Source organism: Orbicella faveolata, unplaced genomic scaffold, assembly GCF_042242905.1.
Source record: "Orbicella faveolata isolate gen_17 unplaced genomic scaffold, um_ofav_v1 contig_12, whole genome shotgun sequence".
Lineage (NCBI taxonomy): Eukaryota > Metazoa > Cnidaria > Anthozoa > Scleractinia > Merulinidae > Orbicella > Orbicella faveolata.
Window position 1 is genome coordinate 25,561,036 of NW_028301539.1, and position 141,541 is coordinate 25,702,576.

Genomic DNA, 141,541 nt, shown 5'->3' on the forward strand with positions numbered 1-141,541 from the left:
GAGATATTTAGAAGTGTCCGAGATATTTAGAAAGGCTTAGAAAATTTTAAGATATTTAGAAAATTTTGGGATATTTAAAAAAATGTATAGCTTTTTTTGGCTGTTTTCCAGCTTTTCCTCGGTATTTTCTTGACAGAATACTCAGTTCTATCATTCGAATTTTCTACGCTAGAAATAATCCAGTTCAGCGGTTTCCCACTCGAATAATGTTTCCATATCACTAGCAGCCAGTTGTAAAAATGGCGGATGCTGGAAACAATAGGCCTGAACCTTCTTCAGGAAGTTGCTTTATTTCCATCATACTAGTGTAGACAATCTCTGACATACTTTTCAGCTCCCGTTCGGGAAAATTTTGGCCTAAGGGATTCAAAATCGGTTTCTTTTTAAAACAAAAATACGAGAGATTTCGAGATATTCAGAGGATTTTTCGAGATATTTAGAAACGTTTGGGGGATATTTAGACATTTTTTGAGAATTTCCGGAAAGATATTTAGGCGATTTTACGTGATATTTGTGTAAAGGCCTAGGCCAATACCTCATTAGGAATATGGAGAAACGGGCTTAAATGGGAATTGGGACAAACGATTTTAAAGCATATGAGTCAGGTGAAGGTAAAGTCTGTATACAAGCCAAGTGGCCCATCAGGCCGGAGCTTATCCCGGTTTCCGTAGGAGTATTTCTACTCTCCCTGGATCGGATGTTAGTCCATCGCAGGGGTACCCCCAGCATTAAGTTCGCCCGTACCAGGCCAATTTATGCACCTGGGTGGAAAGAGACACTGTGAGAGTAAAGTGTGTTGCCCAAGGACACAAGCATGGATATTAATTTTGCCGACGGCTTTGCAGTCATTTTATCTTACCATTAAACAAATAAATTCACCAAGCATTTCATCAAACCGAACAAACAAATAAAAACGAGGAAGTCTCCATACTTTGTAAACACAATATGCAAATTACCACGTTCGAGCGTCAAATATAGCGAATCCTGTTCGCTTTCAAAGTATAAAATGGTTTCTCGACCTTTCTCCTTTTCCAACTGTAACAAAAGAAGACATTTTAGCAGTCTACGAAGCGGCTGTCCCTACTAACACAAAGACTTAATTTGTATCAAACAAACGTTTGAGTTTAGAATAGTCTGGTTTTTTATCAGTTTTCTAAGGTTTCACCGTAATTCTAATTGAGTATTTTGACAGGAGTATTATAAGCTGACTGAGTGATATTTACTCGACGATCTATCCTAAGAGATCTACTGATAGGTAGCCAGCCTCGTGAATCAATAAAATAATAGCGGATACTACACCAAACAGGAAGTCTACTAAGAAGTACAATGGCTGTTCACATGGGTTATAATTCGTGGTACATTTCTTTGCCGTTCTTCTGGAGAACGTGATGCACGACGACCAATCAAGTTCTAAAATGTCTTTCCCGAATTTTGGCACTGTCTGTCGTATTTGAGAACTCTGACAATGATAGACAAACAGGACCGAATCTAAATTCCTGTGAGATTCGTAGGTTGCCGGAATAATAATCGACTTTGTCCTTGGCTTTGCCGTCGTCGTTGCTAAAACGAGCTCCCTAATATCATGGTGGTGGTGTGGTATTGGTCCTGGTGGTTTTAATGACGAAGATGATGGTGTGGTGATGATTCTACTCCCTTTTAGGACATTCTCTGTTGCTTATATAACAGTCAGCAAAAGGGGTCTTGACAGTAAAACCACCTGCTTGCCTAGTTCAATTTTTGTCAAGTCACATCTGACATGGAGCTGACATGAAAACAACATAATTAAAAAGCACGCCAGTAGGTCATCGACTCCGAGGCCACATAATTTCCCATACGGTCCTCTCAGTCACGAACATGTAGTAAGCTCATATATATACAAAATGCGCTTAGACTGTCCTTTATTGCAGAGTGGGAATCTTCAGAATGATGGCAACAGCAAACCTTTCTGGAAATGGCATGCAGGAAACAGTGGAGCAACTGTTCTGCCCGACACATTTAACTGCAGCAGCTGAAATTCACGGCCAGTTGACATTTATTTCAGTTTTAAACATTTTTCTCTCCATCACATCATTCCTTGGAAATGTTCTGATCCTAGTCGCTCTTCACAAGGAATCTTCTCTTCATCCGCCTTCCAAACTCTTGCTTCGCTGCCTGGCAACAACTGATCTTTGTGTTGGTCTTATTTCAGAACCTATTGCGGTTGCCTACTGGATGTCTCTACGGGATGGTCATTGGAATATTTGTCCCTACGCATCAGCGGCGAGTATTGTATCAGGTACAATTTTGTCCGGAGTGTCTCTGTTGACAATGACTGCGATAAACGTGGACAGACTTCTCGCCCTTTTGTTGCGACTGAGATACAGACAAGTTGTAACTTTGAAGCGAACCTACGTGATCATTGTTTGCATGTGGGTTTTGCCCACTGCCATAACAACAACGTACTTTTGGGATTTCCTTATAACCTTGTGGTTAATCGTGATAGGGGAATTACTGTGCCTAGTAACCTCAATCATCGCTTACACAAAGATTTTCCTAACCCTTCGTCGTCATCAAGCTCAGTTACAAGACCAGTCTCAACAACCGAACCAAACAAGTCCACTGAACATAGCGAGATACAAAAAGGCAGTGTCCAGTGCACTTTGGTTGCAACTGACACTGGTAGCTTGCTATCTTCCCCAAGGTTTAGTGGCGGCTTTGGCCCCTAATAGTGGACTATCTTCATCTGTTTTTCTTGCTATCCAATATGCAGCTACATTAGTTTTCTTAAACTCGTCGTTGAACCCGATTCTTTACTGCTGGAAGATGCAAGAGGTGAGACAAGCAGTAAAGGAGACAATCAGACAAGTGCTTTGCTGATCATCGTGTTAACTCTTGTCGAGTTATATCACCCTTAGCTTACCGAGAGAAGATAAAAAAAATAGTTAACGTTTACGAAGATATCATTAAAGCTGCCTTAGCCCTGTCTAGCTTGAAACAGAAAACCTTCATACGTGTAACATAGATATTAATGTTCTAAACATCGGTAACTTGAAATGAAAACATATCTTCATGAATTCCAACTACATCGTTTTGTGAAGAGAATTAATTAACATAACAAGTAAGCGGGTTAATTCTAGTCTGGTTGCGCTAATGTTTTGTTTCTCTTCCAGTGTAGAACTGCTTTTCAGTGTTCAAAAAAATAAATTTAATTGATGGCCTCGAGCAGTGTGGGGAAAAGTTCTATTGGGTTGATGAAGAACGCAGGAAGTGCGACCTAATTTTAGCAATAAACGTTTGAGTTCAGATTAAAAAGAAGATCGAGGGAAATTCTGCTCGCAGGGTAACTATTGCCAGGTTTTTGAATGACAAAAACAATGATCAAAGCAAGTAGTTGGCAGTCGTTGGCAGTAGTTGGCAGTAGTTGAGGCAGATGTTTCGCTAATAAATTATATTTTCTCAAGATGCGTCACTTTTGGAACATAAGTATAGTCGGTAAATTAAACTGACTGCAGGGATGGACAAAATAAAGACCTGTTCTATGCAATAATTTTCAAAAACTCCTAAAATAAGAACAAAAATTAAACGCAGTGTCTGGTGCAGTTCGGTTTGATCGCTTGTTTATCTACCTTAGGGTATATAACTAGTATTATTATACATTGAACTCTCTATCTCTTTTCCGATTGGCCGAAAGCGTGCAGCGATTTTTCGAAATCAGCGCCTGTGACGTCATCTACTGGCTGCAGACTATATAACATTCATGTCAAGGACACTCAAGGTTACGGGTGATCATGTCATGTATGACCGCGGTGCATGATTTCTAAGGGTAATCATGTCAAGTTCGCGCGCTTTGTGTTGCCACCCCGTCAGTGAGGGCCTTCGGTTTCTGCTCATAACTGCTAGCTCGACCTTGATTATTCTGGATATCACGAAAACCTTATCTAATAATTGTTCAATAATTCTCACTAAAGCTGCCGCCGTTTTCTTTTACTTTTTTGTGCTGATTGAGGACAACTGAACTTCCTTGTATGAAGTAAAACTTTTATTTTCTATTTTTCCCCCAAGGGACCAGTCATTAAGTGATTTGTTATATAGCAAAACAAAACAAAAGTAAATTTTGAAAAACGCGCTGAGATTTCAGCGACAACATCAGGCCACCCTCAACTGCACGCTCTGATTCCGTGCAACAACGGTCAACATTTCGCGGGTAACAGTGAACTGTTTCCCGTTTGACGTCATGTTTTCGCAATGTTGCCCGCTCATGGCATTTGGTGGTAATCAGTTTCATTGTTAGATGTCATGTCGCCATGACCTAGCCAAAATGAATGGGCGCGCTGTATAGCGGAAAAAACGCCAGCTATATAACAACATGTGTTAATATCTCGAAAACGTGCAAAACGCCACTTACGAGATGGTTTAGCTAGAATTCTCGCTTTGAATTTCGACTCAGAAAACCACTTTTTCAATTACTTACGATATCTTCTGAGTTGTTTTCCTCTCAAAATTCATCTTCAGGATCTTTGAAATCATTTTAAATTTAGGGTCTCTGCCATCTCGAAGCGTATTACGCGCCTAGTTTTTTTTTTTAAATCGGGATCGATTCGAGCACTACTGCAAATATTTAATACCGTTCTTCTTTATACGAGGGGTTACTATTGGGTTTTGGCAGGAACCCATCACCTGGTTTTGGCCTCTGGGCCAAAACCTTGCTTGCGGGGGCAAATTATATTGGCGCCGACTTATAGCGAACAGGCTTCATTAAACCCGATTCTTTACTGCTGGAAGATACAATAACTGAGACAAGCAATAAATTGAAGGACACAATCAGACAAGTGCTTTGCTGTTCATAGTGTTAGTTATTGTCGCGTTAAATCATCTCTTGAGCTTACCAGAAAAAGGTGTAAAAGATAATTAACAGGTAGACATGGGGATTTCCTAGACTGCAAAACAGTCGTATTTTTTGCGAACGCGAGCGACGATCAATATTCGAACGAAAGGTCTGGAGCGAGTGTAAAAACGGCGAGGGAGAATGGGGAGAGACGCTAAAAAATACGGGCGTGTGAGGCTCGCGCACTTCACACGCGAGGATCGCGCCTTCCGAAAACGTCCGAAAACGACTGCTTTGCAGTCTAGGGATTTCCCCAAAACTGTTATTAAACATTAAGAGTGGAGCTTTCTTACGTTAGTATATCGGAATTGCTTGTATTATTTCTAACATTAACAATGTCATTATTAGAAATTTGTTTCCAAGACTTTTATTTGAAATTAAGGCAATAAATAAAATTCATGTCAATTGTTGCCTTATTTTATTGCTTGAATAAATTTTATCAAAATTTATTCAAACAATACCTTTTTGCCAGGCCGGAGAGTTAAATTAAAACAATCATTGCGCGGGTTAGCTCAGTTAAGCTGCAAAAGCGTTGTTCTTTGCATTAAGACTTACGTAAGAAGCTGAGGGATCTGAGAGAATGCCACAAATGAATGTAGAAGGGCCATTTCTGAATTCAAGAAATAAATTTTATGACGTCGCGCAATTCGGGAAGAAGTTCGATTGCCAAGCCGCGTTTGCGGATCACAGTATCATATCAGCGACTTTTATTTTAATAGTAAACGTTCGAGTTCAGATTCGTCTGTTCTTTCATTAGTTGTCTTTAGTCTTATTTCCAAATTTCAACGAAGTCGTAAAATCATTTCATAATCACGCCCTTTTCGCGTCATAGGACGCACGTGGCATCCATGAATGTATTTACATTAATTTTATAGAATAAAATAATGACGAGGAAGTTTTAAAATATAAGTGCAGTTAACATTCGCATAATAGTCAAAGCGCGGCTTCTACATTCATCGAGGCGGCTGTTCGCTGTTGTATTTTCTAAAGACCCGTCATCTCTGGAACTGAATAAATTTAGTCAATAATTTAAACTGACTGCTGACAGCTGGGATTGACAAATTTAAAAAGAACTGTTGTAAACGATAACTTGGGTGCTTGAGACGAAAAGGGCAATTATCCTTTCCTATTTTATACTCCTTGAAAGTCATGAAAGACGAGAAGTTGTTTGGAGCATTACTTTTTTGAAAAATCCACAACTTGTCGCCAAAACAATGCATATTCCGTAGCTGCAAGTGGAGATGTTATGAACACCTGATGACTATAGTTTAATGTTTTTCAAGTCATCCGTGGATTGACATGTTTGTCAAAATAATTAAAAGTCATAGCACGTATGTCAGAACTTCCCGTCAAATATTCTGCAGCACGGTCCTCCTGCTGTTATTATTGTTATTGCAGGGCACGAAGATCGCAGAGTAATGGCAATAGCAAACTTTTCCGGAGATTTGACGCAGAAAACGTATAAACAACAGTTATGCCGGGCAAGTTTAACTGCAGCGGCTGAAATTCATGGCCAGTTGACTTTTCTTTCAGCTTTAAACATTTTTCTCTCCATCACTGCAATTCTTGGAAATGCTTTGATTCTAGTTTCTCTTCGCAAGCAGTCTTCACTTCATCCCCGCTCCAAAATCTTGCTTCGTAGCCTTGCGGTAAGTGATCTTTGTGTTGGTCTCATTTCTGAGCCTCTCACGGTCACTTACTGGTTGTCTGAACTGAATGGTCATTGGAATATTTGTCGCTACGTATGGGCGGCGGGTTGTATAGCAAGTATTATCTTGTGTGTAGTGTCTCTGTTGACAGTGACTGCGATAAGCGTGGACAGACTTCTCGCCTTGTTGGGACTGAGATACAGACAAGAGGTAACTTTGAAAGGAACCTACGTGATCGTCACAACATTTTGGGTTATGTCCACTGCCATAACAACAATGTATTTTTGGAATTTCCTCATAGCGTTATGGTATGCCTTTTCAGTCGTATTACTGTGTCTTGTAATCTCAATCTTTTCTTACACAAAGATCTTCTTTTCCCTCCGCCATTATCAAGCACAGCTACAAAGCCAGACTCAACGACCTAGCCAAGAAAATCCGCTGAACATAGCACGATACAAAAAGGCAGTGTCCAGTGCACTTTGGTTGCAACTGACACTGGTGGCTTGTTATCTGCCTCATGGTATAGTGACAGCTTTGTGGTCGAACAATGAACTATTCCCATCTGTTTTCCTCGCTACCAAATATACCATCACTTCAGTTTTCTTAAACTCGTCATTAAACCCGATTCTTTACTGCTGGAAAATACAAGAAGTGAGACAGGAAGTTAAGAACACAATCAGACAAGTGCTTTGCTGTCCTTAAGGTGACTTCCTATAGTTTTACGTTCGTTCGCGCGCCGAGGACGAAAGCATTAAGTAATCTGCGCGCGCTTATGATCAAAGGGAAACGTCAGTGTTTTTCCATATTTTAGCACGAAAAGCAAATTAAACTGACAATGAATTTTCTCGCATTTCCTTCGTTGAAATCCCGTAAAATTTGGCAGACTGATTACAGCTATTTTACTTAAGTTGGAGCTCTTTTTTTCAGGGAAATATATTTAACCAGTTTTTCCGCAGCGGTGTAAGACTTAAATTTGAAAAATCGAAAAACCTCCCTGTACAACAAAACCTACTTTTTTCATGTTTAAAATTCCTATCTCTCCGGATTCGATGCCTTATACTGTCAAAATTTTGAAAGATTTCATCGAAGGAAATTCAAGAAAGTCAAAAATAAAGCCATATGAACGATAAAAACGCATTTGTTTGGGAATTAACAATTGAAAGCCAAAAAATTAACAGGGGTGATTCAAAAACACTGTCAACTGAGGACTGCGTATTAAAACGAATGCAAAAACAGCATTCAAAACACAACCGACTAGTGCTAGGCTCGATTTCCGTCGCTCTCTCGTGTCCGGTCTACGTTCCCGAACAGCGGCTGGTTATCGAGCCTACACTAGCGCTGGCATAAAAGCTTGCCATGTTTAGGATATCAAGATTGTCTGAAGTATAAACAACAGTGGAGGCTTCATTATTGTAGATGAAAAAGTTGTCTTGAAGACTTGTAAATTTAATTATTTAAATAAAGACCTAATAGGGGGTTACTGCCAGTTGCTGCTCTAAATTGTCCAAACACTTTCGTTTAGTCGAGGGAGTTAATGAAAGTAGTAATTGAGCGGTTTAGTCGGTCGGGTTCAGCTGCTATTAAAGTGAAGTTTCTTTTCATTTTTAAAACACAGGCAGGGAGCCGAGAGATCCGACAGAAATCTTCCGCTCGATTTTATTTGGGTGTAGAACGAACATTTCAGTGATCAAGGAAAACAAACAAAAAAAATTGATAGCCTCTTGCAATTCGAGGAAATCGGGTATAGGACGTTGTCACTCCGATCTCATCCTGTCACTAATCGTTTGAGTTCGGATAAGTTTGGCTTTTCCGGAGTCAGTTGTATTCAGTCTTGAATCCAGAATAAATGGAATGATTTTAAAGTAATGACAGGAATTTTATTTTATATTTGGCAGTTGACACTCGGGCAGCAGTTAATACAGAATTGTGATATGTTCATTGAGGCAGATGTTCACTATTGTTTTTCTCCTTCTGAAAATCCTTCATTTTTGGAAAAAAATATGTTAGGGATGAAAAACTGTTAGAACAACGACTGGCTCTGAACGAGAATTTAGGATAGTTGTCCTTTCTTTTTAATTGCCCTTGAAAGAAGAGAAATTGCTTGGAGGATTTCTTTTAAAATTTCATAACTTCAGTGTTACACAAAGGGTGTATATCTCGGCAGCAGCGACGAGAAATGTTATTTATGAATGACCAGAATACCAAAATTAAATAGTCGGTTGGAGTGTGCCGTTTTCGTGGAGTACTTATCAGGAGTACCCGACGGAGCCGCTCGACAGAAAACCCGCTCGACAGGCTGCAGTTACGCTGGCTGGGAAATATTAGCATTAGACCATTTACTGGCTGGGATTTTCGTTCAGTGTCTCGCTTGCTAAAAACTGATTTAAAGCACTGTCCCTAGCTGGAAAAAACGTGACTTGTTTGTTTTTCCTGGCTGTGACTTCTTCGAAAAAGCAATCAATTAAACTGCTTCCGTCCTGGGACATAAAAAACGCGTGAGTGAGCTCTTAAGTCTAAAGCCTTCCGCCGTGAGAAGATAAACCGCAAGCGGTCGTACTTACTCCCAGCGCCACGCGCTACAAAAATAATGCAAATCAACGCGCGCGTGATGCCATGCCCGAAAATGGTGGCTCCATTGTCAGATTATTGCGGTGTATCTTTTTCATCAACCAGTAAAAATTGCATAACATCAGCAGCTGTCATTTTCAATGACGTAATAACACTAGTATCTCGAATGGCCAAATCCGTTAAAAACGTTCTTTTCAATGGAACAGGATCTCCGCTCGTTTGTCGTTCCAAAGGCCTGAAGAAGCCGTCACTTCAGAAAACCGCTGCTGGCGCTATTGTGCTGCAAGCAGTCGGCAGTTATAAAGAAACGGTGGAAAGCAACTAGCAGGTTGGTAAATTCATTTCTATAATTCTCCTTCTTGCACACGGGGCAGTGATGGTACATTGTACTGGAATCAGTGACACTCTTCGCTGTATGTTTTGCATTAATTCTTTCATTTATAGACAACTAAATTTAAAAAGGTATCGGCGGCATGAGAACCTAGACTCTAAGGTGTTCATTTACATTCCTCGTTTGCAGTCATTCTGTTATTTCGAGGGCTCCGCTGGTAAAGGAAAGAAACGAGATCTGCCAAATCTGAGATCTGCTGTGAAAGGGACTTGGCGCAAACAAACAAAGCAGCTGGATAAAGGGTAGGCATAATGTTCTGTTTATACGCGCTAGTCGTCTCCATCGGTGGTCAACTTTTCTCTCTCGATGCTAAAGTATTCAAGTAAAGTGATCTCATTGTACCATACACTCATCGTTTCGCTCATAGCATTTTTGGGTTGCTATAAATCTGCAAATTTGCTTAATCGAAAATTTCCCGAAAGTTGCCGGAAGACGAGGGACAATGGTTTGCCCTCTTTTTCAGTCTTATTGGGTACATTAAATGCCTTAATCGTGGTTCAGTACTAGCATAACGAGTTAATGTTTGTCCTCTGGAAAACAAGGGACTATCGCGCGTTGCTCACCGGAAATGGTCGTCGGGTGAATTCATTCCACACTGTTCGCTGTCTCTTTGAGAGAAATGCTTTTGGTGAACTCATTCCGCACTGTTCGCTGTCTCTTTGAGAGAAATGCTTTCATTTTGAGACCCTAAACTTATTAATGTATCGGCGATCATGATTCAAGATTGCCGGGAGTTAATTTACATTTGCAGTCATTCTGAGTCATTTCAAAGGCTGGAGAGAAAAAAAGAAAAGAGACCTCTGCCAGATCTAAGTTCCGCTGAGAAAAGGACTTACCAAAGAGACAAAGCAGCTGCCTTGTGGATAAAGGGTAGGCATATTTGTTTATATGCGCTAGCTCGGACTGCAATGTTGGACATACAACTATCCTCTCTGAGCTAAGATAAAGGGATCATTGTGCCATACAATCAACGCCTCGCTCATAGTACTTTTGTATTGCTTTAAATCAGTGCAACTTTGCGTGATGGAATTTTCCGAAAGTTGCCGGACGACAAGGGCCAATTGTTTGCCCTCTTTTTCAGTCTTATTGGGTAAAAGGGACTATCGCGCGTTGCTCACCGGAAATGGTAGTTAAATCATGCAATGTATTTTATTTAGCATAATAAGTAAAATATTAAAATTGTCTATGTTATTAAAATCTTTGTCAGTGAACAGAACTCAAGATTTTACCTTCTTAAACTTTCCTTCAGTTTGTAGTTGAGAAGGAAACAACTTTCGTCTTTCTGTGCGGCCTTCTTTGAGCAAAAATATATCATTTGTCGCCTTTGGTTGTGTTTCACAAGGCTAACTGGTCGGACCTGTACGTTCTGCGTGTAATCATGTAATAATTGAATTTCCGTACCAGGAACCCAAGGATCTTTTGAAGCCTAAAGAAGACAGAAATCAGCGAAAAATTACAGAACTCGCGATCGTTTGTCACTTTGAAAACACTGCTTTAGAATTGTGGAAAGCTAACTACTAAGCAAGTGTCCGGAAAATATTGCCAAAGTACAATTTGACAGGCGTAACGCGCGATGTGTTTGACTGCGCCAAGCAAGTGAATTTCCGGTAATAAACGCGAGCCAAAGCAGCTTTCATTTGAACTCATCGTTGACCTACCAGTTGAGGCAACGGTTTCATTCTGCAAGCTACTGCCCTGAATTAACTAGAGTCGTGAAATGAATGATCTATCGATGAACTGTATATCGCAATGGACACTTCTGCCAGTTTAAAATTCTTTGACCAAAGAGCGCACGTCTGGAAGAACAACTAACGATTGCTTTTGCTGCGAATCCTTGCGGCTTCTGTCGTGAGTCTTTTGCGGTGATCGCCTGACAAACAACCAAGGATTGCTTTTGCCGCGAATCCTTGCGGCTTCTGTCGTGAGTCTTTTGCGGTGATCGCCTGACGAACAACCAACGATTCCTTTTGCTGCGAATCCCTGCGGCTTCTGTCGTGAGTCTTAACTTTTGCGGTGATCCCCCGACGAACAAGTAACGATTACTTTTGCTGCGAATCCTTGCGGCTTCTGTCGTGAGTCTTTTGCGGTGATCGCCTGACGAACAAGTAACGATTGCTTTTGCTGCCAATTCTTGGGGCTTCTGTCACGAGTCTTTTGCGGTGATCGCCCCACGAACAAGTCACGATTGCTTTTGCTGCGAATCCTTTCGGCTTCTGTCGTGAGTCTTTTGCGGTGATCGCCTGACAAACAACTAAGGATTCCTTTTGCTGCGAATCCTTGCGGCTTCTGTCGTGAGTCTCTTGCGGTGATCGCCTGAGGAAAACCAACGATTGCTTTTGCTGCGAATACTTGCGGCTTCTGTCGTGAGTCTTAACTTTTGCGGTGATCCCCCGACGAACAAGTAACGATTACTTTTGCTGCGAATCCTTGCGGCTTCTGTCGTGAGTCTTTTGCGGTGATCGCCTGACGAACAAGTAACGATTCCTTTTGCTGCGAATCCTTGCGGCTTCTGTCGTGAGTCTTTTGCGGTGATCGCCTGACGAACAAGTCACGATTGCTTTTGCTGCCAATTCTTGCGGCTTCTTTCGTGAGTCTTTTGCGGTGATCGCCCGACGAACAAGTAACGATTGCTATTGCTGCGAATCCTTGCGGCTTCTGTCGTGAGTCTTTTGCGGTGATCGCCTGACGAACAACTAACGATTGCTTTTGCTGCGAATCCTTCCGGCTTCTGTCGTGAGTCTTTTGCGGTGATCGCCTGACGAACAAGTAACGATTGCTTTTGATGCGAATCCTTGCCGCTTATGTCGTGAGTCTTTTGCGGTGATTTCCTGACGAACAAGTAACGATTGCTTTCATTGCGAATCCTTGCGGCTTCTGTCGTGAGACCTTTTCGGTGATCGCGTGACAAACAAGTAACGATATCTTTTGCTGCGAATCCTTGCGGCTTCTGTCGTGAGTCTTTTGCGGTGATCACCTGAGGAACAAGTAACGATTGCTTTTGCTGCGAATTCTTGGGGCTTCTGTCGTGAGTCTTTTGCGGGGATTGCCTGACGGACAACTGACGATTGCTTTTGCTGCGAATTCTTGCGGCATCTCTCGTGAGTCTTTTGCGGTGATCGCCTGACGAACAACTGACGATTGCTTTTGCTGCGAATTCTTGCGGCTTCTCTCGTGAGTCTTTTGCAGTGATCGCCTGACAAATAACCAAGGATTGCTTTTGCTGCGAATCCTTGCGGCTTCTGTCGTGAGTCTTTTGCGGTGATCGGCTGACAAACAACCAAGGATTGCTTTTGCTGCGAATCCTTGCGGCTTCTGTCGTGAGTCTTTTGCGGTGATCGCCTGACAAACAACCAAGGATTGCTTTTCCTGCGAATCCTTGCGGCTTATCTCGTGAGTCTTTTGCGGTGATTTCCTGACGAACAAGTAACGATTGCTTTTATTGCGAATCCTTGCGGCTTCTGTCGTGAGTCTTTTGCGGTGATCGCGTGACAAACAAGTAACGATATCTTTTGCTGCGAATCTTTGCGGCTTCTGTCGTGAGTCTTTTGCGGTGATCGCCTGACGAACAAGTAACGATTGCTTTTGCTGCGAATCCTTGCGGCTTTTGTCGTGAGTCTTTTGCGGTGATTGCCTGACGAACAAGTAACGATTGCTTTTGTTGCGAATCCTTGCGGCTTCTGTCGTGAGTCTTTTGCGGTGATCGCCTGACAAACAACCAAGGATTGCTTTTCCTGCGAATCCTTGCGGCTTATCTCGTGAGTCTTTTGCGGTGATTTCCTGACGAACAAGTAACGATTGCTTTTATTGCGAATCCTTGCGGCTTCTGTCGTGAGTCTTTTGCGGTGATCGCGTGACAAACAAGTAACGATATCTTTTGCTGCGAATCTTTGCGGCTTCTGTCGTGAGTCTTTTGCGGTGATCGCCTGACGAACAAGTAACGATTGCTTTTGCTGCGAATCCTTGCGGCTTTTGTCGTGAGTCTTTTGCGGTGATTGCCTGACGAACAAGTAACGATTGCTTTTGTTGCGAATCCTTGCGGCTTCTCTCGTGAGTCTTTTGCGGTGATCGCTTGACGAACAACCAAGGATTGCTTTTGCTGCGAATCCTTGCGGCTTCTGTCGTGAGTCTTTTGCGGTGATCGCCTGACAAACAACCAAGGATTGCTTTTGCTGCGAATCCTTGCGGCTTCTGTCGTGAGTCTTTTGCGGTGATCGCCTGACAAACAACCTAGGATTGCTTTTGCTGCGAATCCTTGCGGCTTCTGTCGTGAATCTTTTCCGGTGATCGCCTGACGATTAACCAACGATTGCTTTTGCTGCGAATCCTTGCGGCTTCTATCGTGAGTCTATTGCGGTGATCGCCTTACGAACAAGTAACGATTGCTTTTGCTGCGAATTCTTGGGGCTTCTGTGGTGAGTCTATTGTGGTGATCGCCTTACGAACAAGTAACGATTGCTTTTGCTGCGAATTCTTGGTGCTACTGTCGTGAGTCTTTTGCGGTGATTGCCTGACGAACAACTGACGATTGCTTTTGGTGCGAATTCTTGCGGCTTCTGTCGCCAGTCTTTTGCGGTGATCGCCTGACGAACAACTGACGATTGCTTTTCCTGCGAATTTTTGCGGCTTCTGTCGTGAGTCTTTTGCGGTGATCGCCTGACGAACAACTAACGATTGCTCTTGCTGCGATTTCTTGCGGCTTCTGTCCTGAGTCTTTTGGGGTGATCGCCTGAGAAACAACCAAGGATTCCTTTTGCTGCGAATCCTTGGGGCTTATCTCGTAAGTCTTTCGCGGTGATTTCCTGACGAACAAGTAACGATTGCTTTTATTGCGAATCCTTGCGGCCTCTGTCGTGAGTCTTTTGCGGTGATCGCGTGACGAACAAGTAGCGATATCTTTTGCTGCGAATCCTTGCGGCTTCTGTCGTGAGTCTTTTACGGTGATCGCCTGACGAATAAGCAATGATTGCTTTTCCTGCGAATCCTTTCGGCTTCTGTCGTGAGTCTTTTGCGGTGATCGCCTGACGAACAACTAAGGATTGCTTTTGCTGCGAACCCTTGCGGCTTCTGTCGTGAGTCTTTTGCGGTGATCGCCTGCCGAACAAGTAACGATTGGTTTTGCTGCGAATCCTTGCGGCTTCTGTCGTGAGTCTTTTACGGTGATCGCCTGACGAACAAGCAATGATTGCTTTTGCTGCGAATCCTTTCGGCTTCTGTCGTGAGTCTTTTGCGATGATCGCCTGACGAACAAGTCACGATTGCTTTTAATGCGAATCCTTGCGGCTTCTGTCGTGAGTCTTTTGCGGTGATCGGCTGACAAACAACCAAGGATTGCTTTTGCTGCGAATCCTTGCGGCTTCATTCGTGAGTCTATTGCGGTGATCGCCTGACAAACAACCAAGGATTGCTTTTGCTAAGAACCCTTGCGGCTTCTGTCGTAAGTCTTTTGCGGTGATCGCCTGACGAACAACCAACGATTGCTTTTGCTGCGAATCCTTGCGGCTTCTGTCGTGAGTCTATTGCGGTGATCGCCTTACGAACAAGTAACGATTGCTTTTGCTGCGAATTCTTGGGGCTTCTGTCGTGAGTTTATTGCGGTGATCGCCTTACGAACAAGTAACGATTACTTTTGCTGCGAGTTCTCGGGGCTTCTGTCGTGAGTCTTTTGCGGTGATTGCCTGACGAACAACTGACGACTGCTTTTGCTGCGAATTCTTGCGGCTTCTGTCGTGAGTCTTTTGCGGTGATCGCCTGACGAACAACTGACGATTGCTTTTGCTGCGAATTCTTGCGGCTTCTGTCGTGAGTCTTTTGCGGTGATCGCATGACGAACAACTGACGATTGCTTTTGCTCCGAATCCTTGCGGCTTCTTTCGTGAGTCTTTTGCGGTGATCGCCTGACAAACAACCAAGGATTACTTTTGCTCCGAACCCTTGCGGCTTCTTTCCTGAGTCTTTTGCGGTGATCGCCTGACAAACAACCAGGGATTGCTTTTGCTGCGAATCCTTGCGGCTTCTGTCGTGAGTCTTTTGCGGTGATCGCCTGAACAACCAACGATTGCTTTTTCTGCGAATCCTTGCGGCTTCTGTCGTGAGTCTATTGCGGTGATCGCCTTACGAACAAGTAACGATTGCTTTTGGTACGAATTCTTGGGGCTTCTGTCGTGAGTCTATTGTGGTGATCGCCTTACGAACAAGTAACGCCTTCTTTTGCTGCGAATTCTTGGGGCTTCTCTCGTGAGTCTTTTGGGGTGATTGCCTGACGAACAACTGACGATTGCTTTTGCTGCGAATTCTTGTGGCTTCTGTCGTGAGTCTTTTCGGGTGATCGCCTGACAAACAACCAAGGATTGCTTTTGCTGCGAATCCTTGCGGCTTATGTCGTGACTCTTTAGCCGGAATTTCCTGACGAACAAGTAACGATTGCTTTTGATGCGAATCCTTGCGGCTTCTGTCGTGAGTCTTTTGCGGTGATCGCGCGACAAACAAGTAACGATATCTTTTGCTGCGAATCCTTGCGGCTTCTGTCGTGAGTCTTTTACGGTGATCGCCTGACGCACAAGTAACGATTGCTTTTGCTGCGACTTCTTGCGGCTTCTGTCGTGAGTCTTTTGCGGTGATCGCGTGACAAACAAGCAACGATATCTTTTGCTGCGAATACTTGCGGCTTCTGTCGTGAGTCTTTTGCGGTGATCGCCTGACGAACAAGTCACGATTGCTTTTGCTGCGAATCCTTGCGGCGTCTGTCGTGAGTCTTTTCCGGTGATCGGCTGACAAACAACCAAGGATTGCTTTTGCTGCGAATCCTTGCGGCTTCTGTCGTGAGTCTTTTGCGGTGATCGCCTAACAAACAACCAAGGATTGCTTTTGCTAAGAATCCTTGCGGCTTCTGTCGTGAGTCTTTTGCGGTGATCGCGTGACAAACAAGCAACGATATCTTTTGCTGCGAATCCTTGCGGCTTCTGTCGTGAGTCTTTTGCGGTGATCGCCTGACGAACAAGTCGCGATTGCTTTTCAGGCGAATCCTTGCGGCGTCTGTCGTGAGTCTTTTGCGGTGATCGCCTGACAAACAACCAAGGATTGCTTTTGCTGCGAATCCTTGCGGCTTCTGTCGTGAGTCTTTTGCGGTGATCGCCTAACAAACAACCAAGGATTGCTTTTGCTAAGAATCCTTGCGGCTTCTGTCGTGAGTCTATTGCGGTGATCGCCTTACGAACAAGTAACGATTGCTTTTGCTGCGAATTCTTGGGGCTTCTGTCGTGAGTTTATTGCGGTGATCGCCTTACGAACAAGTAACGATTGCTTTTGCTGCGAATTCTTAGGGCTTCTGTCGTGAGTCTTTTGCGGTGATTGCCTGACGAACAAGTAACGATTGCTTTTGATGCGAATCCTTGCGGCTTCTGTCGTGAGTCTTTTGCGGTGATTGCCTGACGAACAACTGACGACTGCTTTTGCTGCGAATGCTTGCGGCTTCTGTCGTGAGTCTTTTGCGGTGATCGCATGACGAACAACTCACGATTGCTTTTGCTCCGAATCCTTGCGGCTTCTCTCGTGAGTCTTCTGCGGTGATTGCCCGACAAACAAGTAACGATTGCTTTTGCTGCGAATCCTTCCGGCTTCTGTCTTGAGTCTTTTGCGGTGATCGCCAAACGAACAAGTAAGGATTGCTTTTGATGCGAATCCTTGCGGCTTCTGTCGTGAGTCTTTTGCGGTGATTGCCTGACGAACAACTGACGACTGCTTTTGCTGCGAATTCTTGCGGCTTCTGTCGTGAGTCTTTTGCGGTGATCGCCTGACGAACAACTGACGATTGCTTTTGCTGCGAATTCTTGCGGCTTCTGTCGTGAGTCTTTTGCGGTGATCGCCTGACGAACAACTGACGATTGCTTTTGCTGCGAATTCTTGCGGCTTCTGTCGTGAGTCTATTGCGGTGATCGCCTGACGAACAAGTCACGATTGCTTTTGCTGCGAATCCTTGCGGCTTCTGTCGTGAGTCTTTTGCGGTGATCGCCTGACGAACAAGTCACGATTGCTTTTGCTGCGAATCCTTCCGGCTTCTGTCGTGAGTCTTTTGCGGTGATCGCCTGACGAACAAGTAACGATTGCTTTTGATGCGAATCCTTGCGGCTTCTGTCGTAAGTCTTTTGCGGTGATCGCCTGACAAACAAGCAATGATTGCTTTTGCTGCGAATCCTTTCAGCTTCTGTCGTGAGTCTTTTGCGGTGATCGCCTGACGAACAACCAAGGATTGCTTTTGCTGCGAATCCTTGCGGCTTCTGTCGTGAGTCTATTGCGGTGATCGCCTTACGAAGAAGTAACCATTGCTTTTGCTGCGAATCCTTGCGACTTCTGTCGTGAGTCTGTTGCGGTGATCACCTTACGAACAAGTAACGATTGCTTTTGCTGCGAATTCTTGCGGCTTCTGTCGTGAGTCTATTGCGGTGATCGCCTTACGAACAAGTAACGATTGCTTTTGCTGCGAGTTCTTGGGGTTTCTGTCGTGAGTCTTTTCCGGTGATTGCCTGACGAACAACTGACGATTGCTTTTGCTGCGAATTCTTGCGGCTTCTGTCGTGAGTCTTTTGCGGTGATCGCCTGACGAACAACTGACGATTGCTTTTGCTGCGAATGCTTGCGGCTTCTGTCGTGAGTCTTTTGCGGTGATCGCCTGACGAACAAGTCTTGATTGCTTTTGCTGCGAATCCTTGCGGCTTCTGTCGTGAGTCTTTTGCGGTGATCGCCCGACGAACAAGTGACGATTGCTATTGCTGCGAATCCTTGCGGCTTCTGTCGTGAGTCTTTTGCGGTGATCGCCTGACAAACAACCAAGGATTGCTTTTGTTGCGAATCCTTGCGGCTTCTTTCGTGATTCTCTTGCGGTGATCGCCTGACGAACAAGTAACGATTGCTTTTGCTGCGAATCCTTTCGGCTTCTGTCGTGAGTCTTTTGCGGTGATCGCCTGACGAACAACCAAGGATTGCTTTTGCTGCGAATCCTTGCGGCTTCTGTCGTGAGTCTATTGTGGTGATCGCCTTACGAAGAAGTAACGATTGCTTTTGCTGCGAATCCTTTCGGCTTCTGTCGTGAGTCTTTTGCGGTGATCGCCTTACGAACAACCAAGGATTGCTTTTGCTGCGAATCCTTGCGGCTTCTGTCGTCAGTCTATTGCGGTGATCGCCTTACGAAGAAGTAACCATTGCTTTTGCTGCGAATCCTTGCGGCTTCTGTCGTGAGTCTGTTGCGGTGATCACCTTACGAACAAGTAACGATTCCTTTTGCTGCGCATTCTTGCGGCTTCTGTCGTGAGTCTATTGCGGTGATCGCCTTACGAACAAGTAACGATTGCTTTTGCTGCGAGTTCTTGGGGTTTCTGTCGTGAGTCTTTTCCGGTGATTGCCTGACGAACAACTGACGATTGCTTTTGCTGCGAATTCTTGCGGCTTCTGTCGTGAGTCTTTTGCGGTGATCGCCTGACGAAAAAGTCTTGATTGCTTTTGCTGCCAATTCTTGCGGCTTCTGTCGTGAGTCTTTTGCGGTGATCGCCCGACGAACAAGTGACGATTGCTATTGCTGCGAATCCTTGCGGCTTCTGTCGTGAGTCTTTTGCGGTGATCGCCTGACAAACAACCAAGGATTGCTTTTGTTGCGAATCCTTGCGGCTTCTTTCGTGAGTCTCTTGCGGTGATCGCCTGACGAACAACCAACGATTGCTTTTGCTGCGAATCCTCGCGGCTTCTGTCGTGAGTCTATTGCGGTGATCGCCTTACGAACAAGTAACGATTGCTTTTGCTGCGAATTCTTGGGGCTTCTGTCGTGAGTCTATTGCGGTGATCGCCTTACGAACAAGTAACGATTGCTTTTGCTGCTAATTATTGGGGCTTCTGTCGTGAGTCTATTGCGGTGATCGCCTTACGAACAAGTAAGCATTGCTTTTGCTGCGAATTCTTGGAGCTTTTGTCGTGAGTCTTTTGCGGTGGTGGCCTGACGAACAAGTGACGATTGCTTTTGCTGCGAATTCTTGCGGCTTCTGTCGTGAGTCTTTTGCGGTGATCGCCTGACGAACAACTGACGATTGCTTTTGCTGCGAATTCTTGCGGCTTCTGTCGTGAGTCTTTTGCGGTGATCGCCTGACAAACAACCAAGGATTGCTTTTGTTGCGAATCCTTGCGGCTTCTTTCGTGAGTCTCTTGCGGTGATCGCCTGACGAACAACCAACGATTGCTTTTGCTGCGAATCCTCGCGGCTTCTGTCGTGAGTCTATTGCGGTGATCGCCTTACGAACAAGTAACGATTGCTTTTGCTGGGAATTGTTGGGGCTTCTGTCGTGAGTCTATTGCGGTGATCGCCTTACGAACAAGTAACGATTGCTTTTGCTGCTAATTCTTGGGGCTTCTGTCGTGAGTCTATTGCGGTGATCGCCTTACGAACAAGTAACCATTGCTTTTGCTGCGAATTCTTGGAGCCTCTGTCGTGAGTCTTTTGCGGTGGTGGCCTGACGAACAAGTGACGATTGCTTTTGCTGCGAATTCTTGCGGCTTCTGTCGTGAGTCTTTTGCGGTGATCGCCTGACGAACAACTGACGATTGCTTTTGCTGCGAATTCTTGCGGCTTCTGTCGTGAGTCTTTTGCGGTGATCGCATGACGAACAACTCACGATTGCTTTTGCTGCGAATCATTGCGGCTTCTGTCGTGAGTCTTTTCGGGTGATCGCCTGACAAACAACCAAGGATTGCTTTTGCTGCGAATCCTTGCGGCTTATATCGTGAGTCTTTTGCGGTGATTTCCTGACGAACAAGTAACGATTGCTTTTATTGCGAATCCTTGCGGCTTCTATCGTGAGTCTTTTGCGGTGATCGCGTGACAAACAAGTAACGATATCTTTTGCTGTGAATCCTTGCGGCTTCTGTCGTGAGTCTTTTGCGGTGATCGCCTGACGAACAAGTCACGATTGCTTTTGCTGCGAATGCTTGCGGCTTCTGTCGTGAGTGTTTTGTGGTGATCGCCTGACAAACAACCAAGGATTTCTTTTGCTGCGAATCCTTGCGGCTTCTGTCGTGAGTCTTTTGCGGTGATCGCGTGACAAACAAGTAACGATATCTTTTGCTGCGAATTCTTGCGGCTTCGGTCGTGAGTCTTTTGCGGTGATCGCCTGACGGAAAAGTAACGATTGCTTTTGCTGCGAATCCTTGCGGCTTCTGTCGTGAGTCTATTGCGGTGATCGCCTTACGAACAAGTAACGATTGCTTTTGCTGCGAATTCTTGGAGCTTCTGTCCTGAGTCTATTGCGGTGATCGCCTTACGAACAAGTAACGATTGCTTTTGCTGCGAATTCTTGGGGCTTCTGTCGTGAGTCTTTTGCGGTGATCGCCTGACGAACAACTGACGATTGCTTTTGCTGCGAATTCTTGGGGCTTCTGTCGTGAGTCTTTTGCGGTGATTGCCTGACGAACAAGTAAGGATTGCTTTTGCTGCGAATGCTTGCGGCTTCTGTCGTGAGTCTTTTGGGGTGATCGCCTGACAAACAACCAAGGATTGCTTTTGCTGCGAATCCTTGCGGCTTCTTTCGTGAGTCTTTTGCGGTGATCGCCTGACAAACAACCAAGGATTGCTTTTGCTGCGAATCCTTGCGGCTTCTGTCGTGAGTCTTTTGCGGTGATCGGCTGACAAACAACCAAGGATTGCTTTTGCTGCGAATCCTTGCGGCTTCTGTCGTGAGTCTATTGTGGTGATCGCCTGACAAACAACCAAGGATTGCTTTTGCTAAGAATCCTTGCGGCTTATTTCGTGAGTCTTTTGCGGTGATCGCCTGACGAACAACCAAGGATTGCTTTTGCTGCGAATCCTTGCGGCTTCTGTCATGAGTCTATGGTGTTGATCGCCTTACGAACAAGTAACGATTGCTTTTGCTGCGAATTCTTGCGGCTTCTGTCGTGAGTCTATTGGGGTGATCGCCTTACGAACAAGTAACGATTGCTTTTGCTGCGAATTCTTAGGGCTTCTGTCGTGAGTCTTTTGCGGTGATCGGCTGACAAACAACCAAGGATTGCTTTTGCTGCGAATCCTTGCGGCTTCTGTCGTGAGTCTATTGTGGTGATCGCCTGACAAACAACCAAGGATTGCTTTTGCTAAGAATCCTTGCGGCTTATTTCGTGAGTCTTTTGCGTTGATCGCCTGACGAACAACCAACGATTGGTTTTGCTGCGAATCCTTGCGGCTTCTGTCGTCAGTCTATGGTGGTGATCGCCTTACGAACAAGTAACGATTGCTTTTGCTGCGAATTCTTGGGGCTTCTGTCGTGAGTCTATTGGGGTGATCGCCTTACGAACAAGTAACGATTGCTTTTGCTGCGAATTCTTAGGGCTTCTGTCGTGAGTCTTTTGCGGTGATTGCCTGACGAACAACTGACGATTGCTTTTGCTGCGAATTCTTGCAGCTTCTGTCGTGAGTCTTTTGCGGTGATCGCCTGACGAACAACTGACGATTGCTTTTGCTGCGAATTCTTGCGGCTTCTGTCGTGAGTCTTTTGCGGTGATCGCCTGACGAACAAGTCACGATTGCTTTTTCTGCGAATCCTTGCGGCTTCTGTCGTGAGTCTTTTGCGGTGATCGCCTGACGAACAAGTAACCATTGCTTTTGATGCGAATCCTTGCGGCTTCTGTCGTGAGTCGTTTGCTGTGATCGCCTGACAAAGAACCAAGGATTGCTTTTGCTGCGAATCCTTGCGGCTTCTGTCGTGAGACTTTTGCGGTGATCGCCTGACAAACAACCAAGGATTGCTTTTGCTGCGAATTCTTGCGGCTTCTTTCGTGAGTCTTTTGCGGTGATCGCCTGACAAATAACCAAGGATTGCTTTTGCTGCGAATCCTTGCGGCTTCTGTCGTGAGTCTTTTGCGGTGATCGCCTGACGAACAAGTAACCATTGCTTTTGATGCGAATCCTTGCGGCTTCTGTCGTGAGTCGTTTGCTGTGATCGCCTGACAAAGAACCAAGGATTGCTTTTGCTGCGAATCCTTGCGGCTTCTGTCGTGAGACTTTTGCGGTGATCGCCTGACAAACAACCAAGGATTGCTTTTGCTGCGAATTCTTGCGGCTTCTTTCGTGAGTCTTTTGCGGTGATCGCCTGACAAATAACCAAGGATTGCTTTTGCTGCGAATCCTTGCGGCTTCTGTCGTGAGTCTTTTGCGGTGATCGGCTGACAAAGAACAAAGGATTGCTTTTGCTGCGAATCCTTGCGGCTTCTGTCGTGAGTCTATTGTGGTGATCGCCTGACAAACAACCAAGGATTGCTTTTGCTAAGAATCCTTGCGGCTTATTTCGTGAGTCTTTTGCGTTGATCGCCTGACGAACAACCAACGATTGCTTTTGCTGCGAATCCTTGCGGCTTCTGTCGTCAGTCTATGGTGGTGATCGCCTTACGAACAAGTAACGATTGCTTTTGCTGCGAATTCTTGGGGCTTCTGTCGTGAGTCTATTGGGGTGATCGCCTGACGAACAAGTAACGATTGCTTTTGCTGCGAATTCTTAGGGCTTCTGTCGTGAGTCTTTTGCGGTGATTGCCTGACGAACAACTGACGATTGCTTTTGCTGCGAATTCTTGCAGCTTCTGTCGTGAGTCTTTTGCGGTGATCGCCTGACGAACAACTGACGATTGCTTTTGCTGCGAATTCTTGCGGCTTCTGTCGTGAGTCTTTTGCGGTGATCGCATGACGAACAACTCACGATTGCTTTTGCTGCGAATTCTTGCGGCTTCTGTCGTGAGTCTTTTCGGGTGATCGCCTGACAAACAACCAAGGATTGCTTTTGCTGCGAATCCTTGCGGCTTATATCGTGAGTCTTTTGCGGTGATTTCCTGACGAACAAGTAACGATTGCTTTTATTGCGAATCCTTGCGGCTTCTGTCGTGAGTCTTTTGCGGTGATCGCGTGAGAAACAAGTAACGATATCTTTTGCGGCGAATCCTTGCGGCTTCTGTCGTGAGTCTTTTGCGGTGATCGCCTGACGAAAAAGTAACGATTGCTTTTGCTGCGAATCCTTGCGGCTTCTGTCGTGAGTCTATTGCGGTGATCGCCTTACGAACAAGTAACGATTGCTTTTGCTGCGAATTCTTGCGGCTTCTGTCGTGAGTCTATTGCGGTGATCGCCTTACGAACAAGTAACGATTGCTTTTGCTGCGAATTCTTGGGGCTTCTGTCGTGAGTCTTTTGCGGTGATCGCCTGACGAACAACTGACGATTGCTTTTGCTGCGAATTCTTGCGGCTTCTGTCGTGAGTCTTTTGCGGTGATCGCCTGACGAACAAGTAAGGATTGCTTTTGCTGCGAATGCTTGCGGCTTCTGTCGTGAGTCTTTTGCGGTGATCGCCTGACGAACAACTAACGATTGCTTTTGCTGCGAATCCTTGCGGCTTCTGTCGTGAGACTTTTGCAGTGATCGCCTGACAAACAACCAAGGATTGCTTTTGCTGCAAATCCTTGCGGCTTCTTTCGTGAGTCTTTTGCGGTGATCGCGTGACAAACAACCAAGGATTGCTTTTGCTGCGAATCCTTGCGGCTTCTGTCGTGAGTCTATTGTGGTGATCGCCTGACAAACAACCAAGGATTGCTTTTGCTAAGAATCCTTGCGGGTTATTTCGTGAGTCTTTTGCGGTGATCGCCTGACGAACAACCAACGATTGCTTTTGCTGCGAATCCTTGCGGCTTCTGTCGTGAGTCTTTTGCGGTGATTGCCTGACGAACAAGTGACGATTGCTTTTGCTGCGAATTCTTGCAGCTTCTGTCGTGAGTCTTTTGCGGTGATCGCCTGACGAACAACTGACGATTGCTTTTGCTGCGAATCCTTGCGGCTTCTGTCGTGAGTCTATTGCGGTGATCGCCTTACGAACAAGTAACGATTGCTTTTGCTGCGAATTCTTGGAGCTTCTGTCCTGAGTCTATTGCGGTGATCGCCTTACGAACAAGTAACGATTGCTTTTGCTGCGAATTCTTGGGGCTTCTGTCGTGAGTCTTTTGCGGTGATCGCCTGACGAACAACTGACCATTGCTTTTGCTGCGAATTCTTGGGGCTTCTGTCGTGAGTCTTTTGCGGTGATTGCCTGACGATCAAGTAAGGATTGCTTTTGCTGCGAATGCTTGCGGCTTCTGTCGTGAGTCTTTTGGGGTGATCGCCTGACAAACAACCAAGGATTGCTTTTGCTGCGAATCCTTGCGGCTTCTTTCGTGAGTCTTTTGCGGTGATCGCCTGACAAACAACCAAGGATTGCTTTTGCTGCGAATCCTTGCGGCTTCTGTCGTGAGTCTTTTGCGGTGATCGGCTGACAAACAACCAAGGATTGCTTTTGCTGCGAATCCTTGCGGCTTCTGTCGTGAGTCTATTGTGGTGATCGCCTGACAAACAACCAAGGATTGCTTTTGCTAAGAATCCTTGCGGCTTATTTCGTGAGTCTTTTGCGGTGATCGCCTGACGAACAACCAAGGATTGCTTTTGCTGCGAATCCTTGCGGCTTCTGTCATGAGTCTATGGTGTTGATCGCCTTACGAACAAGTAACGATTGCTTTTGCTGCGAATTCTTGCGGCTTCTGTCGTGAGTCTATTGGGGTGATCGCCTTACGAACAAGTAACGATTGCTTTTGCTGCGAATTCTTAGGGCTTCTGTCGTGAGTCTTTTGCGGTGATCGGCTGACAAACAACCAAGGATTGCTTTTGCTGCGAATCCTTGCGGCTTCTGTCGTGAGTCTATTGTGGTGATCGCCTGACAAACAACCAAGGATTGCTTTTGCTAAGAATCCTTGCGGCTTATTTCGTGAGTCTTTTGCGTTGATCGCCTGACGAACAACCAACGATTGCTTTTGCTGCGAATCCTTGCGGCTTCTGTCGTCAGTCTATGGTGGTGATCGCCTTACGAACAAGTAACGATTGCTTTTGCTGCGAATTCTTGGGGCTTCTGTCGTGAGTCTATTGGGGTGATCGCCTTACGAACAAGTAACGATTGCTTTTGCTGCGAATTCTTAGGGCTTCTGTCGTGAGTCTTTTGCGGTGATTGCCTGACGAACAACTGACGATTGCTTTTGCTGCGAATTCTTGCAGCTTCTGTCGTGAGTCTTTTGCGGTGATCGCCTGACGAACAACTGACGATTGCTTTTGCTGCGAATTCTTGCGGCTTCTGTCGTGAGTCTTTTGCGGTGATCGCCTGACGAACAAGTCACGATTGCTTTTTCTGCGAATCCTTGCGGCTTCTGTCGTGAGTCTTTTGCGGTGATCGCCTGACGAACAAGTAACCATTGCTTTTGATGCGAATCCTTGCGGCTTCTGTCGTGAGTCGTTTGCTGTGATCGCCTGACAAAGAACCAAGGATTGCTTTTGCTGCGAATCCTTGCGGCTTCTGTCGTGAGACTTTTGCGGTGATCGCCTGACAAACAACCAAGGATTGCTTTTGCTGCGAATTCTTGCGGCTTCTTTCGTGAGTCTTTTGCGGTGATCGGCTGACAAATAACCAAGGATTGCTTTTGCTGCGAATCCTTGCGGCTTCTGTCGTGAGTCTTTTGCGGTGATCGCCTGACGAACAAGTAACCATTGCTTTTGATGCGAATCCTTGCGGCTTCTGTCGTGAGTCGTTTGCTGTGATCGCCTGACAAAGAACCAAGGATTGCTTTTGCTGCGAATCCTTGCGGCTTCTGTCGTGAGACTTTTGCGGTGATCGCCTGACAAACAACCAAGGATTGCTTTTGCTGCGAATTCTTGCGGCTTCTTTCGTGAGTCTTTTGCGGTGATCGCCTGACAAATAACCAAGGATTGCTTTTGCTGCGAATCCTTGCGGCTTCTGTCGTGAGTCTTTTGCGGTGATCGGCTGACAAAGAACAAAGGATTGCTTTTGCTGCGAATCCTTGCGGCTTCTGTCGTGAGTCTATTGTGGTGATCGCCTGACAAACAACCAAGGATTGCTTTTGCTAAGAATCCTTGCGGCTTATTTCGTGAGTCTTTTGCGTTGATCGCCTGACGAACAACCAACGATTGCTTTTGCTGCGAATCCTTGCGGCTTCTGTCGTCAGTCTATGGTGGTGATCGCCTTACGAACAAGTAACGATTGCTTTTGCTGCGAATTCTTGGGGCTTCTGTCGTGAGTCTATTGGGGTGATCGCCTGACGAACAAGTAACGATTGCTTTTGCTGCGAATTCTTAGGGCTTCTGTCGTGAGTCTTTTGCGGTGATTGCCTGACGAACAACTGACGATTGCTTTTGCTGCGAATTCTTGCAGCTTCTGTCGTGAGTCTTTTGCGGTGATCGCCTGACGAACAACTGACGATTGCTTTTGCTGCGAATTCTTGCGGCTTCTGTCGTGAGTCTTTTGCGGTGATCGCATGACGAACAACTCACGATTGCTTTTGCTGCGAATTCTTGCGGCTTCTGTCGTGAGTCTTTTCGGGTGATCGCCTGACAAACAACCAAGGATTGCTTTTGCTGCGAATCCTTGCGGCTTATATCGTGAGTCTTTTGCGGTGATTTCCTGACGAACAAGTAACGATTGCTTTTATTGCGAATCCTTGCGGCTTCTGTCGTGAGTCTTTTGCGGTGATCGCGTGAGAAACAAGTAACGATATCTTTTGCGGCGAATCCTTGCGGCTTCTGTCGTGAGTCTTTTGCGGTGATCGCCTGACGAAAAAGTAACGATTGCTTTTGCTGCGAATCCTTGCGGCTTCTGTCGTGAGTCTATTGCGGTGATCGCCTTACGAACAAGTAACGATTGCTTTTGCTGCGAATTCTTGCGGCTTCTGTCGTGAGTCTATTGCGGTGATCGCCTTACGAACAAGTAACGATTGCTTTTGCTGCGAATTCTTGGGGCTTCTGTCGTGAGTCTTTTGCGGTGATCGCCTGACGAACAACTGACGATTGCTTTTGCTGCGAATTCTTGCGGCTTCTGTCGTGAGTCTTTTGCGGTGATCGCCTGACGAACAAGTAAGGATTGCTTTTGCTGCGAATGCTTGCGGCTTCTGTCGTGAGTCTTTTGCGGTGATCGCCTGACGAACAACTAACGATTGCTTTTGCTGCGAATCCTTGCGGCTTCTGTCGTGAGACTTTTGCAGTGATCGCCTGACAAACAACCAAGGATTGCTTTTGCTGCGAATCCTTGCGGCTTCTTTCGTGAGTCTTTTGCGGTGATCGCCTGACAAACAACCAAGGATTGCTTTTGCTGCGAATCCTTGCGGCTTCTGTCGTGAGTCTATTGTGGTGATCGCCTGACAAACAACCAAGGATTGCTTTTGCTAAGAATCCTTGCGGGTTATTTCGTGAGTCTTTTGCGGTGATCGCCTGACGAACAACCAACGATTGCTTTTGCTGCGAATCCTTGCGGCTTCTGTCGTGAGTCTTTTGCGGTGATTGCCTGACGAACAAGTGACGATTGCTTTTGCTGCGAATTCTTGCAGCTTCTGTCGTGAGTCTTTTGCGGTGATCGCCTGACGAACAACTGACGATTGCTTTTGCTGCGAATCCTTGCGGCTTCTGTCGTGAGTCTTTTGCGGTGATCGCATGACGAACAACTCACGATTGCTTTTGCTGCGAATGCTTGCGACTTCTGTCGTGAGTCTTTTCGGGTGATCGCCTGACAAACAACCAAGGATTGCTTTTGCTGCGAATCCTTGCGGCTTATATTGTGAGTCTTTTGCGGTGATTTCCTGACGAACAATTAACGATTGCTTTTATTGCGAATCCTTGCGGCTTCTATCGTGAGTCTTTTGCGGTGATCGCGTGACAAACAAGTAACGATATCTTTTGCTGCGAATCCTTGCGGCTTCTGTCGTGAGTCTTTTGCGGTGATCGCCTGACGAACAAGTCACGATTGCTTTTTCTGCGAATCCTTGCGGCTTCTGTCGTGAGTCTTTTGCGGTGATCGCCTGACGAACAAGTCACGATTGCTTTTTCTGCGAATCCTTGCGGCTTCTGTCGTGAGTCTTTTGCGGTGATCGCCTGACGAACAAGTAACGATTGCTTTTGATGCGAATCCTTGCGGCTTCTGTCGTGAGTCGTTTGCTGTGATCGCCTGACAAAGAACCAAGGATTGCTTTTGCTGCGAATCCTTGCGGCTTCTGTCGTGAGTCTATTGCGGTGATCGCCTGACAAACAACCAGGGATGACTTTTGCTAAGAATCCTTGCGGCTTCTGTCGTGAGTCTTTTGCGGTGATCGCCTGACGAACAAGCAACGATTGCTTTTGCTGCGAATCCTTGCGGCTTCTGTCGTGAGTCTATTGCGGTGATCGCCTTACGAACAACCAACGATTGCTTTTGCTGCGAATTCTTGGGGCTTCTGTCGTGAGTCTATTGCGGTGATTGCCTTACGAACAAGTAACCATTGCTTTTGTTGCGAATTCTTGGGGCTTCTGTCGTGAGTCTATTGCGGTGATCGCCTTACGAACAAGTAACGATTGCTTTTGCTGCGAATTCTTGGTGCGTCTGTCGTGAGTCTATTGCGGTGATCGCCTTACGAAGAAGTAACGATTGCTTTTGCTGCGAATTCTTGCGGCTTCTGTCGTGAGTCTTTTGCGGTGGTTGCCTGACGAACAACTGACGATTGCTTTTGGTGCGAATTCTTGTGGCTTCTGTCGTGAGTCTTTTGGGGTGATCGCCTGACAAACAACCAAGGATTGCTTTTGCTGCGAATCCTTGCGGCTTTTGTCGTGAGTCTTTTGGGGTGATTTCCTGACGAACAAGTAACGATTGCTTTTATTGCGAATCCTTGCGGCTTCTGTCGTGAGTCTTTTGCGGTGATCGCGTGAGAAACAAGTAACGATATCTTTTGCGGCGAATCCTTGCGGCTTCTGTCGTGAGTCTTTTGCGGTGATCGCCTGACGAAAAAGTAACGATTGCTTTTGCTGCGAATCCTTGCGGCTTCTGTCGTGAGTCTATTGCGGTGATCGCCTTACGAACAAGTAACGATTGCTTTTGCTGCGAATTCTTGGGGCTTCTGTCGGGAGTCTATTGCGGTGATCGCCTTACGAACAAGTAACGATTGCTTTTGCTGCGAATTCTTGGGGCGTCTGTCGTGAGTCTATTGCGGTGATCGCCTTACGAAGAAGTAACGATTGCTTTTGCTGCGAATTCTTGCGGCTTCTGTCGTGAGTCTTTTGCGGTGGTTGCCTGACGAACAACTGACGATTGCTTTTGGTGCGAATTCTTGTGGCTTCTGTCGTGAGTCTTTTGGGGTGATCGCCTGACAAACAACCAAGGATTGCTTTTGCTGCGAATCCTTGCGGCTTTTGTCGTGAGTCTTTTGGGGTGATTTCCTGACGAACAAGTAACGATTGCTTTTATTGCGAATCCTTGCGGCTTCTGTCGTGAGTCTTTTGCGGTGATCGCGTGAGAAACAAGTAACGATATCTTTTGCGGCGAATCCTTGCGGCTTCTGTCGTGAGTCTTTTGCGGTGATCGCCTGACGAAAAAGTAACGATTGCTTTTGCTGCGAATCCTTGCGGCTTCTGTCGTGAGTCTATTGCGGTGATCGCCTTACGAACAAGTAACGATTGCTTTTGCTGCGAATTCTTGCGGCTTCTGTCGTGAGTCTATTGCGGTGATCGCCTTACGAACAAGTAACGATTGCTTTTGCTGCGAATTCTTGGGGCTTCTGTCGTGAGTCTTTTGCGGTGATCGCCTGACGAACAACTGACGATTGCTTTTGCTGCGAATTCTTGCGGCTTCTGTCGTGAGTCTTTTGCGGTGATCGCCTGACGAACAAGTAAGGATTGCTTTTGCTGCGAATGCTTGCGGCTTCTGTCGTGAGTCTTTTGCGGTGATCGCCTGACGAACAACTAAGGATTGCTTTTGCTGCGAATCCTTGCGGCTTCTGTCGTGAGACTTTTGCAGTGATCGCCTGACAAACAACCAAGGATTGCTTTTGCTACGAATCCTTGCGGCTTCTTTCGTGAGTCTTTTGCGGTGATCGCCTGACAAACAACCAAGGATTGCTTTTGCTGCGAATCCTTGCGGCTTCTGTCGTGAGTCTTTTGCGGTGATCGGCTGACAAACAACCAAGGATTGCTTTTGCTGCGAATCCTTGCGGCTTCTGTCGTGAGTCTATTGTGGTGATCGCCTGACAAACAACCAAGGATTGCTTTTGCTAAGAATCCTTGCGGGTTATTTCGTGAGTCTTTTGCGGTGATCGCCTGACGAACAACCAACGATTGCTTTTGCTGCGAATCCTTGCGGCTTCTGTCCTGAGTCTATTGCGGTGATCGCCTTACGAACAAGTAACGATTGCTTTTGCTGCGAATTCTTGGGGCTTCTGTCGTGAGTCTATTGGGGTGATCGCCTTACGAACAAGTAACGATTGCTTTTGCTGCGAATTCTTGGGGCTTCTGTCGTGAGTCTTTTGCGGTGATTGGCTGACGAACAACTGACGATTGCTTTTGGTGCGAATTCTTGCGGCTTCTGTCGTGAGTCTTTTGGGGTGATCGCCTGACAAACAACCAAGGATTGTTTTTGCTCCGAATCCTTGCGGCTTCTGTCGTGAGTCTTTTGCGGTGATTTCCTGAGGAACAAGTAACGATTGCTTTTATTGCGAATCCTTGCGGCTTCTGTCGTGAGCCTTTTGCGGTGATCGCGTGACAAACAAGTAACGATATCTTTTGCTGGGAATCCTTGCGGCTTCTGTCGTGAGTCTTTTGCGGTGATCGCCTGACGAACAAGTAACGATTGGTTTTGCTGCGAATCCTTGCGGCTTTTGTCGTGACTCTTTTGCGGTGAGCGCCTGACGAGCAAGTAACGATTGCTTTTGCTGCGAATCCTTGCGGCTTCTGTCGTGAGTCTTTTGCGGTGATCGCCTGACGAACAAGGAACGATTGCTTTTGTTGCGAATTCTTGGGGCTTCTGTCGTGAGTCTTTTGCGGTGATTTCCTGGCGAACAGGTAACGATTGCTTTTGCTGCGAATCCTTGCGGCTTCTGTCGTGAGTCTTTTGCGGTGATCGCCTGTCGAACAAGTAACGATTGCTTTTGCTGCGAATCCTTGTGGCTTCTGTCGTGAGTCTATTGCGGTGATCGCGTGACGAACAGGTAACGATTGCTTTTGCTGCGAATCCTTGCGGCTTCTGTCGTGAGTCTTTTGGGGTGATCGCCTGACGAACAACTTACGATTGCTTTTGCTGCAAATGTCTCCGGGTTCTGTATTGAACCTCTCGCCGACGAAATGTCATATTGACAAAGGTTACTGACGTCTTTTTGTATCGTAGGTTCATTTGAAAATTAAAATGACAGACACTGAGTAGCGAAAGCCTAATGAGGGCTTTGTAATCTTGTCTTGCTTTTACTTCATAAGCTAAAAAATTTTCCTTTGCATGGATGTTCGTTGAATTTTTGGAACAATAACTGTGGGAAATGAAATGAATGTGAAAGTTTGTCGTATGCAAGCGTTTGAAACTGATTGATAGGTTGCTTGTTTTGCTTATAATAACAACGATAGATCTTCATTAATATCTAGATTACGTCTGTTGACTGAATGGACATTGTTTATACTTCACGCTTCTTTTGGAGGGAATTAACGATTTATTTTCAGAGTGAAGCTTGGATCCCTGAAGGATAATCAGGACACTTTAAGCACATTTTATCTTTCCCTTTTGTTTACTGTTGTTTGGTAAGTGTAATCTCTTAAGTGTTACAAAAACTTTCCAGTCAAATGTAAAAATGAAACCATTAACGTACTATTTGCGTTCATGGTACGCAATACTAAATCCGTTGTTATATTAATAGTTTTAAGGAAATGTACCTTGCTATGGTATATTGAAATTACTCGCTCGCTGGTTGGCAAAAAATGGTATACTCGAACATGCTGGCAAACTTTTGGCAAACTTTTCTTATGCTGGCTAGCTAGGTGACAAATTTAAAGCATACTGGCTCGTTGACGACCTCAACGTCGAGCGCTGGCTGGGAGTCCGATAACTTCGAAAACCTGCTTGCTGGCGGTGAAGAGCGGGTATTTTTTTCCCAGGAAAGTTAAATATTAAACAAGACTGACGTAGCGACACTCGGGTAATGTTAAGCAGACCGTACAGTGGATTTTCTTCAAAACTGTCGTTGGGTACTCCTGACTTATGAAGCTGAAGAAGGGCTGTCATTGAAATAACGGATAGTTCACGGATCTTCGATATAGCAGCATAAACTTTTAGACCCTTGTTCTGATCTTGAGGGATCATACATACTAGCTGCATGAACAACGAATTTTGGTGGGCAACCCTGCTTTCAAAAAAAATAACGCCTGACACAAGCGTCTTTCTTTCGAGAAAGCTAGTCCGTGTTCAATTTGAGACCCCGTCCACACGAATTCGGATATTTTTTAATCCACAACTTTTTCTTCTCGGATTCAAAAAATTTCCCCGTCCACACGTGGCGTATTCAAATCGAATTCGCCTGTCCACACGCATCCGATGGTATCCGGATTCACTCTAGAGAAACTAGGCCTACACGTTGTGCCGCCATATTGGTTTATTATTTGTTTACGTCATCGGATTCGCAAATTAAATATCCGGATTAACCGTCCACACGTTATCGATCGTTACGGACTTATTTTTTTCCACTCTGGAGAGCGGATTAAAAAATATTCGGCCGGATTCGCTGCCGAATTCGCCGGATACGTGTGGACTGAAGCCGTATCCGGAATGAAAAAAGATGCGGATTAAAAAATATCCGGATACGTGTGGACAGGGCCTAAGTTATTTTTACACGACTAACTTATTTCAGAAGGCCAAGACTAAAACCAACTTATCAGATTGCTTCTGATTGACCTGATTGCCGTCCAATGTTATCTAAGTGCTGTACTAGGAATCGAATGATGCCACAAGATCACTCTTGGGAGTTTTATGGCCTACGTTTCTGAAAGAACTTGCTTTCACTATATCACGGTTGCATTTGTTTTCCGGGTTTTGCTTTTTTCTTTTTAGGTCTGTTTTCATCCTGTTTTGTTTAGTCGGCTCTAAATCAGAATTGCGAGCTTGCCCAGTCCGTGATCGTGGCATTTTCCCTAAACATCAACCAAGTTTGCTTGTGATCGTACTGGGAGAACATCGGCCCTCGGTCTTTCTTTTACGGACCTCGCTGTCCATGTAAAAGGAAACTGTGTGTCTGAGTTCGGATAGCACAGTGCAGATGGAGTCTATATTGCAGTCTGCTCAGGACTGCCACTTTTTCATCATTAGGGAGTTTACGAAATCACGACGGCGACACCGAGTACAACGTCGATTAAAAAATGAATTTGTAGTTTACCTACGAACCTCGCGATACTCTAAAGTCATTTACGTTGTTTATCACTTTCAGCTAAATGTACCAAGAATTATAGCGCACGTGCACAGCCATTGTACTGCTAATTAATTCTTTTGTTCAGTGACGTTCCCGTTGCCGTTGCCGTCGTGGTTTCGTAAACTCCCTATTATCGGTAAGAAAATCAACAAAAGCCCTTCACAAATCATGTTTACGGCAATTTAACATTGGTCTGAACAAGGGAACTAATTATAAGGCAGGTCTGAAACAGGGTCTTGATTTAAGGGTCAGGTCATAAATAGGGTTTCGAATTTTAGGTCGGTTCATAAGTAGGGTAGTTGAGAAAAACGCAGATTTTGGTCATAAATAGGGTACGGGTTTTGGGTTGTACACCCCCACCCAATTTTTCTGGGAGTACTCCCCCCCCCCGGGTACTAATAGCACTAAGCTGCAGCCGAGTTTGATGCTCTGTTCTGCAGTACTTCTAATGAACACGGGGGGCAGATTTTGCTCTCCTGATGTTCTTTCTTTTGCGCTACCCAGTCTTACATCAATGACACGACATGACTTATGAACAGGGATCCGACTGTTCGACAAAGTGCAATGAGGAAACACTATAACATGGTTACTAACATTGAACTGCACGAGGGCAAAACCTTTCTTTATCCCGTCCTGGCCCGGGATATTCGAAGGTGGATAACGCTATCCACCGGATAAATCACTATCCCTTGGATACAGTCGAACCTCGATTATCCGGACCCGCTGGGACTAGACGAAATAGTCCGGATAACGAAGGTTCCGGATTACTGAAAATATGAATATTGAAGAACAAAACTGTTCAAATACAGCAAAATTTAATCGTGAAACAACACTTTTAGAAATCGTTTGGAAAACAACATGGTCTACTGTACATCTTGAACCACTCAACTCCGAGTCAATCAAAACTAATTCGAGTGTTCATTAGTTACGACGCGTACGTGCGTGCGAACGCTGCTTTTAATCTCTAAAAGCAAAACAAACTAGTTTTTGACTGTACTTTTCATTGCTATGGTTTTAAAAAGAATATTGCTACGGATCGTGATCATGACTAGTAAATATTCATGACAAAATTGGGACTACAGAAAATGTCCAGGTAATGGAGGTACGGATAATCGAGGTTCCAGTTCGACTGTAGTGTGGTTTGTTTTGGAAACACTTGTCCACTGGATTTAGCCGGCCGGTGCGTGGCGCTATCCAGTCTTCGAACAACTGGGGCCTGGATTAAAGCATCACTTCCCAACGTGGAACTGTCTTATTTCTGACAAAACCAATTTCTCGAGATTTGGTTTCTTTTTCGCGCTTCCCACGATACAAGAATCGCAACAGGTTGATTAAGCAATCTTTATTTGCAAACAATCCTTACATGTGAAATGAACTTTTACAAGTTGAAGTTACACAAACCCCCAAACAAAGGGTCCTAAATTATCTAAGATTGAAAAAACAACCTTAACTTTAATTCTCTTGATATTCAAATAATCTCCGTTTTGAACAAAATTGTAATAAATTAATCCTATAAATTACCTGCATTAAAAAACTAATGAATTACTGCCAACACTGCCGCAATTGTTAAAAAAGTGGGAAACTTATTTGTGAACAATCAAACAGCATAACACACGACTTTCTTACAAAACAGTTGGAATGACCGAACACTACTTTTTATCGCTCACACTGTAGATGTTAAGTATTAAAAATCAGGTTAACAGAAACAATTTAGATCTTTCTCAGTTAACAATGCTCCTATATAAATGTATACACGTATGTGACAATGCAGTTTTAATTTATGAATAAGTACTCTTACTTCTGAGTTGGGAACTTAACACAAAGAATGGCTAATTACATACGATTCCATTTTTGCGGCCGTGAAATTTACTAACAGCAAATGGAGTGTCTGTAACATCCTCAAAGTCTTCCACGTCCAAGTCATCCGACATGTCTCGCCTCCGCGCTGCAGAGGCGTTTTGCTGGAAAGCTCGACTGTATTTCAGTGAGCCAGCGAATGATGATCGATGCTCCAATTCCGGTCTTGAACTGGGTTCTTCATCTTCTAAGCTGATTACTTCCGTTATGCCATTTGCACGTTCATAGTCATTTAAGTCCATGTTACTTGCTGTGCTTCTCCTTCCACCATGCATTCTATTCCTGGGGAGTTCAGCAATGTCTCTGTTTTGTTCCCTAAAGGTTCTGTTGAAATCGCTTCCGGCACGACCAGCTCCTGGTATTGTTGCACTGCGCTCCCCAACATCTACGCCAAAACTGTCTACAACAGTTTCTTCGTCTTCATATTCTTGTCTTGAGCCACTTTTCCTGTATCTGTAATTTCCTTTGCCTTGCACGTTGTTGAACTCCTTTCTCGACATCTTCTCCGCTCCACTGTGTTTCTTGTACATCTTGGAACCGTCTGCAGGAAATCCACGCTCCGCTCCCAGGCTAACACGTTGAGGCCTCTGTGACGTTGCCGATGACGCAGCAAAATCTATATTAGGCATTGACATAGACATTGTGGGCCCATTCCACGCCAGGCTTCGTCCAGTACACCTTCCCCCTAAAAAGAAACACCAAACACAATGGTAAGAGAGGAATTCTGAAAGAACTGGTTTTTAGCCAGGCTTATTGGAAGAAACGGAAGGCAATGAGTATCGATTAAAAATACAAAGTTATGTAATGATTCACTAACCCACCAATATAGCAAAACCAAACCCCAGAACGTAAATAACCAGAGCTGGAAATGAGAAAACTGTCAGCAATTCTGAAACTTGAGTTGCGCGAAAAGAGCAGGAATTCCTAGTACCAAAGGTCGAAACAAACATTTGCTTTTAGTTTAGCAGGTCTAGGCTTTGATGAAGTGTGTCAATTGTAGTAATTTTTTTATTAGCAAGGAATTCAAGGTAGAAAGAGCAAATTTTAGAACATTTCAACGTAGTCAACGCAAAGCATTCCTTGTACATACCTTTTTCCTCCCATGATTTACTTCCACTCATTGACTGCATATCTTCTGCGACGTCATAGCCACTGGGCAACAAAATTTGATACTTAAGGGGGTACCATTCGGCTGAGTTCATTTTGGCATACTCGGCAAGAGGTAGGGACAGGCATGCGATAGGCTGTCCTTGGGTTGTGACGCGATTGCGACCGCATACTGTTAACAGAACAGTGGACCTTTCCACATTCACCTTTCTCAGGTCGGCTGCGTCATAACGAAAGTACTCTCCATACAATGTGGATATGCGGTAAACAGGAACAAGGTTTTGTAGTGCTGTTAATAGAAATAACACTGCCTAATTAACAATTGCACTTTTAATCTTTTGATCTGTATCACCACCAACACAAAAATTATTATGAATCAGAACATTTTCAACTCTTATTGCCATCAATGACCGAATGTTTTTGACCTATTGTCATTTTATTGTCATGATGCAGTTGGTTGAAACTTTCAGTTTTCTTACAATTATTTTTCTTTTCTAGTTCATAGCCTTGTATCATTTTACCCCAAATATTATGTCATGGACTTCTTTAAAAGGTCTTAGCCTTGCATACGAATCAGAGTAAATTTTTTAATAAAAATAACAATCAATAACTAACCAACCTAAGATCTTGTTTAGAATGGTGTTTATTTCCACCTGATATTAAAGCAAAATCTCACTACAGTACCAGCCATTCAAATAATAAGCAGATACCTGAATAGGGAGAATTATTAGCTTCATTAATTCTTACCATGATCTTGTCCCTTTTTCTTCTGGGATGAGCGGGTTCCTCTTTTCAATGTAGACACTAATCTTTGACTCATTCTTCTTTCTCGAGGTTTCTCATGCTCAGCCTCTTCACTATTCCAGCTAGTTACGCTGTCATTTAAACTTTGTTTTGGATCAATGCGCTGCAGTTTGTGCAAAGCCGTCTTACGCTTTGTGGACTTGTTTCTGTCGGGGATGAGGTAGCCCTTTACATAGACATGCGACATGTTGTGATCTAGAAAGTAAAGGATCATTATTGATTTAATTATATCTACAGGCATCTTTAATTCACCTCTCAGCTTTTGCAGTGTTCAGTACTGACAATTTTGAAAATAACCGGAAACACCTGGAGCTCACAATAGCTGTGTTTCTACAGCTCTATAGGTGAAACACAATTAGGACAGCCTTGAGCTAGCAAAGAGAAATATCATAATAGCACTTTTGATAAAAAATAATACACTAACACAACTTTTTTCCAATACAATACAATTCCAACACCAATACAACCATGCAGACTTAATTCCTATGGTTCATGATTTTAAGACGAAATGGAGTCTTTTTCAAATTACCTTAATATATTCTTTGGAAAGATTGTGGCATAGTACAGTAAGGGAAAACAAGGTTTCAGTACCTGCAGGAAGTTTTACATCTTTTATCTCCCCCACGTAAATAAGAAGTGACTGCCTGCTGCGATTATAATCAAATGATACCCTTATTTCTCCAGGACCTGAAAAAATTCAACAAACACTTATCAGTCTTAATTTCACTAGGAGACAAGGGATTTTGATGAAGATATCTAAAAATGATTTACGAATGGTCACTAGCTGATTTATATGAAGTGAACCTTCACTGCATCAGATAGTATTAAAAGAAATTATATAGTTCAAGGGTCTGTGAAGCTGACAGAGCCAATAAATATTCCAAATCTTCAGCTACAAACTTCTTAATTTCCAACTAGTGAATACAGTACTGACAACTACTTTGCCATCCCTTCATCTAAGTTGTCTTGAATTGTTTCTGTACAATCATCTTGTTTCCTACATGGTTATTTAAACACAAATGGGGTGACCAGGATCACTTTGTCTGGTTTAAAATGTCTAATATTTAAAAAGCTTACCTGGATGATAAACATTTGATGACCCAGAAAAGCTTTCACTGGAATCTAAAAATAAGATATCATTGACGTCAACCATAATATAATATGCTTGAACAAGGGATAAATACAAAGGATTATCCTGCATAGCTTCTATTGGTGTTCCTTAAAAATACCTTATTAAAATATAATATTGCTTGATAATTTAAAAGGAGTTCTAAAAATATTCAGATAGCACATCCACCTTTCCTTTTTGCATATTAATCAGTTCAACATGTAATAATTATTATTTCCTTGTGTCTAGTCCCAAAGTATTTCTAAATACCCTAACCCAAAGTATTTCTAAACACTTTGAAAAGAAAATTAAATGATGCATTTAACCCAAGAAAAAATTACAGTAACTGAAAACATACCTGAACTGGTTGACGACATGCTTTCGTGTGAACTTTGTGAGCTTTCTGACCACTGTGGTGATGACTGCCTAACTTTCTTTAAAACTGGACTTTGGCTTGACTTGGGACCATAAATCTTGAATTTAGAAATACTCAATTAAGTCAGTTTGGTGTCTACTAGAAGACAATTCATATACACCATAGAATACCTTTGTGGTCTGAAGGTTGCGAGGAGTTTAACATCAGTAGTTTTGCAAGTTTTGTTTTGAAGAAGACATTCCTTCTCACAGTGAAATACAAAGCACAATATAGGAATATCACAGCCAGGAATCACGTCATATTAAAGTACTGTTCAAATAAAAAAAAAATGCTGCCATATTACAACCCTGAGCTAAATCCTACTGGTTCAAGTGTGTATTATAACATTTGCCCAGTTCTTTATACACATGTATTTCCAGTTTGGGAGTAGGCTTAAATAACAAATAAAAACACAAAAATGTGATACTTTAAATCAAACGTACACAGCAGTGATAATTTGATACTGTGTGCGTGGCTTTTCAATGAGAATTACTCGCAGTGATTTTAGGACGGTAAACCAGCTTACCTTTCGAAGAGAATGGTCGCCTTCAACGGGCGACGGACTTAATTTAATCACTTCTCTAGTTCCTACAGAACACAATAAAACACAAAGATTAAGCTAAGCTAATAAGCACAAAATACAGTCTCCCTATTTTAACTTCATATTGAGCGCGTTACCCCATCCGAACAAATATACACAGAGAGCAATGGTAAACATGTAATGACGAAACGCACTTCGTGGGAATGTTCATGTTGGATAAATAACCGGTGAAGATCCTCGTTCCTTTGTGTACATTACAGTGACAAAGAACAGTAATGGCGAAGCTTAGCGCGCACTCGTCCACGCGATTCCAGCCATGTTTGTCGAATACGCAAGAACAAATGTTGGACTCCGTTTCAATTAGACGACAATATCGTAAAATTTTACAAAATTCCCAAAATAGAGTACACACTTACTCGCTCATCTGATAACATTCTTTCATCTAACTATCAGTATTGAAAGACTTTGGCAAGTTACATGTTTATCACCACATGGTTCCAAGGCCAATTCACAATGGAAATCGTGCTGGTCAACTTCTTCTTCTAATAATAATAACTGTTCATTTCTAACAAGCCATAACCATGAAATTGATGCTTTTTCTAACATGTTTGAAAATTCACGCACCTCATATATAAATTACAGTTGTTACTAAACAGTTCCCTAGCTTTGAATTATCATAATTACCCTTTCACATACGAGTCCCTTTTTCTGGAAAATTACGCAAAGTTAAAAGTAACATCAAATCGGTTTTCCTTCGCTCTGGCAAAACGCGATTGACCGTACGTGCTCGAATTAAAAATATTGCACTGAATTCTCAAAATAGCAAATAGCAAACAAAAAGTTATCTATTTGCTCGCTGGATATCCTTTTCCTTCACAATTAACCAGTTTTTAATGTCTCAGAGCGACGTATCTTAAAATCTCATGCTACTACAAATATTAACTCCCTTTGATTTATACGAATACCCAAAATATGCATCGAACTGTTTCATTTCAGTGGCTAAGACTGTATTAAGAATCTCTCACTCACGTTGCCTCTCAAGAAATGTCCTACACTCCTCGTTGCCACAATCCTGTGGCGTTCTTCCTTCAGCGTTTCTCAAATCCAAGCGCGCTCCATTGCGACACAGACTTCTTACAACTTCTAAATGACCATTTCTAGAAGCAAGATGAATGGGCGTGCATTTTTGACCATCTTGGATATTCGGGTTTGCCCCATTTTCCAGAAGGGCGATCGTGATCTCTAGATAGCCGCAAGAAGCTGCCTGGTGTAAGGCTGTCCAGCCACCTATTCCTACTGCGTCAATACCTAATAATCCTTCACGAAGGGCAGCTCGAAGCAACCTGACATTATTCAACCGAGCAGCCGCGTGCACTTTCGTCTCTTGCTCTTCTTCAGCTCTAATCGTCATGTTTTAAACGCAATTTCTTAGGGGTTAAAATTATATAGGCATGTACTCACGATGAAGATTGCGATAAATCAATAACTTCCTATCTAAGGCAAAGCACGCATTATAAGTAGGGCTTCATTAACCCAAGACAAGAGCAGTCTTGGAGACAAAACACGAGTTGCTACATGTTGTCGTGGCAACGAGTAAATATTTACCTTTTTCTTTCTTATAAATAATGTGATTGGTTTGAAGGTTGAAACTATCAGTACAGCCAATCAAAATATAGGTTATTGCCAAAGTTTCTGAAATACAAACGAGGCATCATTGCTTAGCAACGCATTCAAAATGGCCGCGGATGGCGCGAATAATTTTGTGAACTCTTGAAGGCAGAAAAAAAAAATACAAAATATAGCTGCAAATCTGATCATATATCCCTTTTCTACAAGCAGCAACGATGAGCGACGCTACCGCTACTAAGGAAGATTACCTTAAAGTATGCGCTGATCTGGGAAGAGAGGCCGATGTGGAGATCTTAGCTGTGTTGAATTCAGCAGTGGACGACAGTTTTCTGTGAGTTGTAAACTTAACTTATATAAGCTTAATCTCTTTCGCTTCATTGCTTTTACCATCAGCCACAGTTTTATAATAATTTTTGGTTCGGATAATTCTTGGTCTACGTAAGGGAAAGGAAGAAATAGAGGCTAATCAAGGAAGATATCAAATATAATCTTCTGAATCTTGTAAGTTTGGAAGGAAATACGGCAAGCAGACATCGCACGAGACATCGTTGACAAGGTTAATTATGAAACATTAGCACATGAATCGCGTCTCTCTTCCGTAGCAAATGAATATTGACGTTTCCAAAGGTAACTATTAATAATGCAGAAATCCAGGAAACACACAAATGAAAGGCGTTATAAAAAACAAAAACACATCATTTGTCGTTTTGGTTGCTTGGAAACCACAACATTGTTTACAGAGGTTGAAAGGCTTAGATTTCTCAAGGGTCAAATTTTGGATCAATAGCTAGCTTGATTAAATGAATTCAATTTTCCACCGACATAACCTTTGTTTTCTGATAATACAATTAAACTCCAATATACAGTATATTTATATTGACTCAATAGTTTTGAATGCATATGCAAAGCATTCAACCTTGAAATCCATAACTTGGTTGACAGAGTAAGATTTCATTTCTTTCCTTTTTTTTTCAAGAGATGCTTTCTGCCCTAATGTGTGAGGGTGGAAATTTAATCTCTCCTTCAAAAGTAAGAGTCCGTACAGATTCATTTATAGCTTGTCATCTAGTTCTTCTGTAATGCATGGTTTATTCCATGGGATAAGTGTAGAAAGGTTTTGGAAGCCATGGAATTGAAGTACTTTAAACAGACAAATTACATTGTGTAGACTGTTCATAAATACATGTACCTGTAGATCAATCAGTGGGTTGTCCTAAAACAATAAATGTAACAGCTAACATAAACACAAGAAATTAAGTGTCATCCACATCTTGCAAAAGGGAATGGAGACTGTGTTAATTAAAAGCAAAAACTGTTGACATGTTGAATGCAGGAATAATCGATATAGTTAATCCCTGTATTGTTGTAATGATGGTTGGTGATTTTAGTTATGTAAAATAATTTTGTTTTTATCATGAAGGTTAACATAAAAATTACCTATTTTATTTTTGATATAATCTTAAATGCATAGCAGCATAAAGTTTGCTGGATTCCGTAGCAGTAAGAGACTAGGTATATCCCCCTCCCACCTGGATGGGATGCTAGTCCATCAGTTACCCCCCTGGCACTTAATTCACTTGAACCCATTTATACACCTAGTTGGGGACTGAGAGAGAAGTGTCTTTCCCAAGGACAGAATGTAATAACCTTGGTCATGCGTAGGGTTTCATTTGATTTGAAGATCGAGTAAGCTTGGTTGTACCCTGGGGGGGGGGGGGGGGGGACTGCCATATAAAAAGGGGGGTACTTGTTGTACCTTTAAGGGGTTTAAAAATGTGGTTTTGGTACCTTTTAGGGTTGACAGCCTCAAAAGGTCCACAGCAGGAACTTTTGCAGTTCTACCTTTTAGAGTATTGAGCCTAAAAAATATGACCAAAGATAAATGTGTTGTTTTAGAATTGATACCTCTTAGGGGTGAACAAAATTTCAAGCCACGCCCACAAAACAGGACCTTGGTACCTCTTAGGGGTTCTTTTTAAAATTTTCAACGAGCACCCCATCCTTTTTATATGGGAGTCCAGGGGAGCTATACATGTACAGTGTATTTATTATATGGCTGTGTCTCACAAGGACTGGGAACTACTGAATTCACAAATTTGATTGGCTGAAATCGATATTGACCACGGTCTAGATTTTCCCAAATAGACCGGCATCTAGACCAGTTTATTTTGCGTTGAAAAAGTAGCAAACTGAAAAACAAAAATGTTCACTGTTTTCTTTTATTCTTCTCAATCATTTATGGAAGTGCCAAAGAGCCTGATGACAGAAAAAAAAAAAAAGTAAAGAGGACAAGCAAATTTCGGCAGGTTTAAGTTAAGCTCATCACCATTCACGAGCAACCAGTTGCATTACACGAATTAAAGTTTTCTTCTTTGCCATATCATAAACATCTTATTAACGGAGCTAAGTTGGTCTGTATGGAAGAATCTTGACCTTGGTCACGTGTACAGACCTCACTGTGTTCGGTCTGTACTCACTACCTCGGTCAAGATTCTCCCATACAGACCTCCTGCTCGGTTAATAAGAGCTAAGTAACAGAAACTAAAAGTAATACTTTTTAAGGCAGAAGAAAACCAAAATATTTGTAAAAGAATATGAAAGGATGCATACATTTATAGTCACGTATGTGTACGGCAGATACAGATTTGGATGGACTAATGAACAACAAACTTGAAAAAGTTACTAGCCAATTTTTTCAAGATGTGTCTTCCATGAAGTAGCTTGATGTCATTTTTCATGTAGTGTGACCTGTATAGCCCCTTATATGTGTCTCTTAATTTGTCAACAGGGAGCCAATTATAGAGTTTGACTTGCATTTACATGGTAACAAACGGAATGAACGCAATGAAATGTACAGGAGAAGACTGACTGATGAGGTATATTCCTAGCAGCTCCTTTTGTTGGTTTTGAGAATTCTTTTCACAGTCACATACAATATTAAAGAGCAATATCCAGGCTTTATCCAAGAAATACAAATAAATGTATAAATAAATAATTGAACGATAATTATAAGAACTTCGTGGGAAATAAATCAATGCCAAGATTTAAAGGATGATCTTTGTTCTATCACCTGTCTTTTTATCAATTGAAATTACATGCCTATGGTTTCAACTTAGTTCCTGAATCATTAAGAGATTTATTGTAATTATAATATAATTATATTCAATTGAAACAAACACACACAAATTTATCTTCAGAAAGGAAAGTAAGTTTTGTTGACCATGATTTAACCAATTTGTAGAAACTACAAAGTGGAGAGACACAGTGAGAGTAATAAAAGGTCAGACAGGGTCAGGGTCAGGGAACATGCAATATTATTGAGTAGTACATTTATAAACAAGAACAAACTTGACAAGTGCCCAACTCATTCCCCGACACTCACGCTTTGCAAATTTCTTCGGCTTTCTAAATGATACATTGACTTAGGAACAAGGATTTTCCTCAAACATGTTGAATGTCATCTGAAACTCACTTGAATCATTATTCTTAGCTTACAAGTATCCAGCCATACACCAGCTCAAACATGGAGTACACAGCATAGAGTTTGATGTACTTAGAAAGCCTCTGTACCTCCACTGATATCATTAAAGTAAAATAGTTCAATCAAAATTCATTTTCATTTAATTCATATGTAGGATGCTGATATATTGTACAAAACATTAAGGAGCAACACGTTTGTCATTGGACTGGATCTAGGATACAATACAATTGGAGATGATGGTGCCAAGCTGCTAGGTCAACTACTTCAGGTATCTGTAAACCAAAAGCAGATGTTGAGTTGGGTGTGACCCATACACTTCACCCATTGATTTCACATTTTGTGTGTAATTCAATGTGTCAGAGTTGAGAACAAACTTTAAAAGGGCCAACTAAGTCGCTTCAGTCTTTAATAGGCCTTAAACCCAGTACCAGGCCATATTGGGGGGGGGGGGGGGGGGGGAGAGCGGCAGCCCTAAGGGTGCCCAATTCTCACTCAGAATACTCAAGGGGAATACTCAAGGGGGTTCTGAAGTGTCCCCCATAAGACACAAGAAGTGTTTAACATTTTGACTTGGAGAATGCCAGTTTAGTTCCATTTTCTGACCTGGTACTGCCCTCCTCCACTGTAAAATGCTACATACATGTTTGTCCCTGAATGTTTGTTGTTTTGTTGACTTGTTTGGAGTTAACCCTTCATATTTTTTTGCTACAGGAGACAGTTTGTCTTCAGTGGTTGGTGTTAAGTTACAATGATATTGGGTCTGCTGGAGGGGAGGCAATTGCAAAAGGATTGCAGGTAATGACGACCACTTACTCTAGATGTTACAGGGATATAAGACCCATCTGTACAGTGGTGATCTCAATCTGAAGGAAAAAAAAAAAAATCAATGTAAACAGCAGTGAGAACACGAACTATTTATGTACTTGTACAACTCTGTGCATTGTTGAATATCTCAGGCTTAAGTGCTTTCCTGGAGACCTATATTTGTAACTTCATTCAGCGGCATTGGGAACTCTAAAGTGTCCTACTGTAAGATACATTGTACAAGTCAATATTTACAAATAACAATATTTCCTGCTTGCTTCATGCTGAATTGATATTAGAATGTATATAAGCTAGCAAGTCAAACAATGTGTAGAAAATACTTTACAAGGACTCAAATTGGTCAGAAACCTTTGTTGAATATGAAGTTAACAAGAAATGGTCTTATGGTGTTGAAAATATTGACTGCTCTTCTGCATAATTTCTATAACACTGGTATCATAGGTTAATACTTATGCAACTGATTTACATGTAAGATTCAACTGTACATTGATTTTGTTTATCCCAGGTAAATGAGACACTCGCCAAATTGAGGCTCAATGGAAACAAAATAAAGACCAAAGGTGGAATGGCAATAGCGGGAGCTTTACAAGTTAATACCATGTTAGAAGAGCTTGACCTTGCTGAAACTGACCAGGTAATGTACATGTGCCTTCTACATGTAAAGTGGCCATCTTATAGGTTGAGTGGATTGCCAAGGACTGCAGGAGTTTCATGAAAGGCTGGGCACCGGGCAAACTGACTGGCTGTGAGGATGATTTTGCCTGCCTGGCTTGACCATGTAGAGAAAAGTTTTTCTTTTAAAGAAATTCAATTAAAAAGGTTTTGCCTGCCTGTGCAAACCAATTGCTCTCTTGCTAATGAAAATACTGAAGGACATCTGGGGATCTAAGTGAAAGCAGATCATTGGTTGATTATTGGGTTAAGAGACTTGAATACACCACAAATTAAAATGCCTGAAGATTTTGTCATGACACAACACTGGAACTGACAAAAACCCTTTAAAGGATGTCAGATTTAACTTTGACACTTTTCTTACCATAGTCATGTAATTTAAAATTCTTGTTCATCTTTTGGTTTTGCAGGAAACAGAAAGTATTATTGCCATGGCCACAGTTCTAAATTTTAACAACACATTAAAATCAGTGAATCTAAACAGACCAAAACTCTTTACTCGTCAGGTAAGTCATTTCACCTTTGATAACTAGTGTGGCTACCTCATGATCATGTATATATAACCATGCAGGGCCATGGAAATGAAAAACCTATCACAGGACAGTATAGGTAAAGGCAGTAGGCAAAGTCTGCTTTTGAGTTTAGTGGCACATCATGCCAGTACTTAAACTTAGCTCTGGTTTCCATAGAATGAAGCAATTGGGAATATTTCTACTTCTCCCCTGGATAGAATGTTAATCAATAGCAGGGTTACCCCAAGTGTTAGATTCACTGTTGCCTATTTCCAGATGTAACTAAATGATGACATCAATGAGTAATCAATGGGTAATTAACAGGTAATATTAGCTGATTAGTCATTGATTATGGCTGATGATAAATGAGTAATTGAATTGTTGTCAAAAGCTATTGAGCCTTTAAATCACCAAAATTACATTGTATGAAAACAAAAGTTGTATATTAAAAGCGCTATATGGGCATTTTCCATTCAACCAAAAATTCATAAAATTTGAAATGGGGACAAATTATAAGTGTTAGGAAATATCCTGCAAAAGTTTCCAGAAAATATGGATGTTGGTGAGTTTCTGAAAAGTGAACCATTCAGGTCAAAATTCTGGAGATTTTGGGAGCGAAGTCAAATGGAACAGTCTGAGATAAATTTCCAGTAAGACATTTTTCTTAAAAAAACTTTTCATTTACTGTAACCAACAACTGGCATTGATTGAACACCACCACCGCCACTATTAAAACGACAGAATTCGCGTTAGAGTTTAGATGCTTCTTTATCAAGCAATGAATCCTTTAACACACATTCTTCATGCTGGAAAATCGTTATACAGTGCAGCTCAGATATAAGTGAACTACGCATACGCATATCATACTAACGTATTTTGCGTATACGCGTATGTCAATACGCGCACATATATGTGCGTATGTCTCTTTGTTATGCATTCCCATAAGTTTCTTTATGTGAAGCATTGTTAGTCAAACAAAGGACATTATATCCCTTGGGAATGAAAATGGCTTCAAAGCGAAATTTGCTTATTGTGAAAACGTCATGCCGATCAATAAAAGCTATCATATTTGGATCACTTCGCAAATTCACCGACAAACTACTGTTTATTAACACTTGCTTGATCTTAAGCTACTAAAAATGGGAAGAAAATTGAAACAGTCACTTGAACTCCCTATTTTAACACGTGAACTTCATGTTCTTACAAGTAAAGATCTGTGTTTCGGCATGTGTCGGTAAGTCGTTTGCGAAATGTTTATTGTCTGAATTAGCGTTCTGAAGATTCTAGTTGAAAAAATGATATCTCCGGTTACATTTGACACAGATCATGATCTGTGATAAGGAGGCTGGGAAAAACCTAAAAACAATGTCCTTAATCTTAATAATTTTCTCAGTATTTAAGGGAAGCTTGCCCCCGACTCCCCTAACATTGCACCCCGCAAGTTCACTTGGTGTGAACATATGCCGTAGCAGCTGAGTGGCGAAGTTCCTTTCCGAAGTTGACCGCAACTGTAACTGAAATATGACGTCGTCGTCAGCAGGCTGAGTTGGAGATTCGACGGAGATGCAGTCGGAGAATCAGGATCTGGGACAGACAGCGTCGGTACTGGTGGAACTGGAGTAACTGGAGTAACTGGTACAGAGGAAGTAAATGTAGGCAGGACTGGCACGTTGAGCGGTTCGGGGGACCCGGAAGGGACTGCAATGAACGTATCAAGGTGTTCTTGCGTCTGCTGCTGCTGTTCGGCGAGCTGTTTCTGGCGCTCACAGATTTGTTTAGATAACCAAGGACTTCTGGCTGGTTGTCCGGTAATGCTGCGAACAAACTTCGTTGGACTGGTCTAACTTGGGACACTCGCTGCAAAGGGCTGGATGCCACTGTTGCAATCCGTGAAGACAGTCTAACTATGGGTTGCAGAGACGCTGCCGGCATCGGTGCTGGTGAATCTGGCTCTACAGCTCTCAGATGGGGTGGATTAGCTTACGGTGGCTTGTACAGGGAAACAACAGTGGCCTGTAAATTGGAGAGAAGAAAATTTTAGAATAAAAGAGTAATGAATGCAACTTTCATTTTTATTGCATTCAGCCATGAGTTTTCCAATTTCTTTTCTCTGAATATAGTTTGGGGAATAACTCAACGTTGTCCAATTTGCATTTTGTTTTCACCATCATAATGCTCATAACTCTGAATAATTTTAAATATCCTACCAAAATCCGTCTGTATTCACAGGCTAACCAAAATCACCTCTTACGAGATTTGTTTTCGTTCTCAGCGTGCTGAGACAAATGGAAACAGATAACTCGTTGATCGCAGACATCAGCTTTGTTATTTTAGTTAGCGGCAAAATTTGAAAGTTCTGTGAAAATATTCTTAAAATTTCACAAATTTCAGCCTCCATATTCTTATAAAACACATTCTTATAAAAAATAGAGTGTAAGCTAGTTCGCTACCATAACTTAGTCTCTTACTGCACACAATTTTTTTTCCAGTACCCAACATAACGTTTATAACTCAAAAAACCTTCATCATGTTTTTCATAGCGATCATGAAAGGTAATCTTGCAAACAATCTTTTGAGTTAAAAACTACATTCAAGTGGCTCACAATGTCATCACAAAGTTATCACACCTTTTACTCTTTTCTTAGTTTCTAAGTCCCGAAGAAAAATTTGAATCCTTTTTTAATTCACACACGCAATTTCAAGTCACAACAAGCATTTTAGTGGTGATTGATTGTTCGTTACACGAGCGTACATGTAGAAGCGTTGAGTAGAAAGGTTAAGCATAGCTGGGTATGGTTGGATCGATTTTGATACAGTTTTAGTTTATCGTTAGTAGTGAACTCTAATCATAATATCAAAGTTTCATACCAGTTTTGGCTCCTTCTTTTTACGCGTGGTAGCTGCATCGCCACCTCCCGCTTTAGCTGAGTTCTTTCTCTTCTTTGGCGCTGGTTCTGGCTGTGGGGCTGGCACTGGTTCTGGCTGTGGCGCTGGTTCTGGCTCTGGCTTTGGAATCTCTGGGTCCTCCAAGACTGGGAACAGATGGGCGTTTGCAGGTTCCTTCAAGAATTCCTGTCCCTGGTCATCCAGTTTTGACCGATCATCTGTGTAAGAACAAACATGACAAGTTAGCAAAAACATCAAATAAAAAGCCTATGGTCAAAAGTGGACAAACATACATACCATTAATTTTACTCCAATAACGTCAGCTTCCAGCTCGTCAGGTCCATACTTTAGAATAACCTTGCTTCCCTTACTGACGTTATCTCCGCTAATTACAGCATAATTATATATATATATTTTTTTATGTGATCCATGAGTAATTGATGGGAAATGAATACATTGGAATAATTGATGACATCAATGAGTAATGAATAAGCCACAAAAGGCCAAGCTGGGATTCATCTTGACAAGTTTTTTTGAGCCCAATTTGGGCCTAAAAAGGTTAAAATTGTATTATTAGCTCATTTCCTTTATTGATGGTTTCCAGGAAGAGCCCACAGTTCACATGGCCTTAATGTTGAAGGTAAATGTAAGACTACGAGAAATCCACCTTGCACACTATGACCTGAGAGACTTTGGTGCAGCCAGACTGACAGAGAACCTTATGGATAACTTGACCCTAACACACCTAGATTTAAAAAGGTAATGATCTGAAGTGTTCAGAGGTGGATGTCAATGTCAAATTAACTTCTCTTTAAAACCCGACTTCAACATAAAAATTCCATTGACTGGTTGCCCTGAATTGAAACTTAACATGGGAATACAGGCTGATCACACTTGTCTTGTCTTGTCTTAAACACAGCAACAACATTACAAGAGATGGCGCTAAGCAGCTGGCGATCCTGTTAAAGAGTAATACACCTCTTGAAGTATTAAACTTGTCGTACAACAGAATTGAAGATGATGGAGCTGTTGCACTTGCTGAGGCATTGGCTGCTTACAACACAAACCTTACATCGTAAAGATCTTTCCTTTCTTGTTTTGTTCAATTATTTATGTGTACCCGTCAGTTATATGAATTTATTTAGTACATGAAAGGTTCAATTTACCAGTCAACAGTCAGTGGGTGGAATTTTGCCATTTGGTCAGTTGTTCAATTGGTTGGTCACTCAGTTAGTCAGTCAGATGGTGATATTTCAAACAGTTGGTCAGTTTGTTGGACAAGACTGAGGAGTTATTTTCAACCTATTAACAATGTCAGACAACTTAACAGGTGTCTAATTTGTTGATTTACAAGTGTGATCACAGATAGAATTGAAAGACACAGAGCCCTTAATATGCTAGCCCTATTAGAGCTTATATGCAGTGTAGACTGAGCCAGCTAACAGCAATTAAATTCAGTCGTCAATCATTACTGTAACTTGGGAGGTGCGGTGGCCTCATGGTTAATGAACTTGTCTCCGGGTCCTGTGGTCTGGGTTTGAGCCCCGGCCAGAGACATCGCATTGTGTTCTTGGGCGATCCTTTACTCTCACAGTGCCTCTCTCCATCCAGGTGTATAAATGGGTACCGGCAAACTTAATGCTGGGGGTAACCCTGCAATGGACTAGCATCCCTTCCAGGGGGTCGGAGTAGAAATACTCCTAGTCACTTCATGCTACAGAAACTGCGATAAGCTCTGACCTGATGGGCCACTTGGCTTGTATGCAGACTTTACCTTTACTTTAACTCAGTCTTTGTGTCTGGACCTCAGGCTGAAGAAAGCAAAAACAACAACAACAAAAAACAATAACAACAACAACAACAACAAAAAAGCACAAAACACCTTGGAATCTATCAACAATAAATTTTATTTAGAATGAATGCTTGCATCTTTGTTAATAATGAAATTTTTAACAAAATGAAATACCTCTTACATGTTTTCCTTCACAGGTTGCTCATCTGTAGTAACAACATAGCCAGTGAAGGTCTGTGTGCTGTAGCCAAAGCCATGAGAAGCAATGGCTCCCTCCATGCTCTTTACATCTGGGGAAATAAACTTGAAGAACCAGCATGCAAGGTACATTACATATTAAGACATGTACAGTGTATAAATTGTAGAATAAAATTTGAGTATTGGGAAGAATTGCTACATACATGTAGTGTGTTGTATAGTTTTCATGTTAATCGACCAATTTTCCATAGTAATCTGTACATTTGTTGCTGTATTACATGTACATCTCGTCAATAGAGTTTATTACAAGGACATAATGTTCCTTTCTGCAACGGCAAGGCCATGGGGACCATGCACTGATTCATTAATTGTCTTTGTGAATCTCGAGCATTGTCACATGTTAGTCACACAAGGGGGCTTAGCTGTGCAACATAATTTATTTACAATATAGACACGAGTGTTTTACTGGAAAATACACCACTCGTAAAATTTATATAAAACCACATCCAGGACTCAGGTGGCGTATTTTCCATATCCTCACTGGTGAAGATATCAATGATTTCACTGATATCAAGTTTGTCTCTTAAAATATACTTAAATTCCTTGGTGTATGATCGAAACATCTTTGGATCTTCCTTGAAAGTCTTTGGGATATTGTTCTTGCCAAACAAACATATAATTCACATCTACTCGCCACCGTGTAATACCTTCTATTTACACAAGTGCTGTTTTCTGGAATACCTGTGCTTAGCCCTTGAATACCTGACTGCTCTCGAAGAGAGAGTGGGAGGGAAGATGAGAGAAGAGAGGGGAGGGTAAAAGCTGGTAGAGAAAGACCCTTCCAACCATCCAGCCAAAGCCCCACATCACCCTACATGTACATACAATGTGGGTTATCTAACTAAAAATGAGATGCAATATTTACAGAACATAAAAATTAGGCCTGCCAGATTGAACAAAAACAAGGTGGTTCTCCAATGATGGCCCTCATATATAGGGTCTAGAGTGCTGTTGTATTGAAACCAAAACTTAATTGCATTTATTGCCATTGAGCACTTGTAGTGAGGATGGCAGCACAGGCAATGCATGCCAAAATTGTTCAGAATATTACATATACTCGTGCATGAATTACATTCTCTTCTTTAATAGCCTCAACTGCCTCATTCAGTTATAGTAAAACTGTAACATAATGGCTCCAAGGCTCAGGGGACTAAAACAAAAGAAATTACACTGAGGATGTGAAGAATGAGTTTTATAATGAAACAATTTGTTTTTCTTTTTGGAGTCCCTGACTCTCATGTAAGGGTAGAATTTTAATATATACAGTACACTTCGAGTACATGTAACTGTATAATGCATTTGCCAGTGAGAGTGTTTGACCACCAGCATTATGTTTCAGGCATTTCAGGACCTGTTGAATGGACCCGTTCCTCGTCTGGAGCCCCAAAATACAGATGTTGAACCCTACGTTGTAGATGGCGTGGTGTATTTAGCAAGACTCTGAACATTTTTTCTGTTAATACTCCATTAACATAACAATATTTGTCTGTGTAAATAACTCTGAATTTTGCAGAAAATGTTTTGTACAGCTATGCAGATTAGATTTTGGAGAAGAAATCAATATCAGTCAAAACCGTATTTTTTATTATTTTGAATTGGAATATTTCTGCAAATTTCTTCAGTGAAATACTGCAGTATCTAGATTGGGGTTATGGATTCTCAAATTGTGATAATTAACAATCAGACCACGAGGACGAATGGACTGCAAGTAATAGCCCATGAGGGCGAGTGGTCTAATTGTTTTACTATTCACCAACTTTTAGGGCAAAAATAAAACAAAAAATGATTCAACAACAATTTTTTTGTAGTTTAGCTTGTCAAAACCGGCAAAATTTCTGTGCCATGGTCTATCACAAATAGACCATGATTGAGCAGCTGATCAGAGCGTGCGATTTGTGATAGTCCATGGGATGGTGAATACTAAATAATATTATTCATTGACTTGAAGGTAATCAATTTATTTGCGATATGGTCTAAATTCAAGGTGTGGATAAAATTCTACTAGCAATGATCTTGAGAATGAACTGATGTTAAAATACTGCATGTTGTTCTTGGGTTTACTGTTTTATCGTCATTTGAGATAAATGTTATTATGTACCAGTCTATCTGTCTATAAGGAACAGTTAGAACTGTGTTCAAAGATAAAACAAGTGTTATAATATTGTATAAACCTCACAATTGTTTTGATGAAAGGTATAGAAAAAGCAAAAGTTGCCAAAGTAATGAGCAATAATCATGGACGAGCAAATTTTGGATCCAGCAAGAGAATTTCATCTACTTGCTATCCCAATGGCTAGTGTATTATTAATAACTAGTTATTTCCAAATGCCATTTATAACGCTTGAGTTTTGATAGAAATTATTACCTGGTATTTTAAAACTGTACATGATTTTTATAGGCAACCTGTACAGTTAATTTTTCTTTTTTTGTTATGAGACTTGAAATAAAAGTGATGATATGTTCAATTAAGAGTTCAAGTACTGTTAGTGATGAATTGTAGTGAGTTTGTTTCTAACTTGGGTCTTAAAAGGCAAATTCTATACTGTATAAAATAGTATGTTTTATTAATTTTAGCTGATTACTAAATAACAACCTCATACAGTGAACAAGTATATGGTTATGGCAAATTTAGAGACGAGTGCAGAAATGTTTACACGTACTTGTTTCATATTACAAAACAAGTTCTTTTAAGTACTGAAATCTAAAAATTAATGGAACAAACGTAAGTTTACCGGATACAGTGAACGTACATTTAATATATATTATTAATGATAAAGAGAGCTGTCTGTTCCTGTCATTTATAATACATGTCCTAGAAATCTTTTATATGAGAAATCCCTGCCCTTAAATCACTGACCTGCAGGTTACAGTAAGAGAGTGTTGAGTTGTTTTTGTCAATGAATTTAAGATCATTTAGTTGGCTGTGAATAATCTGGACCACTGCTAAAACACTGACAAGGTCTGCATACACTTCAACTTGTCTTTTTCTGACTTCGTTTTCTTTACATCAACCTTCCCTTCCCCAATACAACCTGTTACCTAGTGTAACCCACAATATTTCATCTTTGTTTTGATAGTCAGGGGATTTAATTTGGTCTGATTTTTTGCATTGTGAAACATTTTCAAGAAATATGTAACCTCATAATTCTTTTTATTAAATACAAGATAATGTCACAATCATTTCTCGGCCTCTCCTGAAATAGTTAACTATTTTAAGTTCCTTTTTGCTTGTCAGGACTCACTATGTACTAGATGATGAAAATTGTTGACAACTCAACTCCTTATTGTACCTTTGCTACAGAATCATTCACACCTTCAAATTCAAGAGTAGAATCAGAAGGCAAGGTCATATCTGATGGAGCTTTGATGCAAGTTGAAGAGAAAGCTATAGAGGTGTCATGGAAAGATGTACTTCCTGATAAATCAGACATGGATGAGAGGCTGGTGTCCGAGCTTACAACACTTGTGTTGTTAAGCATGGCATCATTGAGACTCCTCTCATTTGCTGGGACAACTGTGTTGGGTGTGTTAGCAGTATCTGTTTCACTGCTTGATGTACTACTCTGTTCAGCAGGACTGTCCTCCAAGCTTGCAGCGTCTTGTGTTTTTATGCTGGGCTCAAAATCTTCGGGCAAATCGCCTGTAGTGAAAACATATTATTTTTGAATCATTAAAGGGGCTCTATCGTCAGGGTGTTAAGTGCATTTGAAGACAAGAAATGCAATTTAAAGGAGCTCAGTCACAGTATTTTGAGTTATTTTGGTCACATACAAAATTACCTTTAAATGGTAGGAAACCTGAAGATAACAGTTTAATAAGATAGCAAAACACCAAAGAGATAATGATAAACCATAAAGGAACAAGTTAAGGATGGCTAAGGATGGCTAAGGATGGAGAAGATTAACACGGATTGCAAACGATGAATTTGAAAAATTGAGACTAAATATGTGTAAACTGTGACGTAGCACGTTTAAACATCACATGAAGATATATATTTAGTAAGTTGCTGAAGGAAAGGGAAAACGTTTACTGATTTCTCCAAGACACAAGGCTAGCATTTGAAGAAGTCTACAGGCCTGACTATTTAAATAAAAGCCACCAAGATCATTATAGTATAGTTTGGAATAATAATAGGATATTGAACAAAACCTCTCAGGAGTCAGACCCACCGTTCATGCTACTATGCTCAAGGGAAAACACCTTGCTAGAGGATTGCTCTTTGCTGTCTAAGGGTTGTGTTACACCAGGTGTTTCAGAAGAGTCAGTCAGGGAAGATGTTGTTCTTGTTCGTTCAGTTGAAGTTACAGTAACATTACGTTGCCATGCTGGAATGCTGGGAGCAGCTGGGGTGGAGCCTACCATTGGAGAAGGAAACTGCTTTCTGGAAAAATCACAATTATTATAATAATAGTTGATTAAAATTAGATTATTCACAGTATATGCAGCAGGGACTTAATGGCTTAACACTTTTATTTTCAAACATTTGGTAGGAGCAAGGGCACTGAGCACCACTGACTTCTGCTACTAGCAATAACTTAGGATATTCTGTGAAAAATCCTAAAAAGTACTTTTTAGTGCCTATTTATTCTTGGCTAAGAACACTTTTTGCCAAGTCTTTTCAAGCCTAGACCCAGACATCTTGATCCAGAGTCCAACTCTTAGGGTGTACAATTCTGTTAGGATGACCTGTACCAGGACCATTGAGCCAAGATCACTCACATAATGGTATGCCAGAGGAACTGATGGATCACTGCCCAGAATGGATGCAGTGATGTCTTTGATGTACCATTATCTGGCTGATCTTGGATCACTGATCTGGGTGAGCCTCATACTAAAGAAGTGCACCCTAACTACAGAGCACAAGCAAAGCGTTGCTCTAAGTGCAGCCGAGAGCAACTCTAGCTTTTTTCTACCATGGTGGCTCAAGTGGAATTGGTAAGACCAGTGCTTGTTGGCTCAAACACCTAGCAGCTATTATCACCTTCACTGATTGGTTCAGTGAAACGAAATGCAAAATGTGTCTTTTGTTTGGCAGTCAACAAAAAGATGTTGCTAGAAAAACTTACTTTTTTGCATATATTATACCTGGAAAACGAAGCAAAATAGAGGAAATTGTTTAACACTACTAAACAAACCTGCATGTGAAATTTGGAGCTGTTTTGGCAATGTTCAATTTTAGCCAAAAATGACTAATTAACACCCATTTTCCACCGAGCCTTTCAATTGCTGATAGGATATGATCACACACATGTTGATTTTGAAAGGGACAGTTATTCTGGATTTAAATACACACAATTGTAAGGATTGGACTGGAATCCTTTAGTGTCTTCTAATAACTAAAGACAATTTGATTACTTGTCCTTCTTTTCCATTCACGAGCAATTCCCAAGTCAGCTGTTCCTTGTTGACTATTCACTCATATGTACATGTAGCAAAAACAGTCTTGTTACTTACTAATACATGTACAATTATTAAATACATGGCAGTACATGTAGAAACAAGGTGTATTAAATTACCGGTTTAGAAGAAGTCCTTTGAGTGAGAGTATCTCTCCTTTCAAATCACCCACAGTGTAACTTTCTGAAGGTAACAATGCAACCTTTGACTGCAGAAAAACAGATCCTTATCACTGTTTGGCAGTTTTGCAAGGAAATATTGGTATAGACCAGAATAAATGTTTACCAACAAAACCTACATTGCATGACATGTCAAACTGGCTAAATGTGACCAATTTACCATGACATTGTAATAAACTAATTAAAATTAAACTGGCTCACACAAATGTCCACCTGCGGGCTGAATAATCAATTAAACCCTTGAAACCTTATTTTAATTTTAAACAAATAATATTAAATAATAATTTCAATATTACACAGGGAAATGTACAATTTGATGTACTGCTCTTTAAGGTTTCAATCAATAATTTGGTGTTACATCACAGCTGCAATATCCTATCAATTGAATTGCTGACATTAGAGATCGCTGAAAATTGATCATTTTACCTGAGTTGAAGCTAGGTCCAGAGCTAAACTATGAAGCTTGCTTTGTTGTTGTTCTAAAAGACCCTACAGCAAATTTGAATTGAAAAAAAAAATTAGATTGAATGTGTTGCTGCCCATGAAAATCATACCTTACATGTAACCCATAGTCAAAAAACATAGCGGCCTGTCTTGGCAGGATGTGAAGTCTTATTTCCAGAAGCAAAGAATCTAAGGGATGCCTAATTCAAAAAACCTCAAAATGTCTGCTTGAAAGCAAATGGAATAATAATAAGTTTTAAAAAGGCAATTTGGGGAGAAATTGTGGACTATGTTTTCAGGCTTGAAGATGAGAGTGAACTGTTTGAAAAATTCTGCTGATAAGTGACCATTTGATCTTTGCTCGAGCCACATACTCTATCAATGGTTTGCCATCTCTTCTTCTCATTAATATGGTTGTCATCATGCTCTCAGTAACTTAATCTTAAAAGTTCTTGAGTCCTCTGCCATAGAATTTTACACTCTACTGTCTTAAATATATAGACTTAGGATTTAAAGACAAGATGATCTTCATGACAAACATACTGTTAAGGAAAAGGAAAGCTTGTACCAGTAAGTAATTTGCTATCATATTTTTGACTGTACATTTGTAAACCATACCACTGAATGTTGCACTGTCATAGAAACTGATTTATTTAGTTGTTAACAGTACTTGTTTCAACTTCTGACAGCTGTCGTTGTAACACATTTTAATTTTAAGATCTTAAAAAAAAGATAGTCATAATAATTATTTATTAATTCTATAGAACATTATTTATGCTTTTGTGGCTGGTATCACTCACCTGAACAGAATCTAACCTTTTTTGAACTTGGATGGAATTAAAGAATAAAAAAAAAGTTAGTCAGATTTAATTAAGCCTACCCTAAATTTTGCGCAATTGCCGTCAATTGAACTTGCACAAATAAAACATTTAGACATTGAAATACAATGTTGGATAGGTAGAACTCAAAGTTTACACAGCTCTGCTGTAGTAAAAATATACAAAAAAAGGTATATAAGCTAAGCTATTAACTTGATATGACAAGCCTGTTCTTTAATACAATCTCAATTCTTCCTGACCTTTACATTGGAAGCAAAATTAAAGAGGCGTGTAATCTGGATGTTGGCAAATACACCAAAAAAGCTACTTTGGATTTTGAGAAGAGAAACTTACCTGTGTCCACCATGTTGCCTTGAAGTTCTGTCACAGCTGTTTCTATTTTGTCCAGTTTCTCCTCCTCTACACTCTTCTTGTGATAAATGTATGGTAGAATGAATGTCTGGAAAAGAATATGTTCCATCCTTGAATTACTCACGCGATAAAATTAATACTGCAACTGATAATGGAATTGCGATTTCCATTTTTCATTCCCATGGGTAAGTGTACTTGAGTGTGATCAGTTTGTTATAGACTACAGGTGTGTACCTTAAAAAGATGAGCCACAGAATACCCAATCCCTCCTCCCAAGATGGCAGCTCCAACATAACTTCTCCAGGGTACTGGGGGTGGTGGGACATAGCTGACAAAATAATATTACAAATATCATGAGTAAATAAGCTGGTAAAAACACTTTGAATATTGAACTCTATTCAACTTACTATTAAGTATAATTATCTGAAAGTAGTACATTGCTGGCTAAAAGGTATTCATTTTACCAACAGAAAAGATGGCATGCTCCAAATTTACTTGTTTTATTTATCAATGATTTTTTTTTCTGTATTGAGTTTTACAACTGGGATAAAGGTTGTAAATTTACATGTGAGTACTCAGCTATTTTTTGGGACTCGGCGCAGTGTCCTCATGGTTAGTGCACTTGACTCTGGGTCGAGTGGTCAGGGTAAATCAAGCCCTGGGCAGGGACGTTGCGTTGTGTTCTTGGGCAACACACTTTACTCTCACAGTGCCCCTCTCCACCCAGGTGTATTTTATAAAATAATGGGTACTGGCAAATTTAATGCTGGGGGTAACCCTGTGATGGACCAGCAGCCTGTCCACAGGGGAGTAGGAATAGTCCTAGTTGCTTCATGCTGAAGAAACCAGCATAAGCTCCAGCTCTGGTGTGATGGGCTGCTTGGCTCAATGTAGACAATGCCTTTACCTTACTCAGCTCATTTCATTTTAATTTACTCTTTTGAGACAGTGATCTTTTTGGCTTAATCAATAAAAGGTTATTTAATTACAGTTTGTTTTACTTATTTTTCATCTTAGGGCAAAAAAGGGTGGTTTACATTTAATGTAAAAGATGGTCGAAGTCTGCAGCCCAGCTGGATGACCCACAGAAGAAATAAGTCACTGCATAAGCAAGTTTTGTGGCCTGGTTACTCAGTTGGTCATTTTACAAGCAACATAATTTAATCTTGAATTTCTTTTCTCTCATTACCCGATGAATGTTTGCTTGAAAATACAATCAATGCAAGCAAGCTTTTCTGTTTACCAACCTTGAGGTTGGAGCCCTTGCTCCCCTCTGAGGGAGAACTGGAGGGCTGATAGGTGGCGAAGTCTAAAAATGCAAAATAACAACGTTTAGTCTATACAGATATACAAAATTTCGTCTTGTAAGCTTGAATGTCAAGTGCTAAGAGACTGGAAAACTGTGAAAAAAACTTATAAAATAACTGAGCTACTACGCACACTCTCATTGGTCGATAGGTGTGTTTAGATGAGAGTACGTAAACATGGTTGTGACGTTTTAGATATGCGTGTATTTTTGAGGATTATTTTATAAAAGCAATAGAGCACTTTTTCCGTGTTTACATAGTTTCATCTAAACACTCGGAGGGTTGGGAGAATTCTTGAAAGTTACACAAGCCCTTGACTACGTCTTGGGTTTGCATAACTGTCTTAAATTCTCCCAACCCTCTAAGTGTTTATATAAGGCTATGTAAATACAGAAAAAGTGCTCTACTGCTTAAGTTTAAAACAGGGGGAATTTTAAATACTACTTGTGTTTACATAGTTTCATCTAAACACTCGGAGGGTTGGGAGAATTCTCGAAAGTTACACAAGCCTTTGACTACGTCTTGGGTTTGCATAACTGTCTTAAATTCTCCCAACCCTCTAAGTGTTTAGATGAGGCTATGTAAATACAGAAAAAGTGCTCTACTGCTTAAGTTTAAAACAGGGGGAATTTTAAATACTACTTGAAGTTTTTTATTTTTTATGATCTTCACCTCATCTGCAGCTGTTCCTGATAGTCTGATGGCTTCCTCAACTTCATCTTTTGTCAGCCCTGTAACAAGACACATGTAGGTTGAAAAAGATACTGAAATTGTGTTGCCACACAGTTGGGTAGTAAATTTTTGATATGTGTGGGAGATCTAAAATAAGAGAATGATAATAAAGACAGGTACTTCAAAGCTTATATATTAAAACTTTTAACCTGCAAATTTAAGTTTATATACAATTCATGTAATGAAGCATTTTCCACTCATTTGAAAAACAAACAAACAAACAAGCAAACAAAACAACTGACAATTTATTTAACACAACAACAAAATAAATCTTATATATATTAAGTTTAATGTATTTAATACCTTTCTTCTCAAGGAAAGCTCTCCTTTGAGACATGGGGGTTTCCCGTACTTTTGGATTTTGTAAAAACTTGACTGCAGTGTCAATCTATGGGAAAGATAGCATACTGTATCGATCAAATAGAAACATCAAAATCTCTCTGGGACATACTCCTGACATGTGACTAGTTGATGTCCCCATGGAGTCTGTGGTTGGCTTTAGGGAGGGGAATTTGACACCATATACGCGTGAGGGGTAGGAGAGCAAGGGGGACGGGGGAGGGGGGAGGGGGGAGGGGGGCTGGGGGAGGGGTGGGAAAAGTTGCCTCAATGTCCTGCTGAAGCTAGAAATTCAAAGCCGGTATTTGAGGGTAATCTTTTATTGCAAATCTTTTCCATTATTCATTTTTGCTACGCCCGTCCCGGGAATAGGGTCTTTGAGTATCTAGTATGCCTCTATGGTGAGACATTTGCAGAGGGAGATGGGAAGATCGGAAATTTGACCAACTGAAAATTCAAAATGTCCAATAAACGCCCGGGACTTGCCCGAGGAGGGGGATATTGAAATTTTGAAATGAATCGTAAACAGTGTGTAACGTGAGATAAAAACTTTCCGCAAATTTCCATCCAAGCATAAACAGACACATAATTCACCAAAGAAAAAAACAATTCTTACTCTTTTCTGACGTATCTCTTTCTCTTTCTTCATGGCAGCGTCATCAAGCTTAACAAGAAAACGATTACAGTTTAAATTTTGTCATTATTATAAGGTTAGAATTCACAAGGAGGAATTACAACACAGACTAACCTCAGACGCCATATTGGTTCTCTTTGAGCGATTCAAAGTGTCATTCAAAGCTAAGCAATCATTGGATTGAGCTGCAAAATGTCAACCAATGAAAGCATTTGTAATATTCAACCGAATCCGCAGACTTATAGCCAGCGGTATTTGCACGTGTTTCAAGATGGCGGACGCGAACAAGAAAAGGTGAACCTGGACTGTTTGTTATATTTTGTAATATTCTCGGAGATCAATCGATGAAAAATTGCTCTGTGTTCCACAGGAGATTATGCGACATGGATGCTGAAGAGTTTATGATGCATGGGTTTGATTCAGACGTTTGTGAGGACGACAACGAACCTAAAATGGCGGCCAAAAACGTTTCTCAAACAGAAGTTAAAGATTGCTCCCAGCAACATACAAAGTAATCAATGTTCTTACTGTCGTAACTGTATAATATCTAACTATTCCATTTATGTGCTACAAATCGAGTAAAAGGAATAATTTAACGCCAAATTAGATGCAATCAGCACATTAAAAACCGCTGTATATATCATGAAGAAGTCAAGAACGGTCAGAGAAATCAATTTACTGACCAAGCGACTAAGATTAATTTTAATACAAGAAACAAGATAAATAACTATTAAATGATGATTTTGTGTGACTTTGATCGTTGTAAGAGGAACAGAAAAGTAAAGCCTTTGAAGCCCAGCTGGCCTATAGCTTCTACAACTTATCTAGTTTCCTTAGCATAAAGTGGCTAAAAGTATTGATACCAGGATGGTATGCTAGTCCGTCACAGATTACTTCTGAATAGAATCCTGTTAGGTTGCTGTAACATTTCGCTTGCACCCATTTACACACCTAGGTGTAGAGAGACACTGAGAGAGTAAATTGTCTTGCCCAAGAACACAACACAATGTCCCTGGCCATGGTTCACATCTGACTAACTTGATCCAGAGTTCAGTGCACCAACAATTGGGCTACCAGGCCCTCTATACTAGCACTGCAAGTTTTTCTGAAGAACACATTCATATTATTTCTTGGGATAATAAGTGTTGTAAATGTCAACCATTGTAAAGGCATACATTCACTTCCTTGAATTAACCCACAGTACCAGCAAAATTTGACTGGTCATTCATGGATTACTCTTCTAATTATATTTTCAGAAAGTCAAAAAGTGCAGATCATAAGAACCAGCTTGCAAGGTTAGAGGAAAAGGATCCTGAGTTCTTCAAGTTTTTGAAGGAAAATGATAAAGAGTTACTGGATTTTAATGACTCGGATACTGGCTCAGAGGTGGAAAGTGATGATGATGATGATGATGATGATGATGTTGAAGATGATGGTAAAAGCAAAGACAGCAAGAATGATAAAAAACACAAAAAAGTAGGCATCTTTGAAAGGATATTAAATGAATACATATGCTATTCTTGTACAACAGTTATATGTACATGTAGCTAATCTAGTATTCACTGATTACTTGTAAGAAAATTTAACAATAAAGAAATCAGTATTTAATACCTCCTTCTAAAACCTTTTCAATTTCAGCCTTTGACAATATATGCTTTGTTGCCTTTAAGTTTCTTACTGTTTTAATGTGATATTTTGTTGTGTTAGAGCACAGAAAAGACGGATGAATCTGATGAGGAAGATGATGATGATGACCTGGGTGAGGAAGATACAGAAAACGAAAAGGATGTGGGCAAAACAGTTACTCTGGAGATGATTAAACAGTGGAGGACAGGGCTTGAGGTGAGATATTTCTAATAAATGCATAATTTTAACAAGCATTTGCATTGGGGTGAAAAATGCCAGTCACTTGTGCCAGCTTTGATGACACCACCATAAAAATAATGTCAGTTACATGTATCACCAAAAGAATTTTTATATAATTCAGCATTGAGATAATGTATGGCTATACTTTAATTGACAAACCCAGTAGCAATCTGCTACCATTTCCTCTGCAGGCTACCAGATCCATGAACTGAATCATACCAAAACTTTGTTAATCAATAAAATATATTCAATTGTTGGTTTTCTTTGAATAGAAAAATTCACTTCACTCCCTGAAACAAACCCTTCGAGCATTCCGGTCAGCTGTGCATGGAGCCCTTGACATTGGTGGTGATGACAAGTCACAGCCACGTTTGACATTCAAAGTTGAGGGAGACACAGGTAATAGGCGTAAATGGAGAAAGAAAGAAATCAGATAGCAATGTATGTAAGTGCCATATTTTGTCACTATTCCTGTGAAAAAGCATTTCAATGTTAATTAATATTTGAGTGATAAATTTTTACATATATACCTGTCTTAAAGGTAACAACTGAAGAAATTTGTTTTGATCCAAGGGATCAAAGAGCCAAAAGGCTGATCGCCATCAACAATTACTAAATCAAGAGGGTATAGTATATGGTATACAGTATAGTCCATGTAGGCTATTACCTCTATTTTTGTTCTGTTCATCTCACAATTATCTGCCGAGATCAATTTATTCTCCTGGGTGAGTGACATTATGAATCTAGTTTCTTGCCCAGGAACAGAACGCAATGACCCCAGCCAAGCTCAAACCTCAACCACTTGATCCAAGGTGTAACAAATTAAAATTATAACTATTAGGCTCGATTTGCCTCGCAACAATATTACTGAGTGAACTTGGAACACTTCAGAAGAAAGAATTATTTGGCCACCAAGGTTTTTGTGTAGAAAAAATGTTTTCGATAATTTATTAATGGCTTTGTTTTTACAGTATTCAATGCTATCATTCAGCTTTGTTTGAAACAAGTTTACCCAGTGCTGTTTCACCATGTTGGAGGAACACATAACAAACATGGAAAAAGGTTTGCAAATCTCTAGATTGTATACGTGTACATTGTGTCTTGACTCAGTAGTCGATCACCCTGAGTGCTGCGGCCAGTCGGTCAGTCCATTGATTGGTCAGTCAGTTGGTTGGTCGGTCGGTCAGGGAGAGTTCATTGTACACATGTAGACAATGAACTAAGAAAACTTAAACTAGGCTAACCTCAGATTTGCAGTGATTGATTATCATAATAAATTATAAGATGTGTTCTTTCATTCTCTCACACTATAGAGTTCTTCCTTCTTCGCATACAAAGTGGTCTCAAGTAAAGACACCAGTCAAACATTACCTCAATGATGTTTTGCAGGTATGTGCATCGTCAGTTAAATAATGGAATACACTTAGCTTACTTGTGTTGATTGAAGCCAAAAAAATTATTATAAATTTGTTCACATTGTTTCCTTAACAGCTCCTGCGGACCCTTGCTGAACCGTCTATGTTGTGTGTAATCTTGCGGCATGCACAGCAGTTGTCTCCTTACTATGCATGCTTCCCCAAGGTGGCTAGAGCTTTTATTAAGGTAATGGCTATAGTTGTATCATTCTACATTATTTTACTGTTTTTATTTTAGATTCCAAATGGCTTTAGTTAAATGTCTACTACTACCGGTAATAATATTGGTGCTTTGAGAATATGAGTGTTTTGCATAACACAAATTTAAATACAGGCTCAATTTGTGGGTCTTGAGCTTTTACCCCTACTACCTTTGACTAATCATGCAAAGTGTTAATAACGAACAAGGAATATTACCATCTGATGTTAGTTTGATCTCTGGTTATTCAATGAAGTTAACTCCGGTGGCCACTTCAAATTTACTGTCCAGGTAGACTGCAAAACTTTCTCTCTTTTTCTCCAAAGATAATTGTTGTACAACAGTTTATAACAGTTTGGCAGGTTGATCCATTAACTCGCCAACAGTCATCTGTTTAATGCACATTGGTGTCAGAAAATGTGAGAATAAATTGTTCTTCTTATAAAGAACCTGACTGTATTCCTGAAGCATGCAAAGTTAGGAACAAAACTTAAGGCTTGAAAACTCTTGAATTGCATTATCCAATGATCCAGTTTTTAATAACTGTGGAATATCCCATGGGACACTTGTATTTTCTTGGTAATACACATTGAGCCTTTCTTTGCATAATTATTTTATACTTAGCTCTTATTAACCGAGCAGGAGGTCTGTATAGGAGAATCTTGACCAAGGTCATGAGTACAGACCGAACGCTGTGAGGTCTGTACACACAACTGAGGTCAAGATTCTCCCATACAGACCAACTAAGCTTGGTTAATAAGATGTTTATTATGTGGCAAACAATAACAATTTAATTTGTTTAATGTAACTGGTTTGCACTAACTGACATTTTGCTCGCAAACGGCAGTGAGGCGAACTTAATTCTGCCAAAGTTTGCTCTTTACTTTTTTCTCATCAGGCTTTTTGGCATTTCCACAAATAAACATTGTTAGAAGAAAATAGTCAATATTTTTGCAGTTTAGTTTGCAATTTTTTCACCGCAAAATGTAACCGATCTAGATGTCAGTATAGATGGGAAAATCTAGACCGCTTTCAATATTGATTTCAGTGAATGAAATTCGTGAATTCACTAGTTCCCAGTCCTTGTGAGACTCAGCCATATAATAATGTACAATAGACATTGCTGTATTCTGATTAGCTGTATTTTCTGTTGCATGGTATAAATGATTGTTAGTATATAGATGGCTTGAATGATATTTTGAGTTTGTATGTGTTGTGAAGATTGACTGCAAGTTTACATGCATGCAAAATAAGTTGAATATAATAGCATTTTGATTTTTTGTTGCATTTCAGCGATCAGTCAGAATGTGGAGCCGTGGTGAAGAACATGTCAGGGTTCTTGCTTTCCTTGGCATCAGAAATGTCGCTACCATGATGCCATCTTCACTCTTAGAGTTTTCTGTCAAGGTTGGTTTTGGTAATACACTATTACATGTAGATGTACAAGTTATGCCTGTAGTACCAGTTTATTATGTTAACTTAAAAAATATTAAAAATTAGTAAAGTTTTGTAGCGTTGACTATCACAAATATATAACGTCACTCCCTGATTGGCTACGCTTCTCACTATCTAGTCTGTTGTAGATAGTGAGTAGCCTTGCACTGTGCGGCTGTTAGCAACATGACGGCCGCTTCTTTGTGTTTCTGAAGTGTCTGAGAAGAGGATTTAGACAACGTCTTAAATGACTAGTAGATTTATACTATACCAATTAGACTACGTGTATTTGCTCTCGATTTCTCTGTGTCTCACGCGATAGAAATCTTGAGCTGATAATCTGGTCATTGAGTAGCATTTACACACTCATTGTTTAGCCAAAAACTGCAAGGAAAAGTACAAAGATCAGCTAAGAATTTTAATTCTCTGAGATTCTTGTTTAACTTATAGTATACTACAAAGTACACTTTAATGCTTTTGTTTTCAAATTTTCAGCAATTGTACATGAATTTTGTGAAGAATACAAAGTTTACGTCTCCTAAGACAAAGCCAGTCATCACCTTCATGCAGAACTCGCTTGTGGAGATTTTCAGTTTGGACGATCATCTTACTTACCAACATGGGTTTGTGTACATCAGGCAACTTGCAATTCACCTCAGGAATGCTATTATGCAGAAAAAGAAGGTATTGTTTGCTCATCCTCACTGTTTCCTTCTCACTGAGAATTCAGTTAACAACGTTTTGTGGCATAGTTTGGCTTGCCGAGATCTAGGTCATACATAAGGTACAGTTAAGAGAAAATGAAGGGTTGCAGAGTTCCCACATATAGCATGTACAGTAGGCCTTGGTCTCAAGATAATCCTTCTCAAGTTATTTTTAGACACGGTACCCCATTCTCTCCCAGTTAATGTTACCACGCTCGTAACGTGGACGTTTTTGTGGAGTAGGAAAATACAGTATGCGTGAAGCTGGTCGTGCTGTAATCTGCTGCTACGGTAGGTAACCAGTCGTTTCGCCCGATAGCCAGTTCGCCCGATGTCAATTTCCTCGGACTAACAGTCCGTTCGCCCGGACTTGACGTTCAAAGAAAGTTGTGCTTAAAATTTATCTTTCTCTAACCGAGTGAAAAAGACATACTGAAACAAAATTGGTATTTCTTTCTTTAATCCTTTGACCACGGAGCCTAAGTCCGGGCGAACCGACTATCAGTCCGGAGGAACTGACTTGAAGCGAACTGACTGTCTGGCGAAGCGACCGCAATTCCTACTGTATACAGGTTCGGATAAGTACTACAAGAATTTGCGTGCAATGTCTGAGTTGTAGCGTACACCTCAGACCTCTTCAGCTTAGTGGACAAGGATGGTGCACAACTATCATCATTTTCGTGCCTACTCCCTATTCAATCTCTCATCCAAACACCACAATCTGGGTTCCCTTCTTCTTCGTGTTTTCGACTTTTTCTCAGAAAGCAAAAGAACTGGAGCTAAGTTTTGTTCTTCTTGGTTACTTGGTTCGACCACCATAAGCATAAAATGGTAAACATGAAAACTATGTTGCGGCATATGAACCCATCGTTTGAATAATGTTTCGAGCAAGGTTGTACATGTGGTTTGTATCTGGGCCTAAATAATTCTTCATATCTGCCTTGTAGGCTTCATATCAGTCGGTATATAACTGGCAGTATATTCACTGTCTTCATCTTTGGTGCCGTATAGTCAGTGAAGTGAAGAGCAATGGTCTCCTTGATCCACTTATTTATCCTTTGGTACAAACAGTCATCGGAGCTATCAAGTGAGTTTATATATATATATATATTTTTTTGTCAAAAAGGACGCGTACAATCCGAATTAAAAAAAAAGAAAAAAACACAACAGCTGAAGGAGACTTCAAAGTACATTGAAACAGAAAATGCGAAAAATTGATTGCAACTTACCGTAAGTTAAGAACTGACTCAAGTTTTGCGACTTGTAACACTTTTGAACATTACTGTTGTTTTATTTTCTCTTTAAGACTCGTCCCCGCTGCGAGGTATTATCCCCTGAGATTTCATTGTATTCGTTCTCTAAACCTGCTGTCCCAGTCGACAGACACTTATATACCAGTGGCGCCGTTTTTATTGGAGGTAAGACCGAGACTATTTACAAGAAGCCTTGTTTTGTGACTGCGTAACAAACAGCTAAAATTTGTGTCGCCAAGTACCAAGCAGCTGGTGGGAAGCGCTGGAAGATTCCAAACTAAGCCGATCACGTCACTGTCCTGAATCAAAGGCCCCCCTCCACACTAAGCCGGGGGAATTTAAAAACAGGAGAGATTTAGAAAATACATTGATCAAAAAGTTAAATGCTGAAAGATTTTTAAAACACATTTAAAAAAGCGAACGACCTTCGGCCTACCGAACGAAGGTTCACCGTTCACACTAGGGACCTTACGCAAAACACGACGGCAACGGTAACGAGAACGTCGCTAAACAAAAGGTTTGATGAGCAAACTATGATAATGGCTGTGCACGTGAATTATAATTCTTGGTACATTTCCTTGCCGTCCTCTGCAAAACAGCAACGTGAAATGACCTATTTCTGCGTTATCTGGAGAACGTGAACCACAACGGCTAATTTTTCATATTTCTATTTGGAGCTGGACGCATTCGTAGCATATTCAGCAGGGCAAATTTTAATACCGACAAACACACTGGATAGTTTCAAATAAATGCGAAATTCCAAAGTAAAATAGAGGCACATTTTTTACGAGGCGTCGTCCTCGCCGTCGCCGTCGTATATGCGTAAGATCCCTACTAATCCGTTACGAAGACGGAGCTTTTCGAAAGCGATCTTCAAACCGGAGGAATTTGAAAACGCAGCTTTATTTCTACAGTTAGGCCTACCGTCCACACTAATCTTAAAGATGCCGGCTTTGCGTAGTGTGGACGGAAAGCATTTTTAAAATGGAGCGTTTTCGAAAATGGGTGACGTTACGATAATCAGGTGATTTCACTGCCGGTGATTGTCGCGTTTTTTGATTTCTTCGGCGTAGTGTGGACGGAAAACATTTGATGCTTTTTCAGAATGAAACTTCCGTTTTCAAATTACTCTAGGGTAGTGTGGACGGGGCCTGATTGGCCTGGAAAACTCTAAGTTCCCTGTGATTGGTCAGTTATAAACCTCAGCAATCCGTTTAGGTCGAGCGTTCTGGGGGAGTCAAAACGGAGCTCAGGTTTACCAGGTTTTGCGGTCAAAAAATTGTATTTAAGACAGGCCACGACTGGGAAAGAAAAACTCAAACGTAAGAACGAATAATATATGTTTGCACCGGCTCAAGCTTCTAAGCCACTCGTTCACTGGGCTTACGATATATGAGCAGTAACTTATTGTGTTTCCATGACATTAGAACATGTTTTTTCGTTGATTATGATTGATTTGACTTCTTGTGGTTTGTTTCAGATCCTTGAGTCTGCAGAATTCAACAAGAAAACCAAAATGTCCACAGCAAAGCCGACCGAGTTTTCGTGCATACTGAAAGTCTCCAAACAGCAGCTAGGGACTAAACCTTACCAGGTGAGACTTGTGTTTCATTAGCCAACGTTTTCACTTTCGAGCGGTTTTCAAGTGAGTGTCATAAAACCAAACCAAAGTAATCACTCTAGCCCATCACAAGTTACGCAGACTATCCAATGAACCAATTTCGTCAATGCAAATAGATGTAGCCGGCGAAAAGCTAAAAGTTCAAATTTGTCTTCAGATTTATGTGTTTTAAATCGCTGGGAAATGACGGTTCAGGAAAATGTTGATATTGCAAATTCATCATTTTTCTGAACCTGTCAAACGGCTGCCAGAATCCTGTCAAGGTCTATTAAACCGTTTTCGCTGATGTCAGATTTGGAAAGAAATGGCAACTTTGCCGATAACTGAAGGGAAATTGGTAATTTACCAAGAAATATATGACTAGAGTTGTGTGGGAAGTCGACATTATAAATTAAAGCCAGTAAACCTTGTTCGATATTCTTTATTTGGGACAGTAAGTGGAATGCATTTTTCTGGAGCTCAGTGAGTCAGGTTTCTCATATTTCGTCGAATTAACACTGAGTAATTGAAGAATAGATTTCTTTTCGCGAAGTGAGAAACTTTTAAATTATGCAAACCCAGTTTGATCAGAAGTGCCAACTATTGAAAACATAAGTTATTAACATGATTAATTCTTTGTCATATTATTTATTAGAAGCGGCTACAAAGAAGCCATTTATTTTTTCACATCAAAGCATCGATCGGCAGGAAAATATGGCTTGTCAAACGCAGAACAGGGGTAAAAGATAATAATATTCGAGTCTGAACTGCTGGGAAATCAGGGCATTACGCTTTCCATCTTGTTATTCAAAACCTAAATAAAGTGTGCTCGTCCTCTTCAGAGATGAAAAACACCCAATGTGCAAATTTGTTTATGAAGTCTCTGCCTTAAACATACAAAAACGCCTAGTTTATTTTTCTTAAAATAACAGCGAACAGCATATATTTGGCCAGCTTTTTTATTCACGAAAACGGAAGTAAATATTAACATGTTTGGAATACGGAATGTGCCATTACAATGTTTCTTCTTAAACCCAGCACTCTCAAAAACGTATTACGAAAGCGCTGGAGTCGCCAAGCGTAAATAGCAGGGTCTAATAGCGAAGAAAGAGACAAAATATCATTTGATATGAAGTGATATGTTAAAAATGAGGCATTCTTTTCGCACTCTTCACAGAAAAACCACAGATGTACTTTCACGAAATATGGAGTAAAACAAGTGTAAAAAACAATTAACACAAGGAAAATCGCTAGAACCAATCTTCTCTCGTGATATATATTTCGCTGCGGGTCAATGGGTGATTTGCCCGATGAAACTTGCTGCGCTGTGTTTCGAAGTTTTTTAGACAACGTCCTGAAGATCACAATGTACGTAGCTGTTAGAACGATTGCTGGAAGGAAAAAATGCGTGTAACAATAGGCAAAGAGAAAATTCACCTTTCTCACGCCAGCGGCGGGCAACACAGCCAAAAACAACGCATTCAGCCAAATTCCAACAATGCAGAACTTCACTTTTTTCACTGTTACCCTGCTCTTGTAGTTTAAGTGGTCTGTAACTGCAACGAAACGGTCCCACGACATCGCCATAAAGGAACAAACAGCTACAAACAAGGCCAATCCGCCTACGAGATATTGGAAAGTATTTAAATACGGCAGTTCTTGTTGACCGAGATATAGGAAATACATTTCCACTGTACGACCGAATCCTAGGAAAGCTCCAACAAGGAAATCAGCCACTCCGAGATTAGCGATGAGAAAGGTTGTTGGGGTTCGCAGGCATCGGAAAGGATCGCGGTAGATTGTAACAAGCAGCAGAAAATTTCCTGAAGTGATCACAAAAGCGAGTAACGCATCCAAAACGACGAAACAAAGGTAAAATATAGGGCTTAGCTGAGAGTAAATATCGAGCTCTGATAGCGAAGAGGTGCTTGAAGTCCCATTGTGAAATGTGGATTCATTCATAGTTGTGCCACAAAACACACACACATTTGATTTTTCGTAAGGCTGAACGGTTTCGTGCTCCGAGCTTGTTCCTGATTCTGTTTTTCGGCGATATTCGGGTAAAATGATGAGTTACAATGTGAAAGTTAAACCTTTTTTTTTTTAACTGAACAAGTTATTAAAATTTCTAAGTTATCAACATAATTTTTGATAAGCAGGTGCCTTTTTTGAAACCTTTCTGAAGCCCGCCAGTGGACATCTGATATGTCATTAACACTAGTCGCGTAGGTTGCATTCTCACCTTGGCGATTTACTAGCTGAACATTTTTCCTATAGGTGTTTGTGTAATTACAGACCGAGTTTTACTAGTCAAATCTGACATCTGTTTTCACTATCAATTTTAACCCAACATATAATCCACTCACTCAGCTACCTGACACTACAAGCAATAAGATTGGCAGCGGTATTTAGTAGGACAAGTTATACTATCTCGGGACGGAGTATAACTTTGCGCCAATTTCTGGTTATAAAGGCGAGGTATTCCCTTATTTTCTCTTGTGAAAACAGCTTGCACTTTTACCTCGCTAAACACAAGACGAAGTTTTTTCACTGTATTTCCGGACTTTTCCGGCTTTATCTATAGCCGAAATTGTCCCAGTGAACAACACAACCTTAAATACATGTATGTGTGATGACATTGACTGAAACAAGCTACAGAACGCCTTTACGATGTATACACAGCTGTTTCGAGAAAGATTGTCTCTCAAAAGCGAAAAGCGTCCGCGACGGTGCCGATTGGTATTATGGGTAATAATAGACTGGCGTTACATCATCAAGAAGGAGGGACAAAGCATGAGTACACGTGTTTGTGGTGTCTCCTTCCATCACGCTAAAACACCTTGAGCTTCAATCAAGCAACCGTGAACCACAATTACCCATGATACCTTTCGACATTGTCGAGTACACTTTTAGGCCTCAGTAAGAACACATTTCTTCAATCAGCTGTATTGTGCTGTTAGCTCCATACCTCCACGGAAGGAGCTGTACGCGTTGAAGATTCCCTGGTACCTCGAGAGACCTGTTTTTGGCGCCAAAATATTGAGTTTCCGTAAGTTCTCACACTCAGCACTTTCACAATTTTCTCGCCAAAATATTGCTATTTACGCAATTGTTATGTGGAGTACTTTTGGCTAAATTCAACTTTTCTGCACTGCTTTTACGCTGTTTGGCAAGTTTATCTTTTAATCGCGGAAAAGTGACAAATTTACTTGCGGGGTTGAGGGGTGGGGGTGTAGATGGGTAATCATTGATCAGGAAACACTGCGCGGTTGTTAACAAAATGGCGGCGAAGACGATTTGAAGAATTTACCGTAGATTTAGTGGATTTATACTAAAGCAATTAAGTCAATCGCTCTCGATTTCTATCGCGTGATTGTGGACTGGGGCTGCGCCCTCGTCAACTATCACGCGATATAAGTCTCGAGCTCATAATCTGGACGCTTTATTCGTCTGAGACACACAATTCTTCTGCCTCCTTAAACACGGTCATAAACTCCATTTTCATCTTAGCTTCAACATAGAAAGGATGATAATTAGTTTGACCGCTCAACTTTAAATTAGACCAGGAGCCATAATCGGGGACGGAGACCGTAAGTCTCGGGATTCGCGCGTACCTATGATATGGGACAATTTTTCTATTTTTAGAACGAATTGCGCCATCCTGACGTCATATATCCGCGCGGATTCACGCATATGTCGGGGGCTCTCGCATGGATGTTGTCACGTTGCGTGATCAAATGGTGAGAGTTGAGAGATTCTCTTGCGTATTTTTCACAGCGATGGCAGGGAATAAGGCAGGGAATACGAACCAGGGCGCTTATATGTAGTTTTATGCTCTGAGCTAACGGAAAAGGTGGGTTTTTCAGGGTCGAAAACAAGACTTCAATCTCGCGCTGGGAATGAATAATAAGATCTGCTCACGCTAGTTGTAAGCTTACGCGTATGTTTTTGCGTTTGTTCTGACTTAAGAATAAAGCAAGAAAACTCTCTACTCTGGTATCGAGTTAATTTGTGAGTTTCTCAGACAGTGGTTCATCATAACCAAAACCTGTTTTGATGGTTTCTTATTGTTTCTGCTTGTTTGGTGAGTTTGCAAAAGTTTTTGAAAGGAAAGTCTGACGCGTACAATTAGCTCATTTGCATAGTGCAGTTCGTGCACTTTCAAGTCCGAGTCGGTGTTTTCAATTGTCAACAAATCTTGACAAAGATTTCTTTCGTTATCTTTTGTGCTGAGCTGCTGTAACAAATTTCACGAACGCAAAAAAGGCTACTAACATCATGTGTCTTTCTTCAACATAAGCATAGTGAAGTTTTACACTGCGAAAATGAAAATAGACAAGGAGTTTTGATAACTCGATCAACAAAATCGAAATCGTTATTCCAAGTTGATTAAAGAAAGCGTCATCGTAACTTTGCTGATTATTTCTGCTTTATTCACATATTTTCAGTTTAGCTTTTAATATGTTCTCAAACATTTATCAATCTGAAACATATTTAAAAACTATAGAGTTATTGTTTGAGTTCGATGTACGCTTTCACACGAAAGTGCGGTGGAAGTACAATTTGTCATGTTTACTGACTGTACAAAACACGCATCGGCGGGCGCTCTCATTCATCGAGAACAGAAAATTTACTGGATTTTTACACGAATAAAACTGAGCAGTATCTACGGACGTAAAGTTATTGGGCCTTGATGAAACATCAAGCGTTGCTTACAATTCAAGCGAAACTCAAACTAGCAATTATTTTGTTTTACTTTTCGGTCGCGATAGACTGACAAATTCCTCGCAAGCGTGTGGCAAGAGGAGCTAGGAAACTATGAAGTCCTGAAGCTCTGCTATACCTAAATATATCCAGCTAGTTTTTTGCTGTGTAATGGAAAAGCTGTTAATCTTCAACGTATGTGAAATTTAAAGTGGAGTAATGTACAGCTCATGAAAAAGAAGCATCCGTCGGAACACAACTTGGTCAGCGATAAATATGAGCTTACAGCGGAACATACCTAAATTCGACACTGTCTCACTTCACTCAAACTGGAGCAGCTTGCGACGAAAATACTTAAGCAAAATTCCAACAGACGTAAACGCGTTGAGTTGTGGGCCAAAAATATGAAACATTTCGGGAATTTCGGACGCCATTTCCCCCGCGCGACATCCGCAAAAATCCTCGCAGCATGTACGCGCGTGTGCCGCAGGCGATGGCGCAATTTGTTCTAAAAATAGAATTATTGTCCCATATCATGGGGACAACCCCAAAACTAGAAATGGCGCGCGCTCACGGTCTCCGTCCCCGATTATGGCTCCTGATTAGACATAACAGAGAAAATAGGAAATTCAGCATGTAACTCAACCTCGAGTCATGCACTGGCTAACAAACAAAAACAGATTCACAGATGTCATTTTTAAAGGTAACTTTCCTTACAAGCCATAATTTTATTAACAACTAAAATTAGCATTTTGAGCTTGACCGACATGGAGAATGCAAATCTCCTTTGTAAAATTGCGAACTCAAATTAAATAACGTTTACTAAATAATACGTTGTATAACGCCTGAGCCGCTCATAGAATAAAACTTGGAGTACAGATTCCTTTAAAATTAAATGTAAAAATGATCTTTTACATCATTTCACCACGAGTTTTAATTTGATTAAACTCCTTCAAGATCTAATTTTGAACTTTAAAAATCTTTTCTATTTTAAAATATTAAATAACTTTTTTGGTTCCCCCAATGGCAAACGGCACAATGACAGATTTTATAATAGTGGCAAACAGCTCTGAACATTAAAACTTCGCGGTTTAAATTGAAATGTGTAAAATTGCGAATTCACAACAAATTAAAATTAATAACGTTTATTTAATAATACGTTGTATAACGCCCGAGTCGCTCATAGAATAAAACTAGGAGTACAGATTCTATTAAAATTAAATTTAAAAATGATCTTTAACATCATTTCACGAGTTTTAATTTGATAAAACTCCTTCAAGATCTAATTTTGAACTTTTAAATCTTTTCTATTTTAAAACGTTGAATAATTTTCTTGGTTCCCCCAATTGCAAACACAATGACAGACTATATAATATTGGCAATCAGCTCTGAACATTAAAACTACGCAGTTTAAATTGAAATGCGACGAAGATTTTAATCGAAATAAAATTAAGACACTTTAATTTTTTTCCAACCAGCCGTGAAACGGTCTTCAATTGACGAAATTTTGTAGCTTCCATTTAATCATGTCGTTATTAGAAGTTATTGTTGACACAGCTTAAAGTAAATTGAAAACAAAACAAAAAAAAGCCCTAAGAGAGCATTTTAACCTCATCGATAGCAGCTCAAAGAGTACTGTGAAATGGTAAGCCTCTAAAATGAAGACTGAAAGAAAAAGAACAAAACGAAAAGAACGGATTTACAATTTATAAGGAACGGATGGGATCATAATCTTGACTAAAACCAAAAAGTGTTTTGCCGAGAAACAACAGTAAACTATGACATACGCCGCAAAACTATGGTGGGAAAACAGCCGCGTCTTCAACCAGGCTGTACTGTAAATACAAGTGTCGAATACGAGTTTTATAGTTTTTGTTCTGTCCTTCTACTGTTTCTTTACATTTGAGATATCTGCAGCTGGGCTTCTGAATTTGTTTAACAATGACGCCTGCCTATTAAAGACATTAATCGCTATGAATTCAGCGGTATGTGCACGCCCAGTTTCAAGTGTAAAGTTTCGCCGCTGTGCTAATCATTGCATCATAACATTGTCATAAAAAGGCCGAATCTGCAACAAGGCCAAAATGGAATTTGTGTAGAACGATGAATGAAGCCATGTTTCATAACAACACCTCAAGCACCTCGACGCCTTCGGAGATAAACATTTACTCTCGGCTAAGCCCTACATTTTATCTTTGTCTCGTCATTTTGGATGCCTTACTCGCTTTTGTGATCACTTCAGGAAATTTTCTGCTGCTTGTTACAATCTACCGCGATCCTTTCCGATGCCTGCGAACACCAACAACCTTTCTCATCGCAAATCTCGGGGTAGCCGACTTCTTAGTTGGAGCTGTCATAGGATTCGGTCGTACAGTGGAAATGTATTTCCTATATCTCGGTCAACAAGAACCGCCATATTTAAATACCTTCCAATATTTCGTAGGCGGTTTGGCCTTGTTTGCAGCTGTTTGTTCGTTTATGGCGATGTCGTGGGACCGTTTCGTTGCAGTTACAGACCACTTGAACTACAAGGGCAGGGTAACAGTGAGAAAAGTGAAGTTCTGCATTGTTGGAATTTGGCTGAATGCGCTCTTTTTGGCTGTGTTGCCCGCCGCTGGCGTGAGAAAGGTGAATTTTCTCTTTGCCTATTGCTACTCGCATGTTGTGTTGCCCGCAATCGTTCTAACAGTCATGTACATTGTGATCTTCAGAACGTTATCTCAAAAACTTCGGAACATAGAACAGCAAGTGTCTTCAGGGAATTCGTCGATTGAAAAGCGGCGAAATTTATATCGGGAGCGAAAATTGCTACTTGCGATTTTTCTTGTGTTAATTGTGTTTTACGCTTGTTTTACTCCATATTTCGTGAAAGTACATCTGTGGTTTTTCTGTGAAGGGTGCGAAAAGAGCGCCTCATTTTTAACATATCACTTTGTATCAAATGATATTTTGTCTCTTTCTTCGCTATTAGACCCTGTTATTTACGCTTGGCGGCTACAGCGCTTTCGTAAAACGTTTTTGAGAGTGCTGTGTTTGAAAAGAAACGTTACGGTTGAACAGTCTGTCTTGAAAGCAAGCTGATGTGTTCTTTTCGTGATCAACAAGTGAACAAAACGCTAACCAAATGATGTTGTATCCCCTTTACTGTTATTCTGACCTTAATAAACGAACATCTTTTCGTATAAATTTTGTATGATATTGAGTTTTTTTCATGTTTTGAAAATCTATATTGGAAAGACCATTTTCCATAAAGCAGAATACAAAAATATCTGCTGTACCTGCTGTTTAAACTTAAGTAGTATTTTGTTGATTTGTGTGCGTTTGACAAATCAGTTTTTGATTGACCCAACAAAAGTTGTGTTAATGTGAGAAATAATAATAAAAAACCCGCATACGTAGTAATTTTCTGGGAAATAATCAGTGACAGATCTCTCCAATTACTTTTTAATATTGCACGTCCAATAATTTAAAAGTTTATTCCGTTGAAAGGAAATGAACTTGTGATATGTGGGGATTCTACTAAAACTATACTATACTAAAACTCAAAGCCGGCGTTTTCAAATTCCTCTGGTTTGAAGAGCGTTTTCGAAGAGCTCCGTTTTCGTAACGGATCAGTGTGGACGGTAGGCCTAACCGTAGAAACAGAGCTGCGGTTTCAAATTTTTGGCTTAGTGTGGGCGGCGCCTTACTGTAGCATCATGAAACACTTGTGATTAAGCATATTTAATCAGTTGTATTTGTTGTAGAAATTTTGAAGGTTCTCGATTAGGCCAAAATTTTATTGTCACATACAAATATTGTTTAGTGCTTTTTTCGACCGCTAGCACCCAATAGGCCGTGTCCGAGTTGCCTTTGACAACCTTTCAATACGTCCGTCGGACCTTTTCATATCAATAGTTTCGTTCGGAGACTCGTTTTCACATAGAAGCAAGAGCCGGGCAACTTGGAGATGGCCTTTTTGAACGATCCGGTCGAAATAAATTATAGAATTCAATGGTGTATTTTTGTTTTGAATTAGGCTTTAACTAGTTGTGACGGTAACTAAGATATCAAACTCGAAAGACCGTGTTTGATCACATTTCCAAACACCGAGAAGAGAGTTGAAAATACGACGCGCAACGGAGTATTTCTGACAAACTTCTAGGTGTTCGGAAATGTGGTCAAACACTGTCTTGAGTGGTTGATATATCTTCTCAATCGAGACTAAAACTAAGGAGAAAACGGAGAATTAAAATCGTAAAAATCTATGCTAATTAAGATCAGATATCCAAACACCGTCACGGTCATGAGTTCCTTTGTTTAAACTTAATGAATTGTTAATGAGTTTGAGAAATATAAATAGTAGCCTCTATTTAGCGCGAACATATCTACAAACGCTTATCTGGGAGATTAACTATTCCGAGGAACGAATACTTTGGGCTTTAAGGAACAGATCATTTCTAAGGACAAAGATACGTTGATATTTAGAAGCCATAGAGAAGCTATTGTATTAATTATCCTTCAAACAATTTCCCCGCGTCTTGGGCGAAGGGAAGCAATGAAACAATTAACGGATTTTCTTCCTCTTAAAGGGGCCAAGTCACGGTTTGCCCATCTTGAAAAGTTAAGCCTTAAGTTCTTCTCCATCCTCAACTATCCTTGTTACTTTCTGGTTTATTGTTATCTCTTAAATGTTTTTCTGTCTTAGTAAACTACTATTTTCAGGTTTCCTTCTAACTAAACGTAATTTTGCACGTGGCAAAAATAACTCAAAATACCGTGACTGAGCTCCTCTAACCTTCTTCTTTCTTTTTCTTCTCATCGTTATTTCATCACACGGGATCACATTCATTATACTGTCAGTGAGCTATGAACTGCTACTAATATTGGTTAAAACTAGGAGTAAACTTGTTTTGTATGTCTTGCCCAAGGAAAGGTCAAATTTCTATCAATTAAGCTCTTTCTTTCCTTATCTTTTGTCCTTCAATTAAGGTTTTTCACTGATCTCACACTGTAAACCTAGATATAATTTTAAGAGCCTTGGAAGACAAGGGAAATCCTACTTAGGAAAACAAGATGGCGGCTGTACATTTTACCACAATACCGTGCGAGTCTTACAGAACCCAAAAAGTACAAGGAAAGCCTTATTTTTGCAATATTTGTCCCTGAGCTAACGACATTGTGTAAGTTAGGTTTGAAGGTTTTAAATCTTTTCTGTACATCTTTTATGAGCGTTGTTGAGGTTTTCGTGCGCTAAGAATTATGGGTAAATGTACCAGTCGCCATCTGTTTTCCAACGGGGGATTGATCAGGGAAACTGATCTCAAAAACTATGCAGTTGTCTATCATAAAATGTTTTCTGTGCCGAAATCCCACGTGTTAAGCAACCGGTTTCCAGTGATGTCTCATTCTACTCGGCGTGACAGTCTTTACAATACTGCGGAATAGTCGTTTTTGCCAGAGGTTTCCTTCAGCTACAAATGCGAAGCACTAAGCCACCACGCCTCCGGTGTAATCGCTAGTTACCAAGTCTCCTACCAGACCCCTAGCCAAGCTAAGTATGGTGGTTTGAAAAGGGATGTCAATCCGTCTGCCATGGTAAGCTTCATTAATCACAGCCCTGTTATTTTTTTTGTCTTCTCAGGATGCTGTGGTGGATCACATATTTGAATTACTTCTGGAGTTCTTCTCCGTTCATGCGCACTCAATAGCCTTCCCTGAAATCGCTCTCCCTGCTGTAGTGAGGGTGAGTACATACTCGGAATACATACTGAATTACTTTTACTGTTATATCTTTATCTTTCAATCTGATTTTTTTATTTGGGTATTTTCATTGTCGTGAATAGCCCTTTCTTCTAACCGCTTATGGTGCGAACTCAATCCGTTCCTAAAATTTGTCTCCTTCGATTTATAATGATACTCATTTCTGTATGCTGAACTTGAACTTAAGGAGCATCCAGGTTTAGTTCAGTCCAAGGTGTCTGGCTGTTTCAAAATATGCAGCTGTTTTAATGGTTTGGCGTAATCACTTTGAACCGTGTACTACAAACTGGATTTAAAACAGGAAACCCAGACTCGCGATATGACTTCTTGACTGTCCCTAGACCCAAGTCAAATTTCAACCAGGTTTTTTCTTTTTTTATTCTTAACGGTGGATAAAGACGTTTTCGCCCCGGTAAAGTTTGACTTCTTTCAGTTCTTTATGAGTTAACGATTGACTTTTGCTTGCAGTTAAGGAAATTCATCAAGACAACCAGCGTTCCAAAATATCGAAAGCAGCTCAAGCAACTTGTTGACAAGGTAAAACCTTCAAGGAACGGCTGGGAATTAAAACTTATTTGTTTCTGTTGACTTAGTGATCACAGAGATCTCTAATTATTTCTTGTTCGTATCTTTTGTCTTTAACAGATCGAAGAAACATCGACTGAGGTGACAAACCGTCGCTCTAAAGTGTCCTTCAGTCCTAAAGACATTGATGAAGTGGTGAGAGATCGATTGTTTTTTCTCAATTTTGTTGAAACGTTAATCCCGGACATCAACACACAAATTCAGTGCAATTCAGTTTAAACTTGCTGAAGGTTTGTAGGTGCTGCGATCGAACGAGAAAGAAAGGAATCCAGCGTTGAATTTTAAAAAGCAAAAGGTAATCCAAGAATTGGGCAATTAAATCATTGGTCCACATAGCCTTCTCTCCCTCGTGCCCAGACCCCGCAAGCTGAGAGCGACAGCGGCTTTCGGGACACGAATTTTTCTAACAGTTGGTCAAAATTGGTGATGAAAGCGAAAAACAAAAACCTGTCTTTACAGAGATAGACAGGAGGGAGTTTTACTGTGATGACAATACAATAGTTTATTTATTGACTGTTTTACACTTTTTCTTTATAGGAGAGGTGGACAGCTCAATACAGACAGCAACCAAATGCTATTGTGAAGTTCTACAAGACTTGGAAAGCCATGAAACCATCCGTAACACAGGTGAGTAAATAGCGTTTCCGCCAGGAGAACATGACGTATTGGTAGGTTAATTACACATGAAGGTATTCCCATATGTCAAAATTGGCAAGGGACCGCAAATGAAAATGCTGCTGGTATACGTATCTACTGAAACGCTGAATTAACTCTGCTTTAATGAGCTGTATTTCCATGTATAGAGGGTTTTCATGTGACCTCACGGCAGCGATATTGCCGGTGTCCCGAAAGAATGAAACGGCGACCATGTTGGTGTAGCAAACAAATCCTGTGGGAGTTGAACTCTTTTCTTATTTAAACACTTTCTTTTTTTTTCAATAAATTTGCATAGCTGCTGACCACGTGACTGAAAACGATTTATTCACACTTACTACTTTATAGATATAGAAAATTCAATTATTTGTGGTTTGTACTGATAAAGAATTGTCCAAAGTAACTGTCAGGGTTCTTTTTGATACTTGTCAGTAAGAGTACCAAAACTCTATTCTAAAAATAGCACAGCATGAGTACAAAGAAGTTGGATACTCCTGCACATGGCCTGTTAGTGTTTCTGTGTACAGGAAGAAAAAACTGCTTTTGCAGGTTTGAGGTTAAAATACTTTTCAAATTATAGATATTTAAAATTCTGTCGATTTATTTTCTTAGAATGAAGAGTTAGCAGAGGGTGAAAACGACATGAACGAGGAAACTTCCGACGATGAACAAATAGAAACTCCAAAGAGAAAGCGTGGTAGCTCTGACAATAAGAAAGAACAAGAGAAGCAAACGACGAAGAAAATGAAAAAGAATTTAAAGAAACCCGCGGGTGAGAAGAATACACAGACAACGAATGAATCTATGGATGCAGACAAGGAAGACATTGTGGAAGACTTTCAGTTTTCTTCTGAAGAAGATTAGCGATGATGTCATGTACAAAAAAAACTTTGAGAAATAATCCGTCGTAATTTGTCAAATCCAACTCGTGATGGCTGAATGCCGTTAGGTAGAAGTAAATACAGATACTGAGGGAATTGAGAACTTTGTTGTCGGGTCGCTCTGCTAAGTACAATTCCTATTATGCAGCGCTGGAGTACACACACATCCATAAACGAGTGGCGATTTTTTTTACAACTCACAGCTCTCACATTGACGAATTCCACTAGTATTACGCCCCCTCCACGCTACGCCAAAGAAATTCACGGCTTTATTTCTACGGTTAGGCCTACCGTCCACACTAATCCGTCGAGAAAATGCAGCTTTTCGAAAACACTCTTGAGGAATTTGGAAACGCTGGCTTTGCGTGTTAGTGTGGACGCAAAACATTTTAGAAAACGGAGTTTTTCGAAAATGTTGATGTCACGATAATCATGAGATTTCCATGTCTAAGTTTTCCTCAAACACAAAGCAAAATGACCGGTGATTGTTGCGTTTTCAAATTTCTCCGGCGTACCGTGGACAGGGCCTTGATTTCAAGATGCGTTTTTTCCCAAGGCAGTGACAGATGATCTTCCTATCCAATTTTAATAACGAGAATTGAAAAAAAAACTGATTAGCATGACTTATTTTTCAGATTGCCCTAGTTTTTTGTCCTGTCGCTCTCTGCAGAGTGAGATAAGGGCAATGGTCAGTCATGGTTGCCCTCAGATACACTAAGTTTCTTTTATTTGCAAAATCCTCACGTAACTAGTAACCATACAAAAGATAATTTAAATTTCGTTGTGTTTTGACAGATACATATTATTTCTGTTGAAAAATGTTACTTATCTCTGAAAACTTTTCCACAGTGAGTGTAAAATTCGGACAGGCCACTCGGTGAACAAAACTATAAAATACACATTTAAAAGTACGCTTGCAAAAAGCAAGAAAGTTTTGACGCTGAGAATTCCTGTTAATCCTGTTTTACAGGACTGAGCCGGGATAAGCGTCTTCGCCTTTCTTGGTTTTGTTCCTTTATCGTTGCGTATGGGTGATTTCTAAAAAAAAAACAAGCAAAAATACCCAATTAAAAACAAAACCAGAGTAACTACCAAATATAACGGTCAAGGATAGAGTAGAAAAACTTTGATCAAACTCTAAACAATTGCAAGAAAACGTCTGTCTGAGCCAAGTTGCTGTAGGTACGGCGCTTATCTCCAGTTTCTGTAGCAATAGGCAGCTACAAGAATTTTCAGTCCACTTGGATAGGACAGTCATCTAGCACAGCTTACATCCTGTCATTTTTGTCAATACCATCTGTATTCCTGAGTGGAGAAGGGCAGTCTGGGAGTACAGGGTCCAGTCTAAGGCCCCCAGTTTCCCAGGAGAGGGAAAGCGCCGACAAAAGGAGGGGACACTAGGAGAGAGGTCCCTTTCTATTTTTCATCTCATTTTTCGCCTTCTCTACCCCTTCCCCATTTACGCCTGCAACACAGGACATTTGAGGAGCTACGTCACGTCACGCGTCCTGGATAGTTAAGCCTAAATTTTAAAAGTCCGTTGTTTGTAATCCGTGTTAATCTTCTCTATCCTTAATCATCCTTGTCCCCTTAGTTATGGTTTATTATTATCTCTTTGGTGTTTTATTATCTTAGTAAACTACAGTCGAACCTCTATTTAACAGCCAGTCTTGGGGGCGAGACAACTGGCTGCTTAATAGAGGTGGCCGTTTAATAGAGGTTCACCCGAAAACAACGTTGGGCGTGGTTCAGCTTTCAGTTTATCAAATATAAGTACAAACAAATGCAAGTGGGGAAAAATAGAACAATGATGGTTATAATACGGTGCATGACGTTAACAAAAACCAAAGAAACAATTACGTGTACAGACGCGACGTGTCTGTCAACCCAACACTGGCTCGTGTGCTGTACAAACAAACAAAAACGCTTCGAGACTTTGTTTTGTGATTGTTTTAATTAAACACTGCTGAAAATGTGTTTTTACAGTATTCCATATTGTTATTCTTTCACCTTCATCTGGCTAAAAACAACCACCTTCAAATCTTCCTGGCCGTTTAACAGAGGTATAAAACAAAAAAAATCACCCTTGGGACGGCAAGAAGCTGCCCGCTGGGTGGCCGTTGCCTTTTTGTCCGAGACTTTGGCCGCTGGCCGCCAAATATAGGTTAGCTGCTTAATAGGAGGCCGCTTAATAGAGGTTCGACTGTATTATTTTCAGGTTTCCTTCAGTTTAAAGGTACTTTTAGGCGTGGCTAAAATAACTCAAAATATCGTGAGTGAGCTTCATTAAGACCCCGGCCAGGGCTTAAACCCGGTGTGGTGGAGACGGTTTTCCTTGCCTGGGAGACTGTCCAGCGTAATATTGACTTACTTTACTATATGACATCTTCTCACCTGCATCGAGTTCTCCTCGTCAATGGCGTCTGACGATGAAGCGTCGTCATCCGAGATTCCATAAGAGTTACTTGAAGGACCACGACTGACTGAAATAAATACAAGAAGCTCGATTAACTATTAATGAAACAAGCGAGGAGTGCAAAAGCCATCGTCTTAACTTCTAGCCTTCCTGGAAAATTACGCTCGCGAAGAAAAAGGTTTATGGTTACTCAGTCGACGGCGAAACAGGTTTTACACTCAACTGTATAACGAAAGGAAAGGTTTTGATCCGTTCCATTTGGTTCCCTGTTGTACCAGAAGTTTTCATCCTTTCACTCTCCAGATCGTATTGTTCACCTTCAGAATTGACAAACACTCCCATGCCGAATTACAGTCATTATAAAATGAGAGTATCACTTATTGTAATCCATCAAGTATTTTCGCTCGCACGTGATTAGTCTAAACGCGTCATGTGACTGAATATGCTTCATCTAAAACCGGGGAATATCCGGGTGATAATCCCCCAATTCTCGTGATGCGAAAAACATTTGATGGATAATAAACACAATAGCCTCCATTTAACGTTAAAAATATGCTCGCCTATTTATCCTTGGACATTTTATGTTCGTCGAAGCTCACAGTTTACTTCAAGGTTCGCTCTCGGAAAACTGTTCGCTTCTCGGAACAGATAATGTCCGCGGACAAATGTCCGAGCATATTTTAGCGCCAAATGGAGGCTATTGCTCATATGACTTTCATTTGAATAGCCACGTTGTTTCATGGACAGTCTTAGATGATAGAACCAGAAACATCCATTCGAGAGTCAACATTTTTGTTACGCATTTACCATTTGTCGCTTCTCGCGTATGACTCGCGGGAAATCGTCCTTGTTGTAGGCCAGAGAAATGAAGCGTGGCGGGTATAATAAGAGGTCTTTGTCTCATGGAGACTAAAGGCGTCTCCTTGGCATTACTTTCCACACTTTGATTCCAGAAGGAACCTGTGGAAAAAATGTATAGTGAATAATGACAAGTTGAACAATATAAGGCTAAATACATTATTCCGGAATTTTAGGAGAATTTTAGACACTGAACAGAATTTTAGAGAATCTCGAGAATTTAGACGTGTAAAATTTGGTAGAATTTGAGAGCAGTATTAGCTTCCAGGTTATACTTGAAAGCTAATTGGAAGCCCACTAGGACAATTGTCACAGTTTTACTCACTACTGGCAAAAACGTTGCGAAAGTGTTCATTTTTGGTCACCACGAACCAACTTGAGGGCTCAACCTCACAGTGGTGTCTTCAGTGTAATCAGCGGTTTTCCACTCAAATTAAGCCAACCATGTTGGAAGCAAGCATGGCTGATTTCAGTGAGGTGAGTGAGCCATCTACAAACAAGCAATCAGAAACAAAAGATAATTTTCGAGGATGATAGAATTTTTTAAAAGAATTTTATAGCTTTTTTAGGGAAACTGGAAAGCATTTTAGACCATTTTTCGGGAATAATGCATCTATCCCTAGACGAATACACTGTTAGAACAGCGTTTTGCTTTTCGTTGAATATGTTCTAGCTAACTACAGTGGACTCTGGATTTTTCGAACCTCCAAGGGAAACAAGAATCTGTTTGAAAAGTCGAGTGGTTCGAGAAATCGAGGGAAAACTTTAAAGTGTTTGACTGAGAGGAGGGTACGGAGGAATCGCGAGTTTTGAATGATCGGGTATTCAAAAGCTGGGATTCCACTGCATCAGGCCCGAAGGTTTCACTCTGAAAACGCATCAAATGTTTTCCGTCCACACTACGCCGGAAGACTTTAAAAACGCAACAATCTACAGTCATTTTTTATTTAAGGAAAACTCAGTCAGGGAAATTAAATGATTATCACAACGCCATCGTTTTCAAAAAGCTCCATTATCAAAGATTGCTGTTTTAGAATACAGCACAGCATAGAATTCAGTAAGTTTCGCGTACAAACTGCTATACTGCGCAAAAACGAACAGTTCATAGAGACTATATCGATAAAAAGGACGTGTTGTTACATGTATGAAAAACGTTTGTAGAGCAGCATCTCTTAGTAGTCAAATAAAGCTTCAGGCAGATTGGTCTTGTTTCGAAGTCTTATTTAAATTTTCTACGAGCTTCCCCCAACTCTTTCAAATGATGATATAATTGCATTTCTAACGCATCGACCCACAAGTAGTTTCATTTCTATAGTAATTCTACGCTTCATTGAAGCGATGCGTTTAATGAGTTAACAAGAACACCTACCAACTTGAACACAAAATCATGGAAAGTTTATGAGTTTTCACGCCGAACCATAACCCAGTATTATTTTTGAAAACTTTGCTACATTTTTCTATTGGTTTTCCAAATGTTTGAGCCAGTGAAAGATCAAAACCCCGCACAGTGTCAAATGCTGACATTTTTTTGTCGGTTTTCCGGACTTCTCAACCATGAAAAGCTGCCTATAGTTCATAAGGCAATATTCCTATGTATAGAACTCTGATGGTGGTCGATTGGACAAGCGATGCGAGGCCAACAAAAAGATGTCAAACGGCCAATAGAGTGCGGGGACAGGCAAGGCCTTGGCCACTGCTCTCCAAGTTGTGATGCATTGCTTGGCAACGAGATTGTCAAATAAGCGTTTTCGTATTTTTCAAGTTAATGTAGCGTGTCAACTTTCAAGCAAATAGTCTGCATTTCAATTTAATAACTTGATGCGTGTTTGATATCAGTTTACACTTCAGTATAACCAGGAAAGAGTGTGCTTCAAAAAATTACCAAAAGATTTCTCACGTTGGAACACGAATATTACTCAGTACTTTGAAATTCGATGAAAAAACCATGGAGTTTAGAATTCTTATTTTATGACAGGTAACACTTTTGTTTCAGTCCAAAGAATATCTCTTTGAAAACAAAGACTATTGAAATTCAAGCAAGGAACGACAGTTAACTAGTTTCTTAAAGGTTGAGCTTTTTACGACACGACGAAACGGATGCACGCCACAGAACTTTAACGGTGAGACCTAACTTTAATACTGCGCTGAATGCAATTTGATCTAATTCGTATTAGATAGTTTTAATTTAAATTTGTTGTCTACATAGACGTTTATAGCTTTATATTTTATTTCCGTGCACGAGTTTAGAATCAGGCTGTTGCGAACGTTTATTTAAGAGATAGGGCAGGAAAAAGACGGCTTATAAATAATATGACATACAACACATTAGCAACAGAAGCGATTTATTTGACAAAATGTTTGCCTTTCATTTTCGAAAAAAACATAGAATTTATGAATACCTTGCATTTGGTTAATTTGGTCTGAATACATATCGCTGTTCCTAGTTCCTTGACATTATATTTTGAATGTGAGATTCTGTTTCCGGAGACAGGTTTAAACAGTGCCGTCTTAGGCTAATTCTGAAGAAAATATTGGACTAAAAAGGACCTTGTTTGTGGCGCTGGTAACCGGCAACTTCCATCTATGTAGCTTAAGTGTTGTGAATAACATACGAGTATATCTTAAAATACGACGGAAACAAATTGTTAATGGCTTGGTTTCATGTTACAACTCACTTGAAAAGTGTAAGGAAACCAGGTGAATAATACAACTGCAGCTGGTTGAAAGAAGCTTAACTATAAAGTTCTAACTTAGTTTCCGGTTCGCGAACATTTCAACAATAGCTCTTACACCAGCTTTCGATGCCACAATTTAGTGAAAGTTTGCCCATATATCAAACCTACCGTCACATTACAAAGACGAACCTTGTGGAACTAGATATTGACTAAACCTGTCAGTATATTCAACGAATACTGCGCAGTCTTAACCATGCAGTTGGCTTCGAGGACATTCTTTACATAAGGATGACGTTGAACATAAATTAAATAATGTCAACGAAGATGGGTGATGAATGATAAATTTAAGAATGACTCCAAGAAAGGGAAGACAGCTTTTGTCCTTACAGCCTTTTTTAAAAATTCTCTATACAACTGGGAAAATCTTCACAATAAAACAATAAAACACTACACAACATATGAAATTCAGAAACATGACGAGACTTTTGGTGTCATCTACACGAACAAACTGTTTAAACTGGTTAAAACTGGTTTGGAATACAATGTGCTAGTGATGTTTATAGAGTGCTGTCACTGTTTGACCAGCCATTTTGTGTTGCCAAACAAAACGAGATGTTTGGATCATAAAAACGAACTCACTTTACAAAGGAGACAAAGTTCATTGCTGGAACTCGTCAATACGGCCGAGGTAAAGTCATGTGAAAATGCTGTGATGATTTCAGAGTTGAATACAAATATCAATCGTCAAAAAAAACCAACGTTTTATTTCACGGACATGGCTAAACATTGGAAATTAAAATCGTAATTTTACACTTGTTTTCATATAATTACTACGAGGAAAGTCGACGGCAATTTGAAGGGGAAACGAACCACATAAATTACCATTTAACAGTATAAGGCCTTGACACTCGCATTAGAGAAACAACTGTGGTATGACAACAAAATTTAGAAACTTAAAGGATCGAACAACGAAACCGGCTTCAATATCTTTATCTACTTCAACAGCTTCTTTAAAAACCAGAATCTATCTGCTGGTCAAAGGAAAACAAACGACCAACCATACAAAAGTACGCTTTGGTTTTGCATTGCCACGCTACGCGATTGGCGTAAAAAAAAATCGCGCCACTTTTATTCTTAACCAATCAGAAGTAAAACCAAAACCAATCGTGATTCGCTCGATCACGTTTTCCCGCGCTTTGCGTCAGCTTCATGTATTTGCTGCGAGTTTTGATTGGTTCATTGGATTGTCTGTGTCCTTTGTGATTGGCCACATCGATCACTTTGGTTTTGGAATTAAGACACTCAATTCAAAATCACTTTAAAGAAATTTAATAACAACACATTAACAAGTTATCATAATATATATTGTTAAGAATTTAAGCAGTTTTTGCTCAACGACTGCAAAGAAATGGCCCTTTCAAATTTAAAGAATTCAATGTGAACAGATGCGACTCCCTACCCTAAAAGAAACTTTTAAATTGAAACTGCACACATTTACGTTAAAAGTAAGAGATTAATTTTCCTTCCAGAAATAATCTCTGAATTGTTAAAACACAACAGCGGCTATTTGTGAATAACGCGTTGGCGAACAGAAAAACTGAAATGCAGTATAATAGTATCGGAGGTTATCAGAGAGCCTTTCCGCAATGATTTATCGGTTTTTCTTTGCGTTTCTTCACAGGGTGACTACAACGTCGAAGGCAAAACCGAGGGACGGTTACAAAAAGTGATTTTAGGTGGTCACTTGTTAACGAAGCACCCTACGAATGACAATGCATATGCGAACTTTCAGACAGAGATATTTTTGTGTCGCAAGTCTCTCTTGTGCCGCTGTTTTATGCTGCTTGTTTTATAACCGCCAACCGTATGAAACACCCGGAACGGTTAGTGCACATAACGTAGAGGACGATGTTGCTGAGCCATCCAACTCCCCTGAGCCAGACGTACAGCTATTCGCCACTTTTCCATCATTTCGGCAGGAGGAGAATCTCACAGCAACAGAGGGCATACTCTGCATCGACGAAGGCGAAGCGAGGTGGCAGTTCCGACTCCCTAAGGCTCTCATCATCGGAGTAAGGAAAGGAGGAACAAGGGTGCTCCTTGATATCTTAGCCCGCCACCCCAGCGTGAAGGCTTGCGCCAGAGAGGTACACTTCTTTGACCGTCAGGAGAATCATAAACTGGACTTGACTGGTACAGCAGTCAAATGCCGTTATCTTTGGAGGCTGACATTGTAATTGAGAGGACTCCAGCCTATTTCATCTCGGATGACGCTCCTCGACTAATTTATAAAATGTCCCCGTCGGTTAAACTGCTGGTAGTAGTGCGGGATCCAACGGTACGAGCGATTTCAGATTATGCCGAGCTGTTTGACAAATATCACGGTGAGATGAAACCTTTTGAAGAATATGTTACCGCGGATTCGAAACACAGCGTTGTTAAGACGTATAGTGAAATAGTGAATACTGGTGTCTACACCAGTCATCTGAACAACTGGATGAAATATTTCCCTCTTGAACAATTTCACTTCGTCAGTGGAGAACTACTCTTCAGAGATCCCGTCCAAGAAATCAAAGAAGTAGAGAACTTCTTAGCCTTGAAGCCGTTTATCGACGAGAAATTATTCTACTTCAACAAAACTAAGGGCTTCCCGTGTTTGGCTCCCGCCTCTAAAAAGAACGGGCAAAACGCTGTGTCTGGATGCTTGTCCGACACCAAAGAACGACCCCACCCCGCCGTGAATGAAGATGTCGTGACATTGTTGCGTGACTATTACAGACCATTCAACGAGCATTTTTATAGTGTTGTTCGGAGAAACTTCGCATGGCCATAGTCAACTATTTCTTCCCTCTAGAGGTATACTACAAATGTTGTTCTTAGTGATTAAAAAACATGAACCGCGCGAGGAAGTGGGATTAGCTAAAGAAGGAACCCACCACAAGTTCGAGTGAAAAGTGAACAAAAACTTTGTACCTAGGTTATTTCCATTGCATTGCAAACTTTTGTGCCACAGTTTTAAATATCTTCTCAAAAGAAATCATTTCTAACAACACCAAATGCCGTAAACAAATTTTGAAGTCCATATGAAACACTTGAAAACAACTGGTGAAATGAACCTGAGGATGAAATTTCACCTGCGTTTGTACAATTTCTCTGAATTTTGAAATTCATTTTCTCGAGTTCCCGCGGGAAATTGTTTTAAGCGTTATTTTAGGCAACTATTTATACAAAATAAAATATACTTAATAAAAATTATTCTGGTACAAGGTTTTTGTATTTTAATTGGCTACGCTACTAGAGGACTATTAGTAATAGTCCTCGAGTAGCGAAATTGGCGCAATCGACCGCGACACTTTCTTTCGTTTTATTCCCAAATAAATATTTCTTCAACTTGCATTTGCTAACTTTATTATCGCCAACGCAAGTAGCTGTATGTTTTTTTTATATATAAGTAAATCCTAGAATATAGCATTGTTAGTAGCGTAAGTATCTCACATTGTAAGTATCGTAAGTGTTGTATTGTAAGTAGAGAAGTACAGCATTGTTAGTAGCGTATCTCACATTGTAAGTAAGCACTGTTTTGTAAGTAGAGTATAGTACTATTAATAGCTTAAGTATCGCACATTGTAAGTAAGTACTGTAAGTTTTGTATTGTAAAAAAACAAAAAAGGTTTTTATGACAAAAAAAAACTTTATTATTGCCTTTTTTGTCCGACTAGTTGGGTGATACTAAAACAATTAGACCCTTCGCCCTTAATTAGATAAAAAAAAATATTCTAAAAAATTTCGGTTTCGATGGTTTTTCGCTCTGTTTTCGGGATATGTTTGCTGATAAATTAAGGAAATTAGTTATTTCTACATCAAATTTGACCAGTGGAGTGCAAATACATTTTTTAAATATTTTTTTACATTTTTTCCTTTTTTTTTGTGAAGTTTGATTTCTTTAAATTGTTTAAAAATTACTACTAGCTTCCATGAAGGAAAACTTTTTTTTTCAAGAGAGTATTTTTTATGCTCTTTTAAATGAGATATAGTAGATTATTCTCCTGTAAATATTTGCTGAGATATTAATGAATAACCTTATGACCTTTTCCACGCCCATTTTCTTAGGTAGACGAAAATGAGTTAAGGGCCACAGGTCAATAGCCCATTCGGCTTCGCCTCATGGGCTATTGACCCGTAGCCCTTGTGGGCTACGGGTCTTATTGTCAAATAGATTAGCTAATTGGGGACATCTAACGAAAGTCAATAGTAATAATATTTAAGGCGTTGTTACACTAGACAACGTCCCCTCTAACTTGTGTGACAATTTTACTACCACACCAGCTTCAAGACGCAACAAGTAACAGCGGCGCAACAGAATTGGGAGACAAATTACAAGGCAAATTGTTTGAGTAAAAGACAGTTAGATCTTGTGTTTACCTGTTGTGCCAGAGTTGCTTGGTGATAAATGAGTATTGCAGCCATTTCTCCGCCTTCCTATTGGCAAACCTAGGGTGAGGCCATTTAAGTTATGGTCTAATTCTGCCGCTGTATTATCACGTGAAGGCTCGTTCTACAAAAAAAAATAACAAATGATAAGAACTGAACGAGAACAAACGGGCCCGATATGCCGCCGAAGCTTACTAAAAAGTTACCTATCGTACCCAAATGCGGCCATATCAAGTCAGTGATTTGATACCGCAGGACATAGGACGGTAGACACGGCTTCTGATTGGCTTACTGCGAATTTGGGGATGGTATAGAGAGATATCTCACCTCATTAGTAGTGTCCAATATTTCTGAATCACTGGCGTCGCGTTTTTCAGTAGTGGATGGCTGACGTGGTGATAACTGCGATCTGTGACTGTTGACAAAAATGAAGTTTTGATAGAGCAGCACATGTATTATTTCTTAACTTGATAGTTGCCCTTAAGCAACTGTAAACGTGTACTTTTCCCCTGGCTGATGATTCAAACTAACACGACTACGTCTGAAACCTCCCATTAGCCTGCGAGCAGGCTCACCGTTGAGTCAAGCGCACGAGCAGAGAGCAAAGCGACCCGGCAGGAAGGAGTCTGGTGAAGAGGCTTCGCCGCTCGCTACGCCGCGCGCGCTTGTGCTCCACCGTGAGCCTACTCGCAGGTTAACCTCCCATAAGGACACTTTCCTCTTGTACCAAGGGTAGACTTACGCCTATGGGTACCACTGTTACTGTTTTTTTATTTTTATTTTTTATTTTTGAAACATGAAATGTACACAACTAATAAACAGCTGTGACTAGAAAGCGTGAAAAATATTCAGGCCTTATTTTTACGAACTTGTGTATATTAATGAGATGATCTTTCATGCCTTAACATCTTTCTTCACTGTTCAAAGATATGATCTTTGAAATATTCACTTGTGTTAATCACTTCCTGTTACAAATTTCTAGAACTTTCACTTCAAGATTGATAATCAGAATAAATTATGCATAACATTATGCATGACTAAGGGTCGTCCACACTGCGGCGGAGAAATTTGAAAATGCAACAATCACCGGTCATTTTAGATTTGTGTTTGATGAAAACTCGATCAGGGAAATCTCATGATTATCGCGATGTCATTGTTTGCGTTTTCCAAATGTTTTTCATCCACACTAAAACGCAAAGCAGGCGTTTTCAAATTCCTCCAGTTTGAAGAGCGTTTTCTGAAAATCTCCGTTTTCGTGACGGATTAGTGTGGACGATAGGCCAAACTGTAGAAATAAAGTTGCGTTTTCAAATTTCTCTGGCGTACTGTGGATGGGGCCTTAGTGTATTTCCCGGTCACCTTTTCTTCTTTTTCGCACCCAGCACTCTTGAGTACAAGAGAAGAGAGAACAGGAAGTAGCATGTGCTTAAAAGCCAACAAAATACAGCTCCTGTAACGCGCCATCCACAATCTGCCTTCAACCAAAATATTTCCCTGAAAGGTCAAGACCAAAACTCTGTTATATGGTGGTTACAATATGTAATCTATGAATACATCTACATCTACATTGGGTGGGGGGGGGGGGGGGGGGCGGGGGGAGTCTTGCAAAGGGTGATGCCCGAATTTTTTGTGATGCCCATCACTACAAGACATTGAAAGTACAAAGAGGGAAGGGAGATAAGTAACTTTAAAACTAATTAGCACTTCAAAACCCTGTTCGTGACATTCCAATTTTCTCTTGACCATCTCATCTTGCTACTTTTAGTGTGCGGTCTTTCAGTAACAGGTATTTGTAACAGTAATGGTAACGGTAACGGTGACGGTGACAGTAACAGTAACATTAACAGTAACTTTTATGTCATAAATTTTACAATGTTGGCTGCTCAGAGACAAAATTCTCAGAACCAAGAGATAACAAATTTTAAGCTTAAGAACTGAAAGGATTAAGTAATGAAATGAAACAAAGGTTAGCAGTAACGCACCAGCATCTCAAAGAAGAAAGCAAGGTCCAAGAGAACAAAATCAAAATACCAAATCTGAAAACATAAGAAGATATCTCACCTCAACATAAAAAAGAATAAGGATCAAATTATGTTTAAAAAAAGTACCACAGACACCAACATAAAAACAATATTTTAATTACAATAACTTTTAAAGCCTATAACGTGAATAGTATTTATATTAGCATTCAAGACTAGAGCAGTTTGTTTGTTTTTTAATATTATTGGCAATGTACCTGTTTTTCCTTTTTAAAAATATCAGGATATTTATCAGCAAGCAGACCAAAGACAGGCCTAGGTAATGTCTCTTTGCTAAACCTTTAAATAATACAATAAAAAACAGAGTCAACTAATACACACTGTACATTGTTATGTGATACACAGGTAATTCACCAAATTGAACTTTTTGCTGGTAACACTAAACTTAAAAACGTTTAATAAATGCAAAACTAATTAAAGTCTAGTAAACACTTCATCATGAAATAATTATGCTAAATACTCATTATTATGGCTTAAAGAAATTTAACATTTGAAACCTCCATCTTTGGTCACTAGACAATTCCACATTTTTCTGAATACAGTACCAATCAGAGGAAACCTAACAAATAACACGTTTGTGAACACGAACAGAATGGATAAAGAACACGTTCTGTCAAACATTCCCTGTTAGGTTTCTTCTGATCGGTACTGTAAATGACAGTAACCTTTACTGATGTGAGCTTAGTTGAAACAAGAAAGTTACAAAACTTTCCTTGCTTGATCTGTTACCTAAAATAGTCATATGCTGGCAGACATAGCTTTTTCAATACATTACAAGGTAACATACGATTTGATAACTTCTGTGAGTTGAAATTGAACAGTCAGTCTCAGTGTGTATATTATGTTATGTAATACTATGTACATGTAGTTGTATTATATAGACTTAGTTATCAAAACATCACTTACAGCATAAACAACTAATAAAATCCAAGCCTCTCTGCCAAGACAAACTCATTGTAATTCTAAATGAGTGGGTAACGTGGAGCACCAAATGTTTCACTGCACTGGTAAAATCTGCCCAGGTGGTAATATTGGACCAATACATGTGACCAATCACGTGAGACAGGTTCCACAAATTAAGAGCTTTATCTGGAGAAGTAAATGATGATTCACTGCAGATTACTACATTTGTAGCAATTACTGTAAGTTATACTTATTAAAAATATTCCATATGTGGTTCCATATCTCGTTCCAAAACTCATTCAAAGCCTCCTTCCACATATATGCAGAACTCCTGAGTCCCCCCCCCCCCCCCCCCCCACTCCTCAACCACCCTCCAAACCCTAGGGAAGGGATACCCTTCATAGTCAACTATGAAAGGAGGCTCCACCAAAAAGAAGTACCTTTTATGAGCCAAATGTACATAAAAGGGTAGAGATTTCACCACTTCGATTATAGAAAAGCATAGGGAAAACCGTCTGAGTTTTACATTACGTTCACTCTAAATATATGGAAAGGCACTGTAATGTCTCTATTCAAACAAGTAAGGGTTTGGACTTTGGAGTGACGCCTCCCCATTATAAAACTTTGTTGAGTTGCCCCCACAGGTTCCTCCCCCCTAGAATGCCAATCCAATCCTATTCCTGCTCCTCTAGAATTCCAATCCCAGGCCTATAGGGGTGTTTGATGAATCTCCTTTACATGCCAGGATTTTAAAGATTTTTAATCAGAAGTCTTCTTACTCCTTGTAGATTCTGGTGATTTATATTGTGCAATCATAACAATAACACAAATTATGTTTCATTAGCAAGTACAAAGTAGCATTCCAAAATAGCTACATTTATATCAACATAAATTACAGTGAACATGGAATAAAAACTTATACCAAACAAACGCTACAGAATCAATTCAATTTTCCTACAGGAAGGTTGCTGTCATAATTTTTGTTCCTTTACTAAATAACAAGATGATGTGAGACTATGTGAGGCTTACCGCAGGAATTCTGGTCATTGGAGAGTGAATCAGAACAAAGCAGCAAGGAGGTAAGCAACACACAAGTAAGCCGAACCAACACAAGAAAAATGGACTCTGCTGATGATGATCTTTTAAGGAGCTATAAAAAAACAACATCAAAATCAGTTCACAAACAGAATCAATGAGTCAATGACTTTAAGCCTCAACAAATTTCACACCAGCTGATTAATAATGAAAATCTCAATGTAGGTTTCTAGTCATCTCCTGTGGTTGAAATTGGGAGATTTTGAGCATAATTTTATACTCAAGCTAACTAGTACAGGCAATAATTGTTGACTCTTTATTTTTGTGACATGTGCACTCAACTTATTACTTAACCTTGGAATTGTATTTTACACAAATTGAATTAAAATACAAATCACTATTAGCCCAAAGAGAAATCCTACTGGCTTTCACATTTATACTAAATAAACTCTGAAGCTTTTATTAGTGATCACTTGACTATCAATCCAGCATTTAGGTGAAAACAATATATTAAGCCCAGAAAAGACTGGATATTTTTAGGGTTGTCACAACAGTTTTTAAATTGTAGACAGTTTCTCAGTTGGAGTGAGTGGCTTATTTTACAATCTTTTTCTAAAGAATCATATGAACAGCTCAGCAGAGTAGCTAGCCAAGATCATGAAGTAGATAGTGATTTTTCACCAGCAACTGGCTAGTTGTAACAACCCTGCATTTTAATCAAAACTCTATGTACACTGTACATGCTGTTGAAGATGTAAGCTTACCGGGAAATAAATTGTCATCTACATTTATCCTTTAATAATAATATATCAAGAGACTGACAAAATAACAAGTGAAGAACAACAATTTCACATTACCTACAAGTCATGTAATGATACGCGAAATTATTGTTAAACAATAAAAAGATCAGTACATTACCTTTGTTGGTGTTGATTTTGATTGCTGAAGATGACTACCCAGTAGGAATGTTTTTAGATCCATTGCTTGTACATTTAAGTGATGCTTAACAATTTTGTGACATGAGCGGCACAGCCTATATCTTTCATCAAGTAGCTGTTTAAGGGCTTCAAGTTCAGAATGAAAATCAGACTGCAAATGAATGTTCATGTAATGAATAATTAACAACAATATACATTGTCATTTAGCATTTTCTTTATCCACTTAGTTATGTTGTGACTACTAAAACCAGGCCACCGAGAAGAAAACTAAGCAATTAAAACATCAACTAAGAACAATGGACTGGCAGCTTTCTTGTGTCGACATGTACAAATGTAATAAGGGCCTGTTTGACAGAATACCAAGTACTATTCACTGCTCTGCATAAAATACACTCTTAGAGATTCGGTTCTTTTGGCAAATTATAAGGATTACAAATCTCACTCAAACAATTTAGCTTGAAAACTCATTTTGTCACATCTCAGCTGAAACCATTGAAAAGCAAACTTAATTTATAATGATCGGAACTAACCAATCAACAGATGGCAAAGATTTCTGGGAGATGTGCAACACTTAGCACTTTGTTGGGTTTTCAATTTTGTTAAGAATTATTTTTTGTGTCCTTTAATTGTCATTGGTTTATTTGCAAAGAAAGATTGTAATCCTTTGTTCTCAAGTAGCATTCTAATAATTGGTAAACTCTTTTTCCAAGTAGTAGTCAACCTGTAATCTTGCTATGTTTCATTAAGCTGTATTGTGTATATAATCTTGATAAGATATGCTGAAAGTATGTAAATTATTGTATATGAGGACAGGTAACCTCTTTTGTTGGTTCAAAGGAATGTAATTCTTGGATCTTTGTAGCTTGATTTTTGTTACACTCTTCACACAGTTGAGGTTGACTAATAAGTGAAGGCTGTCCAGTGTACCGCCCTATAAAATGATATAATCATAATTTAAATACACAAATACACGTAATTAAGAACCTCCTTTCAGCATGAACACAATGCATTAATTATTAAAGAAAACTGACCTGGAGCAGCATAACGATAGCTGGTCTTGGCTTCTCCTAAACAGTCCACCATATTACCTTTTTGTAGAACAGCTCCTGTGCTATGAAATTTTACCGTCCTGGAAAAATAGAAGAAGTTTTACACGTACCACCTGCTGATACCTACTTATATACGACTCAATATTAAAAATGCGCGCTCGAGATTCGGATTCGAATCCAGTCTCGTTTGGAATTTGAATACTAACTAACAGTCTCTTCATTTAAGTAGCATTTAGTTTGAAACGGGGGCGAAACAGCATTTCTGTTAATGAATTCATGAGGAGAGGATCGAAGTAGGGGGAAATAAAAGCACTTTGTAAGCTGCATAAGAACTTATTAAACTTAATTAAGCTTTTAAAAATTGAAGCTTCGCACTTGGTTCATTTCATGTCAATCCAAAACTGCCAAAAGTTGTGTGGGAGCCATTGATTTAAAAAGAAAAAAAAACACTCATCTTTGTTGCTTTCAAAACATGAAATCTCACCTCAAAGCATGCGAAAACAACTGAAAAGTATGTCTCAGGAAAATAAATCGAATCGTGTCATCTATCGAGTTGTATCTCCCGCCATATTGGAAAGACCCCATGGAATACCGGGAAAATGTGACGTCAGTATCTGCCCGGGATATCCCATAGCCCCGTGCGGCCGTGCTAGTTCCCAGCAAATCATGCGCTTTCGATTTCAGAACACAAACATGGTGTCTGCCGGTTGTTTAGCTTTATGAGTGCAAAAGTTTGGACGCCGAATTTGCGAAAAGTTTTTCTTTTTTGCACGAGTTTATGTTCAGGCATCCAAAAGAAGTTCTCAATGTGGGTGTTCGTGACAATGGATTGCTTAAAGGGAATATATAACGGTATAGGAATTCGATTTTTTCTGATGGCCCTCATCAAGGTTTGGACCCTCATAATGTATGTTCTCCGAAGGAACTTGAAAAAGGTAAGCTTGTGTTCTTCAGGTGTGCGTGATCTACCTGAGGGGTGAAAGAGATGGAAACCAGTACGGATAACGTTTAATGTTTGGTGTTTGTGTGGACGTATTGCTTGTGTAAGCAAATTATCGTACCACGCTAACAATCAAAAACTTGCAGCGTTATTTAGACTAAGCTAAGATTAAACTCATAGGTTTCAAATGGAATATTAAATTAATCCGAGTCGCTGCTAATAACCAGGCCATGATTCCAGAATATTTAATCATTTGTTTCCTATGCAGTTTCGCGTGGTTTTATTGTCACATGTAATAAATTATATGCGATAGTCTATCACTCCAAAATTTACAATGAACGTGTCAAAATATTCAGTGAAGCATACAAACATCTATTGGATATTGTTTATCCAATATCACGTTATTCCTCTTGATGGTCAAAGAATCCAGTTCATTATATTTTGATTTTTGCGGTTACTTTCTGTTGCGTTTTCTGTTTCTTGGATTTGCACGAAGCTTAGTCTCTTTTGGGATGAGGTTATTTGTTCCAAACAATCTCTATTTGCCCTAAATTTGCAGAAGTTTGAACGAGTCAAGACTTCACTTGTTCTAGAATCGATACGTATTAAGAGACTGGCTCTTGCAGTATGCAACATTATTATTGAATATACAGGTCACTTTTCACAACCATGGAGAGCTTTGCAATGTTCTACATGTAGGACAGTTTCTGTCCTTAAACTCACCACAAGATTAAATTTACACTGACAGGTCACCTGTCAAAGAGAATTGTGCAGTTCACGCTTAGTAATTGCTCAACAACCATATAATAGTATATGACTTTATTATCTCCTTTTCTAATTGACATTTCGCTAGGAAATTTCTTGGACAGATTTGAAGAATGTTCTATAATTTTTTTTAAAGTTCCTTTGCTGAGCGTGAGGAGAGGGAGGGGGTAAACAAAGACTAACTCACGGGCATGGAGTGGGGATTTGGTATTTAGGGTTAGTTTTCAGATTAGGGTTAAGGTTAGCAAACAAAGATTGTAAGGATCGCCCTTACTCATCACCTGTGATATCACACTTTCCAAGGGGGTGGAGGATCAGTGTAATCATCCTCATGATCTGATTACAGAGAACCTCTGCATGTCACCATTAGATCCATTGAATAGCTGCTTTGTCGTGTGGTTGCAGTGTGTGGTATAATATCTCTCATTTCCTTTAAAGATGATCTCTAGTCCGTACTATGCGGTCTCGGCATCCTAATGTTTATAAACATTGTAATTTCTCACTCGCTGGAATGCAAATTGATGTTATTCGTTACAAAATAATCACATAGTACCATTATGATATCTTTGAGGCCTTTCAAATTTTTCCAACAACTTCATTGATTTTTACAGCTGTGAAGTTGTTTCATCAAGTGATATGAGAAAGAGCAAAGCATAAAGCTTTGATCATTTCACATCCATAATGGGGTTGTTTTCAAACTTTGAATTTACTTCATGTAAGTAGCTTCAAAATGTTCACATTTTGTGATGTCTTACATGACACAAAACAAAAAACGAAAACAAACTCTTGAGAGTGCCCAGTATGGACTGGAAATCATCTTAAACCTAAATGTATTTTCAAGGGTTAAAACTTGGAAAAGGTGACAAGTGACTCTTTAGAGTCAAGTCAAGGTTATTTAGTGAGAAAGACAGATCATAGTGTTCAAAATTATGCAGCATTTAAAGCTGACCAGTGGTTTAATTAGTCATGATTATAATTATTCAGTAATAATCATGACTGAATGTGCAGGACAGGAAAAAAGACAGGTCTGATTGTCCAGGGCAAGTAAATTTTGCTCTTGGGCAAGTGAAAATGGAAATTTGGTGGTCCGCTGGGTAAGTGACATTAGCCTCAGTAGTCTTGCTAGTGATAATTTCCAGTCAAAAACAATTACAAAACTGAAGACTGCAAGATGAGCAATGCAATGGGTAGAGAGCATGGATTTATTTAAAATCCAAGCACACTTGATTATAGACAGACTACTTAGTCAATGACATACATGTAGTCGATAAGGAATGAACATATGCTGTTTATGCATGCCTATAAGCAGGTAATATTTTAGTGGGGGTTGAAAACTGAAATGTACTGGCCCACTGGGCAACTGGATTTCAAAATTGTTTTTTTGCCCTAATGTGCTGGACAACTCAGTGGTGAAAACATCCAGCAAGCACCTTTATTATTATATTGTACAGCTTTTGGTGCAAACAACTTGAGAATTATTGACAAAATTGTTTTCCTGTGCCTTTTACCTTTAGGTTATACAACACAAGACTGTTAAATATCAATTGCTTCCTCTTTCAGCTATATCTATTCAAAGATTGAGTAAGTACACAATGTACTTTAACAATGTTTGTCAAGTTTGTGATCATAAAGGAACAATGACGTCCCTGATTGATCAATTTGTTACACAGTATAACATGTATGCATGTAACCTCTTTGTGGTTACAGTTGTTACATGTTGCATATAATTTGTTAGCATTGTGTGAAATAAGAGAGCAAACGAGTGGTGTGAAGGAATTGTGCATGATTTGCATACCAAGTGCCAGTCCTAAATTGTGCATCAAGAATGGAAACAATCCCTATTCAAAACTCATAGAAAGGATGATATTTTTTTGTAGGATTGGGTATGACCCAACCTCCTCAATAATATTATGATGGCTTTTTATATATATAATGTACGTGTACACTGCATATATGTGGGATATTTGTAACTGTTCACAAAAAATTTAAACATTTAATCTACTGAAAAAGATGCACATTCAAGGCTGTGGTCTAAGAAATATATTTTGAAGAGCCCAAAGGTTCCTAACCATAAAATCCTGGGTGCCCAGCACATCAGTTTATACGAAAAAAGTAAGCTTTTCTAGTCACCCAAAGTCAAAAGTTAGTTGCCTTTGGCACTCAGGTGCTTCTAGAGCACAGCCCTGACATTGTACAGTTTATGCTTTGGTCTTTGTTGTATTCTTGGTTTTTGAATTTCTATGTACATGTAACAAAGCAAACACTTTGTTTTACTCTTCCCTTGCTTTGATCCATTTTATAATCAATATGTAAACTGATATTGGTGCGTTATTGGTAATTCTTTTTCCAGAACTAGTAAAACGAAAGACATTAGTGCTTGACCTTGATGAAACTCTGATACACTCACATCATGATGGGTATGAAACATAGAGAAATTATTTTAAATTCTTTTTTTGTTTGTACCTCTTTGCCTAGTTCATGATAATATTTAATTTGCTCTACTTTTTTAAAATAATTTGTAGTGTTGTAAGACAAACTGTAAGACCAGGAACACCTCCAGACTTTGTACTTCGGGTGAGTGGTGTGTTTTCTAAAGTGCTTGTTTTGAACAGTTAAAAACTGCTACAATTTTAAAAGTTTAATAGCAATTTGCCTTTAAGTCAAGACCAGTCACTTTTGCAAAAACTATTTCATTACAACGTGAAGGTAAAAATTTCTGCAGAAAGCAGGTTCATGAGGCATACAAATCAAATATTTTAATGAATAGTAGATACTGACAATTTTTTTTTTTACGATAACTGGAGAAATTCTCACGTGCTCATTGGCAGACACATGAATTTATAATTTATGCGATATGTCAGCAAGCGAGTGCGGACAATTTGACAATTTGTTATCGTAAAAAACAAATTGACGTCAGTTTTTAATGCTTCTGTCCTGTTATTGACAATGAATTTCATCATAACATTGTCAAAGTACTCTGCTGATCCACTCAGCTATCGCCTCGTGGATTCACAGCTACTTTGACAATGTTATGACAAAATTCATGATCAATAGCAGGATGGACACATGAAAAACTGACGTCAATTTGTTAAATAGATCACTTCTTTTTTAATTCTTCTATTTCTAGCAAATTCACGACTGTGTTGTTTTAATGACACTTATTGGGTTGACAGGTTACTATAGACCACCATCCTATCAGATTTTTTGTCCACAAGAGACCACATGTGGACTTTTTTCTTGAGTGTGTAAGTATCTGCTTGAATCCCAAAGAACTGCTTATTAAGCAGGGTGCAAAGAAAGTTGTTTCTCACAGCCTAGGGCTAGTGGATTTTTCCTTTACTTTAAGTGAGGTTCTTGGGCAGATTTTTGTGGAAATTCAAATTACAGAGAGTTATAAGGGATCAAATCTTTGGGGGGGGGGGGGGGGGGGCTAGTGAGAATGATGTTGAGGCTACATGTAGTTAACAATAATATTATAATTCTATGAGCGTATGTTAGATATCAGATGATAGATAGCCAACAAGGCATGTAATGTGGATTGGCTGTTTCATCTCACATCCAGTAAGCCTGAGTTGGATAATTTTTTATTGAAAATGCCCCTCACCCCCTCCCCATAAGATAACAATAAGAATGCTCTTAAAAAATTATGCATACTTTTACCATATTTGGAGAGCATGGTATAGTTCCTCATATACCATGATAGTTTAAGCCAATGAAAACTCTTGAAATTGATTATCCAATGATCCAGTTTTTAATAATGTGTCAGTACATGTAATAGTTGGGCAAGCCCAAAAACTAGTTTTCTTTGCACCCTGTTAACTAAAGGCACCAAGAAGAGGCCTTACATTGTGTATGTTGCAAGCTGCAAAAAGGACAGCTGATTATGTTGATGGTAACAATGAGATCTAAGGCAAAATTGGGTTAATTAAGAATCAGTAACACTAAGTAACCTACTGGCATTTTTATTTAATTTTTAATCAGTTTTTGCAAAGGGTATGCATTTGTCATTGAGAGTAATTTAACGCTGAAATAGATCTTTGGTCAAGTTGTGTGAAAAGCTGTAAAGGAGAAAGCGATAGTAGCGTTTGATTAAACGAAAAATATTGTTTTCTTTGCAGGTCAGTCAATGGTATGATCTTGTGGTATTTACAGCTAGTATGGAGGTATGTGATTAAGGATGAGGTGTGAAGTTGCTATTAATAGCCTCTACATATGAATTCAATTAAGTGACCTCGCTCCTAATGTGTGGCTTCATAGCTCAGTTGGTAGAGCATTGCACCGGTATCGCGGAGGTCACGGGTTCGAATCCCGTTGAAGCCCTGACTTTTTTCAGGCTTCTTCTTTCCAATTGCTTAAATTGGAAAATTTACTGCGATGGTCATTCTTCACTTTCAATAGCCTCTGCATTTGCTGTAGTTACAGAGACAGCTTAGTCCTGATAATTGTAAGTCGCTTTTAGGTGTCCCCAATCAGCAGTAATGCTGAATCTCGTTGACATGTAAATAGAGTTATTATTATTATTATACTGAAACAAGAAGTTGTTCAATATTCTTTCCAAACAAGATGTTGAATTTATTTTTATTTGAATTTTGTTCCCAGGATGAGTGTTTTTAAAATGTTTAATTTTTGTTGACATGGCCAATCTGAGGCTCATGTAACCAAAGGAAAAAATTACCTTATTGGGCATATATTAGAATCTTAGGTGCTGTACGTTGCAATGTTAGTTTGTTTTTAATTTACTACTGTTTTTCATAAGGAGTTTGTACACTGTACATACTCACAGTATATGTACATGCACATGGAAAACTGCAGTGTAATTCTTTTGTTTGCTTCACAGATCTATGGTGCTGCTGTTGCAGATAACCTAGATAAAAACAGAGGAGTGTTAAATAGAAGATACTTCAGACAGGTGAGGACGCTGTCAGTTTTTACAGTTTACGTACTACTGCTGATACCAGAGTATGTCAGGTACATGTACAGTGGCCCACATTTTGTGATGTTTAGTGCACAGCGCCAGTAGGCTGGTTGTCCAGCGGCACTCCGCTGTAGTCGGTCGGTCAGCGGCGTTCATTGTTGTATAAAAGCCCGCGCGATCAGCCTTCATTCGTCCGCCATCTTGGTTGTATCTAGTTCTCGTTACGGGGAGATTTCGCTTGCATTAAAGATAAAGCTTACAGTTCGTCGGGGCCTAGTGTGTGTCCATTTAGACTACTGGCGCAGGACTCCTGATTGAGCCATGCAGGTTCAAGCACTGGCTAGGGTCACGTTACTTTCATAGTACCACTCTTAATCCACGCATTGAGGGTACCAGCAAAAGTACACTGACATCTCATTGATTGGGAGGGCTGTAATGTTACTTCATGTGACAGAAACCTGGCTTACATGTAGGTGCTCGTTCTGCAGTGAGCCACAGACTTAAATATTATACCATGAGAACCAGTTTGGTGTCCACGTACAGTATGATCAGCTTGACTAACCATGTCTTCCACTCTCTCTGCATGGCTAATTTTGCTTTTGATTACTCAGCACTGTACACTAGATGGTGGCAGTTATACCAAAGATTTATCAATGGTCAATGAAGATCTGTCATCAGTTTTTATTTTGGACAATTCTCCTGGTGCCTATCGGTATAACCCAGGTAAATCTATCAAAGAATATGATTTAAATCAGTTAAATCTATCATGTACATGTAGCTGACTGCAACCTTGCTTTGTGACCACCCACTGGCAGATAATTCACCGGCACACACCCAGATACTGTTAGTAATACAGTGTACAGCCTAATAAGGCCCCACAGGCCAGGCTGCGGGCCAGTCAATTTCTACTTAACATTTACATTGACAAAAAATGAATCTACATCTAGGTGTGGGGAATGGTCTAGCAGTTGCTAAGAAGTAAAGCTACCACATTATCTTTCTCTTCTGCTTTTAATTATTTTTAATTTTAAAGTCATCACCTTACATGTACATGGCAGTTCCATTTATGTTGAAACTATACTTGAATTTCATTACATTGCAGATAACGCCATACCTATCAAGTCGTGGTTCGCTGATCCATCAGATACTGCGTTATTGAACCTGCTGCCCATGCTGGATGCCCTTAGATTTGTCTCTGATGTACGATCTATACTCAGTCGAAATCTACACCTTCACTCGCTGTGGTAGTCCAGAACAGGGTTACTACATCGCAATGCAATGCAGTGCGTATAGTCATCGAATAGCTTTAAATACGTTCAGTTGATATAAAGAAGTCAACTGTTTTCGGGGGAATCTAGAGAACTTGTAACAACAAAGGTTATTTAATGCACAGAGTCACAGAGTTATTTTATTTGCTATTATTGTCCTCTCTACATGTCTTTTGCGGTTGTTCGTGATCCATATAAAGCACAGCCTTACTGTAGGTCTATCTCCCGAACATTTGGTTATAAGTGATATGACTTACATGTAAGTATAGCAAATTTGTGAAACTTTTGAGTATATAAATGTAGTCAACGGCAACCCTATTGCTTAATAGCAACAGTGTTACTTCTCACAAATCTCTGTCACAGAGCTTTAAGTTGCGTCAGTTGCTGGATTGTACCTTAGCAGGACCACTTTACAGTCTGAGTGTTTCCTTTTATGTAGAGATGTATTTGTTATTGCCCTTCATTTCCAAGGGTAATCGGATTATATTATTTAGAAACATTCTGAATGAAATTTGATCTTGTATTCATAAAACAAACAGCAACACATGAGATTACTGGTCAAAAGCTATCATCAGAAGCGTAAAATAATTAGAACTACCTTGTAAAGAACATACATTAACATGGATTATGGTTAGCTCAGCAAGCAAGCAAGGTGAGCCAAACTGTGCATTGCAATTCGCTCCCCAAGTGAGCTAGTGGGGCTACATGTATCTTGCCTGCTCAGAGTTCAACACAGTATCCCACAAGAAAATGTCTTTTTTCAGGCCTTAATTTAAATGAATAAACGCTTTATTGGCCAAGTTTGTGTAGTCAAGATGGCTGCATGTTGGCCTAGGTCTGTCGGTACGTGTGTGGTTCGTGTGTGTGGACCTCGCGTGTCTAGACATGGCAATATCTTAGAACTGATCTGAAGCTTTCATTTGTAGTTTCCTAGTTTACAAAACTCTGAGAGTATGTTTATCATAGAATATTTAATGGGATTTTACTATAATATCATCAACATTCAGTCTATTCAGTATTTTCATAGAGTAGATTTGTTGTCCAAAAATCTGGCTGATTCTCAAGGTCCGTGCATTCATTGGTACGTTCGCTGTGAACAAACTGCCTTTGTACACTGGCATATTTAAAGTTTCCTTCCCATTTCAAATAATAAGAAGCAAGGTGCCTGTTCGTATTCATGCACTTGCAATCAGCAACCGTGTTTCGTAAAAATTCTGTGAACTCTGTGCATTGCTAACTTCTGTACAGATTGTTGTTTTTTTACTTGCGTCATGTTTGTACATAACTTGAATAATTATTAAAAATTTTCTTATGCATTACCCAGGTGTAAGCTTAAAATAAAGGAGAAAGTGAATAGATCTTAAATAAATGCTGTAGAGGAGTCCTAGAATCTGTCTTTATTTAACTGCACATGGCATGACTCTCTTCCCTCACAAATAGAATTACTTGTAAGTTACTATTCAGTGCAAACAACATGCAACATCTGGGGCCCGTTTCTCAAAAGCCCCGGAAACGTTTCGGGCCCGCAAAGCCATTTTTAGTTAACCGGTATTTAAAGACAAAGAAGTGTATACGCCTGAAACTTCTTGTACGAAGGGAACCTCTGTTCATATTAAGAATATGTGCATAAAACAGCTCTGAAGTCATAAGGTTTGAGATTTTGCTATGGCTTTTCGGGTGCGAAAACTTTTCGGGACCTTCGAGAAGCGAGCCCCAGCATCGTAAGTGACTGGTTTAATTGTAATAGCCCTTTTCATGGTTTTCTTTGCTCGTTTGCATTACAATAAAATCTAGCATTTCTGTGAGGCAATTTCAGGCTATTTTGTAGTTTAAGCCAAAAATTGTCTCGCATCCACGTTGGAATACATTGTAATGTAAATGCGAAAAAGTAACCGTGAAAAGAAAGGGCTATTAACAGATTATCAGCAGTCTGGTTATTCCTTTTGTTCATGCATTGAAATTGGACAGTGTACAAGTTAGACTAGACGCATCATTTTGCATTTGCTGTTTTTTGCACACACTCCCCCACTTCTCGCCCCACTCCCCACTGATGTACTCGAAACGGTTCCTATTTATGCATCTTGGTCAGAAACAGACTACCCTGTGACTGTGAGCGGAGTCTCCTTCAATCTTCTGGCTAGAAAAACCGTGACAAGGATTTTTCTACGAAGATCGAAAGAGACTTTACTCGCAGGGTAAAAACAGACTAAATTGTTCCTTAAGAAATAGAAAACATGTGCCGTGTTTCTTCCAAGCGTTCTATCACGAATGCCGTTCTCTGATTGGCTACGCTCCTCACTTTCTATTCTGTCATTGATACATGTAGTAAGTAGCAATAACAGATATTAAAATGCCCCTTTCTCACGATTTCATTTTGAGTCGCGCACTTCTAAATGAAGGTTCCCGTGTACTTCGCCTTCAAGTGATTTAGCGCGCCCGGTTTCTGTATAGATACCTCAGCCTCTGTATCAAATTAAGCTGATAAAGAGGGCAGTATAACTAAACCAATGTTCGTTTCTCATCGGCACCCTTGGCTTGAAAACAAAAAGGCAGAAATGTTAGGAGGCTGTGAGGCCCAGGGCTTATTTAGCAGCGCCTCTCAAATCGTCCACAGTCTTACATAAGTTTTCACGGGATGTTTATAAAGAAAACAGCAGATGCAAATTTCATAGTCTTGCGGCATGCGAGAAAAAAGAAAGAAAAAAAAATGACTTCATGGAATTAATCTGAGAATTACAGATGGATATAAAATACTCCTGCTTCCAAAGAAAGTTGCTTTCAACGCTTGTGTTAGCTGCCACTTGAGCTGTTGAAACTCATACTTTGCAAAAGACATGGTTACAAGCATATAAAATGGCTCTCCAAACTGCACTTATAATTACACAGTTGGAAACACTTTGGAACTTCATCCTTGTACGTTGATCAAAGTCAAGAATGTCAACAAGTGAAATCCACCTGAAGTCACTACATGTGTCAAAACTGAACTCAGAAATGAACCTATAGCTTTGCCCTGGCAGTGGAATAGAGAAATACAACTTCAACTTAAAATTAGCAGCTCCATATCATATTCATATACATGAACATGTACATGTACATGTACATGTAGAGTAACATCAGTCCTTCATATTAGGACTGTAATTAAATGAAACTACTAGACCCCATCATAAAGAAACACAAAAATAGAATGTCTCTATTAATTAAATACAAATCTTGCAATGTTTATTTCAAGTATAAGCTATCCTAACTTTTCCAGCTTATACCTGTTGAATTCTCATTCAATTCTTAAAATGGTTACCTTGCTGTACTTCTACTACATGTGTGTCCTGCTGCTGTAAAGATTATGTTATTTATAACTCAGCAAAAAAATTGATAACCTGCATGTATAGGAGACTGTTGGCTAAAATGTCTCCTCCTAGTTTTTATGTGCTACGTTATGCTGGTCAGTATTTCATGTGTTACTAAGAAAGAAAATGTTCCTTATACAAGGAGTGTTCATCTTGATTTTTGTAGTTGCACTCTCTTGAAATCTTTTTCAAATGTGTAATAAATAATTATTTATTAAAAATGATTTTACCAGAGAACGAATTCAGCCACCTAAAGGGTGTCAATAAGCAACCATATTTGGACATCGGAACCTATGCATCACATTTGACCGAGAGATGTTTATTCTCCTGTTTTTCACTCTTCTCTTTAAATTCAACTACGTTTTCTACATTCTTCCAATAGGTCATTTCCGAGTTGCCTTTTGCCTATGTGTTAAAACGAGTCTAAATGCGAAACCATTTATATGACTTCCACCTACAGGTTCATTTTTCATGCCAATCAAACTCAGCTTTCGCACGAAGAATCGTTGTGAAACAAAAGCACAAGGAAAATTTATCCATGAGCTGCCTCACCGAGGGGCCTTTGATTAAGAAACGTCATGCCACGACTGGTTGACAACAACAACGGACTCTTAGACCGCTTTTTAATTTTACTCCCAGCTACTGCGCCTGTCGCGCTAAGTACAAGAATGGATAATAGCAAGAGTTTGAGAAATTCCAACTTGTCTTCCTTTGACAGGATCTATGACAAGATCTATGCGAAACACAACACAGGAGATCAAGTAAAGTACTCCTTATCACACGAGGCTCTCGATGTGTACGTGCGGCATATGGGTGAGAATATTCCACAGGAGGGTGCCGCAAGAGCCGCTAATTCCAAAGATGACAAGAATATCATTAGGCTTGCTGCAGTCATGCACGTGTTGTTTTCAGTGATGAATCAGGCCCTTAATCAGAGGAATGACGACATTCCCAAGAAAATTCCCACAAGCACAATGAATGTAGCCATTGCTCTTTCAAGCTACTTCGAAAAGCAACGGGCCATCCTTTTACAGGTAAGATTAAATTAAGTAAATTAATCCGAGCCTTGAAAACACAGAGAGTAATCATTCATCATTTCTTCAGTTTTATTGCTACAGTATTTCTTAATTTTTGACATTTTCTTTAATTATTTCTGACGTTGCTATAAATTTGGCGCGTGGGCATGGTGTTGGTAAGCTTTTTCTATGGATCTGATCACGTAAAGTGAAAAATGAAGTCGTTGCTATAAAATGCTTTTAAGAGGCATGCGTTTTTATGAAAACGCTCGGTGTTTTCTAGCCTTGTAATATGGACGATATATAGGTGAAAGCGCGTCGCTCTGGGCTAGGCGTAAGAGCCCATTCTGTCTATGACAGGATTGCTCTCGGTAATGGGTTCCCGGTTTTTTGCCCAATTTTTAAAAATATTGTTAGTATAAATCTACTAGCGTCCTACCACGAATGTCGTTCTCTGATTGGCTACGCTACTCACTACTGTTTTTTTTCCTACATTAGTCTGCTTCCCTTGGTGAAGTAAAAGCCAAAAATTGTGTAAGCGAACAAGACATTAAGGAGGCCATCTTAAAGCATCCTGGTCCTTTTGTGACTCCCAAGAGAATTTATCGCCAGTTTAGCTCAAGAACAAGACCGGATAGGGCTGCCGTACGCCAGCAAATGGAACACCTTCAAAAATATCGGTTTTGGCGCACTGCAGCAAGTAGAGAGATCCGTTTACTTTTACAAAGCTCTTCCTTCATTCGTTAAAGCAGATACTTTGGCTACTTTTGAAGTATCAGTTGCTGAGTACACCGAAAAGTTTAATAAGATCGACAGCGCGTTGACAGATCTGCAAAGAGATTCAGCTGCAGAAAGTCATCCAAAAGCGGAAGAGTATGATGAATATATTGCATCACAAAACACACAAGGCTGACTGCAACGTTACTTCCCTGGATCAAATTTTATTTGACAACCTTTCTTTCAAAGCTATTGGTCATTTTAAGGTGAATAACGAAAGGTTTTTAGGATGATCTTTACAAACAAATAAAGTTAAATTTTGAGGAACCTGTGAAGCGCACCGGAGAGCAGTTATAATTTCTTTTTTACATTTTAAGAAGTTTGGAGCGCTATATTGCAGAAACAAAGTCAGCATCGTAAACCTTTCATTGAAAAGTGTTTTCAAGCGAGAGAACAGTGTTGTGTCCGTCCAAAACAATGCCTATTAATTTTGTACATTCCTTGTTAGACATTGTTCAAGTTGTATCAAGTTTATTGTGTTGAAACGTTCTAAACACCCGCTTGCGTTGCCACTTTCATGGAATTAAGGCATTTATCTTTGCATTTCAAATTCTAATTTGTTAAACGATTCATGTTCCGTTTTTACGTTTTCATGACAAGGCTTCGGCGGTAATATAACAATACGTTTTTTGAACCTTTTTGAGACAGAGTTAGATGTTAGATATTTTCTAGAGGACAAATAAGACTTGATTATTGTTTTGCTGTAATGTAAGATTGGTCGCCGACTTTATTTCATATCCTAACAAGTTGTGTTAATGGTATTTTATAGTCGTCAATATTTTTTACAATCGTGTTTCGTTTCTACTTTTTTAACGTTGCATTATAATATGATAATAAATGGATGAAAAGTTAAGATTCTTTTTTCAATTGTACTGCTGCATTATTATTGAATGAGGAAAAACAAAAAAGACTCAGCAGTTTGTTGCCAGAAAAACCGAAAAGAGAAGTGTCGTGAAACTTATCAGCCCTCATGGTGTTTTTGTTTATGTTTTGTTTGTACAGAGTTCAAATGACAATTATGATTGACAGTTGACCACGAGACTTTTAATATAATATCGCATGTGCTTTTATGATTGAGTTAGTTGTGAATACGAGTCATCGAATAAACAAGTTTCAATAATCAAATGGACTGCGAGAATTCTTATTCGATAAAAAACATTAAGATGAAAAGACCCAGAGACCCAGAGACCCAGAGACCCACAGACCCACAGACCCAGAGACCCAGAGACCCAGAGACCCAGAGACCCAGAGACCCAGAGACCCAGAGACCCAGAGACCCAGAGACCCAGGGACCCAGCGACCCAGAGACCCAGAGACCCAGAGACCTAGCGACCCAGAGACCCAGAGACCCAGAGACCCAGAGACCCAGAGACCCAGAGACCCAGAAACCCAGAGACCCACAGACTCACAGACCCAGAGACCCACAGACCCACAGACCCACAGACCCACAGACCCAGCGACCCAGAGACCCAGCGACCCAGCGACCCAGCGACCCAAAGACCCAGCGACCCAGAGACCCAGCGACCCGGAGACCCAGCGACCCAGAGCCAGCGACCCGGAGACCCAGCGACCCGGAGACCCAGCGACCCGGAGACCTAGCGACCCAGAGACCCGGAGACCCAGAGACCCGGAGACCCAGAGACCCGGAGAACCGGAGACCCGGAGACCCGGAGACCCAGAGACCCAGAGACCCGGAGACCCGGAGACCCAGAGACCCAGCGACCCAGAGACCCAGCGACCCGGAGACCCAGAGATCCAGAGACCCAGCGACCCGGAGACCCAGCGACCCGGAGACCCAGCGACCCGGAGACCCGGAGACCCAGAGACCCAGAGACCCAGAGACCCCGAAACCCCGAAACCCAGAGGCCCCGAGACCCCGAAGACCCCGAAGACCCGAAGAATCGAAGACCCCGAAGACCCTGAAGACCCGAGGACCCTGAAGACCCCGCAGACCCGCAGACCCGCAGACCCGAAGACCCCGAAGACCCCGAAGACCCCGAAGACCCCGAAGACCCGACGAGCCTGAAGACCCGAAGACCCCGAAGACCCCGAAGACCCCGAAGACCCCGAAGACCCTGGTCATCCTGGCAACTCTGAAGACTGTTTGCCCGATGACGTCACTGGTGCGTTTTACACCGCACATAAGCCCAGTTATCTGCATGATATTTTGTGATTGTGAGAATTGCATGAATAATCAATGTTTGAGTTACTCTTACGTGTAAGAGAAATTAACACGGAGACGCCATATTTCCAATTTTGTTTTTAATTTAGTGGGTTAGTGCGCAAGTGTGACAATACAAGTTATTTTTTGTGAATAAAAAGCCCCTGGAGGTAGCAGCGCTCAGTGGACTCTTGACAATTATGGTAAGGATAATCCAACAAGTCTGTCTGGTTGTGATGTACAGCGAAAAAGAAGACATTTTAAGAATTTGTTTTTACCTTTAGGAAATGTGATATTAAGCCTACTATATGAGGTTTGATTTTAACAATCGATCAGTGACTTTGTTTATTACAACTACATAGAAATGTTCCCAGCAAGACAGCTAAACATCATGCAGTCTGTAATAGTAGCTAATGGTAAACGGCAGATTGGTGTTGATTCTGGATAATTTTTCCAACTCATTTTATAACAAGGACCAATTTAAGTAATATATAGAGTTAGCCAAGCCTAAAAGCAGAACTCCTGATTACAACAAGTTAACCTTGCTTGAGCCTGGGATCCAATTGAAAACCTGTACCTGGGCAGTGGTCAACTTCAAAAACAACGTGACCTTGATGAGCTCTAAAAACGAGCCTGCGATATGGTCAAGTGATACTGGTCAGTGGATACCTTGTTTTGGCAGGTGTCAATTGAACATAACATGGATACCCAATATCAAAGATGTATGCTTTAACCCTGATCCCTCCTGATCTCTAAAGGAAAAGCCTTGAGAACTAGGTTGTTGTAGAGTGGCATTTCACATTGATTTACATGAATGGGGCGTACGGACGAAGGTACGTACGGACAATTACGTGACAACCAAAATATTTTAGCTCGGGTTAAAATCGTCACGTAATAATACGGTCTTATTCTGTTGCCAGCAATGATCGTGGTGTTTTTAGGTTTTTATATTCCACAAAACCAGTTCAAATTAGATAACGCATAACATAGGCACGCAAGGCGTGCAACAATTATTATTATTTTTTTTTTATGATCTAAAAGTCTCGGAGATAGGAACATTCATGGAACTGTTTACAGTAATGATATGGTTAATTTGACGAGTGTTTTTGGTTGCGATGTACAGCAAGAAAGAAACTGGGAATTTATGATGTACATACGATGTTACATCGGTAATGGTAAGATAACTAAATAGTAAGCCGTAAAATGTTTGACTGTACAAACTACAGCAATCTGACACGCCTCTAGATTAATGTAGATACCATCTTATTTTCTAACAGGCAATTTGATTCGTTCTTTGATACAACCCACACTGTGACTGGTGTGACATGTACACATGCATAGCTCCCCCACTCACCGATCACACAGCCCTTCCAACCCCCAGGAGGAATTTTTGCTCAAAAATACTCAAGTTAAGAGAACTTTTCGCATTTTATACGACTCATAAGTTTACCCTTTTTACACAACACAACGCAACAACACTACTTCACCGAAAATAGAACTGGAAAGAGAAAAAAACCTCGATGACACGTTGAAAGTCTGATTTAATTAAATTGCACTTTAACTTAGTGCCATGCAGTCTTCAAAGAACATTTGAACAGTTTTCATACTTTTTACCTCTAAAAATATCGGAGTGAAAAGAATGTCATAAAATGTCCATCATATAAAAATATTAAACTGCTACTGCAGAGACGTAAAAACCGTCCAGAAATGAAAGCTTCTTTTTTGTTTAATATCCTGGGAACAATAGCCGATGACATGTCAGCTCTAATTGAATTTACTCCCATATAAAAAACAGAAGTGTTAAGTTACCATTTATAACTATAGATAGCAAACATCTCGTGGGAACAAGTGGTGACGATTCGTCAGCTCTAATTGAATTTACTCCCTTGTGAAAAACAAGTGTCAAATTACTCTTTGTGACCAAAAAATAAAAATATCTCGTTATATTTGCATGCAGCAAGAACAAAACAATCGTTACCTGCACTTACTGTTGTAAACGTTAAAACTGTTTCAAATCTAAATAGTCTCGTCTCCTCTAAACATGTCCTAAGAACTAGGAGCGACAATTCGTGACCTATAATTGAATTTACTCCTTGTGAAAAACAAAAGTATCAAGTTACCTTTGTAACTAATGATAAAAATATCTCGTGCCATTTGCATACTACTAACTCATGAACTGTTTCGAGTATCAAGACTCATCTCGTTCATAACTAGCCACCATTACACTGAACATTATGCACTCTAAAACAACCCAGTGTATACATGTATGTAACTGTCACACTCCGCACCGGACTTAAAATCACAAACCGGCAACATACACGTCAGTCTTTATTTTTCAATTACCAAAGTCCTTGTGTTTAATACAATAAAACGCTCAAGACTACATATACCACCTCACTTAAGTTATCTTGAACAAAAATAATTTCCTTTTTCTTCAACTACAATTCGGGTTGGTTATTAATGTGAATAAGCGAAAACCCTGATAACATTGGAGAGTAAAGATTTAGAATAATTAAAACGTATCTTCTCATTCCAGTAGTAAACAAGAACCATTATAATCGTAAAATCGTCACAGAATATCTTTTTGTTCTGTTGACGAAATAAATTCGGTGTAGTCTCTTCGCTTTTCACATTGCAGCTTATCAATGGATGCTGAAATTAACGACACGCCCGGAACACTCATTACTGCAGCAATATTTAGGTTTCAATACAACACGCAAACGATTTGAACCTGTTCACAACCTCCTCACATTCCCAGTAGTGCATTCCGCCCCCTAAAATACAATTGATCCTATCATAGAAACCACATCAACTTGTTTTTCATTCACATCTCAAACCCAGTAGTAGAGCGGCTCAATTCAAAAACTTATCTAATGGGAGAGGCTCACCCTTTATCGCATGCTCGTAGTTATATGCCAAACACTATGTTTCTTTGACTGATTATCCAGTCGCAAATGATTATCAAACCCGCCCATTAAATCCCCAGCTTAACAAAACAGAAAATGTCGAAGTAAGCCCAATATATGAATACTTCCTCCTCTTTTATGGAATAAATACGCCGTTCCGAACTGTATCGGGATCAAATCTTCTCACATATACCATTTACCTTTACAACAAGAAATTTGATTGGCTGTTTATAGTAGATCCAATCTGATTGGTGTGACATACATACATTTCTCACCCACTCACTCACTCACACGAACGCAAACGTCATATTTCCAAACAATCCTGACCAAACAACAACTATGACCGATGAAATTTTAGACGCGCCTATCACTGCAAAAGAAATTCATGATCAAATATCTAAACTCAAAAATAAAAAGGCATCTGGTACGGACACCATCCTGAATGAAATGATCAAACATGGGCGGTATTATCTCATGCCTTCTCTCGAAAGAATATTCAACGACATCATTGAAAACGGCACCTTCCCAACTGAATGGAACATTGGTGTTATAAAACCAATATACAAACAAAAAGGCGATAAGAAATCTCCAGCCAATTATAGAGGAATTACTTTAATCAGCTGCTTAGGAAAACTATTCACATCAATTTTGCAAAACAGATTGAATAAGTTCATCGAGCAACATAATGTTCTAAATCCAGAACAATTTGGATTTAGACCAAACTCTAGAATCACGGATAGTTTATTCATTTTCCAGCAAGTACTCCATAAATACACCAAACATCACAAGAAACTTTATTTTGATTTCATTGACTACGAGAAAGCCTTCGATAGCGTATGGCAATCCAGTATGATTCATAAATTACACAAATATGGAATTCAAGGAAAATTCTTGAATGTTATTAAGTCCATGTATTCGTCAATTAGGAGTTGTGTTAAAATTAATCAAAACACGCTTACCGAACTTTTTTCATGTAACAAAGGGATAAGACAAGGTGATGGCCTAAGTCCAGTTTTATTTTCGTTATTTATGAATGATCTACCGCAATCTCCAGGTGTGATGTTAGGGAGTCGCTCTATAAACTGCTTAATGTATGCAGATGATTTATTAGTAATCAGTCCTTCTCCGGAAGGGCTGCAACAATCGCTCAATGTAATTCATCAACACGCTCAGCAATAGAAGCTCAAAGTCAACACTAAAAAGTCGAACATAATCATATTTAGTGGTAACGGCAAAACAAAAACAATACAAATTTCAAATACAATAATGAAACTTTACAAATTGTCGATAAACAAACATATTTAGGTGTAGAAATGACTTCATCCGGTCGTTACACCTATGCAAGAGAAATTCTCAGCAAAAAAGCCACGAAAGTTTTCTCGATAATAAAAAGATCCTTTTCTAACTCAGATTCAGCAACTATTGCGATTAAGAACAAACTTTTCGGTGCCCTTGTTAAACCCGTGTTACTTTATGCATGTGAAATTTGGGGACCAGAACTATTGTCATACAGAACGCATTTTGATAAAAGCACAATTGAACAAGTCCACATTAAGTTCTGTAAACAAACACTAAACATCCCATGGTATACAGAAAATATTGCCTGCAGGGCAGAGCTTGGGAGGTACCCTTTAAGCATTGATATAAAAGCCTCAATCTTTAGCTATTGGCAAAGATTGAAGCATTCTTGTAGCAACGTTTTGTTACGTGAAGCATTTCAATATGCAACAACTTCTACACCTTTCTTTGAAGTTACAATTAATGAAGAGACCACTAGGGGGTATCAAGTAACAGAATCAACAGAACCAGTAACACGGCAACACATCAAGAACAGTAGATTAAAAATAAACAAAAATCTTAGAAATCAGTATTCACAAAACTGGCTTGAGACTAAGAACAGTTCATTAACAACTTCAAGGGAAAAATTTACGCACAAGGAAGTTAAAAAGAGTTATCAATTTGAAAATTACCTGAAAACGGTTACAAACTCAGCACACAGAATTAGCCTGACAAGGCTTAGGTTAGGATGTCACGCATTACGAATACAAACTGGAAAATATGAAAATAAAGGGGCATCAATCCCAGTAGAGGAAAGAACATGTTTAGTATGCAAAGAAAATTGCGTAGAACACGAACAGCATTTCTTGATGTATTGCCAGGGGTACGTTACCATAAGAGTTGAGCTCCATTCTCACATTTCAAACAAAGATGCACTTAACGCAAATCTGAGCGATAACGAGAGAACTAAGTACTTACTTACAGCTGACAATAGAGTTACATCAAAAATAATAGGTAAATATATCAACTTAATGTTTAAAAAAAGAAAAGAGATTCTCAACTTACAAACGAAATGAGCATTATAATTTTTATTTAATTTTATTTGAATTATAAAAGAATCAAGTGGATGTTATTTCTTATTGTACTAGTTAATGTTAAACCTTTATTGTGAACAGACCAATACCTCCCTTTGGAGAGTAAGGCGCAATAAAGATATATTACTACTACTACTACTCACTCACTCACTCACTCACTCACTCACTCACTCACTCACTCACTCACTCACTCACTCACTCACTCACCCACTCACTCGTCCACTGACCCGTCCATAACATACCCCGACGCGCCGACTAAGAGGAATTTTTTTTTTTTACAAAAAAATATCTCAAAAAGATATTCGCGAAGTTCGACCTCACGATTTGGTCTTGTTCTCTGGGTATTTCGTGCGATCGAAAGTTTTTTACTCTCAGTTTTGCCTGGAGAGCTTAAATCAGTTATGTTACGACTGGGCCAACACGGTTTGGTTGCCTAACCCTGAGCATTTTGAAATTAAGAATTGGATTTAAAACGAAAGTGGAAAACACCATTACATTTGTCAGAAGAAGCGCAGTATTTAGCGCCCTCCCTTGGAACTCTAAAGCGCTTGCGACAATGTTACAAATGATCAACGGAATTCTGAATAAAATATAAGTTCCACTGATTCCACACGTCAGCCGTGTAAGTTGCTTCTCCTGGCGTTGTTGAATGGTTGAATTTGTCATTTGTGGAATAACTTGAGAGCGCAACTTTTTTAAGACACGAAAGAAAGTAATTATAACTAGCACTATCGCTAACGTATCCAGCTGTGTCACTGTTGTTAGATAAATTCGGATAACATTACCTTGTTCCGTTTGAAAAGCCTTAGACTGCTCATAAGGGAACCATGTATAGCAAACAGAGGTCTCTTTTCTAAATAGTACGAGAAGTACAACAGCAATTATGAAGCCCAAAAGCCAAGTGAGTGGCAGAATTTTCTTAACATTATTCGTCGATAACCGACGACGGAATGGGCGAACAACGCAATCGTGGCGATCTGTTGTCATGAGAGTTATAGTCAACGCATTTAGCGCTACGCAGCCGATGCAAAGAGGAAAGCCAAGTTTACACAGTGTCTGAGCGACTGGTAAGTGACCAGCCTGAAGGTAATTGACAATGGTTGCTATTAACAAGGACGGCATACCGAGGAGCGATGTTAGAATACCAGTCAAAGAAAGGTTAGCGAGCAGATAGTGAGGTACTTTGCGAAGGTCACGGCGTCTTCGAAGCAGATAACAGACGAAGGCGTTTCCAGAAGCTCCCGCAAAAATCAAGATCGACAACATTACGAGGACTGCGATGGAGAGACCTCTTGGCACTGGTGTGAAAGAATAACTTTCCTCCATCATGGTAGAAACATTCCCGCCATTTGTCGAGTCAGGCATTCTTCCACCCTGACATATAGTGCTGAATTAAAGTTCTATCCAAATCTATTACCTGTTATATACTGGAGTGCTGTTCCAGCGCTTTAAACAATTGAGGATAGCTGCATTCATGTTCAGGAAATAAAATTAATGATCATAATAAGCACCAATCAGGTTGTTTGTTTCCTGGCCGCAGTGCACGCAAATAGTTATTGATGTCCTCAAAACAAGGGATGTTTTCCACGCACTCAGGAAATTCGGTGCAAATAAAATACTAATGAGACTGTATTTATATATGTTTTAGCTTGCCCCACCGGAAGATTTTCAAAACGAATTGATCTTTTCAAAAAGTTCTGTTGTCCGAAAGGCCCAGGTGCTATAATTGCGGTAGTAATTGATCATTTGAATTATTTTGTTCACAAGAGAAACGAGATCGAAGAAAAAACGTTAATTTTTCTTATCTCGTTACCATTATCTTTTTATTGATTTCGTGAAAGGTCCGGACCCTGCGATGTAAACCAGCACCATGGAACTCTCACGAATTAAAATTCAGGGTATTGCTTGTTCAAAAGATTACACTAAAGCTTGTCACTAAATTTTTAAATGATTTTTAAACTTGATGAAGACAACTCGCACTTCGTGTACTGTGTTTTAGCTTGCCAAACAGGAAGATTTTCATTTCAAAAGGTTCTGTTGTCCGGGAGGCCCAGGTGTATTAACTGCGGTAGTAATTGATCTTTTGAATTATTCTGTTCGCAGGAAAAAAGGGCTGGAAGAAACACCGTTTTCTTATCTCATTAGAATTTGAGCGCTCCGGATCTTACGATTTTAGACCAGTAGGATGGAAATCTCACGAATTAAATTCGGTGTGTTGCTTGTTCAAAAAAGTGCACTTTCCTCCATCAGGGTAGAAACTTTCACATTTGCCGAGTTAGGCATTCTTCCACCCTGATAATAAGTGTTGTAAGGATTATCCAAATCTATTACTTGTACTATACTGGAGTACTAGTTCAACACTTTAAATAATTGAGGATGATTGCGTTCACGTCCAGGAAATAGAATCAATTATCATAATAAGCACTAATCAGGTTGTTTGTTTATTGGCTTTACCCACAGTGCACGTAAATAGCCATGATGTTATTTTCTGGTATTTCTGTTTAAAGAGAAACAGTTACGAAACTGACGAATGTTTTTTTAAACTTGATGAAGACTTTATTATGTACTCAAAACAAGGGAATATTTCCATTTAGCTGGATAATTCGGTGCAAATAAAAACAATCGAAGCTGCATTATGTTACAGCTTGCCCAACTGGAAGATTTTCAAAAGATTCTGTTGCCCGGAAAACCCAGGTTCCATGAATGCGGTGGTAAATTGTTCACACTGACAAAAAAAACACCGGGGATCGATGAATGACCGTTTTCTTATCTTATTACAATTAGTTTTTAATTGGTTCCCTAAGGTCATGGTCTGTGATTCCTTAACGGAAACGCAGCATAGCTGAATAGAGCGTTTTACATCCAAAACTGAAGGGCCACCAAAGTTTTTATCCTCATTAGGCATAAGAGGTACTAATTTTATATCTGTTTACAACTTTCCAGCTCAATAGCGTCCTTGGTTTGATAACCTCTTCCTGGCGTTCAGTCAGTTGGGGCGCAGTGCGAAAATCAGCGCGCGAAAAAAAAGGAAAAGTGCGGTGAGAGGAAGCCGAAAGAACGTGTTCTTTCGCTTTCTCTCGCCGCGTTTTTTTTTAGTTTTTCGCGCACTGTTTTGCGCCCTGTTTTCCGCGCTGCGTTATGCGTTAAGAAACTACCGCATTTTGAATTTTAGGGTTATGGCGGTGCGTGACAAAAAGCTGTGATCGCGTTTGTTGAAAACTATGTATTTACCTCGTGATTTTTAGCCATTTAAGACATTGAAGTATTTGGAAAAGTGCTTATTTAAATGTTTGTGTGTTCAGTGCAGTTATATTAATCAGTGTCCTAAGTTCCAAATGTTAATACTATTTTCCGGCAGCTATATTGGTGTCCCACAGAGGAACATCAACATGGCGGCTCCATATTAGGCTTTGTAAATTTGCGCAGAACATTTCGACGAATATCTCAACTTTGCGACAGCGCACACACCTTAAACTTGACGAATTGTCTTCTTTATTTATCTTCTATAATATCACAATTTCTTGAATTTATCCACAGAATGGTTTTTGATTTTATTTTTTATTGTGTGACAGTGAAAACGCCCTACGGTCCTGGGCTTATCTCACAGCGCCTCACGTGTAGAGGATCCTACTCAGGCTAACATAAAACTTCTCACGTCAGTTAAGGTGGCTCGAACGGAGTTTTGAGTAACGATACTTTTCTCCTTTGATCGACTAGAGTATCACCATTATCAATCCAACAGAAAGTCGACCGTTACCGGCGTGCTAGAGAAAGATAAAACTCAGTTTCAAATGAACATACTGCGTTTACCAAGATCTAAGTTACCACGGCGGCATTAGGACGTCATATGCCATTTTTCAAGAGACCTAATACCTTACAATTAGAGGGTAATTTTGGAAATGAGAGGTCGGATCTACGATCTGACATAGTTGTCTAGACGATGGCACAATTTTAAAAGGTAAAATTCTCAGAGCTTTTTCAAGAAAATTGCGACTGAAGTTTCAAGGTGTCAAAATACAACAAAAACAAAGCTGTTTTTAAATGTTATTGTAAACTATGGCTACAAGACTTCAGTTAATGGTATTTTGGTACTAAATGAATCTTACAACATCTTATTACCTCTAGTAAAGATCCCAGAGAAAACCATTTGTTTTATTTTCTGAAATATTGGCTTGAATATTAAGTGATGTGGAGTGTTATTTACCTTTTTTTTTATCAAAGGTTGACCCTCGAATTGTGTACTTGGACGGGAATGTAAAAACAAAAAAACACACACACTCGATGATTTTTTTAAACTTGGCCCTCAATGAGATCAATTAATATTCAACGTAATCCTTAAATTTCAAATTTATTGACACATTTGAAAACCACGTCAACTCAGCGTCAACTCAGGCCAAGGTGCTATTACTTGAAAAGCATCGATCATTTGAATCATTTTATTCACAATCAGAAAAACGTATTCCTCTTCTCAAGGACCGTCTTCCATGTACCGGAAAATTCAATGCGAATAAAATAAAATGAATTTGCATTGTGTTTTAGCTTGCCCAATCGCAACAGGAAGATTTTCAAAACGAATTGATCTTTTCAAAAGTTTGCGTTATCCGGAAGGCCCAGGTGCATTAACTGCGGTAATAACTGATCTTTTGAAAAAAAAAGGGAGGGGGGGGGGGGGGGTGGGTGGCTCGAAGAAACACCGTTTTCTTATCTCATTAGAATTAGTTTTTAATTGATTTCCTGAGCAGTAGGGACCCTTCGGGCACTCAACTCAAGGCCAACTGTTATTACTTGAATAGTGATTGATCATTTCAATCATTCTATTCAAAAGAAAAACACAATCAAGAAAGGCCTTTTTCTCATCTCAGTTCAATTGTTTATAACTGCTTCCCGGCAAAATGCAGTTTATGCTTTCGGAAAATTGCTTATTGAAAAGTTTGCACACACGTTTGTCATCAGGTAAAAGTTTGTTTTCCACCATGTTTGGCGGCCAATTTTCACTCTGCGCGACAATGACGAAAATGAATTATTAATTTTGTTGTGGAGGCCCTTTTGAGAAAAGATTTTTAAAAGCGCTATTACATACATCAGTAGGAAATGTTTTGTTGAGGTAGCTTAGTGTTTGCTAAGTTTCAGGGAACATTTTTTGTCTCGTTATTGCTCTTGCAGGTTCTTGACACTCGCCCACGTCTCTATCCATAAAGTTGACAAATAAAAGAAGAGAAAAGGAAATGAAAAAAAGCCTCCCCACAAAAGAATTTTTAAAAACAAATAAATTCGATTGATATTTTCCCATTACCAGAACAACCTGCGCAAGCTGGCAATAATAACAGATATTAAAATGCCCCATTTTAACGATTTTGGGTCGCCCACTCCTAAATTAAGGCAGTTTTCATCAATGTTCATTTCTCGTTGGCACCCTTATAAACAAAACGACAGAGAGGCCACATTTGTGAGGTCGCGGGCTTATTTATCAGCGCCTCAAATCGTCTACAGCCTCAAGGATACGCCGATATGAAAATAAAAGCTGTTTCTCCAGATCGTCGATTTCAGTAGCCCTCTCTTACCTACTTATATTGATCGACTGTTGACGTATTTGAAACTTTAAAAATTTCGGTTGAAAAAATTACCCGAAAACTGCATAAACCTTAATTTCGGTGAAGTTGTTTATAATAATCTATCATATCCCTGATTCTTGACTTGATTTATTGAATGATTAAGATAACAAATTTTCGATTCAATGATAGTGGAAAAGCAAAAGACTAGCGCCGGGTACGTAGTCGACTAATAATCGCGACTCATCAAAATGTTTCCTTTCTCGGGAGGAATATCCTTAATTTAAGACGAGGTTGGTCTGTCCATTTCTCTACTGTGACTCTTCGTGTATCGTGTGTTCGGGGGAAACAAGTTCTCCTTCCAATAACCTCAGGTGGCTGAAATAGTAACATTTCGTTTGTTCAGGCTGGCTAACCCGTCCGCTCGGATATTCTCTACCGTCGGTCGTGCCTGAGCGGCTGGTCTTACAAAATGGCCAACAAGGTTTGGCTGCCTGACTCTGAGCATTCTGGGATGAAGAATTGGATTTAACACGAAAGGAGAATACATCGTCGTGGCTGTCAGAAGCATGGCGGTGTTGAGCGCCTGCCCTTGAAATTCTTCGCTGCGTGCAACAATGCTGCAAATGATCAATGGAAACCTGGATAAAATGTAAGTTCCACAGATTTTAAACGTCAGATATGTAAGTTTTTTTCCTGGCTTTGATGAGAGGATGAACTTGCCGACTGTAGAATAGTTGGCGCGCGTAAGGTCTTAATGACACGAAAGAAAGTAATTATCACTAGCACGATCGCTTGCGTATCTAGCTGTGTAATTGTTGTTAAGTAAATTAGGATAAATTTACCTTGTTTCGTTCGAAAAGACTTAGGCTGGTTATAAGGAAACCAGGTATAGCAAACAGAGGTCTCTTTTCTTAAAAGTACGAGGAGTACAGCAGTAATTATGAAGGCCACAAGCCAAGTAAGTGGCAGAATTTTCTTAACGTTTTCCGTTGATAGCCGACGACGGAATGGACGAACAACGCAATCGTGGCGATCTATTGTCATAAGAGTTATAGTTAACGCATTTAGCGCTATGCAACCGACAGAAAAAGGAAGACCAATTTTACACAATATCTCAGCGAATGATAAATGGCCAGCCTGAAGGTAACTGACGACCGTTCCTGTTAACAGGGACGGCATACCGAAGAGCGATGTTAGAATACCAGTCAAAGAAAGGCTGGCGAGCAGGTAGTGAGGTACTTTGCGAAGGTCACGGCGTCTTCGAATCAGATTACACACGAAAGCGTTTCCAGAAGCTCCCGCCAAAATCGAGATCGACAACATCACGAGGACTGCGATGGCGAGACTTCTTGGTACTGGTGTGAAAGAATAACTTTCCTCCATCACGGTAGAAACATTCGCATTTGTCGAGTTAGGCATTCTTCCACCCTGACACTCAGTACTAAATTAAAGTTTTATCTAAAGCTATTACCTGTTATATTCTGTACTATTACAGTACATTTAACAATTGAGGATGACTTCATTCATGTCCAGGAAGTAAAATCAATTATCATACTAAGCACTAATCAGATTGTTGGTTTATTGGCTTCTCCCACAGTGCACGCAAATAGCCATAATGTTGTCTTCTGAGAGAAAGAGAAAGAGTTACGAAGCTGACAAATGTTTTTTCAAACTTGACGATAAAGACAACTCGCATTTCATGTACTTAAAATTAACAAGGGATGATTCCCAATCAACCGGAAAATTCGGTTCAAATAAAATGCAAATGAGGATGCACTATGCTTTAGTTTGCAGCACCGAATGATTTTCACCATGAATTGATCCTTTCAAAAGGTTCGGGTTATTTGGAAGGCCCAGGTGCTGCGATAGTAATTCATACAATTTGAATTATTTTATTCACAAGAAAAACGTGATCGAAGCTAAAAAACAAAGAACATTTTCTTTTCTCGTTGCCATTATGCTCTAATTGATTTCCTGAAAGATCCGGACCTGGCGATGTAAACCAATAGGCCTAGGATGGAAATCCCACCAATTAAACTTCAGGGTATTGCTTGTTCAGAAAAAAAGCACAAGAGATTGTCGTTAAGTATTTTTTTCCCTTCATGTTTGGCTGCCAATTTTACTTTCAGGACAACGATCTGACAAGCAAAAAATGAATGCTTAGATTTGCGCGGCGGCTTTTGTGACGAGAAATATGGGTTATTGACTATGGGTGTGAGGTCAAGATAGCTGGATATTGGCCAAGTTCGTTTTTTGCGTGTTTATGGAGCGAGACGGAGTCGAGCTCTATTAACTCGCCAAAAGAGAACGAGGCCAATACGCAGCCATTTGATCGAACAAGCTTGGTCAATAAAGGATTTACTATATAGCTTTCAGGAAGATTTTTAATTTGTCGTGTATTTCTCCAGATACGTAAAGGAGAACACTCAAGACAGAAACCTTGTAAATAAACGAGCGGGCTTCTCGTTTGTTGAATACATACAGGAGAGACGCCTTTTACAAAAGGTTTGTTTAGTATTTACCACTTGATCTCATTCTGAAGGTTAGGATTCAAGCGGTTCAAGTGGTACAGCTTCAGTACGAGTTGGTTCAAGGGGTGAATGAGGTACTTTTCCTTGAAATAAAATGAAGTATCACATGTACTTGACGTAATAATTTACAATTTCTGTATTATGATTGGCTAAGAATATGTGAATCAACCCCAAATCAGTGCAGAAAAGTAAAATTGAGTGTAAAACGATGAAACTGAAAAATTGAGCTCGAACAGACAAGACGGCGGACAAAAGATTAACACTCTATATCACGCGAAGAGGGACCCAACAAGACCCCCTAAGAACCTGCCTCATCTTACTTTTAAAGAAGAAAGGTACCAGCATTCTACTTTTGTAAAAGAAAGGAATAATTTTATATCGTTTGTTTAGTTAATAATTGTATTGTATTTACAAGTTTTCAACGTATACAAAATCAGCACTCTTTTTTACTTCTCAGCCTCTCATATATTCTTAAAATATTCTTAAAATTTCGCAAATTTTTGCCTAGATATTCTCATAAAATATATTCTTATAGAAAAAAAGAGTTTATACTAATATGCAGAAAACAAATCACAGTCTGCCGCCCATTGCTACTAAAACTTACTCACCCAGTCTTTAGGTCTGTGACAATAAACGCCTATAAAAGAAGGAAACTCTTTTCCAAAATAAGAAGGTCTATTTTAGCTATTTCTAAGCACAGAAGTCTTCTATTGTTTTAGGACGGAAGCTAATTTCGAGAGGACTGTACTGTAGGACCTGTAGAGATAAGTTGCAATGGTTGGAGTGAAAATGTTCTTAGCATGATCCAGTTATTCGTCAGACATTTTTGTTTTAAAATAGCCATTTAGTGGTCAAAATCGAACGTTACTCCGAAATTCTTCAGACCTCGCGAGAGTCAAAGCCAATGACGGAAGGGAACTCTATCTACAATTTGATGAGAATGTTTATTTTGGTTATTGCTGAGCGCAGAAGTCTTCTGTGTTCTTGATACAACCTAACTTTGGGAGGATTGTGCGTGGGACTTGTCAAAATGAATTAATACGAGTGAATGTGTTCTCAACATGACCCTTATCTATTCTTTTCTATTAAACAAAAGTTGAACTTAAGTGATCAAAATCGAAAATTAATGAAATAGTAAAGCTTTAACTTTAGGACACTGTAAGACGGTGGTAGTTAGGCTCCCTGTTTAGATTCGTAAAGGTATGGTGACAGTGTCCCTTTAATTTCCGTTATTTCTTGACTTTTTAAGCAAAAGTAAAATCCAAGATGGCGGATCCAAGATGGCGGGTCAAATCACGTCATTTGAAGTCATGACGTCGCAACCAGCAAATATGGTATCATTTTGTAGAGCAAGCTTTGGACTATCTGATCAATGTAAATTTATTTCGCTGTGCCTTAACAGAAGGAAAACCCAAGGGGGTTTCATTCACCCCGTCCAAGGGCTAAAATCCATCGCCTCACTCAAGACCTTCAAACAAAATTGGATTTTCTTAGTCTCCTTCCTTAAACCGACCTTCCTTTGGGTTTGTGGGAGGATCATCCAAAGGGATCCTACTTATTATTCAGCTGTATGGAAAGGGCAACTTGCGTTTCAGTTTAATATGGAAAATTATGCTAGGTTTACCAAGCAGTTTTATTTGACGTAACAGGAATCCAACAAGCATACTTTATAACAAGCTGGTGTATCTAACAACTGGCGAGTCAAAAAGAATGAGTTTTAAATCCGACTCGAAACCTTGTTACCATTTTGGCCAAAACAGGGTTCCTTATTCAAATAAAAATATGTAAGCAAATAACTGTTCGGCACGAGTGAATGGAATACCATCTTACCTGTTTTTAACCTTAGGGAGATTAGAAAATATCAGCGCGCCAAACAGAAAAAAAAGAACACAAATAACAAAAAACAAATTTACTTTTAACTTTTAAATCACTAAATGGTATGGCACCAGCTTATATTAGCGATTTAGTTAATGTAAGAAAGCACGCACGCTATTCACTGCGCTCTAATTCAGGCACTATCTTATTACATCCAGCAGGGAAAATGAAAAAATCTTTTTGTGATAGATCGTTAAGTGTAGCTGCGCCTACTCTGTCGTAGTCGATGTAACTATGTTAACGTGTGGGAATCCTTTCAATGCGCAAGTAATACATATTAAAAAAGACTGGCAATTCCAAAAAAGAATATTCTACTAACCAGCAGGTGGGTATAGTAATGACCAATCAACTCGAATTCGTTTAATATCTCGGACTCGCATACAATCTCTTTATCCCATGTGAAAGATGAGAAAATAAACGCGCCCAATAGGTAAAATAATAGTCTGGTAGTCAATGTAACTATACTAACGGGTAGGAATGCTTTAAATGTGCACATCATACATATTGCAAAAGGCTGCCACCTCACGGAAGCGCATAAATTATAAGAGAGTCTGGTGAAGTGTCTTGATACTTGCAGAAAGTAATTGATATCGCGTTCTAATCCATCTTGGGATGTCAAAAATTCCGAGGAAAGGTGGGAAATTTGTTATTGTTGTTTTGTTTCTTATTTTCTAGCCTTTATCATTGAAACAGGTCTCTTGATTTTAAATTAAGAAAAACAACGCATTTTTCTTAAATATTTAATCACTGCCCAAGAACTTGCTCTCTCATTCGGAGACATTAGCAGTAATTATGTGATAAATGTGCTGGATAGCTACTGGTCGGCTAACCCGCTTATGCCAAGAGGTACAGTGAATCTTGAGAGCTTCAGTGGCTTTAATCCCTCGATGAGGGGTGGCTAATGGTCCTTCTCAAACACCATGGGTCTCGCTCAGCTAACGTTCGTCTATATAATACTCGATTCTCTGCTGCAAGGAATCAATATGATAACGCTGCGAGATTGAACTCAAATTTGAAGTCTTTTTTTAGTTCTAGCATAGGATTATGGAATTGCTTACATTCTGATTAGAGTAAACTTACGAAAAGGCTGTTTAAAAGACAAATTCATAAATTGCTCCTCACAGAGCTTGGAATTGAGGATGATTATGTTTACGTCCATGCCCTGGTCTTGAAAGTGAATACCCATAATTATTGTATCTTATGACTGTATTTATTATAACTTCCCCTTTTCACAATTCTTTTCATCATTTGTCCAACTTATCACTTATTATGTTGGTTAATTTAATTGTATTCTTTTTGTGACATTTTTATTACATACAATCAGCAAAAAAGAAAAACGGGGGCAGCTTTAGTGAGAACTATTATTAGTTCATTACGTTTATTACAATGCCCGTTTCGATTAGCCTACGTAATACGCGGGTAATGCAAGTTGTAATTTTGTAATTTAAGTTTAACCCTCGGACCTACAAGGGGAGAGGCGGGAGTGGGGTGGATGCCATTATATGTCAATTGTGTGTCCATCATTTTTGGCGTTGCCATGGTAAGCGCAAATTTCATGTAGGTTTGACCAAAGTTCAATTTAGTTGACATAACTCTGTATTTTTTCAGTTTTCTTCATCAAATGCCAGAAATTCGCCAATTTGTACATTCGTAAGCATTGTGGCTTGATTTTGTATTAATTTCCATTGTTTCCTGACTTTTTAAGAAAATAGTAAAATCCAAGATGGTGGATCCAAGATTGCGGGTCAAATGACGTCATTTGGGAAACGCTATTCTCGCCTTCTCGCAGTCTCACATTTACCATTCACCAGCCCTAATATTCTGCTCGACAGAAAACAACAGCCCAATAAAGAGCTGACTACCCAAGTAAAACAGAATAAGCCAGAGCGCGAGGTTAATATTCTGTTCAAGAGATAACAATAGCTCAATGCCTGGTTTGTAGAGTCACGCCATCAAAAATACAAATCGCCAAGATTTAGGTCTGTGCGGTTTTTCATTCGCTCGTTATTCGGAAAAGTGTTTCATCTAAATTTATAATAACAATTAGAACAATAATTCGCATAAAGAATAACAAAAACTTTGGCTCTTATATTTGTGCAATTTTCTACAAAATTGTTATTATAATTTCAACCCGTCTGGTGTTTTTGAGTAAATATTAATGTCGTCATTTACTCCAATTCTCAACCAAGCCTTTGAACAAGGAAAATTAATGGCGGTCGTAAATTCTCGGAAGTAAATTCTCTCCAAAAAACGTGAGTTCTCTAATCGTAATCAGAATTATATCACCTTGATTCTAGGTCATATGCTTCTGTCGTAATAGACTGAAATTTGGCAAGATATCTAGTAAAGACCTATTGTGTGCGAAAATGTAAAAAACTGATCACAAAGGCAAAACTGCGTGACAAATAAAACACGTATTGGGTCCCGGCCGTTTCATGCTACGTTTCCTGGCGTGGGATGACAAGTCGTGTACAAGATTAAAAGACCTCCCGGACAGAAGTTTTTTAGAGGGTAAAGCTCCTCATGAGACAAGGCCTGGCCAAACGGAGTCGCAAGTAGACCCAAGTTTTCAACTTGCGTCCACTGGCGAGTCCTTTTGGCCAGGGAGAACATCCGCTCTTGTATAACTCTAATAAATTTAGAATCAGAATAAATTGGTTAGCGAGCTCAATAACCATTCTAATGCTAAACTGACAATGTTTTCTAATAATGAAGCCCCGCAAACATCAAAGGAGCAAACAAAGATGGCTGTGTTTATGTTGGAAGGTACACTACTGTCATAGAGTACAATCGTTTGTTTAGCGGCGCTGTCGCACTATATGCATGAAACACGTAACCAAAGCGCTTCTATTGGCTTGTTCCTCAATCAGAAGTAGACAACTTCAGTTGTGTTTTGTGCACGGTCAAAGCCAAAAAAGCAAACAAAAACTTACAACAAAGAACTTGTTGGGTTTCATAAAACCATTTCCATGTGGTTTTTTTTAACTGAATCACATGCTTTGTTTGTTCGCATGTACGACCAAACAAAATACATAGTGTCAATCAGTAGGTGTTGGACAGAAAAAGGGAGAGAGCATCTTTTGATATTCCTATTGGCCACTGAGTAAACCAATATTAACCTTCGCGAATGGTGTATTTGCCGATCGTCGTCACATAAGAAGGTCTAAGAGAGGAAGTCTTAGAAATATCCAAAAAACGCTTCAAACGCTTTGGCGCATTGATAATCGAAGGAGATTTTGGCCAAGTTTCATAAAAATCCATCAAATCAACGTATCCTATTAATTAGCCTAAGGTAAGGGAATCCAGGCAAAAAAAGCCCAAGGTTTCGAATTATAAAGTTTGTCAACCTCATGACATCCAGGATACAGCACATCAAAGATGTTATCAGCGCGGCCATGTCGCCGACCAATGGAACACAATCTTGTCACTCCAAAAGACAGTCCCAATAACAATAACTCATTATAATTCACAGGGGAATACAATTTCGCAGTCAAAGTGATTTGCAGTAAGGGAAAAATTGAGATCTAACGGAAGGTGTTGTGAGTCAGCGAACCAGAAAAAAGCAAAGGGAAACCGACTAAGAGAGCGGCGATCAACAGGTGACCCGGAGCAAAACGCGCACCCACTAGGGTATGCTTTTGTTGTAGCATTGTACGTTCAATCTGTTTGTGAGGTTGGTTAAACCATGAGCCTTTGTCGTTAGCGTGAGTTCGTGCTTCTTGTTTTCATGGAAGGATTCTTCGTCTTTCCTTGTTTTATCCGCCCCGTGTTTCTTATCACATACTATCCACTTCTCTCTCTGTCTTTTCAAAAAACTCAAAATAACTTTGTTTACAGACCGTCATTCCAAGATTTACTGATCTTCCTTTAAGCGACACAAAAACGCATAACTCTTTCGATGTAAACAGGTGATGCAAATCTTTGTATTTCAAGTCCCCAGATAAAACCAGATGTTAAATTGATTAAGTTAAACTTATAGTCAGTCAGAAGTAAACAACTGTTGTGGTCTGAGCACGGTCAAGGCCCAAAAAAGCGAACAAAAACATACAGCGTAAAAAGAACTTTGTTGGATTTCATAACCATTCCCCTCATTAACTTTGCTATAAATAAGTGTTTTGGCTATACAAAGAGCAAAGAAACTCTTTTCCACATGTTAACAAACCTTGCCCTTTGAAAGTCAGTAGTAACCTTAACTGGCTTTACCTGCCTAGCTAAACTAAATAGAAAACGTGTGTGCGTCTTGCTCTGTTGATAAAGCTATAACGAGATTCAATTACCTGCCACAAACGCAAAACGTGTAGATATTTTCATTATTACATTTCCTTGAATAATCAATCAGTAGTTTTCAAAAGCTAGGCGCTCCTGCTTTTCTTTATCCTATGCATTTCCTTTTTTGTGGACATTTTTACATGTAACTAACTTAAAATACTGTTCTACAATAAGAATATATACTGTTTTTCACAATCACAGTCCATTTTATAAGATTATTCATCCACGTAATGATAATTTAAAAGTCAGCGCTTTGTCGATTCAAAACATTTCACTGAAAAATTAACCCTGCAGACTTGTTATAGAATGGCTTTCGCAGGTAACAACTTGAAAAGCTGTTTTCTTGACATACGCAAAGCCTTTACGTTGACCCGTTAATTTTACATGAGACGTAATTTATTTGCATTCGAAACACTTACCGAAAACAACAACCTCGCTAGCTGATTCTACCACGTGTCTTTGACAAAGATAGAAAGCATCAAATGTGCCACTGCACTGGACCATCAGTGGTCCCTTTTGTGAGCTTTAGTGTATATGATCATTTGGAGGTATAAAGGAGCCCATTGATGGAGTGAAGTCTGCGAGGAGAAAGAAGGATTTGAATTATTATGGTTTAAATACTAAGTTTGGCAAATTGATTACGTTCGTAAGCCTCGACTTCAACATCGATCAGCAGCAGACCATCAACGGTGTCTTTGGTTGTATTTAAGTATTTGGGTTTTAAGATCCCGTTGATGGTTTCCTGATCCGATGAAGCATAGTTGATTCATAGTTGGAGGCCGAAGTTTTCCCTATAACTTACTGAAATACGAGAAACGTGATAGTGCGTAATTATAATACAGTCGAACCTCGGGTGTAATATTATACATTTTATTCTTGGGGTTCGACATTTTTATGTTTAAAAAAAATGCTTAGTGTAGCATGTAAATAACTAGCACAATCAAAATAGATCAATAAAACGTAGCAAAATCAGAGACCAACGACGCGCGGTATGGATCAAGTTTCCTGACATTTTACAATTCAAAATGGGGTTTTGTATAATAATAATAATAACAACAACAACAACAATAACAACAATAACATTAATCATAATAATAATAATAACAATAATATTAATTATAATTTAAAAAATCCAACACGTTTAATATACAAAATAATATACAAAAGATAACTCTTTAAAAGAATGTCAAAAATTTAAAAATATAAGTAACAATTTACATAATAATAATAATAATAATAATAATATTGATAACAATAATAATATGTTTTTTAAAATAAAAAACTTTATTGAGCACTTTTTCATACAAACTTAAATCTGGTAAATCTATTAAAAATTCAGAAATATTTAATAATAATAATAATAATAATAATAATAATAATAATAATAATGATGGCACTTTTATACCCACATGTTACGATGCGGATATGATCACAGGCGCTTTTCAAAATTATTTATATTATAGGACTATTCACAAACAAAAAAATTAAATGAAAATAATAATCCCAATTCTAATCATATTTTCATCGAAACAAAAAATGCATCACAATGAGTGATAAAATAAGTTAGAAGAACAAAAGAATTAAATAACGTAAAAGATTGTCTCCATCTATCATCATTATAAACATTGTTCCAATATCATTATTTATGTCAGTTTATACTGTAAGCCTCTTTGAATAACTATGGTTTTAAAAGAGATTTAAAAGTTATAAAATTGTCTGTTTTTCTGATGTTTAGTGGTAGCTTATTCCATAATGAGGGTGCAGCTGCCACAAAAGATCTATCACCTTTCGTCAGTCACTGGTTAAAAGGGCTGTTGACGAGAGGTTTTTTGGGCAGCTGGGACGCGCTTTAGTGGCCGTTGCGTTTGTGGAGAGGTGGCCGTTATAGAAAGATTAAAATAACAATGAATGAATGAATGAACCGTCCGCCGGGAACAAAAACAAGTGGACGTTGTAGAGAAGTGGTCGTTGTGGACAGGTGGCCGTTACGTCGACTTTGGGGCGCTAAGTGTAAAAATATTATTTGGCTAATATTTTTCTAAATTTCATGTTATTTAGTAAATCTCAATTTTACTGCGCTTGTTATTCATAAATCACAATTTCAAGGACCTGCGTGATTTACAAAAAGTACGCAACGTGCCTTCGCGATTTATAAATCGCAAGTGACTTAACCTTGCGATTTATAAATCACAAGCGATGTGTCTTTGCGATTTACAAACCACAGCCAACGTAAATGTGTGATTTATATATCACATGCAGTGAAAATGTGCAAATCTGGTGCGATATGATATCGAAGGTGCGCGATATTTATCGCACATGTGCCACATATAAATCGCAAATCTGCCAGCCGAATCCTGCTACCCCAGCGAGGCCCTTTGCACCGAGTCACACTGACGAAAACAGGTGGAGTTACAGGTAAAGAAAGGAACGGAGAAAAAAGGAGGGGCCTGCGCCCAGGCCTCGGCTCGTTTCAACCTCGCTCTCGCCACAAGTTCCGTTGGGGGGACTTGGTCTGTACGCGTAACTGCCGTCCACCGGGTTTAACCTGCTCATTTTCGCCCCTCCCTCCCCCTCCTCTTTTTTTACCCGTTCTTTTCCTTACCTCTTACTCCACCGGTTTTCGTCGGTGTGACTCGGTGCAAAGGGCCTCACTGCGGTAGCAATTTCGGTGGCAACCGTCCAAGCACCTAAACCCTCTTTCGGGCCACCAACTCGCTATGGGGGACCCTGGTGCCACGACCCTTTGCATCCCCAGGCACTAAGCGCAAATATTAACATATCGCAGATATTTGCGATTGATATATCGCAGCGGATTTGCACAGTTTACGCAGCTTGGGATTTACGTATCACACATTTACGTTGGTTGTGATTTATAAATCGGAAAGGTACGTTGGTTGCTTGCGGTTTATAAATATATAAATCGCAATGTCACATCGCTTGTGATTTATAAATAACATAAAATTTAGCAAAATAATGGCCAAGTAATATAGTCGCCCCATAGTCGACCTGTTTATTTTATATGAAATGTCTTTTTCTTTTCTCCTTTAATCGAGTGTTTCCAGCTGGTTTATTTGCATTTATTTAAGGAACACTGGAAAGCTTGCCGAGAACAACAACCTTGTCGATGCTACATCGACAAGGATAGGAAGCATCAACATCTTTTTGCTCAGTTAAGGTAAGTCAAATATGTATTAAACTGTTAGATTAAAATAAAAAAAACTGCTTAACTATCGGAGCTCCTGGCGGAGAAGATCCGATAGCTATCAAAGGATACGTTTTAAAGAATTCCTGACGTTAGCTGGTTTTATAGAAAACCTGTATTCAATTGCGATCGCTGAGAGGCAACGAGCCGATATTCGGGGGATCTTAAAACTGGGGAAAAATTTTTTTAAAAAAAATGTTACTATAACCGAACAGTTTACAGCACTAGAGAAAATAGAGCTACAAATGTGTTTGTCTTGCAGCCGACGAGTAGACCAAATATTAAATACTTAAGGTTACTCCAAACCTTCGCGGGGCTACTTTTTCCAAGTTTTCTTTTTTCCAACCAAATTAAAGTTCATTATTCAAGTTGCATTTTCCAAAAAATGAAAGTAAAAGATTAAAACGAGCGCGAGTTATTGGGAAAAAGAGGTTTAATAAACCTTCAAGGCATGTACTCCTCAGCGACCTTTTCGCGGCATATGGCTTGATGCAGAGATCCTATATCAAATACTTTCAATTTGAGATTTCATGTCCGTCAAGAGTGCCTTCTTGTAATCACGCTTCAGCAATTGCTCCTCGGTTTCTTTTTGTTTTGTTGCGCATCGCTTTTCCCCGTTTTGCCCTATATTGTTGACCACCGGCCTAAAACGTGACCGTGAAACGCGATTGCTTAACTGCGAAGCTCAACTTTCCATACTGTGAACGCTAGGGGTTCTGTACATGTTATTCCATTGGCTGGCGGCATTTTGAATTGACATATCTCTCTGAGAAGGTGTGATATGTTTATAAATCTTTAGAAGGCGAAAACTTGCACTTGTTTTTCGAGAGAATCCCTCCTCTTTAAATCGATTAAAAGGATATGTAGAATCGACGGTTTTCCGTGAAATTTTAAAATGTATTCTTTACCTAAAAGGCAACCAGTGTAATTTTTGCGAAACAAGCGTAATATGGTCATATTTGCGGCTCGAAGTTAGTAAGCTAGCTGCTGCGTTCTGTACTCCCTGCAGTTTAGTTATTTCACAATCTGAAAGTCCATAAAGAAGTCCATTGCAATAGTCAATTCTGCTTGTGACGAAAGCATGCAGAACCATTTCTAATTTATCTCTAGCTAAAAATTTACTTATTTGCTTAATATTGTGGAGCCAGAAAAATGCCGCGCAAATGCCGCGAAAATAAATGAGTTTAGAGATCTGTGCGAATAAGGAGGACGAATCGAAGCTAGACAAATGATTGTCTATTCACTGCACTCTAATTCAGGCACTATTCTATTACATCCAGCCGGGAAAACGAAAAAAAACCTTTTGGTGATAGATCTTTTAGTGTAGCTACGTCTACACTGTGGAACGCACTCCCAGTAAGCCTGCCCAATATTGATTGTATTTTAACTTTTAAATCTTTTCTTAAAACATTTATTTTTAAGTTAGCTCTTAGCCTTTAACGTTTGAATTACTTTATTATTGTTAAATTTAGTTTATGTACATATATTTAGCATATTTTAATATTGTAACGCGCTTTTGATCATTGAATGTTAAAGCGCCACTAACCCCCCCAAATTTTTTTCATTTAATAAAATTTAGTAGTTTCCTTGATTACTACAGCGAAAAAATTATCTCGATTGATAAAATCCCTGCGTTTCTACAGGCGTTTAAGCATGTAATTTCCATGTTCACAACCGCGCAATATAAATTAATAAATTATTATGATTATTATTATTAAAAAGAGGCAACTTTTTCAAAGCAGTTTAGCTATAAAAAACTGCGAAAAAACTTTTCTTAAAAACGTTGTCGGACGTTGTCGGACGTTATTATCAAGTAAAAGAAAACCAGTATGAATATTTTATAAACACGAGAAAAACAATGGTTCATTAAAAAGAAAGGTAACATAGAAATATGCTATAAGGTGAACAAAGAGTTTAGCACTGAAGGAGTCACTCTGAGTGTTAAGGTTAGGCCTTAGTTCTTTGATGAATAGCATTTCGTAAACGAGGCAGTCAAATTTCCCCTGGCACTTCTTGAGAACAAGAAATTGGCCCTCATTAAGAAGATTTTTGTCACCGTGCACTTCTAAAAGGTGTTTACCGATGGCCGAATACTCGTGTTCGGCAATGCGTTGATGAAGGTGTCGGGCTGTATAACCAACATAATCTGCAAATAATAAAATGATAAGTAATATAATCTACACGTTGATGTGAGCTAAGTTCAATTCCTGTCAGTTGCCTGCCTTATACAGGTAGTAGAAGATCTTTAAAACAAGAATTCGCTTCTCTCCACAGACAGACGGGTAATTACTTCGAACAGCCATACAAAAAGAGAATAGAGCTTCAAGATGTCTCAACACAGCTTTGAGACGTCTTTTGACCACCACTTTGAGAAGTTATCTTTATCTGAGTGCATACCCTGGATGACTGTAGGCTTAGTTGAGTCTATTGCTATAGTAACAATCAACCTCTGTGCGATAATTGTTTTTATAAAAAAACCTGATTTCCGCATGCCAAGCACGCATCTGTTGATAAATTTGGCGGTCATAGATATGTTGGCTGGAGGATTTGTTATGTATGGTCTGTTTTATTCGGTTGGAACATTTTGTGATGTATGGAACTCGCATTTAAATGAAGGTTGGGCAAATGATATACCAGATACATCCTCCCAGTTTTTCCCTATTAGTTCTTTATCAAACATCACCATTATTGCTTTAGAACGGATGCACGCGACATATCGCCCGTTCATGCATCGCTTGCTGAAGAAATCGGTGTACGGAATAATAATTGCCGTTGTTTGGGTTACAACCAGCTTCGTGGTAATTGGCCATGCCCTTCTTGTTCAATATGGAGAACCTTCCACGCGTTATTTCTTATTGATTTCATTTATTGGGTTGTGCCTTTTGATTATTTTTGTTTCTTACGTGTCCATTGTTATTAAAGTCCGTTGGGGAGCGCAGCTTCAACGCCATGGTGCAGCCAGTAGAGAAAGAAAACTGACCATGACATTGTTGATTGTGACTGTTGTATCTTTACTGCTATACCTGCCATTTATTATATTACGTTCGGTTTTTAGCAGTGAAGTAAAGAAGGACTTGTCCTTTTCAGAGTATTTTCATTTATTTAATGTAATGTTGGCTTTTTATTACGCCAACCACCTCGTAAATCCTATATTATACGCTATCCGCAAGCCAGAATACAGATCAGCTGTACTTGCACTTTTTCGGAATCGACCACAGCGAGAAAGACGTGTTGCAGATTTACCTCTCCGTAACAAGGAAATAATGGGAAGTAACAACGTAAGGTTATTGCGCATTAAATATCTGGACGAAACCAGTTCTTAATTGACTTGAGAACTTGCAAGTGTTGTTGCTTAGATTAACCAGCTAAGTCAGTTGAATTTGCTGACCAAGTAGTTGCCAATTTATTACAGATTGTAAACAATTATTGGATGCGGTTTAGATGATGTCTAGAATAATCAAGGCCGAGGTAGGGGTTATTAGTTGAAACCGAAGGATGAGGCTGATAACCTTCACCGAGACCTTGATTATTCTGGATATCACAAAAACCGAATCTAATAACTGGTTTATTATACATTGAACGAGAAGAAGAAAAGGAAGTCATGTGTTTGCTTCTTCACTGACGGCAAGCAACAGAAAGCGTGCGAACTTGACATGATTACCCTTAGAAATCATGCACCGCGGTCATACATGACATGATAACCCGTGACCTTGAGTGTCCTTGACGTGATTATTGTATAATCTGCAGCTAGATGACGTCACAGGCGTTGATTTCGAAAATTCACTGTACGCTTTTGGCCAATCAGAAAAGAGATAGTGAGTTCAATGTATAATAATAGAATAATCAGGCTCTAAACCTAATAAGGCCAGGGAGTGGATTAATTTAGCTAAGAGAAATGTGTGGTAATGATATAACTAACACATACCAAAATGAGATGTGTAAATTAAAGAAATCAAACAAATGTAGGAAAATAAACTAATAATAATAATTGCAACGTTAATAAAAAATAGTCTTATAATTGAAACTGGAAAACAATCTAGTAACTCGGTGACAACAGTTTTTTTTTTTAATCTGTATCCTAAGTAGATGACCAAAACTTTATGTTATGATATCTTTAGTTAAGTAACGATTTAATTACCCCGGTATACGTACTATCTTGAGTGCGATGATATTTTCGATTTTCCAGCACTCGCCATTATGATAAATGCCAAGTTTATATCGATGCAGAACGCGAACTGAGAAAAGCATCCTAGGTTAAGTGATGCAAAATAGCCGAAATCGACGAGCTCGCTGCTCAAAACCACTGAGCGCAATAACAAAAACGAATTATTATTTATTTTGTTATGAATTGAATTTTATTTATAGCTCTGTACGGAATGTTTCGGTTTCCGAAAGCAGTGGTGTATCCATAAGAGG

General features: G+C 39.8%; 12 protein-coding genes, 1 long non-coding RNA gene and 4 pseudogenes across 16 annotated transcripts; 11 read left to right on the forward strand and 6 right to left on the reverse strand.

Moving 5' to 3' along the window:
* The first annotated feature begins 563 nt into the window (after nt 1-563).
* On the forward strand, nt 564-3,576 carry LOC110066178 (melanocyte-stimulating hormone receptor-like). The gene has a single exon (XM_020773384.2). It carries the CDS (start codon nt 1,924-1,926, stop codon nt 2,854-2,856), a length of 933 nt encoding a protein of 310 aa, XP_020629043.2. The 5' UTR covers nt 564-1,923; the 3' UTR covers nt 2,857-3,576.
* Nucleotides 3,577-6,268: 2,692 nt separating this feature from the next.
* On the forward strand, nt 6,269-7,999 carry LOC149117329 (adenosine receptor A3-like). The gene has a single exon (XM_089282990.1). The coding sequence runs from the start codon at nt 6,283-6,285 to the stop codon at nt 7,213-7,215; it is 933 nt and encodes a 310-aa protein (XP_089139116.1). The 5' UTR covers nt 6,269-6,282; the 3' UTR covers nt 7,216-7,999.
* A 1,419-nt stretch (nt 8,000-9,418) lies between these two features.
* On the forward strand, nt 9,419-10,278 carry LOC149117330 (uncharacterized). The gene is made up of 2 exons (XR_016205631.1): nt 9,419-9,714; nt 10,224-10,278. It is a non-coding gene; the product is annotated as an uncharacterized LOC149117330 (long non-coding RNA).
* Nucleotides 10,279-35,069: 24,791 nt separating this feature from the next.
* Nucleotides 35,070-41,235, reverse strand: LOC110053747 (uncharacterized). The gene is made up of 8 exons (XM_020760022.2): nt 40,604-41,235; nt 39,560-39,621; nt 38,977-39,091; nt 38,588-38,632; nt 38,102-38,197; nt 37,454-37,705; nt 36,690-36,995; nt 35,070-36,284 (listed from the first exon to the last, which is right to left on the reverse strand). Exons 1-8 carry the CDS (start codon nt 40,983-40,985, stop codon nt 35,572-35,574), a joined length of 1,971 nt encoding a protein of 656 aa, XP_020615681.1. The 5' UTR covers nt 40,986-41,235; the 3' UTR covers nt 35,070-35,571.
* A 35-nt stretch (nt 41,236-41,270) lies between these two features.
* On the forward strand, nt 41,271-54,094 carry LOC110053749 (uncharacterized). Its single transcript, XM_020760026.2, has 10 exons — nt 41,271-41,534; nt 43,992-44,079; nt 44,839-44,952; nt 45,396-45,479; nt 46,015-46,143; nt 46,592-46,687; nt 50,184-50,338; nt 50,499-50,654; nt 51,569-51,695; nt 52,969-54,094. Exons 1-10 carry the CDS (start codon nt 41,419-41,421, stop codon nt 53,071-53,073), a joined length of 1,170 nt encoding a protein of 389 aa, XP_020615685.1. The 5' UTR covers nt 41,271-41,418; the 3' UTR covers nt 53,074-54,094.
* Nucleotides 54,095-54,164: 70 nt separating this feature from the next.
* On the reverse strand, nt 54,165-62,041 carry LOC110053748 (peroxisomal membrane protein PEX14-like). The gene is made up of 12 exons (XM_020760023.2): nt 61,966-62,041; nt 61,834-61,881; nt 61,182-61,266; nt 60,819-60,877; nt 60,087-60,148; nt 59,074-59,167; nt 58,822-58,927; nt 58,450-58,475; nt 57,632-57,694; nt 57,146-57,234; nt 55,799-56,010; nt 54,165-55,269 (listed from the first exon to the last, which is right to left on the reverse strand). The coding sequence occupies exons 1-12, from the start codon at nt 61,975-61,977 to the stop codon at nt 54,911-54,913; spliced, it is 1,215 nt and encodes a 404-aa protein (XP_020615682.1). The 5' UTR covers nt 61,978-62,041; the 3' UTR covers nt 54,165-54,910.
* Nucleotides 62,042-62,083: 42 nt separating this feature from the next.
* On the forward strand, nt 62,084-82,991 carry LOC110053746 (nucleolar complex protein 2 homolog). Of its 2 annotated transcripts, XM_020760020.2 has the most exons (18): nt 62,084-62,145; nt 62,222-62,362; nt 63,108-63,327; nt 63,559-63,693; nt 63,990-64,116; nt 64,689-64,779; nt 65,031-65,106; nt 65,209-65,319; nt 66,625-66,738; nt 67,261-67,449; nt 68,417-68,556; nt 68,776-68,887; nt 70,203-70,316; nt 80,650-80,751; nt 81,237-81,305; nt 81,414-81,488; nt 81,891-81,980; nt 82,620-82,991. In XM_020760020.2, exons 1-18 carry the CDS (start codon nt 62,123-62,125, stop codon nt 82,869-82,871), a joined length of 2,181 nt encoding a protein of 726 aa, XP_020615679.1. In that variant the 5' UTR covers nt 62,084-62,122; the 3' UTR covers nt 82,872-82,991. The 2 variants fall into 2 exon arrangements, with proteins under 2 accessions (XP_020615679.1, XP_020615678.1); XM_020760019.2 differs by lacking the exon at nt 62,084-62,145 and having other exon boundaries at nt 62,181-62,362.
* On the reverse strand, nt 71,278-72,401 carry LOC110053750 (adenosine receptor A1-like). Its single transcript, XM_089282993.1, has one exon. The coding sequence runs from the start codon at nt 72,282-72,284 to the stop codon at nt 71,307-71,309; it is 978 nt and encodes a 325-aa protein (XP_089139119.1). The 5' UTR covers nt 72,285-72,401; the 3' UTR covers nt 71,278-71,306.
* Nucleotides 76,228-78,212, forward strand: LOC110053751 (melanocortin receptor 5-like). Its single transcript, XM_020760029.2, has one exon. The coding sequence runs from the start codon at nt 77,130-77,132 to the stop codon at nt 78,105-78,107; it is 978 nt and encodes a 325-aa protein (XP_020615688.1). The 5' UTR covers nt 76,228-77,129; the 3' UTR covers nt 78,108-78,212.
* Nucleotides 82,992-83,598: 607 nt separating the features above from the next.
* On the reverse strand, nt 83,599-99,832 carry LOC110053755 (uncharacterized). Of its 2 annotated transcripts, XM_089282991.1 has the most exons (14): nt 99,717-99,832; nt 99,215-99,312; nt 99,002-99,114; nt 98,164-98,334; nt 97,240-97,360; nt 96,214-96,396; nt 95,505-95,586; nt 95,251-95,304; nt 94,628-94,762; nt 93,596-93,683; nt 93,260-93,392; nt 86,112-86,264; nt 85,283-85,371; nt 83,599-83,926 (listed from the first exon to the last, which is right to left on the reverse strand). In XM_089282991.1, the coding sequence occupies exons 1-14, from the start codon at nt 99,815-99,817 to the stop codon at nt 83,714-83,716; spliced, it is 1,734 nt and encodes a 577-aa protein (XP_089139117.1). In that variant the 5' UTR covers nt 99,818-99,832; the 3' UTR covers nt 83,599-83,713. The 2 variants fall into 2 exon arrangements, with proteins under 2 accessions (XP_089139117.1, XP_089139118.1); XM_089282992.1 differs by lacking the exon at nt 95,251-95,304.
* Nucleotides 88,002-92,506, forward strand: LOC110053754 (heparan sulfate glucosamine 3-O-sulfotransferase 1-like; annotated as a pseudogene). The gene is made up of 2 exons (XR_016205632.1): nt 88,002-88,282; nt 90,519-92,506. The product of XR_016205632.1 is annotated as a heparan sulfate glucosamine 3-O-sulfotransferase 1-like (transcript).
* Nucleotides 99,833-99,903: 71 nt separating the features above from the next.
* Nucleotides 99,904-108,502, forward strand: LOC110053745 (CTD nuclear envelope phosphatase 1A-like). Its single transcript, XM_020760018.2, has 9 exons — nt 99,904-100,167; nt 102,452-102,518; nt 103,288-103,354; nt 103,460-103,511; nt 104,111-104,182; nt 105,056-105,100; nt 105,775-105,846; nt 106,464-106,575; nt 106,955-108,502. Exons 1-9 carry the CDS (start codon nt 99,952-99,954, stop codon nt 107,098-107,100), a joined length of 849 nt encoding a protein of 282 aa, XP_020615677.1. The 5' UTR covers nt 99,904-99,951; the 3' UTR covers nt 107,101-108,502.
* A 1,905-nt stretch (nt 108,503-110,407) lies between these two features.
* On the forward strand, nt 110,408-112,483 carry LOC149117331 (uncharacterized; annotated as a pseudogene).
* Nucleotides 112,484-118,508: 6,025 nt separating this feature from the next.
* On the forward strand, nt 118,509-119,828 carry LOC149117332 (uncharacterized; annotated as a pseudogene).
* LOC149117333 (neuropeptide Y receptor type 2-like) lies at nt 119,732-121,082 on the reverse strand. The gene has a single exon (XM_089282995.1). It carries the CDS (start codon nt 121,059-121,061, stop codon nt 120,096-120,098), a length of 966 nt encoding a protein of 321 aa, XP_089139121.1. The 5' UTR covers nt 121,062-121,082; the 3' UTR covers nt 119,732-120,095.
* A 4,295-nt stretch (nt 121,083-125,377) lies between these two features.
* On the reverse strand, nt 125,378-126,681 carry LOC149117334 (tachykinin-like peptides receptor 99D; annotated as a pseudogene).
* Nucleotides 126,682-136,825: 10,144 nt separating this feature from the next.
* LOC149117335 (uncharacterized) lies at nt 136,826-141,160 on the forward strand. The gene is made up of 2 exons (XM_089282997.1): nt 136,826-137,098; nt 139,400-141,160. Exon 2 carries the CDS (start codon nt 139,453-139,455, stop codon nt 140,446-140,448), a length of 996 nt encoding a protein of 331 aa, XP_089139123.1. The 5' UTR covers nt 136,826-137,098; nt 139,400-139,452; the 3' UTR covers nt 140,449-141,160.
* Nucleotides 141,161-141,541: the final 381 nt, after the last annotated feature.

What these genes read in the sequence shown, in the direction of transcription:
- LOC110066178 (XM_020773384.2), top strand. Translation starts at nt 1,924, where the DNA reads ATGATGGCAACAGCAAACCTTTCTGGAAATGGCATGCAGGAAACAGTG.
- LOC149117329 (XM_089282990.1), top strand. Translation starts at nt 6,283, where the DNA reads ATGGCAATAGCAAACTTTTCCGGAGATTTGACGCAGAAAACGTATAAA.
- LOC110053747 (XM_020760022.2), bottom strand. Translation starts at nt 40,985, where the DNA reads ATGACGATTAGAGCTGAAGAAGAGCAAGAGACGAAAGTGCACGCGGCT. An exon ending in GCGACCATTCTCTTCGAAAG is followed by an intron (nt 39,092 to 39,559) that starts GTAAGCTGGTTT and finishes TCTAAATTCAAG; the next exon opens with ATTTATGGTCCCAAGTCAAG. An exon ending in ATCAAATGTTTATCATCCAG is followed by an intron (nt 38,198 to 38,587) that starts GTAAGCTTTTTA and finishes GAATTTTTTCAG; the next exon opens with GTCCTGGAGAAATAAGGGTA.
- LOC110053749 (XM_020760026.2), top strand. Translation starts at nt 41,419, where the DNA reads ATGAGCGACGCTACCGCTACTAAGGAAGATTACCTTAAAGTATGCGCT. An exon ending in TGCTAGGTCAACTACTTCAG is followed by an intron (nt 44,953 to 45,395) that starts GTATCTGTAAAC and finishes TTTTTGCTACAG; the next exon opens with GAGACAGTTTGTCTTCAGTG. An exon ending in TACAACACAAACCTTACATC is followed by an intron (nt 50,655 to 51,568) that starts GTAAAGATCTTT and finishes TTTCCTTCACAG; the next exon opens with GTTGCTCATCTGTAGTAACA.
- LOC110053748 (XM_020760023.2), bottom strand. An exon ending in CTGTGGCTCATCTTTTTAAG is followed by an intron (nt 58,928 to 59,073) that starts GTACACACCTGT and finishes ATTCTTTTCCAG; the next exon opens with ACATTCATTCTACCATACAT. An exon ending in AAAGGTTAGATTCTGTTCAG is followed by an intron (nt 57,695 to 58,449) that starts GTGAGTGATACC and finishes AATTTGCTGTAG; the next exon opens with GGTCTTTTAGAACAACAACA.
- LOC110053746 (XM_020760019.2), top strand. Translation starts at nt 62,196, where the DNA reads ATGAAAAATTGCTCTGTGTTCCACAGGAGATTATGCGACATGGATGCT. An exon ending in CAAAGTTGAGGGAGACACAG is followed by an intron (nt 64,117 to 64,688) that starts GTAATAGGCGTA and finishes TTGTTTTTACAG; the next exon opens with TATTCAATGCTATCATTCAG. An exon ending in CTCTCCCTGCTGTAGTGAGG is followed by an intron (nt 80,752 to 81,236) that starts GTGAGTACATAC and finishes TTTTGCTTGCAG; the next exon opens with TTAAGGAAATTCATCAAGAC.
- LOC110053750 (XM_089282993.1), bottom strand. Translation starts at nt 72,284, where the DNA reads ATGAATGAATCCACATTTCACAATGGGACTTCAAGCACCTCTTCGCTA.
- LOC110053751 (XM_020760029.2), top strand. Translation starts at nt 77,130, where the DNA reads ATGAATGAAGCCATGTTTCATAACAACACCTCAAGCACCTCGACGCCT.
- LOC110053755 (XM_089282991.1), bottom strand. Translation starts at nt 99,817, where the DNA reads ATGGGGTCTTTCCAATATGGCGGGAGATACAACTCGATAGATGACACG. An exon ending in GGTGCGAAAAAGAAGAAAAG is followed by an intron (nt 93,684 to 94,627) that starts GTGACCGGGAAA and finishes TTTTGTCAACAG; the next exon opens with TCACAGATCGCAGTTATCAC. An exon ending in TACGCGAGAAGCGACAAATG is followed by an intron (nt 85,372 to 86,111) that starts GTAAATGCGTAA and finishes TATTTATTTCAG; the next exon opens with TCAGTCGTGGTCCTTCAAGT.
- LOC110053745 (XM_020760018.2), top strand. Translation starts at nt 99,952, where the DNA reads ATGAGTGCAAAAGTTTGGACGCCGAATTTGCGAAAAGTTTTTCTTTTT. An exon ending in CTCCAGACTTTGTACTTCGG is followed by an intron (nt 103,512 to 104,110) that starts GTGAGTGGTGTG and finishes TTGGGTTGACAG; the next exon opens with GTTACTATAGACCACCATCC. An exon ending in TGGACTTTTTTCTTGAGTGT is followed by an intron (nt 104,183 to 105,055) that starts GTAAGTATCTGC and finishes TTTTCTTTGCAG; the next exon opens with GTCAGTCAATGGTATGATCT.
- LOC149117333 (XM_089282995.1), bottom strand. Translation starts at nt 121,061, where the DNA reads ATGCCTGACTCGACAAATGGCGGGAATGTTTCTACCATGATGGAGGAA.
- LOC149117335 (XM_089282997.1), top strand. Translation starts at nt 139,453, where the DNA reads ATGTCTCAACACAGCTTTGAGACGTCTTTTGACCACCACTTTGAGAAG.